Source organism: Leptinotarsa decemlineata, unplaced genomic scaffold, assembly GCF_025532065.1.
Source record: "Leptinotarsa decemlineata unplaced genomic scaffold, Ldec_3_MD MMD2_tig00000199_RagTag_RagTag, whole genome shotgun sequence".
Taxonomy (NCBI): domain Eukaryota; kingdom Metazoa; phylum Arthropoda; class Insecta; order Coleoptera; family Chrysomelidae; genus Leptinotarsa; species Leptinotarsa decemlineata.
In genome coordinates, this window is record NW_027412544.1 from 5854255 (window position 1) to 5981615 (window position 127361).

Genomic DNA, 127361 nt, shown 5'->3' on the forward strand with positions numbered 1-127361 from the left:
AGACAAGTTTTTTCAAATAGTCCGGCCCTGATATTGAGTACTTCAGTACGTGCCTTTATCAGTCTGCCAGAAAATAGCTAATTAACTGTTTTTGAGTTCATCAAATTGTGCGACACCATTATTAAAACATCACCTAACCAGCACCAAAAGTGTAAGTCTATTTGAGTTAGATATTTTACATTGATTAGTAAAATCGGTATCGAAATACTTCATCCGAAGGCTGACCGACAGCGCCTTATCAGCGCTCCGAGGTCACATATGGTACTGTCAAACAGGACCGTATTCAAAAATCTAATCGAACCTACCCATTGTAAACATGGACTCAAACCTTCAACAGGGAAACTCTGACTACAGGGTTTCTCAAAATGAACAAACCTACAAACGACAACAACCCACCAAAACATATTCATCAGTACTCAACCAGACAACATCAATTTTTCCTTCCAAGAAACAAGCAATTATTTTCACCGCACTAGAAAATGTTAAACTGGAAGATTATCTTGTGGCACTCGGCGCAGTCGTACAACCAAATAACATCATTTTCTCATCCAGAATATCTAACAACAGAATTTGTATATATCTAGCGAGCGAACAAATTCTAGAAAACTTCATGAACATCAACCATGGAACGATTAAAATAGACCATCAGATTATCCAGACTCGAAGACTGATTACTCCAAACGAGAGACTGATTTTATCAAACGTGAGTCCTTCCATCCCTCACGATATCTTAGAAACAGAACTCAAGAATTTGGGAATTAAACTAGTGTCACCAATTACTTTCCTACGAATCGGTACTACCAATCCTGACTTTAAGCACATCCTCAGTTTCCGCAGACAAACATACATTTCCCCCCCAGACCAAGCAAGAGTCCCAGAATCCATCCTAGTCACTCATGAGTTAACTTCCTATCGTATTTTCTTATCGTTGGATCAACAGACATGTTTCACATGCAAACAGATAGGACACCAAGCACAAAATTGTCCGACGAACCAAAATCCAAATGAGAATGCAGAAAATCACATTAACGAAACTCCCCAAACAACCATCCATGAAAATTTTTTTGGGAGACACGATTGAAGACATATATATTCCATCAATCCAACCGAACGAAATCTTTACCAAGTCAACAATTGTTTCACCAATAGTCACTCTTTCAATTGAGACACCCCCAACTAGCAGTCAACTTGAAACATCTATATCCATGACATTAACTACACCAACACCGACACCTTCAAAACGCACTTTATCAGAAATCTCCACTCCATCACCACAACCAATTTTCAATAAACCCAATTTCGAACAGAAGAAACAGAAAAAAGTCAAAACAAATCCACCCATTGCACAATCCCCTACAATAGAAGAACTCATGAAACCCACCAAAGCAGTATTTGAAGATAAAGCGTCAAATTTTTCTCTTAACTATCAGGAAGTCAGCCATTTTCTAGAGAATGTTTATGGTTCTTCAGATCCCCTGAGTGTAGCAAAGACATACACATCCAACGTTAGCGAACTCTTAGATATACTGACAAAAATTTATCCCTTCTTCACTGATAGAAAGATCAAAGCCAGATGTTCCAAAATTCAGAACAGAATAAAAAAACAGCTTCTTCTAGAAACCCTTTCAGATACCGACGCATCTCAAGAAACCGACGCATCCCAAGTAACCTACTAGACCACCATTATTTTCGGATCGATTATGCAGTGGAATCTGAATGGGTATTACACCCATTTGGAAATGCTGAAATTACTCATATCAGAACACTCTCCCTCCATAATCTGCCTCCAGGAAACTCATTTCCGAGACCATAGAGTACATCAACTTCCCAAATACACTAGTTTTTTTAAAAACCGAATAAATCAACAACGCGCAAGTGGAGGAGTCGCTCTTTATATCTCTGATAAACTTGATGCACAACCTTTATCATTAAGAACGGATCTGGAGGCAGTAGCAGTAAGTATCCACGGACCCCAAAAAATTCATATATGCAACATATATATACCACCAGATCAACAGCCTAGTAGTGATGATTTGAATGATCTAATCAACCAAATACCAACACCGAGGATTATAGTAGGAGATTTGAATGCCCATAACCCTATCTGGGGTTCAAATAAACTCACACCGATGGGTCAAAAAATAGAAAAAATACTCAATGACTCGAACCTCAATCTACTGAATGACGGACAGAACACACGTTTCAACGCACATAATGGAGAATCTTCAGCTATTGACTTATCTTTATGTGACCCTACCTTATCATTATCTCTCAGCTGGGAAGTGCTCCCATACCCTTTTGGTAGTGATCATTTACCCATAATCATAAAAGATGGCACCTCATCTCCGGATAGTAACCCTACTGCCAAGTGGCAATTAGAAAACGCCGACTGGACTGCTTTTACATCTTTTATTGAATCAAAGACTACAGAACTAGACCCATTCATTCTCCAAAGCCTGTCCATCGATGCCTTGGTGGATGAGTTCACAGATCTAATAACACAATCCGCTGAGTTATTCATAAGGAAATCAGAACATATACGGAAGCATAAACCTGTACCTTGGTGGTCCCAGGATTGCGAGAAAGCTCTCAAAGAGTCAAAGCGAGCATTCAATAAGCTTAAACGAGATAAAAATAACGAAAACCTGATTGAATATAAAAGGCTGAGAGCAAGAACACGATACATTATTAAAAAAAGCAAACGGGAATCTTGGATGAAATACGTATCAAGCATCAACACATCGACACCAGTTAGCGTTATTTGGAATAAAGTAAAGAGAATATCAGGAAAGTATTGCTACAACACAATAAACAACTTGGTGTATAACAATAAATCCATGATATCTTCTGCAGACATAGTTGAAACATTAGCAATATCTTACCAACATCATTCCCAGAACAGTAACTATGCACCAGAATTCATACGAAGAAAACTCACTTGTGAAGCGGAACCCATTCCACTTGACGAGGACCAAGATACCCCATTAAATGCTCCAATATCCATGCATGAACTAGACGAGTCCCTCAACAACACCAAAAATTCCTCACCAGGCCCTGATAACATCCCAATAATGTTCGTGAAAAATCTCCCAAACAACGCCAAAGAGCTCCTATTGAATATCTATAATATAATATGGACCACCAAGGTTTTTCCATCAAAATGGCGTAAGTGTATAGTTATCCCTATTCATAAAGGTGGCAATCCAAAAAATCTGCCAGACTCCTACCGACCTATTGCACTCACATGTGCTATGTGTAAGTTTCTGGAAAAAATAGTGAATACGAGATTAATGTGGACCTTAGAACAGAAACAACTAATCAAACCAGAACAGAGCGGTTTCAGAAAAAAAAGATCTACTGTAGACAACCTTGTGGACTTGGAATCCTACATTCATGAAGCTTTCGCCAATAAACAGATGTGCATCGCAATATTCTTCGATATAACCAAGGCTTACGATACTGTTTGGCGATATTATATCATTAAAACCCTGTGGAGCTGGTCCATAAGAGGAAATATCTTGAGTTTCGTATCCAACTTTCTTCACGAACGGAGCTTTCAGGTGAGAGCCAATGGACACCTATCGAGCTCAAAAATCCAGGAAAACGGTATACCACAAGGGTCCCCATTGAGCGTCACTTTATTTTTGGTGGCAATCAACAACATACTAGTAGTTGTTTACAGCTGATTCTCGGCCTCCCCCCACCACTATGACGTATTAATTGCTTTTTTTATTGGTTGTTGTTTGGTGAAGTTTTTTTGTTGTGCAGTGAAGTCAAGGCGTTGTGACCTTGAAGTGTTCTGGTGCATGGATCGTTCAGATTTTTTTTTCATATGAGATTTTGTGTGTTTATGTGTGTGTGTGTGTGTGTGTGTGTAGGAGAATGCACGGTACAGGGTTTCATCATGTGCTTGTTTGTCTATGTACAAACATACGTCTGCATACTTCGAAGATCCTCCAAGTAATAAATGCTCCATCGGTGTTAGGGCACCAAGTTAGTAGTGGAGTGACGTCACAGCAATAACCGTTCAACGGCTAGAGAGCGACATGTTCACTCCACGACGTGTGGCAGAGTAATGCGTATTCATCGGTCTGCCCTCACCTCTCCCGAAGCGATGAAGGTTCGCTCTAGCCCCGCTATCGATGGTGACACAACGGCAGCCGAGGACCGTTTGCCTAGCGTCTACCCTCTCCGAGACCGCAACGACCACTGCTTGCTCGTATATCGACATCTGTTATCGCATTCAGTTGGGAGGTAATCTTGGCGCATGTAGTTGAGAAGTGGGGTTGGCTATGACGTCTTGACGGGTCCTATCAGAGTGTATTTAAGAAGCGTACGAGTGTTGGCTATGTCAGTTTACATCAAGTGAGTTAGTGAGAACTATTATATAAAATGTATTCCTGTGACTGTGGTAAATCTTTCACTCGTAGTGATAATCTTCGTCGGCATCAGCTCCAGAGTTGCCAAGGAGGGCCTGCAGTGAAACGGGTGAGAGTGGATAATGCAACACCTATGTATACGTGCAATTGTTGTGATGTGACAATTCCTATGACCCAAGTGAATTCTCACCGAAGAACCATGAGTCATAAAAATAATGCATGTGTTCAATTGTCTGACGGTGTTCAAATTATAACGAATGCATTCAATTGCCGCATTGCTACATACAGGGTGGAGAGTTCGATTGTAACCAGTGACTACATGTCATTTTTCAATGAGATTAGGCAGAAGGTCATTGAATTACTGGAATCAGCCATCAGGATCCATAAAAGCATCAAGGTGAATATGGAAGTTTTTGGGAATTATATTCTTCAGACTGATGATTCGAGGGACACGAAGTCATTTAATTCCCAAAATAAAATAGTGGACCAATCTTCAGATTTGAATGCTGTTTTTGATGGATTCCGTGATGTAATTGTGGCTCAAACGACTGAGTTCCAGGATCGTGACTCAGGTATTTATTTTTTAAAAATTTCAATAAGATTGAATAGTAATTTTTTTTTAATAATTCAGGTTGGACTTGTGAAAAAATATTGTTTCTCGAGGTCAACATTAATAAATACAGTCCACTGGAAGGACGTTCATATGTGAAGCTGCCTCAATGTATTCAATGGAAGAAAGCTGTTGTGAATGTTCGTAATGAAGATCAATATTGTTTTGCTTGGGCTATAACATCAGCATTATATCCTGCAGATAGTCGAGTGTCCGAACTTACGTCATATCCACATTTTTCCACTGTTTTAGATGTCACAGGTATGGATTTTCCGGTTAAAGTTAATAATAAGAGTATCGAAATATTCGAAGATAGGAATGATATTTCAATTAATGTTTACGGTTTAGAGAGTACATTTGAGAAGGGTAAAATGAAGTATGAAGTGATTGGTCCATTGCGATACTCACAGAGAAGACTCCGGAGACATGTCAATTTGTTGTTTATAACTGATGACTCCGGTAATGGTCACTATTGTTGGATCAAAGATCTTTCAAGATTAGTTTCTAATCAACTATCAGCTCATAGACAGAAAAAATATTTTTGTGACGGATGTTTGATATATTTTTCTGATGAGAGATTGCTTTTACGTCATAATATGTATGATTGTAATCACATTAGTACCACAACACCAACTACTAATTTAAAGATCAATAAATATGGTAGAATGGTTGCGGAAAATAAACTAATGTTTGAAAACTTTGAGAGGCAAATGAGGGTGCCATTTGTAGTGTATGCTGATTTTGAATCAGTGCTTAAACCGATTCATGTGAATGAGCCAAATCCTGAAAGTTCATACACGATTAAAACATTCAAACATGCCCCATATTCATTTGCTTATTTGATAAAGTGTTCATATAATGATGATTTGTCAAAATTTGTTACATATAGGGGTGTAGATGCAGCTCAGAAATTTGTGAGTAGCATTGAAGATGATTTGAAAGAGATACATGAAAATCATCTCAGAAACCCTAAACCGATGGATACACAAACTGACGAAGAAGAAGAACAGTTTGCTGCAGCCAGAACTTGTGGTATATGTAATAAAGCATTTACTGATGGTGAAGTCAAAGTAAGAGATCATTGTCATGTCACAGGAAAGAAAAGATCACATGCCGCTCACTCGAAATGTAATTTAAATTTCAAAATACCAAACTTCATACCTATCATTTTTCATAATTTAAGTGGTTATGATTGTCATTTATTCATAAAAGAATTGTATAGGAATAAAGAGAAAGTTGATGTTATCCCGCAAACTAAAGAGAAATATATATCTTTCACGAAGCATCTCTTCACACACAGCTATACCGATAAAGATGGTGTGGTTAGGAAGAATTATCTCAAAATGAGATTTATCGATAGTTATAAATTTATGACTAATTCGTTGGAGAAGTTGGGTGCAAACTTGACCTCCGATCAATGTTTGGAGATGCACAAACATTTCCCACAAATTGAGAAATTCAATTTGATGAGACAGAAAGGTGTATTTCCATATAGTTTTGTTGATGACATTGACAAATTGAATTATCCATTACTTCCGACAAAAAATCAGTTTTATGACACACTCAATTGTGAACATATATCGGAAACTGATTATGATAGGGCTAGAAATGTTTGGAATTTATTCGAGTGTCAGAATTTGGGGGAATACTCTGATTTGTATTTGAAGTCGGATGTATTGCTACTATGTGATATTTTTGAAAACTTCCGCACCACAAGTTTAGAGATATATAACTTAGATCCGGCACAATATTATACTGCACCTGGATTATCATGGGATGCCATGTTGAAGTTCACTAATGTTGAATTGGAATTACTAACTGACATTGATATGATTCACTTTTTTCAAAAAGGTATACGAGGTGGAATTAGTCAATGTAGCGAGAGGAAACATATAGCAAATAATAGATTTTTACCCAATTATAATCCCAATGAACCTTCCACATTCATTACATATTTAGATGCAACAAATCTATACGGTCACAGTATGTCACAACCTCTACCAACAAGTGAATTTACATGGTTGACACCAAATGAAATTCTTAATCTCGATGTGATGGATGTGAGTACTGATAGTCCGTATGGGTATGTATTTGAAGTGGACATTCATTATCCACAAGAGTTGCATGATAAACATTCTGACCTTCCATTTTTAGTCGAAAAAATAATACCACCTCGTACACAATCGAAAATTCCCAAATTAATTCCAAATTTGAATGATAAAAGAAAATATATTGTTCATTATAGGAATCTACAGCAAGCTGTCAAAAATGGATTGATTGTAATGAATACACATAGAGTATTGAAATTCAAACAATCATGCTGGATGAAACCCTATATAGATCTTAATACTGAAATGCGTAATAGGTCTAACAACAAATCTGTTAAAGATTTCTATAAACTAATGAATAATGCGGTGTATGGAAAGACAATGGAGAATGTAGATAATCGAATTGATGTTAGACTCGTTACACATTGGGAAAATATAAAGAAAAATATAGGTGCCAGCACTCTCATAGCCAAACCAAATTTCAAAAATTGTTCAATTTTCACTGATAATTTCGTTGCCATTCAATTGGGTAGAGTGAAGGTTCATTACGATAAACCATTATATTTGGGATTTTCCATATTAGAATTATCTAAAACAGTCATGTATGACTTTTTCTATGGATGCATCAAACAACACTTTGATGAAAATGTCTCTTTACTTTACACAGATACCGACTCGCTCATTCTTAAAGTAAACACAGAAAATTTTTATGAATTCATAAAAACTAACATAAGTAGATTTGATACATCCAATTACAGTATAGTTAACCAATTCAATATTCCAGTAACAAGTTCAGTCTTGGGTAACTTCAAAGATGAATTTCCAAATGATCCAATCATGAGTTTTTATGGTACAGGTGCTAAAGCATATTATGTGAAATCTGTTGATGGTGAATTTAAGAAAGCCAAAGGGGTTAAACGATCGGTAATAAAGAATGAATTGACATGCGAAGATTATCAAAAAATCGTCGAACAAGGTGGTATGATATTCAGAAAGATGAATTCATTTAGAAGCGTGTTGCATGATATGTATACTGAATTGAAAAATAAAGTTGCATTATCATACCACGACGATAAACGATTTATCATTCCGAATACTACCCACACTCTTCCTTGGGGTCATAATGATATTGAATTTTATGAAAACGATCCAAATGAGAACATTCGTTGGATAAGTAATATTATTCAACAATCACAATCTCAGGAGACTCCATTGGATCAATTGATTAATTTATTATCTGCCGAGATCAATGATTGAAGTATCATTCAATATCTTCAAAACCGGAAAATTCAATATGACAGAAGTATTGTGATATTAATGTATTATGTATGTAAGTATATGTATTACTGTAATGAATATAAAATGATTGAAATTTTATTTGTATTATTTCTATTTCCCTAATCGATTACTGCAATATATAGTATAATGTAAAAGAAAGGAATATCAGTTTGAAAAGAATCATCGTGGGTGCACAATGTCTAAAACAATCGATAAATTTGGCAGAAAAAAAAAATGGGGTGGTAATGTCATCCGAGGTCCACCCGGCAATGGATTTAAATTAACAAAAGATGGTCATTATGACATGCAAAGAAAAATATTGAAAAATACAAGCGAACCAATTGACAAGAGTGATTGTGTAACTGTATCATACCTTGAGGGGGAAATTAACGGAACAAAGGAGGTTATACTTCTAGCCCTACAAGCTGCAATACAATCCACAATAGGCAATATTGCTCGCGATGCCCGTCAAGCATTTGACGATAAAATTGCAGAGGCTCGGATAACTTTCACTCGTAAATTTGACAAACTTACAAATGATGTAGACATAAAAATGTCTGACATAACAGCGTCTACAAATAAAAAATTTGATGCTATGTCAAACATAACAGCGACTACAATGAAAAAGTATGATGTACTGGAAGAGAGAGTTGAAGTTTTGGAGAAAAGCCATAAAGTCAGGCCATCAGGTGGAGTGGGATATCCAGGACTGAACATTGATCCAAATATTAGAATAATAGAACCAAAACCAAAAGCAACAGATGACGTATTAATTGAACCAACATGGTGAATAGTGAAGTGGAATAGCCTGCCTGGGCAGGGCCTGATTAAGTTAGGTTAGGAAAAAAAATGTGTATTTGAAAAATTAATAATGAAAGTTATCAACAAGTATTATTATATATATTTCAATGTCCCTGAAGTGGCATTAGTGATGTACTCGAATTCTTTCTGACTTGACATGTTCCCAACTGTTAAAATTTGAAAAAAAAAATTTAATTTGAAAAAAAAAAAGCAAATTTGAAAAAAATTTTTTGAAATTTGAAAATAAATTTTAAAAATATTTTTTCACACACCTATACCCTCTTGCCCCCCCCCCCCCCCCCCCCCCCGCCTCCTTCTTATTAATTTTTCTAGTTTTTTTCTAGTTTTGTCATTGCCAAGTTTCGAACTTGGATAGTCTGTGCGGTAGGATGATACCTTAACATCTACGCTGCCACAGGCCCACTTATACTAACAGTTTCAATTCTATTTAAATCACAAGGAATAATGGTGAGAAATAAAGAAAAAAATTTTTGGTCACACGGGGATTTGAACTCATGTCATACGTCTGCATAGGCTAGGGTCTTAACCATTACGCCACAGGCTTACATATTGGTGTTAATAACATTTATTATTCTATATAAGATATGAAAGCTTCATTTATATAAAAATTATTGATTTTTTTTTATGGGTAATCCGGGATTTGAACCACTAATATCAATATTTTACTTTTTTATGAATTAATAAAGGTTAAAAAAAAAAAAATTGATCGTCGAGATTCGGAATCTTTCTCAAGATTACAACCCGTTCTTTTCTCGAAAAATATCGATCCTGCGAAAAAACCGGGATTTGAACCACTAATATCAATATTTTACTTTTTTTATGAATTATTAAAGGTTTATAATTAAAAAAAAAATTTTGATCGTCAAGATTCGGAATCTTTCTCAAGATTACAACCCGTTCTTTTCTCGAAAAATATCGATCCTGCGAAAAAACCGGGATTTGAACCACTAATATCAATATTTTACTTTTTCTATGAATTATTAAAGGTTTATAATTAAAAAAAAATTTTGATCGTCAAGATTCGGAATTTTTCTCAAGATTACAACCCATTCTTTTCTCGAAAAATATCGATCCTGCGAAAAAATTAATGGAGACCAAATTTGTTGGAAATTGAATTCTCTACAACTTTTGTCATTACTATTTTTCGTGTAAAATTGAAAATAAGTGTAATAAATTCAATATTACATAATGAGATTACAACCCGTTCTTTTCTTGAAAAATATCAATCCTGCGAAAAAATTAATAAAGACCAAATTTGTTGGAAATTGAATTCTCTACAACTTTTGTCATTACCATTTTTCGTGTAAAATTGAAAATAAGTGTAATAAATTTAATATTACATAATGAGATTACAACCCGTTCTTTTCTCGAAAAATATCAATCCTGCGAAAAAATTAATAGAGACCAAATTTGTTGGAAATTAAATTCTCTACAACTTTTGTCATTACTATTTTTGTGTTAAATTGAAAATAAGTGTAATAAATTCAATATTACATAATGAGATTACAACCCGTTCTTTTCTTGAAAAATATCAATCCTGCGAAAAAATTAATGAAGACCAAATTTGTTGGAAATTGAATTCTCTACAACTTTTGTCATTACTATTTTTCGTGTTAAATTGAAAATAAGTGTAATAAATTCAATATTACATAATGAGATTACAACCCGTTCTTTTCTTGAAAAATATCAATCCTGCGAAAAAATTAATGAAGACCAAATTTGTTGGAAATTGAATTCTCTACAACTTTTGTCATTACCATTTTTCGTGTAAAACTGAAAATAAGTGTAATAAATTTAATATTACATAATGAGATTACAACCCGTTCTTTTCTCGAAAAATATCAATCCTGCGAAAAAATTGATAGAGACCAAATTAGTTGGAAATTAAATTCTCTACAACTTTTGTCATTACTATTTTTCGTGTTAAATTGAAAATAAGTGTAATAAATTCAATATTACATAATGAGATTACAACCCGTTCTTTTCTCGAAAAATATCAATCCTGCGAAAAAAATAATAGAGACCAAATTTGTTGGAAATTAAATTCTCTACAACTTTTGTCATTACTATTTTTCGTGTAAAATTGAAAATAAGTGTAATAAATTCAATATTATAATAATGAGATTCCACCACTCATTTCTCAAAAAATATCGATTCTACATACACACTGAACATTAAATACCCCCATTATTGATTTTAATAATATAGATTTACAAAAAATAAAGATTTTTTTCTCCAGTCACAATTCAAGTAGATGATCAATGCCGGTTCTATGACTGAGGATGACCAATGCCGGTTCTATGACTAAAAATTTTTAATTTTATGTTTCATTAAAAAAAAAATTTAACAACACACTGTAGTCCCCGCCCACTCTCCTCCACTTTTAGCCCCGCCCCCTTCCCACCATTGCTCGCCTCACCCCACAATTGCGCATGCGCGCCCCCACCTCACTCCCACTTCTGCCTACACCCTGAGGAGCACACTTCTCGGCATTCAGTACGACAAGTCTTCTCATCGAGTGCAGTCCAGCTACAGCAATCTACTACAACACCAGTCTAATACAGCAGTCTTCTACAGTCTACAACAAGCGAATTTTGAGTAAGTTATCAATGTTACTTTTTCATAACAACTAACTTTGTATTACATTTTCAGAATGGAAAACTACACGCAGGAAATCGACAACGCTGTGGCATCGATCATACCTGTGGATGTTGAGGTGGAGCGACCAGGCAGCCCTGACATGTTCGAGGGAGACGAGGTGGCGATGGTCCAAGAGGTGAAGGCTTCAACTTCGGGTGGTGTGCAGCGGCCACGCAGCCCTGTCTCATTTCAGGAAGACAGGGTTGTTAACAAAGCCAAGCGGCAATCTGCAGCTAAGGTTGGTCCTATTCAAAGGTATAGGAGTAAATGCAATAGGACTAACCCTTATGCAGGTAGTTGGTCGACCGCCAAAAGGAATCCTCCGAGACGTCCCACACCGCTCGCATTGACAGTGGAAAGACGGAGGGCATATAAGCCGGTGCCGAGGGTGCCATCTCCAGGTGAAATCCTCACCCAATTTGCATTATCAGCGATGTTGACACCCATGGAACTCACACCGGTGCCTGATCCTGCCATGGAGGTCGTGCCACCAGTGTCGAAGCCTGCCGGGGAGATCGCGCCACAAGTGCCACCAGTGCCGGAGCCTTTCGGAGAGGTTAACCCCCAGGAGATGGAAACTTTCCTACAGAGGTGTAGGGATGTTGCACTTGCTTCACGAAATAGTGAGGCCGCGTTGGCTAGCATTTCCCGGGAGGAGAATGAAATTGCTAGCCAACGGCGCGAGTTGTTAATGAGGATGGCCGAGCTAGATCGAAGGACTGCAGCTCTGAAGGAAAGGCGGAAGGCAGAGACCTCTTCGATAGAGCTCAATAATGAACTAAAAATATTTATAAAGAAATTTTTGAATAAAGGGAAATAGTTTTTAGGTCAACTAGGATAGTTTTAGGATAATTAGGTAGCATGGTAGTTTTAGGTTTGTAATTATAATTTTAGGAATAAAAAACAAAAAAAAAAAAAATGAAAAAAAAAGTGAAATAAAGGGTGTACATTGTTTTGGTTTGGTACACATTGAACAATGCGATGGTTGGAGCATTTTTCTTCACTTCGTCTTTTCATTATTTTTCTTTTTTTCCATTTTCAATTCCAAGTTCTTTCATCCCCACTCCTCCCCACTCCCTTTCAAAAGTATAAAAGTAGGAATTATCTGTTGGAATATTCAGTTGATCAGCCACCTTCAACATGGAACCTGATTCAACTACTGAGCCGTACAGTGACCCAGCGCATCAACATCCTTACTGGGCTTCTATCCATGAAGGATTCGTGGACTCCACAACGGCACCTCATGACATTCCCTTCGAATTCATGAATAATGACTACAGGGTGCAGGTTCAGCATGTCACTGGGAGTGATGAAGCTGACTTATCGGACGGGGATTATCCGGATCCCTACCAATGGGATGACGAATGGGGTGACCCACCGCCTGTAGACATCACAGATGAGGATGACGACGACGACGACGATGACGCTGGCGACATCAGACTTCCACCATCCCCAATCCTTATCGAGGACAGTCCTCCGCCATCTCCTATCCTAATTGATGACGATGATGTCCTAAATTCCGACGACGATATGTAATCGTTTCCCTGTTTCTCCCACCCTTTCCTTTCCTTTCCTTTCCTTTCCTTTCCTTTCCTTTCACGGAGTACACACTTTTTTGGTTGGTGTACACGAGGCACTGCGAGGCTGGGGCAGTGTCTTCCTCCCTCTCTCTTATTAGTTTTTCATAATAATCACTTAGAATTTCTCATAATAATCGCTCAGAGTTTCATGAAGATCGTCATTTTTAATGTTTTCGAATCTCAAACACTGTTCTACATTTACACTTCACCCCCTCCGTTTTATTTCTTCCAATATAAATATAGTATCAATCCCAGTTCTACATCATTCTTCCACAATGTCGATTGCTGATTCCACCACCGAACCGATGAGTGTACCAGAGTCTTCTATGATGAGTACAGGACCCATCCAGGTACATGAAATAGATTCTACGTTTGATCATTTCAGTACAACCTTCGCAGAAATGCTGCAACGCATCTACGATCTTCCTGATGATTTCCCGGAACGTATGCAAGAGGAAGTAGATGAGTTAGACGATCTACAGGATAACGAGCTAGATGATCATGCGGACGACATAATTAGTATATCATCTGATTCAGATGAATCTGATGAATATGAGGACGACATCATCAGTATATCATCAGATACAGATGATTCAGATGATGACACCATCATGATTGTTTCTGATGATGAAGAGCGTTAGTCCATACCATTGTATGGATTAATAGGAAAAACAGCCCTTTTAAGGGCTACAATTAAAGACAATAAACAACTATTTTCAGAGCTATCATTATACTTTCAATCAGAAATAGGTTAACACTATAGTCAAAACTTATGTGAAAGTATCATCATCCAACTCTGTAGTACTCATCATTATATTCAATGATTGAGAAAATATCAACTTCGACTTTTCAGTCAAAGTAGTACTCATCATATACACAGATATTCGATGATAAACCAAATCCTAACTTCGACTTTTTAGTCAAAGTAGTCATTTATCACATAATCTGTGAATTCTACTACTACCGTTTGTGTGAATAATGTAGCCCTGAAAAGGGCTGTTGTTTTTTTTTTTGACCAGTAGGTCCACGGTTATTGTGCCACAGGTTGGACATTATTACATATAATACATGTAGATACTCGGGTGAAGTTTGTTAGTGGCCTCTCGCAAGCTTCACACCAATTTTGTCCCATTTCCATAATTGAGACAGTGTTGTGGGTGTTGACATGGGCATACCACCCTCCATTATTGTTTCTATGCGAATAAAACCGAAAGCAGCACCAGCATAGTTTTTTGTTCTCTCCATCTATTGTGCTGATCAATACGTATGCATCCATTGCACAATACAAATCCAAGGGATCTTCCAATGTCTCACTGACATTGAGCGTTCGCATACCGATCCTCAAAGCACCATCGCCTTCAGTTGTGTCAGCTTCTATCCCTTCATCATCTCCTTCTTCATCCATGACCCTCTCAAACTCCATCACGTCATCATCTTCGTCGCTTTGGTTGGCCTCGTTTTCAACTTCGTCTATCTCATCTTCATCGACTCCAACATCTTCTGCTTCAACTATCACTTCCTCTAGCGGAACATTGACATCATCATCATCTGATTCGTCTATCCAATTGTTTTCATCAACAGCAGATATTCTATTTAATGCAGCATTTATTTTTGCAGAATTCATCTTGTTGTTGTTTGCTCACAGTTGTAGAGAGTGAATGAATGAACTTCAGGATCGCAAGTCGACTTATACGATTGAATAGGAAACGGAAGTGGTACGACTCCCACCTATCACTTGACTCGTTTTAAGTGGGAGAGAAGGATATGGCATCTCTAGTCGATGAAAGAGTGGGCTAGTTGACGAAAGAGCGCATGCGCTAGTTTATTTTCTTCTATAAAAGGTGAAGTATCAGTAACATCATCACCTTTCCTATCCACATTCTATTGCTATCACATATCATTCCTCCAAACCTAAATAATCATTATCATGAGCTCCATGCCACTATTGATTGCTGAAGATGGTTCACCACTTGTTGATATCGATCACACTAATTTTGAAAATATTCCAGTATTACATTTACAGTCTCAAGACTCGATAAGTGATTTTGATATTAGCGACTTCGTTAACTTCGCAGATGTGCCGGAACCAATTCAACAAATTATCGTTGAAACTCCAATCATTTCACAATCATCATCATCCAAACACCCTTCATCTACCCCCCCTCTTGGTGTTGATAAAAAATCCAGAACTATCAAAAGGAAGGTTAATAATGCATCTTCATCGATTGTCACTGAGTTGAAAGAAAAAAAACAATCGAAAAGTGGTTTGCAGGAGAAAAAGCCCACAACGAAAAGTGACAGATCGAAGAGGAAGACAAAATGTGAACCCAAAGAAATGAAGGGTGATTTGATGACTGAATCGCTATCTTCTTTCACTCCATTACTTCGGTTTGGAGATATGAAAAAGAAAGCGAAATGCCGTCTTGTAAAGGCGCAAAAGGCTATTGCTGAACATGAAAAGAGTGAGCAAGCTATTAGTGTCAATAAGGACACTCTTCAAGCATTAGATGCTAAGATTGCATTAGCGAAAATTGAATTGGCTAACATGAGCAAAGAAGCAGATGAACTACGTTCAAAAATCATGAAAGATGACAAATTCAATCAACGTTCGAGAATGCAAGCACAGGCAGAGCTTGAGGAGTCGACTCGACTTTATGAGACGGCATTATCAGTGAGAGATAATTGGCGAAAAGAGTTGGAGAAAGCATTTCAAAGTGACAGCGATTAGTTTTGGGAATGGTATTGTGTTCTCAATATTGTGAGTTGAAAAAAATTTTAAGCGGGAATGGAGTATACAATTAATTTGGTTTGGTATACACAGAACATTGCGAATGGTTGGGGCAATGTTTACCGCTGCAATATTTTTTCAATTCACTTACATATAATTGAAATGAAAACAATAATGAACTTTAACATTACTTTATTCATAAATACATTATTAGATACATTTAAAGCATATTTGATTCATCAATCCAAGAATTCTGTTCACTAGGAAGTCCTAACCACTTTACATATACTTTATTTTTCCTTTTCTTCAGCACTTTCTCGATCAGATATACATCAGGATTTTCGGTTCGCAATAACTCTTCTTCGTAAAAACATCCTCTAATAGGTTGTTCATTCATATCTTCAAGATTATAGGTTGTGGGAAAAGTTTTATTGATTTTAACAATCTTGAAGAGTTCCGTGGTAAAGTTCGCAGTGTAAGACTTTTCAAAAATATTTTTGTATTTGCTTATTCGTACAATATCATTCAATCGGAATTTGGGTTTACTTTGTTTTTTTCCAACTCCATTGATACCTTTGAATATCAATCTTGTTGATGGATCAACATTAATGGGTGCCATACCTATTGTACGATGAACTTTATTGTTATATCTACTAGTTATAGTTGGAAGAATATCAAGCCATTTGTGGTGACCTCTCATCGAAAATTCCTTATAGAGCCACCCCTTTATTGTACGAATCACTCTTTCTGCTATAGCTGCCTTCTTTGTGCTAAATGTTGAATAATGATTGATATTATATTCTCGCATGAGAGATGAGAAGCTTTTATTGAAAAATTCTTTCCCTTGATCGCTTTGTATGTGTTTGGGGGAGTATTTGGCTTCTTTCAGTACATGTTTCATTGCATTAGTTACTGTACTACCTGTTTTATCTTTAACTGCTACAGTCCACAGATATTTGGAGTAACAATCTATCACTACAAGTATATATCGGTATCCTTCATTACTTTTTGCATAAGGTTGCAGTTCAGCTAAATCTATTTGCCATAGATCTGCAAAACCTTTGATGGTGGTTATTCTTCTACGAAAATTACGTCTTGCAGGTTTATGTAATTCATTAACAACTTGTCGTTTGACATCACTTATTTCATTAGTCATTCTATTTCAATATGATTAAAGAGAAAATGTGATAATGTTACTGCATTGAATGATGATGTGACAGTGATCATTACATGTGAATATGTTAATATATTATACCTTCTTCACGTAATTCTTCAATTATTGAAATTATTTCATTGTCATGTCCTGTATGACCAGCTGACTTTGAAGCTACCAATAATCGTAGGCGAGCAACTAACTCTTTCGGTGAATTCCAGTACACATAATTCACAGGTTTAGAATTATATATTTTCTCCATTTTCACTCGTTTGAGTGCTCCACCAATTTTACTTCTACTTCTTATTGGATATTGTCGTGAGTCTAATAGAGGTTTGATAACTTCACGAAATTTTTTAGAATTTGTATTTTTAAAACCATTCTTCTGATGATATTGTTTATATGGAGCATTCGTTATTTTCAATATTTTGGAATATACTTGACGAGTTTCTTTATTATCAACATCTCGTGGATTCTTCAAAAAGATCATATCATACAATTCTGGACTACCTGCGCATTCATATTTTTTCACTTTATTAGCATCCCAAAATGAAATGTTTCCATCTTTGAAATACACCACTAGACTTCCCATTTTCAGCTTTTGTGTAATAGGATCCATACGTACGCCAAATGTTCCATCATATGCTGGATTTCTAGATTTTACATTATTCAAATGTTTCATCAAAACATCTTCACCACTTTCATTCATATCAGGTGAGGTGTCAGGATCCGAGGAATCGATGTGGGACGATGATGGTGTTTCGAATAGAGTTGTTCTCATATCGTCTTGAAGTGTGCTCGTGTCACTATTCACAGATGATACACTAGCAAAAGATTGTTTTCTTCCTATTGGAGTACTCATGGGATAATTTGAAGTAGATTGAACAGTTCCATGATTTGGTGATAACACTGGTGATTTAGAAGTAGCGTTTGATGATAAAACATTCAATGGTTTCATTATGGGCTCATACAATCTTTCAAGTGTCGTACGATTTTCAATATTATCATTCTTGATAGAGTTGAATTTCTGCCTGACAGCTTCTGTTGTCTCTACTAGTTGACGTTTCAAATTCATTTCATTGTTTTTATTTTCAGAATCTTTTTTTGTATTCATAATGCCCTTTTTTAAATTATAGCCTAATTCGCTGATGAAGTGACCTCTACAATATTCAGTGATCGAATAAGTGTAAAAAACAAGATCATGGGTATATAAAACTATCGAATCCTTTGCGATATCTACCTTCATCTATTTTTCTATCCTTATCAATGACTAGAAATCCATATTGGTCCTCCCAGCATTTAACACACATCAATTGGAATTGTTTGAATGTTACATCGGGTGAAACATGATCTGAATAAATGTGATGTAAATTCGTCTCATCTTGTTTGAACATTAAAATGAAATTGGTATTGTCACGCACTAACTGTTTGGGTACCCGTGAATATGTCTGTGCTAGATAAAAACAATCAACATCCTTATGACGTCCCATACAGAAATATGATCTAATAATATCTTGCTTTTCACATATCACATCATCGAAAATGAAAACAGAATTAGGCTTAGCGTCGGAGGGTTCCACTATTTCTGCATTATTGCTGAATGTATAAAAACCTAATCCTTTTATAGGTTCCAAAACACTTCGCAAGTACTGATATTTAGGTTGATTGAGTGATTTCGAATAGAGATACACATTTCTAAATCTCAGTCCTTGTGGATGTGTTAATAGTGATATCATTGCATTCGTCTTTCCACAATTTGAAGGTCCTATAATGAGTCCTCGAACTGATGATGGAAGTAGTGGACCATGTCTGAATACCCTTTGTCCATTCAATCCACAACCAAATTTCTCATCTAGATTATCTACAGCAAACTTTTCTTTCTGTTTTACAATGCGCATCGTGCCGTGGTTGGAGACTATATAAATGTTATTAGCTTATTCATTTCAATGTGTACCATCAAACGATACGGACGTATTGAAAGTGATCGTAAAATTAAAAGAGGTTGTGGTTTTGTTAATGATTTAATAAACAAACTTCCTTTCGAATTACATCTACCCGGAGGTTATCAATACTGTGGACCGGGTACAAAATTGAAACAACGTTTAGCTCGTAACGACCCTGGAATCAATAAATTAGATATTGAATGCAAAAAACACGATATTCAATATTCTAAGCATCCATCCGATCTTGCAGCAAGACATTTAGCCGACAAAGAACTTGAATACAGCGCTTGGGATAGGGTTAAATCGAAGGACGCGAGTATTGGGGAAAGAGCAGCTGCATTACTTGTCACCAACATTATGAAAGCGAAAAGACATATGGGCATGGGTTGTAGTACCAATAAGAAAAAATGTAAGAGGAAACAAACGAAGAAAAATAAAATTAAAAAAGTTGCATTTGGTGCTGGGATAGTCCATAAAGTGCGAAATGTATTGAAGAAAGCTGGTGGGAATCAATTTGTGACGAATAATAGCAAAAAAGCTATTACTGTGGCATTGCAGGCGGCACGTAAATACCTTAAAGCTGCCGGTGGAAAGAAGAAAATCCGCACACCACGCATAATTCCTGTTCCCAAGATCGGTGGACTTTTACCATTGATACCAATTTTTGCTGGACTATCCGCACTAGGAAGTTTGGCGGGAGCCGCTGCTGGTATTACCAAGGCCGTGAATTCGGCAAAAGCCAGCAGAGCGGCTTTAATGGAAGCCAATCGTCACAATAAAACCATGGAGGCTGTAGCATTAGGCAAACGCGGAAGTGGAATATATCTCAAACCATACCGTAAAGGTTTAGGACTATATTTAAAACCATACAAAGCCACAAACAAAACAAAAAACTAATTGAACCCCTACCTCAGAGGCCTCTTACTGATCACGATCTCAGTTATTATGCACAAAAAATGAAAATTCCACATTTTCGTGGTGTTTTTATGCGTGATAGATTACCATCTTCAGGTCCAAAACAAAACGAGACAGCTATTGTTAATTTAGATGGAATAAGTGGACCAGGAACACATTGGGTGGCATATAAAAAATGTGGGAAAGAAGTCACATATTTCGATAGTTTTGGAGATCTACCCCCACCATTGGAATTGACTCGATTCTTTCGAAAATGTTCGAATGTAAAAATCAAATATAACTATGATCGACAACAGAAATTTAATACAGTTCTCTGTGGTCACTTGTGCTTGCAGTTTCTCTCTAAATAATTTTCCAAATAAAAATGGATTCAACACCAAAACTGGATCGGGAGGCTATCAAGGGAATGGGGTTTTCACTTAGAATGTTTTCAAAATATGGTACCTTGAAAAAAATGGATAAAGTGATGCTTGCAAATATGCCTAAGGAAGTGATACTTGCATGTGTTGCACATGAGATTGCATATGTTTGGGAAAAGTTGCCTAAGCATCTGCAAGATGACATCGATATAATGAAACATAGATATTGTTATGAGCACCACCACCACGATCAAAATTCAGAATCGGATGTTAATGACGGTCCTATACCTCGGAAATCTATGTGTTGTATTTGTAATATAGAGGATGTGAATATTGGTATCAATAAAAATGATACTTATTACAATACAACACCTTCCAAAAAGTGTAAATTGTCTCAAATGTGCTGTTGCTGTGTACAATAATAAATTGAAATGTGTTTCAAAATATTCATCAGTCATGTCACGAAAGTTCGAGCTACAAGCTGTCGGGACAAGTGTCTTGAGTGCGGATTTTTTTCCACCAATTGAATTGGATAGGAACAGTCGTTATGGATTAGGACTTTTGGGATTCTATGGATGCAATACAATCAATAATATAACTGAAGCTAATAACTTAGTTAGTTTTAGAATCAGTAATGACAACTCATCGATACCCCAAAAGTTGACAATTGAAATTCCATGTGGTGCTTATGAAATAGAAGAGATCAATGCCGTCATACAGAAACATATCATGTTCAGATTGTTTCATGATAAAAAACCAAATGATGTCGTTGCAGATGATATTTTCTATCTACACGCCAATAATAATACATTCAAATGTGAAATGCGATCCAAATATGAAATTGATCTGACACATCCAAATTCAATAGCAGAAATGATGGGGTTCGCTCATGAAATATTTCCACCAAATCAGATACATGAATCATCATTACCAATAAACATTACAACTGTGAGACTTATCCGCTTAGATTGCAATATAATATCTGGTTCATATATAAATGGTGAAGAATCCCACATTCTTTTCTCATTCGATATTGATGTTGAACCTGGCTACAATCTCACTAAAGAACCACACAGTATTATATATATGCCTGTCAGTCCAGAAGGTCGTCAATTGATTCACAACATTACAGTGCGTATTTTGGATGAAAAAAATAACCTTATCGATTTTGGAAGTGAAGAAGAGATTTTCATTATTTTGGAATTGAAGAAAATCGAATAACTGTTGTTATGGGTTTCATTTATAATAGACAAAATCGCATTGAACAATCCCAAACGAGTTGCACTATCAAAAAGAAAGGTGTGCATAAAAAGAAGCTCATTCCACAAGTGTATGCTAAACAGTTAGCACATAACGCTCTGTCTGTGAGTGATCTTAAATTTTTGAAATCGATTGGATTGAAAGTGAGAAAATAACAATGGTGCTCGAAACAAACAATGAAAAGTTGAATATATTCAATGAACCAGTGCTCGATCATTCTCTCATAAGTTTACATGAGCACACATATAAGCCCTATGGATCACCGCTATTCAGGAATTCGGATGAAATCAGAATTGCAATCAATAATCAAGATGTTATACTAGATATTGCCGAGAGCTTCATTTACATAGAAGGTAAATTCACCCCCAAAGATGTAGCGAAAACATGCTATCTCTCGAATAATGCAATTGCATTTCTCTTTGACGAAATTCGTTATGAAATGGGTGGTGAACAAGTGGCTGTTGTTAGAAAACCTGGGATAACATCTACAATGAAAACCATGATATCATTTGGACAATCTCATGCTAACACATTATTGACATCTGGTTGGGGACTTTCACAATTGAAGCAAGATATCTTGGATACAAACAGTCATGTTTTTAGTGGAAAACTACCACTGAAATATTTGATGGGTTTTGCTGAAGATTACAACAAAAGTATCTTGAATGCCAAACAGGAATTGATTTTGATTATCGCTCGATCATTCAAAAACTCATATATAGGTGAGGTTGATGCTGATTTGGAAATAAATAAAATCGAATGGAAAATAAGACATATTGTACCAGATGATAAACACAAGCTCAAACTTTTGAGTAGAATAAACAAAAGCGGTCTGAATGCCAAAATCAAGTTGGCGTATCGTATGTGGGACCTCTATGAACTACCATCATTACGTGGGACTTCTTCAGACATATGGGCCATCAAAACAACTAACGCATTGGAAACTCCTCGTTTTGTCATCATCGCATTCCAAAGTACTACCACATCTGAAGATAGAACACAGGATATTACAAAATTCACAACTGCTGATATCAATAGTATTCGAGTATACTTGAATTCTGAAGTTTATCCATATGAGCGTTGGAATTTGAATTTCGATAAAAAACTTGATGCTCCTGCTTATTATGCTTTTGAGAGTTTCCAGCGAAGTTATTATGATAAAGATATGAGTGAACCTCTGATGGACATTGGACAATTTAGAGAGAATCCACTATTCGTCATCGATTGTTCTCATCAACCGAATGCAACAAAATCATCAACTATTGATATAAAGATTGAGTTTGAGACGAGGAAGACCAAGTTTCCAGACAACACTAAAGTATATGCATTAATTTTGCATGATACAGTTTTAACATACAATGCATTGGATGGTTCAGTTCATAGCAGATATTGACACTTTTTTTTTCACTCTATCATGTACTGTTTCATGATCTTTTTTTTTTATTTGTAACTGACTTATATCATGTATTGTATTTTATATCATATTCATTGTTTTGTAATCATTTTCTATTGTATTTCATGAGATTTAAATAAATAAAACATGAAAATAATACAAAGTTTTTTATTTGACATTATTTATGATTTACAGGAACATACAGACTATCTAAAATAACTTCTTCCTCATAATCATCATTTTCGCGACCATCTTCAATTTCCTCTCGATTTTCATCATTCAATTCAAAGTGATGAATAATCCATTCTGGCAAGTATGGTTGGAGGCTATACAGGAATCTTCTTAGGTTCAGTTCAATCATAACATCACAAAGTTGCCACAATTCCAATTCATTATCCAAAAATTTGTTACAAACTTCTGCACCACTCCAATAGTTCTCAGCATCACGAAGGCATAATTCGATTTGTTTTTCATCATAGCATACACTCATATCATAATTGCTTGCATGTTCGGCTCCATCACCCAACACCTTCAATTTAGACGACAAATGTTGAACCGATGATTTGAGATCTACAACATCGACCCAATCTTGACTTGCGTACTGCATCCACATCTTTAAATGGTGGAACTGAAATTGAATAAAAAAAAACAATAAGCAACCTCCAATTTTTCAGTGATATAATACTCACATTCCCATTTTACTTGTAGTTACAAAGTGAGTGTATTCAACTAAGTTAGTAATGTTTATATTTCCATATAATTATTATCATCTAATATATGAATATTATAAAACAATAAGAAATTCATTATAATTACTATTATTATTCAATCATATTGAATTTGACTAGAGTTAGCGTTTTCACACCAAAAAAACTTCGTAAGCTATGACCTAAAGAAATTCACTACAAATTATTACTATTATTATTCAATTATATTGAATTTGACTAGAGATCGCGTTTTCATGCCAGCAAAACTTTGTTGGCTCTGTCCTAAATACATCATCGTATATTTACCACCTGATGAGTTGATACAAGATATATCGTCATCACTGAATTGCAACGAAATACGTTTTGGTAGCCATGTTTTAAATAATTTATCATTGCTCACATCTTGCAAAGTTAATAAAATTGATTTACCAAATCGTGTAGAATAAGTTGACATATTTTTAATTATGTACACTTCATCAATTGGCAATGATGATAAGGCCTTTTGCTCTAGTATTTCAACCTCCTGTACAATCAAATTATTAATTTTATTCAAGTCTACTTTTGAAACGGACATGATGAAAATATATATGAAAATATAAACAATTTCCAACAGACAAATACACTCACCGTCTTCCTTCTATTACGAACTGAATAACACTCTACCAATTGCTAACTGCTGCAGATATATTCGTCTACTGATTTCATAGTGTGCCAGGCATTTCTTTTATATTAAACAGTGTGAGTCACCCCCACCATGAAACCGTGAAAGATTCACATTGCTAGTTGCTATCCACTAGAGATGCCTGACGTCACAGCCAAGCCCATCTCCCAACTTGATGCGATAACAGTTGCCGGTACGAGCAAGCAGTGGTCGTTGCGGTCTCGGAGAGGGTAGACGCTAGGCAAACGGTCCTCGGCTGCCGTTGTGTCACCATCGATAGCGGGGCTAGAGCGAACCTTCATCGCTTCGGGAGAGGTGAGGGCAGACCGATGAATACGCATTACTCTGCCACACGTCGTGGAGTGAACATGTCGCTCTCTAGCCGTTGAACGGTTATTGCTGTGACGTCACTCCACTACTAACTTGGTGCCCTAACACCGATGGAGCATTTATTACTTGGAGGATCTTCGAAGTATGCAGACGTATGTTTGTACATAGACAAACAAGCACATGATGAAACCCTGTACCGTGCATTCTCCTACACACACACACACACACACACATAAACACACAAAATCTCATATGAAAAAAAAATCTGAACGATCCATGCACCAGACACTTCAAGGTCACAACGCCTTGACTTCACTGCACAACAAAAAAACTTCACCAAACAACAACCAATAAAAAAAGCAATTAATACGTCATAGTGGTGGGGGGAGGCCGAGAATCAGCTGTAAACAACTACTCATACTCGATAGATGCAAATCCCCAATCAAGGCAAGACTATACGCAGATGACCTAGTCATATATACGAAAGGCCGAATCCAAACAACCATGCACACAGGTCTTCAGACAGCTTTGAGGAATTTGGAGCAATGGTCACTCGAAACCGGTCTACAACTCTCTCACAGCAAAACTAAATGCATGATTTTCTCAAAAACAAAACAGGACAATCCAAAAGATTTTATTCTCCACAACAGCCCTATCGAATATGTTGACAACATGAAGTTTTTAGGCATGATATTCGACAATAAACTCAACTGGAAATCTCACATCATGTACCTGAAGAAATCCTGTCAGAGAAGCCTCGACCTCATGAAGACAATTGCATCCAAAGATTGGGGAGCGGACACCACAATATTACTTAATATTTACAAAACCCTCATTCGGTCCAGGTTGGATTACGGTGCCATCGTTTATAACTCAGCTAAAAATACAGTGCTCAGAAATCTAGACGTGATACAGAACAATGCACTAAGGATAGCTTTGGGAGCTTTTTGTACCAGCCCGATAACCAGTCTACAGTGCTTAGCTGGAGAACCATCTTTAACTTCCAGAAGACAGTACCTTACACTTCAATATGCCTTCTCAGTAGCCTCGAATCCAACAAATCCTGTTCACTTCAACACTATAGCCAACCGTTTCAAAAACACTTTCCAGAGAAACCCCAGAACAGATTTACCCCTCTACGAAAGAGTGAACAGATATCTATCCGATAGTGGTATATCTATTCCAGCGAATATGAACCTAATAAACCCCCCTTCTCCTCCCTGGCTCATTTCTCCTCCAGAGTGTGACACTAGCTTAACTTTCCTGAAAAAATCTGAAACAAACACTCAAACAATATCGAAAACTTTTCATCACCATCTCTTGACATATGCTGGATACACCTGCATTTATACAGATGCTTCGAAAACAGAAGAAGGGACAGGAGCTGTTTTTACCACAGACAACCATCAAGTTATATTCAAACTTCCAGAAACAGCCACAGTCTTTACGGGAGAACTCTATGCGGTATGGAGAGCCATGCAGTTTGCAAATGAAGAAAATATTGAACGATGTCTTATTATCACGGATTCCCTCAGCTCTTTATCCGCTCTTTCTGAACTCTATCCCAGCCATCCGATCCTCATATCGATAAAACATGAACTCCGAAGAATCTCTAATAACGGAATCAACTTGAGACTTTTATGGGTCCCTTCACATTGTGGAATTATAGGTAATGAGAGAGCTGATTTGTTAGCTAAGAGAGCGATTACTGAAGGCGAAATCACAGCTCTTCCAGCTATAATACCGTCAGACATGAAGGTCTTCTTAAAACACCTTCAAAACAAATCAAGGCAATTTGAATGAGACACCTCCAACTCCAAACTACATGAAGTGAAGAAGAGTATTTGCCCTTACAAATCCATCCCGAACAACAGAAAACATCAAGTTGTGCTTACACGGCTGAGATTAGGCCATACTAGAATCACTCACGACTATCTCATCACTCGCTCCACCGAACCTGTGTGCTATCTATGTGATACGACTATAACCGTGAAACACATATTGTGTGAGTGCCCACTGTACCATCAAGAAAGGGTGAATCATCAGTTTTCAGAGACAATAGAAGATATTTTGGGTGAAAATTGCAACTTTAGGAAACTGTTTTCATTTATGAACAATATTAATCTATTGCAACGTATTTAAAACAATATTTTTTATACCAAACATTACCAACATTTTTCAATATGTACTGATCCGTCGCTAATAACCCTAGCGGTTGATGCGAATTGATGAATTAAAAAAAAAAAAATTATCCTCGTCACACGTACGTAATTCATTTAACTACATTCATCCTCAGAAACCTCAATATGCAACAGACTATGAAAATGCTACGTTTCTACGTAGCGTTTTCATTTACAAATATCCTCGTATTGAACATTCTCGAAACAAAACACCATCTGATACTTTCTGTTCCAAGGTACCTTTTACACACAAGTAAAGGGATCCTCCATGGGTTCTACTCCTCCACCAGTCCTTGCAAACTTTTTCATGTTAGTCTTCGGAACCAAGCCCATTGACAAGTTCCACTACAAACCATCTTGCTGGTTCAGAAACGTAGATGAAGTTTTTTTTGTCATATGACTCCATGGCTCCAAAACTCATAGTTTCATTGATCACCTTAACGGCCCCAAACATAAAGTTCACAATAACTATTGAAACCAATAACTCCCTTCTATTCCTATATATCCCCATCACAAAATCCAATAACTCCTTCTATAGGAAACCAACACACACAAACAGATACCTCAACGCAAACTCCCACCATTATCCATCACAAACCAACCCTGTTGGAATCTGTCATCCATACATCTAACATCCTCACAGACCTCCACAATAAATTACAAGAGCTGGCTTCAACTCGAATTAACCCCCTTCTTCAAAATGGTTTCACAGACCATCAAATTGACAGATCCGTCCGTCGTCAACAAACTTCTCTAGTCACTCCCAGAAATCCAAAAGACAACAACGTTCCCCACAAAGCTTTCCTTTCCTACATCAAAGGTGTTATTGACAAAATTGGCCGAATTCTCAAAAAACAGGACATACAACGTTATTGACCGCCAACAATCAAATTTCCACATTCCTTCATTCCCAAGGACAAAATTTTTAATCCCAGGGTATATATGAAATTTCATGTTCCGATCGTCATAGAACATATTCAGGTCACACCAACAGACGTGTGAGAAGTAGAGTATACGAACATCAACTCGTTGTCCTAAAGACAGACCCATTCTCAGCCCTATCATCAAAAGACAAGGCACAATATAGACTTTGCGAACACTAAAAACATCGCCACAGCGAAAATACTACAAGCTCCGATAATTCGCGAGGTCATCGAAATCGAGAAGCGACCTTCCTGCCTGGACAAGCGTGACGACGGTCAGAGACTTCCAACTACCTGGACACCCCTAATTTTCCGATGTCCAGCCTCCACGAACACGTCTGGTGATGGAAATCACCCGAACCCCTTCCCTCACATTTCCACTTCAGTAGTTCCCGACGATACTAGCGAACACCTTTCGATACCTCAGTTCAATCTGAGGAGTAGGCAGTAGGAGAACTCGTGACGAGACCTGGGGAGTAGGCAGATTGAGACCCCGGCGTCAAGTCACGTCATTTTTTTGAAAATGACTCCAACATCGGAGCCGAAACGTCAAACACAAATTTCCAGACGCTGTCAGCAATTTGATGTACTGTCGTCCGGGTTGAACCGCGTCTATAATTTTCATTTGTTCGACGTTTTGGCTCCAAATGGCTCCATAGCAGAAGCTTTAGAGCCAAAGCACACGCTTTGGAGCCATTTTCGAAAACCAATTAAAACTGAAATTACATGACTCAACGACGGGGTCGTAATCTTCCTGATCTCAAGTCAGTTCTAGTTCCAGTGTTCACTTCGAGCTTCCTATATTATAATTTATATAATTTATAACTGAGAAGAATTACCCTGTATGTACTCGATGAAGAAACACAAGTTTCCTCATTATAGTTACCCAATCTTGCTCATTAATTTATCGTTTGATCTCTAAACGTGCAATGGTTGAATTATTTCAGGTGAAGTATTCCCTTCGCTAACATTTGAACAGATAACTATAATAACCACCGGTATTAATAATGAGTCAACAAGACTTCTTTTATCCGTAATTGTATAATAATAACTTCTCAAGGTGAAAACGTCTCTAGCTATACTTTTGAACACTCTCGATTTATAGATTGGTTGTTGAGAACTATAAGTGTTATTTGTTCTGGTTCGTAAATAACTATTTATCGTATTGCCATTTAATTCGTCCAAGATAACTAATTCATTGTTTGTAGAATCCACAGAAGCAATTCATTCTTAATAAATATTTTCATATACTTCGATGATTTCATATTTGTTGAGTTGTTCTTATTTGAAACATATTTTCAAAAATTTGGAATGAAAATTTCTTACCGCAATTCAGACTATATATGAATACACATCATCATAAGTAATATGTTTGGTGATCATCATGAAAAATGAGAAATAAAACTTCCTAGGTTTTTCACCACTTGTATTTGTAACTAACGTTATTGCGGTTTTGTTCTTGAAGGACATACAGGCTGATTTACGGTGGATGGCACATTAGACGTTTCTGGTGAACCAGACAACGGATCACTTTGAAAATTTAATGGAGGGCATATTCGGACATTCTCTAGCCAACTAAAATATTTTCGGCAATGCGGTGTTGCCGCTTCTATTAGAAAGCAGTAGCAACTTTGATTTTTCAAATGGAACACTCTGTATATATTATTTTTGGAATCTCCAACAATTGCCCGACAACTTTTCTTGATATTTTCCTATACCTATCTGTTACCGTTTTCGAAATAAAAATTAATTTCAATTTTTTTCTTCGAAAATCATGACTTCTAAAAATGCCAATATCTTTTAGTTAAGAAGTACTATGTTATCGAAATTTGGTTTGGAGTTAGGTGATACTTGGACACTTCCCACACGTCAGCCTAATCTCCGTTACTTCAATACAGGGTGGTAAAAAAATATAGTTTTTTCGTTTGCTTGAAAAAGTTGCTGAAATTTGATTATTTTAAATGGAACACCCTGTATATTATTGAAAATTCGGAAAGCTGCTGAAATTTGCTTTCTTTCTATGTATATCATACCTATACCTAACTAGTCAAGTTTCGGACTTATGAACATTTATTTGTGAAAATGTCCCTTCAGAATGGTATTTCCATTCGGTATTTGGTAAGCAGGCCATGATTACTATTTGACAGTAGCGTTGTGACATTCTCCTAATAATATCGACATTTTCGTCACTTCAGGAGTTGCAAATACCTTCAAAACGATGGAACAAAACTATTCAAACAAAGTTCTTATGAATTTATTTATTATTTTTGGACAGTGTGACAAAATTATTAGCAGAACATGTAGAAAGTTCAATGAAATGTATCCGAATCTACCGCCAATGAACCTCAAGAAATTTACACGAATTCAGAACAATTTCAATATGTTTGGATAAACTTTGGATGCTTTTACATCTGATTGATTTCTGCATCATTAATTTCTCCTTCAATAATTTATATTTCAATTCGCTCTCAAGATATTGTTCATCGGCTTTTCAATTTTTCGTTAGAAATCCACACTCGCTAGACATACCTAACCAAGCAAATCCAAGCCGGCATGTTTGACTTTTTTGTAATCCATTTCATCACGCATTCATTAATAATTTTTTATTGATTGATTTGTTAATCTTCACCAAAATATTCACAAGATCTTGAGAAAGTAACTTATAAAACCGTAGTTGTCCGAATTGAGATTATTCTTTTTGAATTCGTCAAAAGAATTTGTTTAAAAACCTGTAACGAGTAATATTTTTACCATTTTCACATCTTTTCCGTTTTTTCTTCAGATTCTTAAGCCAATTTACCTTGTTATTGAATTGTGAAAATTTAACTTGTTGATTTCATAAACTGCACCTTAAGATTTGATTTCCATAAACTCCATTTGAAAAATATATCACGACATGTTTTGCTAACACAGTAGCTTTTTCAAAAGTGATTTGATTACTACAAATTGCTTCTCACGGGAATATTTATATACCACAGGTAACAGAAATCGGTATTACCTCCATCAAATTACCTAAACCTCTACAGCTATTATATACCTGAGGTATCTCTTCAATTATGATTACCTGAATCATATTTCCTCACTTCTACATCAATAATACTACTTTCTCGGTTTTTTTTTAATAAGAAAACAAGTTCAATAATGGTGATTTATTCAAATTCAGTTGGTCATTCATTAGACTGTTTGAATTTTTAAGTTTATTAATTTTCATTGCTTCCAAATGATTCAGTTTCAAACATTTATTTTTTATGTGTAAAATTTCGAACTTTTCGATAAAGATATGATTTTTTTCTTAAAGATGATTTGGATATGTTGAACTTGTTTTCTTATGATGTTCTTGGATTCAATTTCTAAATGTTCTGCCAGTTTGACCATTGACCAATATATACCTAAGGACACTTTCCACACTTTGATTTATATACTCGTGATTTCTCGAATTTGGATGTTGTGTCTTTATTATTTTCAACTAACTTTCCCAACGTATTACTTGTTCTATATTCGATTTTAATATCTTGTTTCTTCAGAAATGAAGCCACCTTTTCTATTATTTGTTCGTTAGACAAACAACAGAATATTCAAATTGCATGGTGGCACCGACCCATAATCTACACCAAACAGTGACTTTTTCGGGATGCATCAGTAGCTCTTGCAATGCTTGAGGCTGGTCTTCATTCCAGATACGGCAATTTTGCTTGTTAACGTATCCATTCAACCAGAAATGAGCCTCGTCGCTGAACACAATTTTTCGACAAAAATGTGGATCTTCCTCCAACTTTGCCAGCGCCCATTCACCAAATGTTAGACGTTGTGGGAGGTCGTGTGGCTTCAATTCTTGCACCAGCTGTATCTTATAAGGTTTTACACTCAAATCCTTTCGCAAAATTTTCCACGTAGTGAAGTAACAGAGGCCCAATTGCTGCGAACGGCGGCGAATTGACATTTCACGGTCATCACAAACACTGGCGGATACAGCCGCAATATATTCTTCGGTCCTCACTCTACGTATGCGTGTTGGTGGTTTAATGTCCAATAATGTACACTGAGTTCGAAATTTAGTCACAAGCTTCCAAATAGCTCCCGACGAAACAGCCCATAAATTGAAAGAAGTGCACGATGCACTTTCTTCACTGAGCATGAATTTTGATAATAAAATTCAATAATTTGCAAGCGTTGTTCATTCGTAAGTCGATTCATGGTTAAATTATAGACCAAACTAAAAAAGTTTGACAATGACACAAGACACGATTCACGCGTGCTCTGTCAAAAACAGTGTTGCCAAAAAAAATACCAGCAAAAAAATCACTCATTTTAACAAGTAATATGTTGGGAAAGTTAGTTGAAAATAATAAAGACAAAACATCCAAATTCGAGAAATCAGGAGTATATAAATCAAATTAGGAATCGAATCCAAGAACATCATATGAGTTATGTGAATAAGAAAACAGGTTCAACATATTCAAATCATCTTTTAGAAGAAAATCGTATCCTCAACGAAGAGTTCGCAATTTTACACATAGAAAATAAAGGTTTGAAACTGAATCATTTGGAAGCGATGGAAATTAATAAACTTAAAATTTCAAACAGTCTAATGAATGACCAACTGGATTTGAATAGATCACTAGATATTATTGAACTTGTTTTCTTATAAAAAAAACCGAGGAAGTATTATTATTGATGTAGAAGTGATGTAATATGCTTCAGATAATCATAATTGAAGAGGTACCTCAGGTATATGAAATTTATACAAGTTTAGATAATTTGATGGAGGTAGTCTAATGGAGGGGCCATTGCTTTTCAACTTATTTGTCAATGACTTGAAAGATGTTATTCTTTATAGTGAATTTCATTTGTTTGCTGATGACCTGAAGATGTTTAAAGTTATTCATGACTCAACTGATACAAAATTATTACATTTTTCAATATTAAATTCTACAAAAAGGATTTGAAGCTTTATATCTTCTATTATCTGCGAGCGCTTTCGACAGTTGGTAGTACTGTCATCTTCTGGCACTCCTCAAACAGTTTGAGGAGTGCCAGAAGATGACAGTACTACCAACTGTCGAAAGCGCTCGCAGGTAATTGATAGAAGATATAAAGCTTCAAATCCTTTTTGTAGAATTTAATATTGAAATACTCAAAATAAAGGAAAATTAGTTGCATCAATCAAAAAAAAATTATCACAGTACGATTTATCTGACTTTGTTCGCTGGTGTGATATAAATCTACTGCAATTAAATATAGACAAATGTCAAAAATTTATTTTTTTCCGAAACAAAAATCTCATTAACTGGCCATACAAAATCAATCAATCAGAACTGAAAACAACAAACACAATCAGAGATTTAGGAATAACTCTCGACCCAAAAATGTCATTTAAACCCCATGTTGCAAATATTACTTCTAAAGCGTTAAAAATGTTAGGTTTCATTCTTAGATCTGCAAATAAATTATCTCTCACTTCAATAAAAATCATATATTGTTCAATTGTTATATCAATAATCGAATACAATTCTACAATTTGGTGCCCTTCATATCATATGTGTTCAAAATAAGTTTTTAAGGTACTCTGAATATAAACTGGGATATCATATTGGTGAATATGACTATAAAATTATATTGGACATTCCTAACATGAATACTCTGGCTCATAGAAGATTAGAAGCAGACCTCACACTAATTCATAAAATAATCAATGGTAGCATCAATTCCCCGGAACTTGTCGAACTTATAACTTTAAATGTGAATCCAAGGAGAACAAGAAATTCGGATATCTTCAAAATACCCTTTTGTCGCACCAACTATGGCTGGGACGAATCTGTAGGTAGAATTTTGAGAATTGCAAATGCATACAATGTAGATTTGGAATTTTTTAATGATTCTTTGGAAACATTTAAAAAGACTGTGAAAAGATTGTAATTCATTATTTTTACGATTTTTTTATTTTATTTTATATAGTTTTTCCTGAAACCTAGCTTATATTACTGTTGAATACATAAGTGTGAACTCGTTAATTATCTTGTAAAAATAGGCATTGCCGTAAATAAACAAATAAATAAATGGATATTAGCGTAAGAAACAACTTGAAGTACCTAAATCACTTTTGAAAAAGCTACTGTGTTAGCGAAACATGTGATATATTTCTCAAATAAAGTTTGTGGAGATCGAATCGTAAGATGTAGTTTAGTCCACACTGTTTCAGAAATATCCTACTGATAAAACTTATTAAAAACTGAGTTTCATTGAAAATATCTTGGAAGCAAAAACAGTTATTACAAGTTAATCAATAACAAAACTACGGGTAGTCATAAAATTATTCATTTCGAATTGTTTTCTAATATTTTTTTCCTAGAACATGTATATGGATTTTGAGATTTCACTCTATGAATAATCTGCTCATTTATATTCGAATCCAAGCGATTGTGAATATATCAGTATATTGGGGAGAAAATATTGACTGATAACGATTCAATATCCTTTTTATGAATCATTACAATATATTTCAGACTCAATAATCATGAAACGATGATCTCAAGACTTGTTTTTAATAACTCCGCACGCTCTTAAAAGCCACTTCTTGCTCTCGAATGAATTCCATCATTCTATACTTTGGATTCCCCTGTCCACGCAAAAACTCGAATGGTAAATCCTGATGATACCAGGTAATACCTCTCGGTGTAAGATTTCCCCCACTTCTATTGTTTATTATATATTATATTTGAAGGTTTATCTACACATTTTTGGTTTTAAATGCGGTGTTAACTTGCAGGTGATTGTGAAATTTAGTTAATAAGTTTATCGTGACTTTCGCAGTTCAGCAAATTGGAATTAGTTTGAATATTTGTCGGTGAGTAAAAGAAATTGTTGTTATGTAGAAACTGTTCAAATCATGGATAATTTGAGATGCAATGATTTGAACTTATAATAAATGTTGGAATTTTAGGAGCGATGTCATTGAACTCTTCATTATCTATGAGTGGAAAGTATTTTTTTGGTGATGGATTTTTGAAAATGTCTTTTGATTTCATGCTTCTTCATTGATGAAATACTTATGTATCTTCATGTTATTATAATTTTCAAAGACCAGTTCCGCTACTTGCATCATATTTGTTTATTTTTGCATATACTTCTCATTAGCGAAACTTTTTTCATGACTCAATGAAGTCGTTTGTCACAAACGTTAACAATCAGAATTAGCATCCCAACAACTCCTTTACATTGAATGATTTGTTAAATTCATGAAGAGTGTTTAATAAAGATTTATTTGAAAATTGTGCTTTTTAAATCGAACGAATAAACCGCATACCCTTTTGAAAAAACTCACTTTCAGTAGTGAAATTTTTTATCAACTGAATTCTTATACTTTGTTTCCTCATAGTAAAGAATAAGAAATGCTCATTATAAATGCAAAACGCTAACAAAGTGCTCAAACAAAATTTTATGATTCCGTTATGATTTTCCGCAGCTGATAAAGGCCGGTTTATGATACTTCTCCAGATCCACAAGCAGAAGTGTCACAAAGAAAATAATTTATAAGCTTTTGAGTCGTTCCATTACCTGCAGTGGCGTGCACTTGGGTATTTAAACAAAATATATGTTGAAAGTAATAATGATGTTTCTTTATAATTCTTGTGTTATCATCAGATTAATTTTCTCAAGTGAATAATTTAATTTTCCCATGTTGTCTTTTTCTTTTGTAACATGTTCGATAAGGACTCCTTAAAGACCAGTCTGACATCTTTTATTTCAAATTTCGTGTTTCTTCTTGCAACTCAGTTTTTTATTTGAGCCTCAATGATATACGCTTTTCTCCATGCATTATAGTTGGTATTCATTCAACTTTCCTTGAATGATAATTTGGATTATCCATCACAATCACAGGTCTAACATTCGCTGAAAATATTCTCCAAACACAACGCCGTGCATATCCTCATGATAATCGCCAAAATGATTCGACTCAAACACCAATGAACCGATCTCAAAAAAAACATCTTCACTGCTGGAATTTAATTACTTTGAAGTTCTCCTCAATTTCTTTCCGCCTATCAATGGAAACATACGTTGATCTTTTTTTGAAGCTCCCATTATTTTGTCGAGGGTCGGCATTTCTTTCTTATAATAGAATGAACACAATGTGTAGTTTTCATCGCCACGCACGGATGATTTTGGTGATTCCACAGCTTAATTTTTTCTCTCATTTACATATCAATGATTTTGAAATTCTACATTTTTTACTTTTAAACCGACTCAATTATGTACATATATAATTGAATTGGCCGATACTTGATGAAAATCCATAACTAACGTATTCAAAAAAACTTCAATACAAGATTTTCACTAGACAGTTTTACAAAAATGCAACACGTGTTTCGCCATACAATGGCTTCTTCGGGTCCGAATTATGTACGCCTATATGGAACAGGAAATAGACAATAAATATCCAAAAATGTTTCAATTGATCAATTCATTTTCAGTAGATACTTGTCGTCGATACATTTTCTTCGAGGAACTGACTCTGTTCGTGTGTCGATTCTTCGAATAATTAATTTTTCAAAAAAAACTAGATATCCATTTTCCAATTCTCCTTCGATATTGATCAACCTATTGTAGGCCCTTCATTCAGTATCTAAACAGTTTGAATAATGCATTTTGAAAAATTGTGAGGTTTCCAATATCGATATTTTTGTTTTTATCGTTAATTTATTCGTTTTCCTATGCTTCCGCGATATAATTGAAATTTTTGAAGTGATGTCTATTCATGAAAAAGGCAGCAAAAGTCAGTCGAAAAACTCAAATGTGGGGTTCCACGGAGTCCGGTCTTTTGTGGATGATCTAACATATATCAATCGATCAGGAGGGTTGCTATTATTTGCTGATTACACAACTATCACCTGGAATAGTCCCAGTCTGTATCTGTAGAGTAGGGAGGGTAAGTGTATGCCCACAGCACTAAGACCACATGTGACCCACTGTACATCCTCCCGAGGAGTTGTCCTCCTAGCTCATCGTCCATCCTGTCCTTTCCAGGAAGGTGGACAGGTCTCTGGCAGACATCAGGTGTAGGCCAAGACTCGCCGAATACACACTCTCTTTTTGACGATAACTCCGGACACTCGCATATGACAGTTTCATCTTCCTGTTGACACATCCTGCATAGAGGTGTGTCCACTAGCCTTATATTGTGGATGAGTTTCCTTAGTTGACAGTGGCCAGTCAGAAGTTCAATTGTTAAGCGTAGATTTTTTCTGGTCATCGCCAGATATTTCTTCGGCGCCAGCTTCCCAGGGTCGTTCAGGGTGATCCTGGCAAATTGCATTATTTGATGTCATCCCATCTCTTTAGGAATTGAGCATGGGTGTGACGTTTGGCTAGTTCCGCAATTGTCGAAGTCATCAGGTTGGGTCCTCAAATTCTTAGTCCAGCCGCTTGTCGGCAATGCGGTTACCTTTACTTCTGTCGTGCCCTTTAATCCACCTGAATAGTCCCAATATTCAAGACTTACTCAGAAAAGTATGTTAAGGAAATTATGAAACAAGTATTCGACTGATATGTATCGAATCGCCACCTCTTCAATACTTTTATTGACACTCAAGTGTTCTTTACATAATTTTATGATAATCCGTTGATTAGACGGACTGATAAGCAGAACTTGTGCAAAATCACTAGCATGTCACATTGACAAAACGCTAAAATTCAATGAACATTCAACAAAACTGATTAGTTGTCAACCTGTTGCTATGCAAAATAATTAGGATTTTCTACATTTTGCTAGTTATCATAATGGGATTAAATGAGTTTCCTTGAATATTCTCAGATCCTATCTGAGTAACCCTCAGCAAATGGAATCAGTCAGAAAGTCTACCTCTACAGTGCAGAATTAAGTATGCACCATCAGATAATTTGTTATTATTGTAGATACAAAATCGTTTGAAAGGGCAAACTAAAAATACTTTCACACTCATTAGAAAAGAAAAAAGGAACCTAAAATGAATAAAGAAAAACCTCATACAATGCTTTTTTCTACCAATGAGGATATCGCAGGTAGTACTACTGATAAACTTCACAAAACAACAGAACAGAACAAAACAACAGAACAACAGAATAATCATATTCGATGGAACACGAAATACCCTTTAATCCATCTGTAAACTATTTTTTTCATAAAAGCTAATATATTTTCTGTTGCATGTATCTCTCAAGTCTACAGAAATTATTTTCATATTTCTTTCTATCTCTATATGTATACGTGAAATAAATTACGACTTTTACATCTATCCTACTCAAGCAGTTCAATACCTGTTCTATAAAAATCATTATATATTTGAATATAGAAAACTTATTAGATAATATATAGGTCATATATGTGTGATAATGTATGCTGATGCTAGATTCATTATGACCTTGGAAGGACAACACGATGAGTTATGTCATGTTAACACCAACAAAATAACAAATAGTTTTTCATTCAGTGGCTGATATATTATACTTTTGAATGATTTTAGACGAATCACTGAATAATAAATTAACCTTCAATATTATTTGCAATGATTAGTAATACATTTGAAGAAAGAGTTCATTTAACTACTCAGGTAGATCCCAATATATGATCCAAAGGATCTATTTGAGAGTGAATAGTACAATTACATTTTGTTGATATCGGAATATCGAAAAATTTTCAGCTGCTTATTTATCCAAATGATAGTGATGACTTCATATTTCTTTTGGAAATATCGATGTCGTAAAATAAATTCGATGTTCACTTCTTGTTCTATCAACGATTACAATGAAACCCTGGTGATGCCAGCTTGGTTATCAGAAGTTGCTCTGTTTATTTTGTAAGTTTTTCGGCTGAAATCAGAAACCCTCAAGCCAAGTGACTATAAAATATCTTTTTATTTTCATATACGAGGTCTGTTCAAAAAATAAAGTGAATTTTCATTTTCCCCAGAAATATTTATTTATTCATCAATTTCTATTTTCTTCCCTTCAAATAAGTCCTTCTCAGATATATTACACTTGAACCAGCAATTTTCCAATCATCGAAGCAGGCTGATAAGCACTTCTTAGAAGTCCTTGAGCTCCCTCAGAGATTCGGTTTTTATCTCTTCAATTGTCGCAAAACCAGGTCTTTTCATGGGTATCTTCGATTTTGGGAACACAAAAAAGTCACAGGGAGCCAAATTGGAGAATACGGTGGCTGAGGCATGATAAGTGTTGTTTTTGTCCAAAAAATTACAAATAAGTAATGACGAGAGAGCAGGTGTATTATCGTGATGAAAAATTCATTTTATTGTTTCTCCACACTACTGTACGTTGTGTTCGTATTGTTTCTCACAAACGGCGCATAACTTCAAAATAATAGTCCTTATTGACCGTACGACCACGCCACGGTAATCGAAGAAAATAGTAAGTAAAATATTGTCATCTGATCGAACTTGTCATGAATTTTCGGTCTTGGCTCTCTTGGGCTCTCCGTTTGGAACGATTGGACTCTGATTTCGATGTCATAATCTTTTAAGCAAGTCTTGATCGCAAAATCCAGCAATTTTGGAACGAACTTCCCTGCCACACGCTTCATGCCCATGATTTCCAAAAATTTGCATGGCATGAGCGAACCGATATGCCAACATCCTTAGCAACTTGTCTAATAATGATTCAGCGATTCTACATAACAATTTTTTTTACTATCTCAACATTTTCTGTGGTTGTTGATGTGCTGGAGCGTCGTCATTCACATCTCCTCGACTTTCTGTGAAAAGCTTGTACAACTTGTAAACATTTTTACAACTCAGAGTACAATCGCCGTATGCCACTGTCAACATTCCAAGTATTTTTGTGTACTTAATTCTATTTTTCAATACAATATTGATGCAAATTTTTGAATCAATTATTTTAGGTAGCAGAAAATCGCCGAACACACAAAACATTTTTAACTTTTATCCCTCTCACCAACAAACTCGACATGCTGAACAGGGGAAACTGTGAACATATGTACGAGACGAGTGCACCAACATAAAAATATTGCTTTTCGAATGTACGTTGCCCGTTAAATTTGAACATTCACTTTATTTTTTGATCAACCCTCGTATTGTATATTATTGTTATTACTGCATACTTTCTCGGCAGCTCCTGGGCAATTCATATGCCATATTGAGCACTTTTAATTCTGAATTTTATGAATAAAGTATCCTTTATTGAGAAACTAAAAACCCAATTAAAATTAAGAAGTATTATCAAAATCTAAATAACAGTCATATGTTAGAGATATTCACGGTCAATAACCATTGTATCGGTGTCCTTACCATGGTCAACTCTTTCAATTATAACTCATCTTAAAACTTTAATGAATACCTAACAATTGAAGTCACGTTCTGAAAATGTCTGCATCCTTTGCAGGACAATTTGTTCTGTCCTTTAATAAATACAAGGTTTTGTCTTTTCAATTATATGCATTAACTTGTAATCAATGATTTTTAAATCAAGAATTTTTTATTGTGTAGAAGGAGGGCACTTGATAAAAAAAATGGATGGGGGTGAGGCCATAAAAAAATAAAAACGACAGTTCAAGTTGAGTTGAATTGATTTGTCAATATAATCCATAATAGTTTTGGCACAACAGACGGCATGTGATTTCTTCATCAGTTTACAGATATTAGCAATTAGTTATCAAAATTGCTTCACGCGGGTAAGTTTCATGTGGGTGATTTATGAGCATTATTATCTGTTATCATATTATTCCTTCATCTGCACATATTCAGTTGAAGGTCATTATGAATAATCCATGGTTGCAAGAAACTGCAAAGATTTTGAAATTTTTGAATATATAATTTCAAGAAAGGAACTCACTCTATTTTTCTTGGTGTAAACGATACTCGTGTACTAAGTATACTATGTTAATAACTTCCTGAGCCACCGTCACCTAGAAAAATTCTCGCAAAAAACTATTAATACAATTCGTCGAACTTTCGTGTTTTGAATTAGGATTTTCTCAGAACGCCTAAATAACAATACACTAGATAGAGTTTGGGAAATGGAAAAAATCTATATTTAAACTGAGTTACATTGAAATCAATGATTAAATGAAATATTTTTGAAGCAAAATTACGTTGTCAATGGTATCAAACTTTCAACACATTCGACAGTAAAGATATTTGGGGATCAAACGGTAAAACAAAGGGAATATTATAAAGTAGTGAAAAAAAGACTTCAAGAAATTATTGAAACAGGAGACAACTCGAAAACTATTAAGTACATTAACTCTATCCCTACAATAGTAGAACGACACAATGAAAGTGATAAAAAAAACCTGTGAATCCTAATGTACAATTCAACCAGGATATTGTCTATGTAAATGTGGAAAGTTTAGTAGCTCATAAGACTGATATTATTCTAAATATTGTAAGTTATAATCCAGTACTGATAGTTTAAAGTGAAGCGAGAACAACTTCAGATGTTAGCAATGCTGAAATATATATAGATAATTATAATGTAATTCGATGTGATAGTAGCAGCAGGCATACTGGAGGGGTTGTTATATATATAAGGGATAACATAGAATACAAGGTAAAAAAATCTTTGGTCAGTGAACCCAACTACTGGATTCAGTTTGTTGAAATTAAAATCAATAGAAAGAAATGGTTGATAGGAGGTATTTATCATTCGCCTACTGAAAGCCATTCTGGTTCTGGACAGTCTGGAAAATATTCTTGAAAATTATTTCTATAATAAGTGTACTCTGATTGGAGATTTCAATATTGATTTCAAAATAGACAGTTTTTATATTAAAAAAGTCATAAATATATTCAACTCATTTGGAATTGATCAACTTGTTACTGATTACACGCGAGTGACAAATAACAGCAAAACTCTTATTGATTATGTGAATTCTAATGAATCAAATATACGAACTGCTGTTCATGATATACCAAAAATTTCATTCTATAATATCAGTTAACATTTTTGACTGTGGAAAAGAAATTTCAAACAAATTAATTCGTGTAAGAAATATAAATGAAAGTATATATAAAGAAATCAATTTAGAACTTCTCTCTGTTAATTGGAACTTGAATACAACCAATGTGAATGAAATATTGGATGAAATAGAAACAAAAGTTACTGTAATTGTGAACAAAATAACACCTGAAAAGCAAATACAAATTAAGTCAAATCAATTACCATTGACAGTGAACTGAAAACATTATCAAGAGAAAAAGGTATAGCTTATAAAAATTTCAAAAAATGTGTAACCGCTGAAAGAGAACAAAAATGGCAACAATATAAATACTTACAAAACACCTATGTTAATACTCTAAAAGAATAAGAAAAAATATATTTTGAAAATAAAATTGATGAAAATAAAAAAGATCCAAAAATTATGTGGAAATGTCTAAAACAACTAGTCAAACCAGTAGAATCACATAATATAAAGAGAATTATGTTTGAAAATAGTAATGGTAAAAAAATATGTGATAATCCAATAGAGATTGCCCATAATTCCAATGAATATTTTGTAAACAGTGTAATTGAGATAGAAAATAGTATATATTGTGATGAGATATGGACACCGAATAACTATGAATCGATAAACAGTAGGTTGAGCCAATTCAAAAAAATAAACATGATAACTTTACGTGAGATGATTTTTTCTCTTGATAAAGTAAATAAAAGCGAAATTATATATATATATATATATATATATATATATATATATATATATATATATATATATATATATATATATATATATATATATATATATATATATATATATATATATATATATATATATATATATATATATATATATGAGTAACAATTGAGTAACAAACCTGGAAACAGACAATTAGAAAATAAAATAAGTAAAGAAAAATTATGTAAAACGGTTTTATTGAAAAAAAGAAAGATGCTCAATACTGTAGATTGTCGAGGAGAGTGGTGTGATGACTACTACCTAGTATATATATATATATATATGTATATATATATATATATATATATATATATATATATATATATATATATATATAGTGAATTCTTAAAAGAAACTTTCGATGTGTCTGGACATATAATATTGAACTTTATAAATACTTTCTTGTACACGGGACTGTTTCCAAACCAGTACAAAGTTAGTACAGTGACTCCAATTCCGAAAATAAATAATACAAGTGATGCAAGTAATTTTCGTCCAATAAACAGTCTTCCAACGCTTGAAAAAGTACTGGAACTGGCAGTATATGAACAACTAGTTACATACTTTAATGAAAATAATTTATTCATCGAAAATCAGTCTGGTTTTCGTAAGAATGACTCATGCGAAACTGCATCACAACTAACAGTCACAGAGTGGAAAAAAAGTATTGATAAGAAAGAATATATTGTTGCTATATTTCTAGATTTCAAGCGTGCCTTTGAAACAATTAATAGGAAAACTTTAATCAATAAACTGAAGTATCATGGTGTAACTGGAAAAGCTTTAAACTGGTTAGATAGTTATCTTGAGCAAAGAAGTCAAAGTACTAAAATATGTGATGTAATGTCAGATCAAATTATTAATGACATAGGTGTACCACAAGGTAGTGTTTTGGGACCACTGCTATTCATTATTTGTATAAATGATATCAACTATGTACCTGGTTCACACCATATAAATTTATTTGCTGATGATACCCTTGTATATACGGAAAACTGTGATTTAAAAGAAGCTGTATAAAATGTCAATATATCTTTAAAGAACATTGAATTATATCTACAAGTGAATAAACTCAAATTGAATATCAATAAATCTAAGGCAATGATTGTTACAACAAATTCGAATTAAAGAAAGATTGATACTAACGACGTTAATATCAGCATATTCAATAATCAACTCACAATTGTAAATGAAATTAAGCACCTAGGATTCATTATAGACCATCAATTAAATTTGAATAAGCATGCCGAATATACCATTAGAAAGATATGTAAGGAAATGTATTTTTTCTGTAGAATTTCAAAATCTTTATCAACCTTTGCTAGACTAACATGTTACAACTGCATAATAAGGCCACACTTTGACTACTGTGCCACACTGATGTATCTATTCAACCAAAATCAAATGGGGCAGTTGCAGAAACTACAAAATCGAGATATGAGAATCATTTTGAGATACAACCAGTATACCGCTATTGAATCTATGTGGGATACAACCAGCCTATCTTAGCAGATATTTAGTTCGAAATAGTGACATTCATTCATATAACACAAGCACATGTGATATATTTTATAGATCCGGAACAAACTATAAGAGTGTTGTTCTTCGAAGGTCTAGATAGTTTCAATAAGTTACCTGATGAAATGAAACATTTAAATTCCTTAAAAGTATTCAAAAAAATATTATTAGAATATATCAAATTGTAATTATATATGTATATAAATTATTCATATATGCATAAATATATATTGTATATTAGGATTCCTAAAATAAAGTCTACTACTACATTAGTTGAAATGTCATCAAATGATTCATTTATTCTGCTATAACTTACTTCCGATACAATATCTACTTACATGTCAACAAAATTTATAAAACATTACCTATATTTTCAATATCTGTTTGATTCTTCGTGCCATTTGGATTTTTGTTGATTTGAAACATTTCAAGAAAAAATTCTATGGACAAGTTTCTTTCAGAATGTAGAAAATTTCCTTCAATGGATTTGAATATCCTGTTTCGAGATGATGTTGCGTTGTATTCTAATCGCTTCTGTGAGAAGAATTATAGTTAACATTTAGTTTGAGGTGTAGACTCTTTCATTTCTCTCTTGAGATTTTGAATGAATTTGATATTTTTCTTTAGATTTTCATATTGTTATCATTGTTAAAAACGTTAATTATATTATTTTCAGTATTGGGAAATATATAATATTGAATGCATGCTTTCGTCTATCTGACTACTGACAATATTATTTGTATTTCCCGTATGTACTAATTGTGGTAAAAATAGTTTTGTTGAGAAATGTTTATGGAAAATACCCATATGATAAAAATTTAAGATATGTATAGATCCAACAATTCACATTGGCAGATAATGAAATATAATCATACTTCACATTATATACGATTAGAGTTATCAAAGATAATAGGTTTTATGAATTTGATTTGTTTTGCCAACATTATCAACACTTTCAGCAATTACCTGAAATGTCATTCGATGAACTTGCCATTCAAGTACCCAGATCCATTCAGAACTACAAATATTCACATAAACAAGCTTTTATTAATGCAAAACATTAAATAATAATGAATGAAGTTTCAACAAAAAACAGTAATTATACACCCACGAGAATAATGAATTTTTTCAGACGAAATTCTTTAAACAGATGTTTGTAGTTAGAAAAAGCAGTATATGTTTGCTTTAAAAAAAACAGTTAATTTCGATAATAAAATTCATCCCGCGGATAAAACGATTAACTCAACCTTGAATTCGTTCACGATCCTTTCGATTGTTATTATCGGATGTTTTCCTACATTTGCTTTGATGATATTTTGAAATCCACTGTTTCAAAAACAAGAATCCACTCAGTAACTCGATTTGAAAATGGTTTTTGTCAGGCATTGTTGTTTTATTGTCAAAACTATCACACATGATTTTGTTTGGCTAAGTTCACGTCTAGAATGACGAACCACAATTAAAATAAAGCTGTCTAAAATACTGAATTAGAACTATTAATGGTCGATTTCTCTATTTTGCCTATAATGACGATGGTTTCAAAGTTTTTGCTAAATCTTCGAAATGAACGGGAAGAACGTTTTCGGAAAACGAAGTAATCTATTTCTTCTCTCTCCCACTCATGAAATTTTCGTAATAATTTTCATATTTTTCTCTTGGTTTTGCTGGCAGCAAATTATTCATCATAATATTTGCTTGCTCGGTAATATCTCGTGGGGTAGCATACATTTCTGGATCGTTATCACCTATTTTGAACGTATACGAGATACTGAATGACAGCTTAATAATTAAACCAAGTGGTTGTTGATTCACGGATATAACTACATTCATTACCAACCCACAAACTGTTGAGCAATAAATTTACTGAAAATTTGATTATCATTTCGATTTTACAGATAATTTAAAAAAAAATCACTGATTCTGGCATTTAGAGAATTGAATGTATTCATGGGATCATAGCCATTACCTACCTGCTCTCAAACACATAATGTGTTTGATATCTTGTTAATACAATTTTTATCATAAACCGCATCAGCCAAAAAAGTTAGAACAGGTTTATACATGGCACAACCAAAATTTTTCTATATTTTGGAACATCGTAACTTTCGAGGTGAGTCTGAAAGCTTTTTTTAATCGATACAATAATTATTTGTCATTATTTATTTGTCAAAGCAATGGCAATTTACATGTGCATGAAATTCGTTGTTAAAAAGATCTGCATACACGTATTTCTAAAATTGAACACCCATTGCGAAAAATGAAACATGAAAAGTAACTGGTTTGAAAATGTTTGTATTCTTCAGATGAATAATTTTAATATGTATTTGTGCACTGTTTATGTTCATATCCGTGTATATATGTATGCATAAAACTTTGAAATAATCTATTCTCACTCTAAATGAGCTTTACAAATATATTTAATACTATAATATATATTTAATACTATATTTTAAATAGCAGATATTCTTTCACATATGTACCAAAAGTTATTTTGTTTATCGAAAGTGAGGCAGATTTTTGTCTCCGAGAAGTTAGATTAAGTATGTGTACAATTTCCTAGCCTTTTATTGATAGGCAAAAATTTTCAATATGATGATTTACTGATAAAAGTAAATTTTCTTTACGAAAAATATTTTGAACTTATGCAATTACTCATCGGTGAACTGAAAATTTTGCTATTTTCACAAGTGTATGAAAGTTCTGCATTATGATTTTGATTTCATTTTTTTTTAGATAAGAGAAAGTGAATGAATATCCTCAGTAAAGTCGAGATTATGAGGTCCTAAGGAATCGATAGATGAAACAAATGAGGAAAAAGTACTTTCACGATTGTTATAATTTCATAGCAAAGAATGTTATAGAAAAAACTCAATACCATAACTGAAAAAAATGCTTCTTTAGAATCACAAAAAATAAACAGTGTAGGGAATGAAAAAAAAAAAAAAAAAAAGAAAGAAAAAAGAGAACCTCCTGATTTGTCAAAAAAATGTTTAAGATACTAACCAGAATACACGTTCAATGTGGGAATATGGGATTACCTGATTATAAAAATAAAAATAAATAAAAATAAAAAGAGAACCTCCTGATTTGTCAAAAAAATGTTTGAGATACTAACCAGAATACACGTTCAATGTGGGAATATGGGATTACCTGATTATAAAAATAAAATAAACCAGATATACCAAATAATTATGTTATATGTATGTAGGTGTGTATATGAATGTGTATATGTGTATATATGTATATATTTTTTGTTTTTTTTATGTGGAGTTATAGTATATTTAGCACGCTAAGTAAACTCACGTACAAGAGGTGAATAATGTAAGTTATTCACCACTTCAGTGAGATCTATCATGTTTATTTGTATTTTGTGAATTTGATTCATTTCTAAAACTTGTCGAAATAAACATTATTATTATTATTATTAATATATTTTGTCTTCGGGGAAAACAACAGCGGGGAAGCCCGTTTTGAAAATAGTTCATATAAATGAATAAATCATTGGTATTTCAACTCTCTTGCTTTTGCTTCTTTTGCATTCTTCTTTATACGAGTATACATAACAGCGGTAGATCCGGTTTTCAAAATAATTCATATAAACGGTACTTCAATTATCTTGTTTATGGTTCTTTTGCATCCTTTTATATAGCTGGCGCAAAGTGGTATAATCTCATCGTTCGTTTTTTTTGAATAAAATTCCCATTTCATTCACCATGATTCTATAAAACATCCGCATTGACATATGTAGACTAGAGGACACGCATATGTAACTATGTATCGAAAGTAATATTAAAACATCATTGGAATAATTCATAGTCGATACACAATAAAATTTTAATCTTTTGGATTTCCCCGAGAGGATACATAATTCATAGTGATGAATATGAAATGACAGACAATTATAAACATGTTGCGGAACTTATTGAGTTTCTAGATCTAGAAAGTAACCTCAAAAAGTACTCATGATAATTCAGAATCAAAAATCAAAGTAAATCAATTATCTTGAATATTGAACATGTTTCTCCAATAATTTTCTTTGATGTGGTTACACTAAAACAATTATTTTATTATATTGAGCACATTGAAAAAATCTAGGCGTTAAAACAAATAACAGATCACTAATTTGGATTGATAGAAAAAACATAAGTTTAAGAAGTGGTGCAACATAAATAAAGGAAATTTTTTGATACCATTTCACTAAGAGATGTCTATAGCAGACGTATTTGCTTCCAAATCAGTATTTGCAATTTTAAATGTAACTAAATATAGAGCACCGCAAGAAACAATACTTGGTCCTATGTAATTCACTAAAATTCAACAGTGGTACTCTTGTTCCATCGCAAAATATCATATTTACTAAAATTATTTTTTTATGCAAATATAAACAAGAAGTAATTTTATAAATTAGGTGTTTCTGACTCCGGTTAGTTTTGGTTTCGAAATTGCCTTTGGTTTTGATAGTTTTTTGAATAAAAATACTTTGAATGACAAGACGTGACTTTTTTGTTTCACAAGTATTCAAATTTCTGTTTATTTTTGCCAAGTATTCAAAAAACCTCTAATAAATAATTAGTACATGAGCAAAATGAATAAAACAAACATTTCAGATAAATAATCCGTAGGAACACTCCCTTCTGGTGAGGAGCTCCTGTTCTTCAACTAATATATAATAATTCGTAATAACACTTCTTCCTGGTAAAGAACTCATGTTCTTCAACTATGTGGTTCGTCAACGTCGAGAATGCACAACTTAGTCAAAGGTCTTCTAAATGTGCCCATGGACGTTTTAACATCTACCACTCGAATGTGACTATCTTCTCCTTGATGAACCTCAGAGACGATACCTTTTGGCCATGTGTTTCTCGAAAACTGGTTGTCAACTATGATAACCACATCACCAACCTTGAATTCTCTTTGAAACGAAGAAAACCACTTAGTTCTCTTGGTTAAAACAGGTAGATATTCCTTTATCCATCGTCTCCAAAAATGATCCGAGAGAAGTTGAAATATTCGCCACTGTTTTCTACTAAATAAATCAGTTTCTTCGAAATCACCTGAGATCTGAGTTACACTTGATGTTCCCATGAAAAAGTGATTTGGTGTCAGGGCTTCACTGTCTGCTTGGTCAAGTGACACGTGAGCCAGTGAACGGCTGTTGACAATGGATTCGGCTTCTATTAATAAAGTCTGCAGAACTTCGTCTCGTGGAAATCTTTCTTCGAGAATAACATTCAAAGTAGTTTTGATGGATCTAATGAGTCTCTCCCAACTTCCTCCCATATGTGGAGCGGAAGGGGGTATGGAATTGAATTCAATGTTGTCAGTGGTTGAGTTAGAAATTAACTCATTCTGGTCTAAATCTTTTAAGGCTCTCTTAAGTTCATTTGCTGCTCCCCTCAGGTTCGTGCCATTATCAGAAAATACCTTTTTGGGACACCCTCTACGACCAATTAGTCTTCTGATTGCCATTATTGCCGAATCTGTGCTCAAAGAGTATGCCATTTCAAGATGAACTGTACGGGTGCCCATGCATGTGAACAGTACTCCGTATCTTTTTTCATGTCTTCGGCCAACAGAAACATTCATAGGCCCAAAATAGTCCATTCCGACTATGGTGAAAGGTCGAACAAATGAGGTTAGACGAGAATTCGATAACGGTGCCATCTCTGGTAGTTCTGGTTTTGCCTTTTTATTTTTGCAAAATTGGCATCTGTTCCAACAACTTTCCACTGCTGATCTTATGTTCAAAATCCAGTAACGTTGTCTCAGTTCATTTACGACATACTCTTGACCGTTATGCGCTGCTTTTAAGTGATCAGCAATTTCGTGAAGTAATTTGTTGGTTCGAGAATTATTGGAAATTTTGTGTGATCAGGTAAATCATTTGAATACAAAACTCTACTTCTGAATCGTATTATTCCTTCATCATCTAGAAAAGGTGATAATTTGAAGAGCTTGCTAGAGGATTCAATTTTTCTATCATCTTGCAAGTACTCAATTTCGTCTTGAAAATGTTCCTTCTGAACATATTTTATCAATAAATTTTCGGCGATTTTAATTTCTTTAGGCATGAGTTCTTTGTTGAATGGCAATTTTTTTCTTATATTACTGATAAATCTCAGCATTCAAGACGTTGCACGTAATACTTTCAACCAAGCTGAAAATCTTGTTATATGCCGTCAATACTCCCTTTTAATTTTCTTGGTTTCGGGAAGTAACACCAACAAACTTTCTCTTCACCTCAGAATTGTCGATCTCGTCATTACGGGTTCGGGGCCATTCCTCGCTTGGGCCCTTCAGGAAGTTGGGACCGTTTAACCATCTTCTAGATTCTCAATAATGAAGATTATTTTCTATTGTGGCTTCATCGGCAACATTTACTTTCGTTGGTACCCAATTCCAACTCCTTACATCAGTGGTTTCTATAATTTCAGACACCCTGTGTGCCACAAAAGGTTTGAAAATTTTGTTGATTGTGATACTGTGGTATTCTTTAATAGTCACTGAGAGTCTGCTCCCTAAAACTGCAGCTTGAAGTTCTAGCCTAGGGATGGATATCTGTTGTTTTATTGGTGTAACTCTGGACTTACCATCACGAAACATGTTTCAAAAGATTCTTTTTTGGCGATACGGAAATAAGCAACAGAAGCGTAAGCCTGAGCACTAGCATCATAGAAGACATGTAGTTGTATTTCTTGAGCATCGAATACATTCGAAACGTAACACCTGGAAATGGTTAAATTAGTCAATTTTTCAATTATCTCAATCCACTTTTTCCTTTTGACCATCATATCTTCAGTAGGTTCATCATCCCAGCCTATTTTTGTTCACCAAATATCCTGGAGCAGAATTCTTGCCATGATTGTAAATGTGCACAAGAACCAAAATGGATCAAAGATAGTCATTACTGTTCTTAAAACATCCGTTTTTGTAACAGGTGTTTTGGTCAAGTTCTGAAGATCATTTTCATTTCATTTTATTGAAAAACCAAACTTGTCTTTATCAGGATTCCAAATTGAACCTAGAATCCTTTGAATGGGTTATGGTAATTCTTTTTCTAAATCCATGTCTTTTTGATTTATAGCACGATATTCATCTGGAATGGTTTTCAAGAGTTCCCTTGAGTTACTCGACCAATTTCGTATGATAAAACCTCCTCTTCCATGTACTTTAATTATACCAGATGTGATTGTCTCAGCCTCTTCTAGAGTATCGAAACTGTCTAAATAATCGTCAACATAATGGCAATCTGTAATAGCTCTTACAGCTTCTGGAAATTCTTCTCTAAATTCTAGTGCGTTTCTTCTCATCACGAATTGGGCAGAAGTTGGAGACGAAACTGCTCCAAATATCATGGAAACCATCTCATACTCTTCAGGATTTTCTTTATCTCTTCTTCTTCCCCTTCACAAAAAACGCTGTGCGTTCCTATCTTTCTGTATAATTTGGACTCTATGAAACATTTCCTGTATATCTGCTGTTACTGCTATATTTCTTTGCCTGAATTTAAAAATGACTCCAACTAGAGAGTTTAGCAAGTCTGGGCCTCTCAAAAGAAAGTCGTTGAGGCTGGTACCATTGGATTTTGCTGCTGCGTCAAATACAAAACGGATTTTGTCAGGCTTATTTGGATTCGTAACAGCAAAATGAGGCAAGTACCATATATTTTGGGATGTATTGTGAATATCCTCATTGGTTAATTTCCTGGCATACCCTTTTTCCAAATATTCTAAAATCTTCATTTCATATTGAACAGCTAAGTTTTTGTCTTTGTCCATTTTTTTCTCTATAGCTTTCAGCCGGTTTAGCACAGTAAGTTCCCTATTTTGTAGTTTGAACTGGTCACTCTTCCACAATAGTCCAGTTTCCCACTTGTTTAAATCAATCTCTCTAGTAGTTTCTTCCAAGATTGTTGTGGCTCGAATATCATCTAGATTTTGTGATTTCTTGTAATATTTCACTTCCAAACTGTCAATTTTGAAAGAACTCTCAACAAGATCCTCTAAATCTTGCAAATTTTCACGCTGGTGGGTGACAAAAAGAGAATATTCTTTATCTACCCTGCCAAAATGACTTTTGTTGAAGTTGCCATGTATAACCCATCCTAATTTGGATCTAGACAATATGGGATCATTTTTTCCTCCTTCATGGACTTCTCTGGCTATTATTAAACTGATATTGTCCTACCCAATGAGTATTTTTGGCTTTGCATTATGAAAAGATGATAGTTTTACTTCTCTTATATAATCCAATTTTTTTGATAGATTTTTCACATCCACAGACTGCACAGAAAGAGACAAATTGTCAACGGTACGGACATTGCTCAAGTTGTATGTAATCTCTCACTTAGACCAGGTATTTTCAATGCTTCGTCAAAGAGGGCAAATGTATTAAATTTACCTCTAAGACCGATTAATTCAACAGGGGCAATCCTTAACAGTATTTCAGTCTTCTGGTAATGGTTGACATGATGATTAACTTGCTCTTCCACCTCAACTGAATCATCTTTCACTACTTTATGCGAAATTGGGTTATATTTGAAAGCACAACCATCGATTCCACATTTTTTCTTACTTCGGCAAAATTTTGTGAGATGTGACGATCCAAGACAAGTAAAACACACTTTATTTTCTCTTGCCCACTCCCAACGTTTTTCAATTTCAAGTTTCTTGAAAAATTTGCATGTTACAACTTTATGTCCATCTTTTTTGCAATATTTACATTTATAAACTATTTTTTCTTGTTGACTGGTCGTAAAAACGTACTTCTTCTTTCTGTCCTGTTCCTGTTCTGGACAACGTTACATACATGCTTCACTAGTTTCACTCAGCCATATGAAAAATTATGTGATGGTAACTGAATTTTTACATTTTTTCAATTTTAAAACTTTTCTACCCCTTTCCATACGCAAATTGAGGCTGAGTTTTTTAATAATGTCCCTTAAAAGTTGTGGATTAGACAAGTAATCGTAGCAGTCCTTGATAGTAACAGCCAAATTTTGTATTTTATTTGAGAAGTCCAAAATGGTGTAAAGCTTGTCCTCCTTTGTCAGGAATTTTTTTTACAGAACAAATCAAATTTTGAATGATGATGTCGGGTCTGCTGTATCTTCTCTCAAGGGTATCGATAATTTTGTCTACTTCTTGAGTGAAAATCAGTAACGCATTCTTTTGCTTTGCCTTTTATGCACTCTTTTGTAAACGCACAATGTGTTCAGCGTCGGAAAATCCGCATAGTTTTGTGGTTTCTCGGAATTGATGATTAAAATTCATCCATTTTCCGGGCTCACCGGAAAATACTGGAACTTCTTTACTGAATGATTGTCTAGCCATAAATTGATACATTTTATATTCCTCCGTCATATTTTCCTGAATATTTGCCTTAGTGCATTCTTGTTCCTGTTTATTATTTACATTTTGTGAAATATCTTCATTTTCGTATAGAGTATTCACCCAGTTTTGAATAAAGGATGATTTATGCGTCGCCGTTTTTTCTTCTTGAAATGAAAACTCGTTTGAATTCAGACCATACAATTCTGCTTTTTTCATGTCTGCCAATCTTTTTTCCTTCTCATATTCGATTTCCAACTGCATTCTTTTCCTGGATTGACTACTCGAAACTTTGGTGGTTTTATGCGTTTTTGATGAACTTTGGTGAAGGCTTTTTCGAGAAACTTCATCTTCAGTCATCGCTGCCTGTTTGCATTTTCCCAAGTCTTGAGTGACGTCGACATATCTTGCAGGTGGCATACCTTTCGTTTTTCTTTCACTTTTTCTCAGGGGTAAGGATTTACTTTCCGCCATCTTCCACAGGAAGATTCTTTGATGGATCGAAGGACGACTTCTGTTTCTGACTCCGGTTAGTTTTGGTTTCGAAATTACCTTTGGTTTTAATAGTTTTTTGAATTAAAATACTTTGAATGACAAGACGTGATTTTTATGTTTGACAAGTATTCAAATTCTGTTTATTTTTGCCAACTATTCAAAAAATCTCTAATAAATAATTAGTACATGAGCAAAATGAATAAAACAAACATTTCAGATGAATAATCCGTAGGAACATTAGGCATGTCAGAGGAGCTGAGAGTCCCTCTCAGCTGGCAGAAGAGCACAAGCACAAGCCAGAAAAAGCACAAAAATATGTGATCTGCTACCAAGGTCTGAGTTTTCTTGTGAAGAATATTCCACTTGAAAGTTGACAGACCATATAGGTCTCCTGCCATGCATTTGAAAAAGGTGCTGGGAGAGGTTCTCCTGATCATCTCAGTTAATCTGTAGCCATTCAGATCGGAATGTGCCACTCCAGAATAGTACCTGTTGATCATTTTCTGGAATGTCATAGACGGCAGCCAAAGGGGCATATTGAAGAGATTCCGCTTGATTGGTAGATATTGAGGTAATCGGATAGTCAATTTCATTGAGCAGCAAGTTGTGTTTCATAGACGTACATAACTGAATCGGTTAAAAAGTGAAAAATGTATTTATTTCAAATATTCAATGTTGTATGATTTGATGTAACGATTCTCAACAGACTTTCTATAGTTGTATGTATATGCTGAGTAACAAAACTGTGGAACACTCCCATTATTCATTATTAGTTTTGTAATGTATCACATACCTACACAGCTTACCTAATTGAGTCAGGCATACCTGATATATTTTCAATTTTCGTCGAGGAAGAGGATGACGTCATGATTGAATTCGATCCCATGGGACTCCAATTAGGTACTTTATCAACTGAAGAATATGAATTGATGGCGTCATGATTAAATTCGATCCCATAGGGATTCAATTAGGTACTTTATCAACTGAAGAATATGAATTGATAGTGTCATGATTCAATCCGCCTTCATAGGGCTTCAATTAGGTACTTTTTCAGCTGAAAAATATTAATTATTGGCGTCATTGTGATGCACTGTTTGGAACCTTTGGTGTAGTAATGAATATTACTGGAGTTTTTTCCCAACACCAAACCGTTATTTCAACAACTCGACACGTGTTTCGATCACTAACTGATCATCTTCAAGAGGAAGTTCAAACTAATCAAAGTTATCCTTATTTATACCATAGATACCTGATCTAGGTATCTGCGTTTAAAGTGTCTTAATTTATTTTACAATGTGTCCTTATGTAATGGTCAGATAAATCTAATGATTGAGATATTATTTCAACAAGCTATATAGCATACTATTAGGTATTGGTTCACCATCGTTATTCATAATATTATCATGTTTACTTATTTCTACACTCTCATAGGCATCTAGAAGCCTGTTGTTGTTAACTTGTTTAACTAATATTAATGAACTGAAGTCTATGAAATAGTTTTGTTGCAAAATATGATGGGCGACTGCTGATTTTGCAGGTTTTCCATATTTTAAGTGTGCTAAGTGTTCCTTATATCCGACTTTAATAGATCTTTTTGTTTGTCCATAATATTTTGCATCACAGTCCTTACATTTAATTTCATGAATTCCAGACTTTTCCGGATTCTCGACTTTGTCTTTTGGACTTCCTAAAAGGTTCTGTAGTGTATAACTTGTTTTAAAAACCACCTTCATATCAAGTTCCTTGGAAATTGAAAATAAGGTTTCAATTAGGTACTTTATCAGTTGAAGAAAATCAATATGAAAAATATGGATGGTGACATGATTAAATTCGATTCCATGGGGCTTCAATATAGGTACTTTATCAACTGAAGAATATGAATTAATAGCGTTATGATCAAATCCAATCTCATAAACCTTCAATTAGGTACTTTATCAGCTGAATAATAAGAATTGATGACATCATGATTGAATTCGATCTCATAGGGCTTCAATTATGAAGAATATGAATTAATGATAAAACCCATGCATCGTAATCAGTGTTGTTATTAATGAATTATATGTAGTGTGTGAATCAAAATGGCCAGTTCAATTTTCTCTCCAGTGAATCGAATGAGCAAATGTGTTTTTTCTAATGGAGCTATGAAATCACCAAAACTATCTTTGGAACGAAAACTTTGAAAGAATTGAATTTCAACTGAACGAAACAAAACAGAAAATCGTTCTCAATCGCCAAGATGAGAATGTTTGCTGTAGGAAAGAGACATTATCTAGGGAAGATATGAGAGAATGGAAAGATTTATCATCTGAACAAAACTTGGCTTAACGAAGGATATACCGATGGAAAGATATGGCATGACAAAACTATCAATAGTTCACGTCAAGCATTTTTAGAAGGCTGGTCTACCGGATTAAAGTTGCTTTAAGAAAGAGGAAAACGACCCACATTGAAAGTTTTTGAATTCCTCTGGGATATTGTTGGATATTTTGAGGCCAAAATGATCAGGAGCACATGAATTTATTTTTCTTTTTGCTAAGTTTACATGAAAATGTTCTTTTTTTTTTGTTACATAACCATGAATATCCGAATTGCGAATAAAAGTCACGATACATCTCAAAATTCTTTTTTGTGCAATGAAAATATCTTTCGCATCTGGTGTATTGCCCCATAGGTAAATGCCATATCTGAGTCTCGATTCGACTTGGGCATAATAAACATTCACCGTCTGTTTCACTTCTAGAAGAGATCAAAAATTGATAAAGAGCTATTTAAAAAAAATCAGTTTGGAAGATAATTGTTGCCAATGGAATTTCCAAGAGCGTTGTTCATCTAGAGATTCTCCCAAAAACGGAACCTCTGCATGTGTACTCTGCATAGTAATTGCACCAATTTTGGTGCAATTACTATTTCTTTGGCGTCAGTGAAAGCCTAACATCTGAGTTTTTTGAATATTGAAAAATAGGTTCCTACTATTGAAAAAAGATAAAACTGCATGAATTGTTCCAATACATTTCGTTCGTAGGTATTCACTATCCGTAGAGGACAGAAACAATGAAAATTTGTCTGCATACGCAGTATAATCAGCAGTACCAATCATCACATCAAAATGATTCACAAACAAAATGTTCAGAATTAGACCCAAGATCGATCCCTGTGGAACGCCCATTTCGATTTTCTACTATCCGATGGTATGGTTTTAATTTGGCTATTATGTTGAAACTGAAGCGTTAATATTTGTTTTCTCTTTGTTGAAAAGGATTAAATCCAGTTTACCGGTATACCCTCTTATGCTTCTGAAATGAGCATACATATTTATTATTATGTACATAGTTTGGAATGAAATGTGATAACAATATTGATGTAAGTGAATGAACATGTATATCAGTTTTTACAACTATTTCGATTATATACTCAAACGCACGCCACTGCAGGTCAAAATATATAAATAATATATATTATATATATCCCAAGAATGAAATTTTTGAATTTGAGCTCATTTTTTGTCCATTGTGACACAAAATCCGTTCACTTCTTGAATGAAAAACGCTATAAAATTCACACCGTTTTCCACCTTCGATCTTTCCCTGAGAATTACTCGCAGAATTCAGTCATTCTTTCCATTGAGTATTTTTGATTTCGTTTTAAAATCTTAAAACTATTGAAGTTACATTTATTACCTCATTTTTAAAATTTCCTAGAATGAAACAAGTCATTAATTTTCAGACCGAGAAAGACAAACAGTATTACCAATGTATGAAGGCTATTTTCCGGGTTTTCTGGCCGTGGTCTGCAGGTTTTTATGATTGGCGTTTTGTCTACTGCTACGGTAGACATTTTCAAAGGCGATGTCTTCCGTAGCAGTAGACAAAATGCCAGGCATAAACACCAGCAGACCATGGCCAGAAAAACCGGAAAATAGCCTTCAGTTATTTCCGGCAGTGAAAGTTTACATTCTTAGTGTCACCAATGTTAAGTCAATGTTACGATCCGCCATATAGATCTCATCAGTGGTTGAATCACAAATTACATTGTTGGATTCAACTATCCTATTTTTCAAAATTTGATTAATATTACTGGAGTTCTATCCCAATACCAAGCCGTTATTTTTAACACCTCGACACGTGTTTCAATCAACAAGTGAGTATTTTCAAGAGTGAGATTGAACTGAATCTTCCAGTTTGGTGTTGGGATAAAACTCCAAGTAATATTCATTACTACACCAAAGGTGCCAAATAGTGCATCACAAATTTGATTACTTTATTCAATGTTTCAAAGTCACAACAGAATACTGTACTTCAACTACACGTTATAATTATCGCACTCTTTTCGCTTGTTCATTGTCACATTTCTTGCTTTCGAACTATTCCACGATCTGAACTATTCTACGAACTAATCTTATCTACCTCTGCAAATCGACTTCCTCTTTGTACAATGTCGAAACAGCATTATATCAGTTTTGAATGAGATGGTTGGAATTGAGGTGTGAGGGTTGAATTTTAGGAAGTCCTTTTAATGCCTTGTGAGATAACGACAAAATCTTGGAGACCTTTAACAGAAGAGTACTTGGAAAAATCACCTCGATTATTCTAGTTGCCGTGAAAACTTACAGTGTATCATTTACTCTATTTCACGTTGTACTGAAAATTTCATAAGACATGACTGAGCTGTGAGGCGAACATGATTTTATCTTTTGGTGTGAATTTTCTACAAGATCCAATTAATAAACGTTATGGTGCAAAATTCCTAACTTGATACGAAACTTAAGTATTTCCTCATTTCATCAGATATTTCATAGCATATTTCTCAACCGAAAACAAGAATGTCATTAATTATATCGTTCTTAAACATTTTAACTACAAACGGATACTGCAATATCCTTTGCTTGTCACCTAGTAAGATTCTCGTAAGCACCAACATTCAAAGAATCAAAAGGAATTTCAATGGAATAACAAAGTTGTTGCATAATATCTTTTGAATTCCAGTGAATACTAGTAACATTGACACACTAAATTCTGCTCGTTGCCACCGAATGGCTAACTGATTATTCAAATGAACGTACAGGGGTCGTCAGAAATAATTACTTCCCTAGTTTTTTTTTCAATAAACCGTATCAACCCTTTGGGTCATTAGCGGAGGAGTTGATAAATAACATTTATAACTTCCTAATTAAATCTAAAGTGTTATCGGAGATCTTTAGGTAAATAATAATCTTATAGCAAGAGTCCGTCGATTCACTTCTTTAGGAACTTTTGAACTCAATTGTCAACTCCAACCCTGATCTTCATTCACATCTGAAAGAATAAACTTCGCGGGAAATTCTCACGTGAAAGTTCTTACTAATGATACCAATCTCTCCAATGAATTTAAGTGAATTCACATGCACTCAAAGAAGAATAGAAAATATCAAGTTGCGAGATGGAGAGATTTTAGTATGGTTGAATGTATCCTCGTTATTTCCAAGTGTTCCTATACAAAAGACTATCGAATATTTGAAGGTGCTTCTGAGAATCAGTGGAGAAGTAATCGAAGACAACATATAACTAACCAAAAACATCTGTTTGTACAGAGAGCCCGAACAACAGTGTGAATCCGACTGACCTCGTTTATAGCTATTCTGTTCGTGAATTGATTCAAATTGAAACCAAAAGAGCCTTGGATCCGACATGTTGATGATGAATTTACAATTTTTAACACAGAGAAATGTAATGTAGAGAACACTCTTTGGAGTCTCAAGAACAGATCCATGAATATTGAGTTTACATAAGAAACTGTAAACAAGGAGAAGTTACCGTTCTCAGATGTTAGTGATTAGAAGTAACCAGGGTTCAGAATCTGATGACCATTAATATAATACCAGTACTTTTGGATATAAGATTAACAAAAAACATTTTTCTAATTTCTACTAAGTTGTTGAAATGTTACCCTGTATTATCAGTTAAAATCTGTTTTTTCGTTAACCAACTGTCGCTCCCGTACGACAACTCTCAGGAGTCGTAACTTGTGCAAGCTAAGCACTAACAAGGTTTTACCTTTTAACGTGTGATTCCTAACAAGGGTTGGACGATATGAAGTGAAAATCGATTGTCCGGCCTTGTGGTTCAAATCACCGGTTCACATAGCGGTCCATTGAGTGAATGAAACAACTCACCCACGTCAACCCACCAGGCTACCGTCCTCCACCAATACCAATACTACAACAATAATTATCCTCTATGATATATCACGATTACCCCTATGATATATCACTATTGGTCCCCAAGAACCTACTTGTGGATGTTTTCCAGCTACCAATAAATCCTTGAACCATATGTCAAAATTCACAAATTCAAAAGAAGATCACCCACTATTGATCCCCAAGAACCTATCTTTGGATTTTTTTCAGCAACCAATGGATACTAAACTAGTAGTCATAATTCACGAATTCAAAAGAAGAGAGCTGCATAGTTCTAGTTTATCATTGCGCGTTTTGGAATTGAGGTTTTTATACAATTCAATCATTTCCAATGCTTCCAACAAATTTATCTTCCGTTTTTTATTGTACGAATAAAGAATATTCATGTTTTCTCTATTTATTGTGTGGTTTGTTTTTTGTAGATTTCATTATATAGCTGATTTTTCATCTTCTAATACATGTTCCCGGTATCTTATGTTGGAATTTCTGCATGTTTGGCCTGTATAAGTTGCTGAACAGTCACCACATTCTCCATACGTAGACTTCAAGCGGACCATGGTATTGGACCCTTATTTCCAATTCATTTATCATTAAAAGTGTCATTTAAATATTAGGTAACTATTTTATTATTATGCCACCTTCTCATTTTGTTGAAATCACATATTCAGTCGAGTTTGTATTGGTAACTTCTCCAAGAGATTTGGCAACACATGTTGGATGAACACTAAGTATCTCTCGCCATTGAGAATTCCTTCGAAATATGAGCCTATCAACTAACCATCGATGATTCCGTACCAAATATCAACCCTTCATACAGACTGAAATCTTGTGTCTTGCATCCAATGAGGGTTCATGTAGACCAATAGTGACAATTATGTTTGTTCATTATACCATTATTATGGAAAAGGTTTTCATCATCACATCACATAATATATTTTGTTTAGAATCTGATCATCATCATGAATAAGGGTAGACAATCATGCAATGGAGTCCAATCTTCTGTGGAAATATGGGAATAGATTATAGTTTAATAATTCTAAAATACAAATCATGAAATTATAAAACAACAACAAAAACTAATTGGCGCTCCGGGGCGACTTCATTGATTCCAGTGGCGCATTTGCTTTTTCAGCTGCAGGAAAACCTGGAAAAACCTGCAGCATCCCATCATCTGAAGATCTTGATCTGCCAATATCCTCTCTCTCATAAAACAAAATGTAGGGTGTCTCCGGAGGCTCCAATAAATTCAATGCATCGTCAGAACACTCAGTGACACGACTATCATCAAACTTAAACTAGTCCGTTTCGTATTTGACCAAAGCGTAATAATTACCAGATTCAACGCCAGAATCACAGTGAACAATGACTGCATGAAGGTTATAATAGTGGTCTGCTAGATTGAAGTGTTCATTTATTTCGAAGCTTCGTAAGAGTTTGGAGCTTCCGTCAGAGGTTGAGTCATGTTTGAAGATCATCAGTGTTATTATTAGATTGACTGGTGCCTCAGATATACTTGTTTTCTTATAATAGGCAGTTAGTTTGGCTCTTGTTTGGCAATACAATCGATCATCGCTTGTTGAAATTTCCATTTTCAGATGATTTAACAATAAGGTTCGTAACACAAAACTGAATACACTTTTTCACAATTTGATGCAGAATCCAAAAACAAATAGAAAAAGCTGGGTTACCATTTGGAAAAATTGGCGTCGGTATCGCGACTCCCTAATGGATGAAATAAAAGAGGGTGCTGCAAGCAGCTTTATAGCAGCAGAACCTGTCATTGGCATCGCTCTAGGCTTTGCCAAACAAAGATTGAACACCTGGACTTCATGGCGATTATTCACCCTTCGAAGCTTGATACCTAACAGTTGTTGGACCACAGTAGGGATGAACTACGATGTCTAACAGGCCTTCTCACAGGTCACTGTCATTTGAATCATCATATACAGAGAATCGGACTGTCGGAAGACGGTGTGTGTCGCCTCTGTTTGGAAAATGATGAAACCGCAGAGCACATACTTTGTGCCTGCCCCGCTGAGGACCGAATCAGGTTTTAAAAGTTCATCAGAGTCGTACTCTTACCATCTGACCTGAAAGACCACTCACCATACCAACTAATCGGCTTCGTTAAGGAGCTGGGTTTATTTGGTCGAGTGTGAATAGGTGTGAGCCACAATGAACCCTTGAGGGTTACGGTGGAGGGCCGAATAGACCCACTTACTTTGGACCTAACCTAACCTAAGGGATGAGGCCTAGTGCTGGATCTCTACGTGAATGAGAGAACCCTTTTACATCAAAATCATTTGCTTTCATGAACAATGGATATCATTTTTCATTTTCTAGATATTTGCCCGCGAAATTTTATATGGGACACTCTGTATACAAAATCTCAAAATATAAGCCAATTTAAAAAGTATGTTTTGATTTCAGTATAACCAAAGAATTTTACTGAATACAAATTCATAAGTACAAAAAAGCAATTTACGAAAACGGATTTATTTGAGAAATACATTATTATTCAATCGACAACGTAAGTACAAATCTGTCATTTTATTGAAATAATCGAATTTAGGGAGGGAATGAATAAACGAAACAACTTCCTTTGATGACTTTTTCTATCGTCTCCTAGATAGCGTGACTAATAATCTTTCGATGAATAATACCTGATATTTATTAGTCACAATTTTGAGAAGGTGGACGTTATCAAATATATTCAATTTCCCACATTATCTCACTATATGTTTATTTTAGTTCTAACTCATTTCATTTGTAGGTATCATGGCTGATTTATTTTTTGATTGTGGGTTATATTGTTGTTCAATTTGACTCCTTGTAGTTTCATGTGATTTTTTCTTTATACTTAATATGAGTAATATTTTTATTTCCGATTGAAAATTAGTCAGGATATTTCAAATCGTGAACGAAAATCTTGCAGAGAAAATTACAGTTTTATTATAAAGCTTTTTGGGTTTTTTCACCTCTCACAATCTGAGAAATATAATAAATGATAATGGAGAACTTAATACCTACTTCCCGATAATTCACTACGTGAAATCAAACTATTTATCGCGAAGAAAAATGATCCACTTTTTAATTATTTGTTGTTATTGATAATTTTGTCTATCTATTGTCTATCTGCTGCAGTAGTAGACGAAACGGTTGATACTTTAGGTTACATTAGACCACGGCTCAGCAGTCTGGTTTTTGTTCTCTTTAATCGTGACACCGGGCAGGAAAGCTAATGTCCTTATAGCATCCAAATTATTATGACTTTTATTCTGAATAGCAAAGTCATTGTCAATATAACTCCAACAAATTTTCGGACTGTCCTAGGTAGATGGGAGATGGGTAACAGGGAGATGGGATGGGAGATGGATAATAAGGGAAAACTCATATCCATGCCAAATTTTTATTAATAAAAGTCATTTCCAAATTGAAAATAAGTGTTGTCTATACATCAACTCTAATATAGAGCCAACAATTCATTCGATATTATTTTAAAGTTGAGTCAAATTTTAACCTGGATCTTGAAATTTTAAGAGTTTTATCAACATATACATATACGTCCATGAAAAAATTTCAACGTCAAAGTTCACCAGAACAGCACCAACTCTTAGTGTTCACTTTTCAAGTTTACTTATAAAATGTATGGTATTTTGCAGAAAACTGTTAATGTTATTTCGGTTTCAAAATTTTTGAACGGTATCTTGCTGATTTTCGAAAGGACATCTAATTGACACGATAATGTCTTGAAGAATCATCGGGTTCCTGTTTTAGTTAATAAACCATACAAATGAGGAGATGAAAAAGACAAAAAAATTCGGTAAAAAATTCAAATCGTATATTTGAGGTTTAAACAAATCTCATTTCTACATTATTTTTCAATTTCTGGTTTTCCAATAGTTCCTGTTTCAAGCATTACCATGGATGAGTTATTTTCAATGTCTACTCGGTTTGAGAAATGGTGTTGGGTTCATTTTCATTTCTGTGAATGATATTTCGAATAGACATGGTACTATAAAAAAAAAATATATGTTTAAAATATGTTTTTCCGTTAACCAGCTGTCGCACCCCTACGAACGACAACCCTCAGAAGTCGAAACTTATGCTCAATATGTAGCTGTTTATAATAACTACACATATTCATTTCTTACATCCCTTCTGTTTTGTAATGTGTCGTTTTGATAAATCATATACAATCATACTAGAACATAATTCAAAAATATTTACCTAATGTTCAGCAGAACATGTGCTGTAAATTTATTACTTTATGAAGATATAAATATAGATTATTATAAAACAAATAATCGTAGTACAAATAAATAATTATCGTTGTGGAGTGATAGAGAAAAGCATTTCAAATTACTGTCTTTTCTAGAGATGATATAATAATTAATTTCATATCGATGGATGACAAAAAAAAATTGATATCACCACATTATATGGTAGAATTTATCTTTCAGATATATATATCTGAAAAACTTTCGAATCCAGCTTTTTTGATAGTGAACAACAAAATTTCGCTTCAATAAGAACGATACTTAACGAATTGAGCAAGCTCCGATTGTAAACTTATATTTTTTGCAAAGAATATTCAGTGTACTCTATGGTTTTCATCCTTATTATCATTTTGAAACGAAAAAAAAGTTAAATACTGATCAGTTCATTCACCTAGACATTAGTAGGGTCAATGATCCACTGATGCAAATTCATATTATATTTTGATCTGAAAAGTTTGATTTTGCATTAACTATATCATTTTTCTGAAATCCGTAAACTCATTCTCGTGATGTAACTGATAACTCGAAATAATATATTTCATCAGGTTGCATGAAAATATTATTCATTGCATGAAATATATAATAGATAGGCGCAGTCGGTAGGATAATAATAATAAGTTTATAATAAGTTTAATAATAATAATAACTATTCTCAGTACAAGACATATTAACCTATCCTAACAAATGGCAGAATTCAACATCTATACACACACAAAGCATTTGTTTATAACAATTTTTCGAAGAATATCAAATAAAAATTTCAAAAAATCATTTTCATGTAGCTTCTAGCCATAAAAAACCGATCTCAAGTTTTTCATTGAATTCTCAAGTTTACTAACATAGGTCAGTTCAATATTTTTTTTTTAATGACTCACTGAATTAGACTCACGCTAGGCTATTATAGCCTGTTTTGTGATGTCTAAATCAGAATGTCATTCGTACAATTGTATGTCTTATGTAATTGTATTCAGATGGCATATGCAGTTCACTTACATTATTTATGATTATACATAAATATACATATCATTTTAAAATTCCAAAATTAACATTCGAAAGAGACTGGACAATTTGAACATTTCGATTGGGGTATAACCTAACCTCAAACTTGGTGTGGTATTATTGTAAGTTTCCGGTAGTGTATGTGAAATCATTGATTTCGAATAATGAATACATTTTTGGGAAACAATTTATTTTCTGAAAGATGACTTTTATAATGAGTATATGCATTTCTTCGAAATGTCATGATAAATTCAAAAGGTAGTTCTTTTTATCCCCACCGCTAGATGGGCGAAATGCTAAAGTGAACACAAAACACAAAAATGCACTATTATACTCAGAAAATAATTTTGAAACAATATATTCTAAAAATTAGCTTCAACATTTTGAAGTATTTTTTTTTTGGTTTCTGTCCAAGTCATCTTGAAGACGTGTTTAATATTTCACTCTGTGGAAAATTCACTCTATTCACTTCACTTCCTAATGGATGGAAATAAAAAATATATTCTGATTTCACAATAAATAGCGAAGAGCCATTAATGAATCAATTCAGAACGATGAACTAGCATGATTTTTTTCAACCTGACCATGAATTAAATAACTAATCAGTTACGACTATGCTTCTGCTAAGCAAACAGCACTTTCACAAATCGATGATTATCCTTGTTGAATGGTAAATATTGAACTATGTAAATTAAGCGTGTCTGAAAAAGTAATTAGTTCAATTTCTTCATTATTTCAATTGAGACTAATCGTGAAGGTATTTTGTTATATTTGGATGGTATACCGTTTTTGTGTTGATTCATAATATAAAAGAGAAATAATAGGTAGCTATTATTTTGAAATATTTTGTACAATAGTTTTCAAAATTGAAAATTCACTTTCATGAAATATCCTGCGTAATCATTGAAAGACACACAGTATTCTGAGTTTCACAATTACAGTAAATCAGATATGTTCAGCAGATATGTAGCAACAAATCGAAGTTCTTGAACAATATTGGTATTCAATAATATTTGATGAATGGTCAATGATTTTCTAAACTTCAAATATAATAAATACTAACTAAATATTAGTTGAGACTATTTCAGTCAACGAGTTGACTCCAAAACTTAACCTTTCAATATAAAATACAAGGTTTATGAAATACTGCAAGTTGTGGAATCGTAGGAAAATGCAAAGCACAACAGTTGACTACATTTTCTGATATCAAGAAGTAGTTTTGAAGTCTCGAGTGGATTTTTTCTGAACGTTCTCTTTACTGAGATCGTCTGTGAAGTGATATTGAATTCCATAGAGAGAAAAATCAATATTATTTAATCGTCATTTCGCAACATTTGTGAACTTCTCTGCATTGTCATTTTCCTCATCGTCACTACTTTCAGTAGTCGTAAAACTTTTATTGGTGACTTTGAGGACCAATCATTATTGTGATTATTGATTTTTCAAACGTAGAAAATATCTGTTGGGATATTGACACACATTTAACAAACATAAAATAGAGTAAACATTTCAATTCTAATTCAATAAAAAATGTTTTTCGGGAGATATTAGTTTTTGGCTTAAAGGTTTCGACTTTCTATTCCTCCATTATTATACAATAAATGTCAGACACTCCTAGAAAAAGGAGGAAAGTGAATAACTTTCTATTCTGAATAGTATTATAAATAGTAATAACATTTATTGATTGGTAATTGATTAACCTATTGATACTCTTTCAGATGGAGTCTTTTACCAGTTTGTATCTGGAAAAAATTTGTATGCATGATTTACACATTTTTGAGTTTGTTAATGGATTCAAGCACTTTCACATTATCACTATGATTTTCATATTCTGATTTTCTAGGTCGATTTTTTATTTCAATAATAACGCATCTCTTGTGATATGTGATGAAATTGAACTATTTTTAATAAAAATACACAACGTATTCAAGCAACATTTCATTGCGAACTTTTCACTGAACAGTTTACAAAACCACAACAAAATCCGTTTCACTATATAAAAGCTTATTCCTCAGGAAGAATGAACACGTTTCAGATAGCTATTGTAAAGTGAACCACGTTTTGCGGTTTTGAAAACTATTCAGTGGAAATTTCACAATAAGTTTCCAATTGAATGTCTCTAGTGATTTTATAAAAAAAATTGAATGGGAGAAAATTGCGTTAAGAACTCTACTATTATAATATTCCCTTTTCAATTAAGATATATTTTCATGTGGTACTATATAATTTCTGGAGAACTATTGTGAAAGGTAGATATAAGTATAATTGAAAACACAGGTAACCTTTTAATATAAAATATCCTTTATAAAACATAGAATTTTTTCTTAAAGTTTATATTTTCTTTAAAAGTGCTTGATTTTTGAGCAAGAAAGTTTTTGACTTTCTACTACTCCATCTTGATACAAAAGAATGTGGGAATCTTCCAAAGAAAGGAAGGAAGCAATCAATTTCAAAAGAAGTAACTCTATACATTAGAATAGAATAGAATAGGATAGGATAGGATAGGATGGGAGGGGATGGGATGGGATGGGATGGGATGGGATGGGATGGGATGGGATGGGATGGGATGGGATGGGATGGGATGGGATGGGATGGGATGGGATGGGATGGGATGGGATGGGATGGGATGGGATGGGATGGGATGGGATGGGATGGGATGGGATGGGATGGGATGGGATGGGATGGGATGGGATGGGATGGGATGGGATGGGATGGGATGGGATGGGATGGGATGGGATGGGATGGGATGGGATGGGATGGGATGGGATGGGATGGGATGGGATGGGATGGGATGGGATGGGATGGGATGGGATGGGATGGGATGGGATGGGATGGGATGGGATGGGATGGGAATGGGATGGGATGGGATGGGATGGGATGGGATGGGATGGGATGGGATGGGATGGGATGGGATGGGATGGGATGGGATGGGATGGGATGGGATGGGATGGGATGGGATGGGATGGGATGGGATGGGATGGGATGGGATGGGATGGGATGGGATGGGATGGGATGGGATGGGATGGGATGGGATGGGATGGGATGGGATGGGATGGGATGGGATGGGATGGGATAGGATAGGATAGGATAGGACAGAATAGAATAGAATAGAATAGAATAGAATAGAGTACAATAGAATTTATTCGTGCAATGCATATATTAATAGTGTTCGCATACGTCAAATGGGATACATTGTAGTATAAATTAAAAACAATGTAATACAGTACAGTTTGGTATCTCGAAAAAGGAAGACCTACGTGGAATACATAAATATTGTTATACAAGAGTATATCTATTATTAAACATGCAACAAATTAGTTGATGAGTCGGAATAATTAAAATATTCTTCTGATGTGTAAAGGGCATTTTGTAAAAAAATATTCTTAATTATCACTTTGAAATTGTTTATACTCATGTCCAAAGTCTGAAACTCATAAGGTAACACTTATATTTGTTTTGGCCTGGTATCATGGTAGTGTATGTCCTCCTTCTTAGTCACTTTATTTTCACCTACTGAATTCCTGACATAACACATTTATATATGAAGCAAGATCGCAGATTTAATATACGAAGATTTTAGAAAAGAGGTTTACAATGATCGTCATGTTCAGCCTGTGCCATAATTCTGACGACTTTTTTTGTAATTTAAATATTATATCTAGATGACATGATGAACTCCCTACTATCAGTCCATATGTCATTATTCTGTGAAAAATGGCAAAATAAGCTACTCCTAAGCAATCCGTTGTTATTATGTTGCTGAGTTGTCTTATCATGTATATAAACACGTGGATAAGCGCTTTGATAATTTGTGAATATGTGGAAAGCAATTCAAAGATGAGTCGAAATACACTCCGAGAAACTTGATTGGTTCATTATTTCAGGTATTTGTCCTCTCCAGTGATCCGGATGTCTCTTTAAATTTGCCTGTATTTGGGTTACATCAGGTGATATCCTTCGTGTTGAAGTTTCTCTAGCTTGTATTGTGTAGTATATTGAAAGTTAGGTCTTGTTATGTTGTGTTTTAACCTAACATTCAATATAATACACAATACAATACACTTTCAACACAAAAAACTATTATTTCAAAAATAAATAGTCTTTACATGTTATTTACATACATATTATTGAATATTTAACAGATTCTGTTTGTATTTTGTTCATTGCGTTGGTCTATTGAATAACTAAGGAATATCTTTCTACATACGTTCCACCAGTTAAGTTGCTATCATCAGGAGATGGTCTGAACTAATCATTTGCAATTAACTCACATCTGAGAAAGTGAATTTTCACTTTCACTTATTATAATAGTTCATCACTCATTATTTCGTTATAAAATATCCCAATAGGAAGACAAGAAGCTTTTTTTTACAAAACTAATCTTTCTTCAAATGAGTAATGTTGTTTCCACATTTCCCTTGCTACACTTTTCTTTTTTCAGATTTTTCAGAGTGACTTTCCAGAGCCTTTCTCCAAAAAATTCTAGATAAATTCTAGACGACTTTAGACATTTCTGATCTACCTTAGACTTCTCTGCTCTCTTCATATTTCAACAGAAATATGAATCGTTTGCTATTTGATACGAGATTGAATATATAGGAATATAGGAATTTTCGAAAAGGGAGGGTATATATAAAAAAAGAGTAGGATAGAGGATAGAGGATTTTTTCAATTTCTAACAGATCTTTGAATTACGTATGATAAACAAAGAAACATTACCATTCCTGAATGCGTTAGTTATAAGAAGTATAAAATAATACCAGTACTTGCGAACAGAATGCCTTCATTGCTACTACTTGTAAGCCTCCGAAAAACTTCCCAACGAATGTTAACTCCTGATTTTTTTTGAACGACGGTTTTGAAATCCTCTGTTATAATATATACCTCACATCGTAACAAGCAGTAATGTTCAGCTGTAAGGAATATCCTAGCAGCATTTCTGAATTTTCGCCTGACTACAGCTCAAGTGTCCTTGGAAAATCATTGTTTCATATTAGCAATAATCATCCAACAATAGGCATTATAAAAATTATGTGATATATTCGTTTATCAAATTTCTAATGATGTTCATTCAATGAATGTGAAAACAATGAACATGAAAACAAATCGATGTCATGATTTATTTTTCCTTTTTCACAAAAAGCACTTATTTTGTGAATAAGAGATGTTTTTGCATGCGAATGAAACCAATGAGAAAACAATTGCGAAAAGTAGTCGACTGAATTCTGTGCATGTTAATTACAGTTTTATCGAAAAAAATCCTTGTAAGACGAGTTTCTACCTTCATTTAGACGTTTTATTGTCCAAAACTACAACATAACATACGAGTATAACATGAAGATTTCTTAACCCAATGACTCAATATTACATAATCCAGGTGATTATGTGCCTAGCAAGGCAAATAGAGTAATTTATTCAGACTTTTACTAGCTATTCTCATTCAGAAGATGTCTAGAGATAAATTGCACAGTTGTTGTTAGTTTCGTGGATGGTCCAAAGTATGATATGTGCAATGTGATAAGTGAGTGAAATATTTGGAACTGGTTGAAGTTCACGACGCAAAATCATTTTTTCGGTTCCAAACTGATCGTATGTACTTGAAGTAACAGGTATGAAAAAAATGAAGAAATATTTTTTCAATGTATTATTGTCATGTTTGTTTTTCTGTCGACCATCTGTCGTCCGTTTACGACAACCCTCGAAATCAAAACAGGTGCGAGCTAAAGAATAACGAGGTCTTGCATTTTGATGTATGACTTCAAGCATACGTTGGAGACTACGTACTGAACGTATTGAGACTTGGACTCGAAACAACGTCCACATAGTGGTTATTTGATTGAGTAAATGAATCACCAATTCTAACCAACGTCTGACCTGTACTGTTATTTTCCAGAGTTTAAATATACGTTTGTTATGTCTAATCCTCTGGATTTTACATAAATAAGATGAATGAACAACTACAAATTTTAATGAAGTTTTACCTCAATGGATTGTTTCCTCAAATTAGTTCCAGATTCTTCTAGTCTAACACCTGATTTTTATTGCGATCACATTTTGCAGATCTATATCAGTTCGAAATAAAAACTTTGCGACTTTACACTCAGTCTTTCCTTAAAAAAAGTTGAGTTGGTTGAGGTTACCTACTTATGATTACAAGTACCCAGCTAGTTGAATGTCTACCAATAATATTTAAAATTTCTGTGTTCAAAAGGACTACTTGGTGTGATGGTTTATATCCATTGAATTATGTCTAAAAGCGAAAAATTTAATGTCATTTCTTTAAAATGGATTTTCATTGGGACTCAAAGGATATTTGCTACATAACCCCTTTCTATGACCTAGGACTCTTATGATGTTAAAGCATACTATTACCCATGATTTTAACGAAGTTAGAGTCATACCCGTGAATTTAACGAAGTTAGAGTCATGGGTTATAGATAAGAAAGAGGTTGTTGATGTGATAAAGTGGGAACAGTGGCCTTCCGACGAATTAATTTCAGCCTTTATCTATCGACATAACGTGCACCCTGGAAAGTACTTTTCGTAGCTCGTTGTTTCTAGTCATGGCATTCGAGTTTATGGACCAAATACCACTCACCATAGGGGTGTGAGAAGGTCTTCGAGTAATGATATCAGCATGGTTACGATTCACGAGTGACTATGGGAGTAATCGCGAAAAAGCCCGTCTGGTACACTTTTTTGCTTCCATAATATCAATAATATTTCTCCATTATTTTCTTGACGATGCACCCCTAGGAAAATCATACTTATTCTGATGTATAAAATTAGTCCAATCTAAAAGGTTACCACCAAAAATTGTAACCCAATCTGCCATCCAAATAACAAAATAAGTATATTGATAGCAGGATTCAAGTAATGTTTGGTCACCTCTGTAGGTAGCCTTACCAAAAGGTGGGGCTTTGAAACTGAATCCAACCAAAACTTGACCAGATATAAGCAACTGGAAATTCAGAATGACGAAAATTTCAACTATATTTCATTTCTCCAAAATTGCACCTAATAGGCTGAAATTTGGCATGAATATGTCATAAGCTTCATAACATAAATTGCAGGGATTTTTTTCATTAAGACAGAACTTTACGATCCTCAAAAAAAACATCGATGTTTAAAATTTTTCACTCTCAAAATGTCACTCAGAAGAGTATGTTATTTTTAAATAGTGTTTTTCGTAAATAATTTTGCAAATTTGCAATATAGTGGTTACACATGTTTTTGTAGCTGGAAAAACACACATTGAAAAAACATTATTCTAGCTTAATCTTGCCACTTGTTCATGAACATAACGCAAGTTATTTGCAAAAACTTCTCCCGGAATTATAGTGGTGCAAAAATAAAAAAATAGATGTTTGTGAAATTGAGATTTCGAAAAAGAAACTTCACGGATATAAAACCCCATTGGGACGTTTTCCAGGACGTCAATTTTAACGATACATTTTGCTCATTATTTGGGAAAATTTGCAATGTCTCGCAGATAATTGATTTTTTAAAACAATGTTTTCCAGTGGAGGACACGAAAAGATATTCGTTCTAAATTTGAGCCAAATAGTTGCGATTTTGGCGAAATGAATAATATTTGAAATTTCCGCCATTTCGAGTTTCAGCATGCTCATAGTTGGCCAAATGTCAGTCAGAATGGCGAAAATCCTATATCGGTTAAACTAAGAAGCCGTTGAAAGTCAGCATTGCCAAGCTAAAGAAACACACAGAACGAGGACGCTCAGGAGGAAATTCGAAGAAGACGCATGTTGTCCAACAACGCATTCAGCTTGTATTTTATTTTATTGTCGTTTTCATTTCAGGGTTTTTCCACCTAATATAATTATTATTTTCAGCTATTCATTTTAATTTTATTCTTTTAGAGATTTCAAATCATATCAGTATTATATTGGATACTGAAAGTCCGAAATAATGAAATTCATCTTTTTCTTTTTGGAAGAGCAACATTTTTGGGAAAGAAAGTTTTTGGCTTTCTACTACTCCATCTTGATACAAAAAAGAAGGATGAGCGAATCTTAAAAAGAAAGGAAGGAAGTAACTCTATACATTTTGTTTGAATTGTATCGTTAATAAACGAATTTCCGCTACTTGGCGGTTCAAAATCGCCATAGGCATATTGTGGGCTGAAAAGTGACTTCTCGAATTATCGATAGTTTAACGGCAGAACGCTAGATGATGGATAGAATAAGATTTTTCCTTCATGAATTTTTTCCTTATTCAGCGGTATTGTTTGTTCTACAGTTTTGGTTTTTTATATGTGTAAATTCATTTTAATTGAATTGATAGGGTGAAAACAATACTTCTCAATTCACCCAACACTAGCATTCAATGCTAACAGCTGTTTCGACACACTGTATTACCTTCTAACCTAGGTATATGATGTCATCTCCTTAAGTACTAAAAGTTGCGTCGGTGTTATTTTCTACTGTATCAGACAAAACATGTATTCTCATTTCGGGAATACCTCAATCAAAAATGTTTTATTCAGTAGATTGACAGACGAGGCCTTATTGATTGGCTAGCAAGATCACTACGTTCAACCCCATTGGACAATTTTCTCTAGGGTTGTCTAAGAAGTGAAGTTCATTTCAATGAACTCAAAAATACCGTAAGGTTAAAGAAAACAATTTACCAAGTAATTCGCCAAATCTCCTCAAGCCCTGATCCATTTTTTCTTCGGATTATGGCATGTTTTGGTCTTTGAAGGACAGCATTTTGTGAATTTATTTTGATTTGCTGAATTATCGTGATGTTGTTTTTAATTTGCATGAATTTTGGATTTTTCTCAATTTCTCATTCAATACCTTTTTGTCAGTGTCTTCATTATTTACCAAAATAATTATGTCCTTTTTTGTTGTGTTCAGTGCAACAAATCTATCAGTCGAGATATTTTCCAAGTTGGGGTGTTACCCTTTGATAATTATGGTTGAAGGGGATCAAAAATTATTTGACATAATGATTTTGAAATGAAAATCGACGCGCACAACTTTTTTTTTATTTACGTCAACGATTTGGTAGATTCCATCCCTTACTTCTATAAGAGATGGAGTCTCTGTATGATTTAAGTTGAAAAAATTAGCTCCAGCTTCATTCTAAATACATTTATTATCAATATTCAACGAAAGTCATTTTTTGTGGAGGAAAAATCAGTTTTTTATCGACCTTTTTTTTTGGGTATTTGCTACCTTCCACAATCTGAAAAATATAAAAATTATAATGGAGAACTTTATACAAGGGTAGCAGGGCAAACTTTTTAGTTTACCCCGATAAGTTACTGCGTAAAAATCAAAGTATTTTTCACAAAGAAATTTCTTCTATTTATCAGTAACTTGTCGTATTTAACAATTTTGCCTAACAAAAAAAAATTATTAAGAAATAATACTTATCTTTTACGTTTCGGAGGCCAAAATCTGCCTCCGTCTTCAGAAATTGATAAAAAATTCGAATATATTCGCAGTTATCCCTTTCTTGATAGCTTATTCTTTTACTTCTTTGACAGATGTCAAAGAAGTTTTGAAATATGAAATTATGTCAAAGTTGTTGATTGACAACTGAAACATTCGATGTAATACAAGGTACCCTCCGATATCAGTTTGTTGCCATTTCGCCACTATCCAAAGTTTTCTTCAAGATGGGTAGCCAAGTACGGTCTATTTCTAAGGAGCTATTCAATATACAATTCTCTCCAGGCATGATAATATACGCTGATTCTTTTAGCTTACGTCTCTTAGAATGAGGCTCATTGGTAATCATTCTTGTCCTATTCCATTCCACCCTAATATTTTTCAGATTGTGGAAGGTAACAAATATCCAAAAAAAAGGTCGATAAAAAAAAATTTATTATCAATTCCGTAACGAATTACTTTTCAAGGTACATAATGATACTGATGATGCAAATATCATGTTGGAAATGTCCTGTCCTAACAAAATATATACAATGAAAAAATAAAAAGAAAATCTATTCGATGAACATCAATCTGCTCAATTTTAAAAAACATTTTGATAAACTGTAAATAATGTGAAAGGCAGTATATAACCATATCTAAACCAGAATGATGAGGATTTTTAAAGAGTAAATCACTCGATTTTCATTTCACTGTCTCGTTATATTTTTGTAAAATTTCCATTTTTTATCCTCCTAGAATTTTTTCAACTCAAAGTTTTTTTATTAGATTTATTTATTTCACTTTCATTGTTTCCATTACAATATGAATAATTTATTTTGTAAAAAAAAATAATTTTTATAATGTGAACTTCACGAAAAATTTTTTAGAAGACTTTTCAGAAATAGCAAAAAAATTCGAATGAAAAAACTCCACAAATTATCACTTTTCCATTTATTTTCAGATATGTTTGTAGCTATAGTGATAGTCCTGCTACGGTGCATCATCACAACACGAGGAAATGTCATTTATAGCCATGAAACAAGTGGTAAGTCCAACGACAACAAGCCAATTAGTATCTTACTCAACTTCTTAATTAACAATTTCAATGAGTCCCATTGTTTTCAGAGAGATATTTGAATAGTCAATACAAATAATGATCGCGTAACCTCAGACATTCTCTTCTTTGATTTTTCCTTGAAAATTAATATTTACTAATGCAATATGGACCAAAACTGTTCCTTCAACCAAATTGAAGAAAATGGAAAACTACTTGTCCTAAAAAGATTAGAAAAATTCTCTGAAAGAAATGCAGAACGCAGTCCTGCTCTTTACGTGTTTGGAATTCGTTTTTCAGACAAGGTATTTGAAATACTTTCTTTCAATCTATATCATATTTACGAAAAATTTCACATTATTTTTCAATATCGAATTAGAAGTTGAAAACTGTCGTGGAAGAATGATTTGTTGAATTTCCATGACTACATGTTACGTATCAAATATGAAATGCGAACGGTAGCTAAATTTGAAATACGAATTTCAGCCCTAATGTCAATAGGTTTGTAACAACAAGCATGACAATAAATTTTTAATGAAATATGCGGTCACGAGGGTACTTGGAAATTGTCAACAACATTCTGGTATTCGACGAAATTGGATTGTTTGATTTTGACGAGCTATCATAACTGATATTTCTAGAATTCGTAACAATTCCAAATAGTGAAGGGTGGAAAAAGGTTCAGACTGAAACTGAAAGCAATGGATTGCTTATTATTCGAATAGTTTTTATTCTTATCGTCTTTTGAACGTTTCAAAATTATGAAGGTATAAACCAGAATGGTTTGAGAACTCGCTCTCAAACCATTCTTTGGCATGCAACCACAAGTTCCCGAATCTAAATGACACGGATATTTTGCACTATGCAAGGAAAGGTTGGAAACTCAATTATTCGGAATCCTTGGAACTTCACAAGCATAAACATTGCGGGTGCAACCTGTTAAATGATCAAATCGATTTAGTTTACTCACCGGTTTTCAAATTAGCATATCCACATTGTCACTAGTTAACAAAATTCAGATACTCAATCAAGCTAAGTACCTCTATTATCACCTACAGTGGTGTTATATCAGAGCTAATGTAATCAATCATTTTTAGTTTAATGTGTAACTTTGGAAATTTTCTTATAGGACCAAACTGCAGTAACGTTAGTTACAAATAAAAGTGGTAAGAAACATATGAAGTTTCAATTCTATTTTCTTCATTATGATTTCCTACCGCACGAAGTAACGGCTATATCCATCAATTTCCTGGTTTTTTACTATTTCATCATCATACAGAAAATGTTGATAACTTCCGGAAAAAGAAAGAAAGCAATTAAGTTCGAAATAAACTCTTTGAAAGATGTGTAGATCATGCATAGAGGTTACTTCTAAATACGAACTGAAAGAAAAAGCTATCCCGAAATAATTACCATCACATGAATTACACTAACATTTTCGAAACAACTTTGAAACAATATTGAATTATACGAAAGTCACTTTTTCCCATTCAGTTTGTATTCCAAACATTCGTTATGGAATTGAATCAGATATCATTCATAGAAATGTTACCCAGTATAGTATACGAAAGAGTTATGATATGAAATTTCACTCACATTGAAAAGGAGGGCTTTTTTCCAGTTTGTATCTGAAAGTAACTTCCATGCACGATTCACACATCTTTGTGAATAGTTTTTCGAACTTAATTGCTTTCTTCCTTCCTTCGGAAGTTTGATACATTTTTCTATTCAGGTGGAAATCTAGTAATGGCTACAATTAGTGATTTTTTTATTTTTTCAACTTGGTACACTCGTCACGAAAATCTGTTAACAATTTCATCTATTTAGCATGTTCAGTTTGTTGTTGAGAAGCAAAAAAATAAGAAGTGTTTTGCGTGTTTGGCGATTTTCTGCTACCAAAAAAATGGATTGAATAATTTGCTTCGAATTTTGTGTGAAAAATGGAATTTAGTCAAAGGCGATGCTGCGACGAAAGGGCACCCTGTATCTCGAAGGTTCCGTAGAGACAGCTGATAGGCTCAGTATCATTCATCCTCTCGGCACGGATACACACACCTTAGGATTAGGCCATCGTTGGAATGTCATTGGGGAATAACAGAATCACAAGTGATTCTGTCATTCTCGTATCCAGCGGGGCTACGTGAAAGTAGGCATCCGATGGCCGATTTGCTCAACCCCCACATCCCAAGCCAATGCACTCGCCAAAAACAGCATGCACAGTGTGGTTCAGGCAGTGAAAGATGAACAATGACAGCCAACCCGCCCAGTCAATAAGGAATATTAAGTGCCGCTTGCGAGAAGTAATACCGGTATTGTGGACAAACAATTCATGGCTTCTGTACCACGATAATGCACCTGCTCATTAGTCTTTGCTCGTTCGTAGTTTTTGACCAAAAATACCACTATAATCATATCTCAGACACCAGCGACTTTTTTATTTCTCAAGATTAAAGAGATCCAAGAAATGGCGTCGTTTTGCGACGATTCTGGAGATGAAAATCGAATCGCTGAGAGAGCTCAATGACATACCAAAAAGAGCGTATAGGAACTGCTTTGTATACCCCCTCTCAATTCAAACAGTATTTTCAAAAGTTTCGAATGATAACAACACCAGGCTTTCAAAAAAACAATTGGTATACGATGATTTTCACTATAAATATTAACGATATAACCCTTTGTGTCAGCACCGATATTATTTGTATAAATGTTATTATATCCAAAGAAGCCATTATAAATTACAATCCAACATAATTCTTCATAATTGAAAGTAACATACTTGAGTAATTGAATTACCGATTTTTTAATAAAACTCTCACACTCTCATTCTTGATAAACTAGCTTAAGTTTTCTCAAATATGACAATGAATCAATCCTTGAAATCAGTGTTATCACTACATAAATTATTATTAGTTACGTATTACTAACGTGGAGATATAGTTGACAAATTTGTTCGACAAAATGGAATTCCGAATATACCTACCATTTTTCTGTTTCTTCTGTCATTAACAGATAGAACATTCAGTTCAATAATTTCAGAGGAAGCAATTCACAAATTGAAAAAAAATGGCTCATCCACTTGCAGTCTTTTTTGAGCTAAAGTATTCATTTCCAAAATATTCAGAATTTCCAAATATTTTTAATACCCTCTGAATTATTAAAAGCCTAGAATTTAATGGAATCCTAGTGGAATCCCGGTCGAAAATTCTAGATCTTACTAGAGCATAGTATATGATCTTTACACGAAGTCTTCAGCTGCCTAACATTTCAGAAGCTTCCTATAAAGTTTTTGTAATGTGATAATTATTGAAGGCAACTTGTTGTCAATTACAATTGAAGACCAAAGTGGATAAAGGTGTTTTGTGACATTTTTGGAAAAATTGATTTTATTTATTTTTTGAGCCCCCAGGTTCTAATCTAACTTTTTATAAGGTAATACATAAATAAAACTACATATTTAAAAAAACTGCCAGTTGATAAAAGTGGTATGTCGCATAGCATACTCACCGTTTAGTGTATAAAAGTGTCATGTCACAAATCTAGGACATAACACCTTTTTTTCGTAAAAAACGTACACGGTTGTTTGGTAAGCACGAGTTGTGTTGCAGTGACATGTCAATTTTGAGGGTATGTTTCATGAATTGCGTGCATCGTATCTCCACATGATTTTGAAGAATTAGTGAGTTGATTTGTGTTTTATATTTTGAGTATAATGGAGAGTAGAGGAAAACATTCTTAGAATATTGTGTGAAAATCAAAAGTTGAATTCTGTGAAGAAAGGTAAGATTTTGAATACCTAGTTTTTCAAGTGTTATAATTTGAAATAATACAATATTGTTTGTATACGTACAATGCAGTTCGAATACTATAAACATTCAACAAAAATGTACAAAAAGTGAGCATAGTGAGCAGCTTTTTCAAGGGAGTACACAAAAGCCATCCACTTCAAAAGGCTTGATATACTATTTCATTCCAGATAGTACTAAAAAAAACCTTTAATTTTAAATATAGCATAAAGCGACGAGCAGGAATGCGTATCATTTAGTGACGAATTTTTTACTTCAGATAATTCGAATTATTCTAGTAAAGATTCAGATTTTGATGATGATTATAAAAAAGGTAATGACAATATTTTTTGACAAAAAACTAATAATAAAAGTACTCCAGATAATGTAGACGTATAAAATGAATTGAACGAAGTTCATGTATCTGAAATTGAAAATGAGATCAACACTTGTGAAAATGAAAATATTGCCCACCAACAGTTGTATCTATGTTACTGGCGAAGGAGAAATGACGTACAGTGTTAAATCACAGAAACACTATTCATGCAGTTTTTATCCCCATTACTTGAAGTAACGCAGATACACCATATGTACATAAACGAGTGTAAAAAACTTGAAGACATGTATTTGGTCAAATTGTATCGTCATATATTTAAAACAAGATTTAACTTTTAATTTGGTCACCCCAAGAGCGATGCGTGTAGCGTATGCGATGCCGATACTGCTGATCACCTACACCTTTGCTTTCGAATCTCGAAAAATTGAAAGGCAAAACCCACTTTCCAACAAAAACATAGTCTACATCACTATGGATTCGCAACAAATTATGCCTGTGTCCAAGCTATCAACCTCAAAAGCATTTTATTTAAGTCAAATGTGGCTATACAATTTTGGGATACACTGTATTACCTATTTGGGACAGAAATCATACTTCTTCACGTGGATTGAGGATGTAGCCAATAGAGCCAATAAAGCAATAAAATTGCAAGTTGTCTTTTTCGGTTTTGTAAAATGCTCAAGAAAAATTATCCAGAAACAAATCATTTGATTGTATGGTCTGATTCGTGTTCCGGACAGAATAATAATATATGAATATTAAATTTTAAATTGCTTTTTTAAATAATTGATCACAACTTCCCGAAAGTAGATCATGATTCTGATAGGGAATTTGGCCGTATCGAGAAAGTTATTAGGAAATATCAAAGCATTTTTATACCTAACCATTATCGTGACATTATGAAATCATCAAGTACAAAAATTAGTATTTGTGTAAACATGGAAAACTTTTTCTATAATTTCGAAGAGATCCCAGAAAAACTATATTTATTTAGAAAGCGAAAGAATAGTCTAAATGACAAAACTAACCTTTGGGATGATGTAAAATGGATTAAAGTGAACGAATTTGGCTACTATTATTATATAACATGTTTTCTTGATTATACACCATTTCGTCCAGTTGATTTAAATAAAAAAGGTACTTCACAGAAGTGAAGTAAAACCAACTAGATCCACACAGAAAACAGGCGGTTTAACTTGAGGAGGAATACAGGTGGATTTACGAGGACATTTTGAAAAACAACCCATTTAATAAAAACCGCAAGCTAAAAGCAAAAATGAAACAAAAAAGTTCAAATTCAAGATAGTTTATTACTATTTACTCAAAACGTCAGTTTTATGACATAACACCTTTATCCACTTAGGTCTTCAATTCCTAAATCATTGATGAAGGAGTTCTATTGATTCTATGAGTGGAATCAATGTTATAACCTTAACGACGATATATCTTTTGAAGCTAGGTCCAAGGGAAGTGGTAATCAAAGAAAAACATTCAGCTCATACAAATAGAAATTGTTTGTTTTTAATTGAACAATAGCTCGAGGACACGGCAATTGAAAATGCATTTTACTTCCTTTCTTGATGTATTGGAGTGTTTCTCCTATTAGAACAAAAATAGCCATTTTATAATTTCATGCTCATTTTTTCGAACACACATAGGATATTGAGAAATTGTTACCATATATACAGATGAAAATATTGAGAAATTGAGAAACGTAGGTGAGTTGAGTCTCATCGTAAACGACGAGCCAGAGAATATTATTATATCATACAAAACAAAACTGAATGGTTTGACCAAACGTTTTTTTAAAAAAGTGTTTTCTCAGTTTTGGTGTAAGGGAACAAACAGTATTTTCGCAGAACTCACTCCATCTATAGATACCGAATATAACTTGTTCGATTGATAAAATTACGTACGTTTATATTGAAAAGATCTTGAATATGAATATAGGGAAATATTTCAATCCGAGAAATGCCCCATTTTTCAATTGTTAGTTTTGATTCCAAAATTGGTCAACTTCTCCAGACAATTTTTTTGGTGTTTTTGTGCAGAACAGATTAGTTTTGACGATATTATTGAACGTGAATTGCATTTATTTTTATACATTCCAGAAACCGACAGAAACCTCACAGAATTCCATGTGGAATATGTTCTATTGGACAATACTCAAGTATGTAAAAGATCATGTGTTAAAGGTGCTTCTCCAATGATATGCAGGTATCATTTCGAAGTGGAGTGGTATCATTCTCTTAGTAAAGCATGTTACAACTGCCCTTTCAACATAACTGACTGCTTTCGACCCCATTGTATACCTGGTGACGGAACACGAAGAGGGGTGGTGACCGTCAATAGAAAACTGCCAGGACCTGCTATTGAGGTGAGAATATTTTCACATTTTTTAGACTCTTGCCAAAACAGATCTCGGAGAACGAAGTCAAATAAATCTCAAATAAACTACCTCCTTTTTGAGAACAGTGTTCTACACTCTTCTTTCAGCAAGATCACCTGTGTCTTCATTATGGTGTTTTCTGCTGCTTGTGTTTTTGTCCTGATTCTGATGATGATGTATTTCGGGGTAATTTTTCTTCTCAGGCACTTCATTTTCAGTTTAAAGTAGTATGTGGCTTGTCTAGCTGTAGGCACTTGCTTTTATCAATGAATTGATGGATGTAGCCGTTACTACTGGGTAGAAGATCATCATGAAAATTAAGAAATAAAACTTCCTCTGTTTTTATACCACAATATATTACAATAAAGAAGTTTGCGAGTGTCCTTATAGGACGAAACTGCAGTAACGTTAGTTTCAAATACGAGTGGTATAAAAGCATAGAAAGTTTCATTTCACAATTTTCATGATGATCTTCCACCACATAGTAACGGCTACATTCAACAATTTATTGAAAAAAGCAAGTACAGTTCAGATTTTCTATTTTTTCAAGCAACTAGTTTTGACGAAATGACTTATGAGCATCGCAGTTAGTATTGACTGATATATCAGGTCAAAAATCCAATCGAAAGTTTATTGAATTGAATCAGTTCGAAAAGAGCAGTAGATTGACTAATTATTTTTTATACATCTCAGTAATCTATATCACAGTTCTCGAAAACCATCATATCTTTTTGAAAAACTTTCAATCTGAGCTCTATGGCAGAACACCATCTCCATTCTCCTGCATAGTACCACACTCCTCCTCAGTCAAAATCATCTTCCCCATAAAACAATATGTAACAAGATTGCTGACAACTTGAAAACGCAAAGTGATATGGGTTTCAAAATGAAAATGAAAACCCGTACTCACTGAAACCTTTCAAACTCAAATTTCAATCTTATCTCTCATATCTAAAGTTTTCTTTCATCAGTCAACTCTGTACAACTTTGTTTTTATTCTCGTTATACTCTCTCGTTATATAGATCTTGATCATTCCTCTCAGACAAATCGACTCGATATACTGTGAATTACTATCAATTATTTTCTTAATATCTGGTAGTTTTAAAATTTTTGCATGTGTATTTTCCTTCTCTGGGTTGAATAACTACCACTCAACCTAGAGATAAAAACAACGTTCTACTGTCTAATGCTAGATGATTGTTTGATAAAATAAATAATAATTATTATTTTTTACGGGTTGACAAAGAATGTAAAAATATTACCCAATTGTTTTTTCCTGGTCGATTTGTCAATAAACTCTTTGTCTGTTCAAAAAATAAGGTGAATTTTCATGTTTGTCAAAAAGTACTCATTTATTCATCAATTATTTCTCCCAGCGATTCGGTTTTTATCTCAATCGTCGCAAATCGCCTTCCGTTCATGGGCCCCTTCAATCTTGAGAACTAGAAAAAGTCGCAAGGTAGCCAAATCTGGTGAATACGGTGGCTCAGACATGATTACGGTATTGTTTTTGGAAAAAGCAATGACCAGTGAGCAGGTGCTTTATCCTGATGCAAAATCCATGAATTGTGTTTCCACAATATCGGACTTTTTCTTTGCATTGCTTCTCGCAAGCGCCGCATAACTTTGACACTCAATCGAAATTAACCGAAATTATCCGAAAATAACAATTTTATCAAACAAAAAACTGGAATTACAAAGAAATAACATACAAGCAACAACTAAACAAATAGAAATTGGAATATTAATAAAAGCTGAAAAATTAAAAATATTATTAACAGAAAATTAAAAATTGAAATTGAAAGATTTCAAACCAAGTTATGTCACGACGTTTCGATTGTTAGTATCCACAATCGTCTTAGGGTGATAACTGGACTTATTCCTCCGAAATCTGACTATTTATAGGTCATTCGAGTGCTTTCACCTATCCCCTCTTCACCCTTTCCGCTTCATTTGTTTTGGCGGGAGATGACCATTTGGCGGGAGTTGGTCGTTTTTCGCTAGATTAGAGGTTTCCATATGTTACGTATCTCTTCGCTAGCTTGACTGAATGCATTGTTGGACAACATATACGCGGCTTCTTTGAATTTTCTCCTAAACCAGTTTTCCTCTTTGTGGATGATTTCAGCTTGAGCCCACTTGATGTTATGTTGATGAGTCCAAACATGCTCTACTATCCCGAATTTGCTGGTTTCTCCTCGCTCTGTGTGTTTCTTGTGCTCAGAAATGTGAACTTTCATTGACCTCTTACTTTCACCGATGTATGATTCTCCACACTCACAGGGTATCCGGTAAATGCAATTATGGAATCGCAGTCCGCGTTTAGTGGCCTGGTGTTCGTGAGGCTGCTACGGATTGTGTTCCCAGATCTGAAGTAGGTCCTGATGTTATACTTCGACCCAATCCGTCTTATCCTTTCCGATAATCCTCTGATGTAGGGAAGTATAAGTACTGGTTGTGGCGGCTTCTCTTACTTGTGGAGTTCTTGCTGTCTTCTAGCTAAAGCCTGTTCTACCATCACTCTGGAGTATTCATTCCGTTGGAGGTCATTTTTGATGATGCCTAGTTTTTTTAATTCAAAGAAGCCGCGTATATGTTGTCCAACAACACATTTAGTCAAGTTGACGTAGAGATACGTAACATATGGAAACTTCTAATCAAGCGAAAAACGACCAATTCCCGATAAACTGTCAGCTCCTGCTGAAACCAATGAAGCGGAGAGAGGGAAGAGGGGATAGGTGAAAGCACTCGAATGACTTATAAATAGTCAGATCTCGGAGGAATAAGTCCAGTTTTCACCCGAAGATGATTGTGGATACTAACAATCGAAACGCCGTGACATAACTTGGTTTGAAATCTTTTAATTTTTATTTTCCATTTTCTGTTAATATTATTTTTTATTTTTTTATTTTTCAGCTTTTATCAATATTTCAATTTCCATTTGTTTGGTTGTTGCTTTGTTATTTCTTTGTGATTTCAGTTTTTGTTTTTTGTTCAATAAAATTGTTATTTTCGGTTAATCTTTTCAATTTTTTTGATTTCTTTTTAGTTTCTAAAAAACTGCATGGCATGAGCCAACCGATATGCGTACATCCTCAAGAACTTCTCTAATAGTGGTTCGACGATTCTTCATAACAATTTTCTTCACTTTCCCAACATTTTAATCGATTGTTAATGTGCTAATGTTCTTCTTCCTTTTGAGTATTATATTCTTAAGAACTTGTTCTGTATTGTCCATAAAATACGAACGGTATCTGCAGCTAAGGACTTCGTTATACAGCCCTATTTTGTTCAAGTGTCTTGCGAAAGGTCAATGTCTAGTTTAAAATATAAATAAATAATTTGTTTGGATTTCGATGGGAATAAGAATGAAATGGCAATTTCTGTGTGTCTAAATGGAGAAAATCCTAAAAAAGCTCCTCACTGAATACCTGACCTGATTCAATTTGCCATCATTCTTGGAATCGATATACTGAAGGATTATCAATATAATCACCATTCATTTCGAAACGAAGAAAATAAACGGCAATTCCATACGTTGTATACTTAGTACAGTTTGATATTCGTTTATTGGATGTAAAGCTATGGTAACTGCGAGAATCTAAATACTAGCGTTAATTTCATCATTACAAACCTCAGATCACTCAGAAGACATTTAGTGAACACGATGTTAGGTTTTGAGAAAAAGTACTTCATTACTTTCCTTTCAAAAATGTACAATACAGTGTGCGAAACCGAAAATGAAGCAGATCGAATATTTCCAAAACAAATTTGTTGAGAAAACAAAAATAAGTCGATCTTCAATTCAAGGAGGACATCGTAACCTCGACTACCATATCTCCTCTCCAGCTCCCTTGGTGACCAAATTCTTTGAATTTAAACAGGGATAATACTGAATGTAATACATCATTGAGAAGAATAACTGCATAATGATCATTTTCCAACTTTTCATTTTGGCGCCCCTTTGCAAGGAAATTAGTGTGATCAAGTTAGCCGCAGAATTTCTTCAAAATGTCAGAAAACGTTTCGTACACATGCATGACAGTTCGTGCATCTACTATGAATTAATGTAGTTTGGAAATATAGAAATTATGCACCCATTTTTTTTTTCATGTAATTTGAGTTCAATTTTTCAATTATTATTCATCTTTTTATGACTTGTTCACATTATCTTCCAAACGATGTATCATAATTTGAAATATGGATGATTTATCATACTTCATTCAAATTATAAGTGTGATTGTCACCAAGAATCGAGGAAAAAGTTATAACAGTTGAAGTTATGAGAGGAAGATGTTTCCCTTTAATCAAAAATCGATATGTGTTTGCACTTCTCTCTCAACAAATGTGAATTGAAGATATTTGATATGTTTCGTTTCTGGTACGGCACACTCTGTATATCATCCGGTCGATTGACTATAGTATTTGACGATAAGAAATATTTTCAAGGTTTGTCAACATGATATTGTAGTAGTTGATGTCCAGAACAAAATGGGAAGCGAAGCGACAACCATGCACTGGCATGGACAACACCAAAGAGAAACACCCTACATGGATGGAGTCCCATACGTAACGCAATGTCCTATTCTACCTCATAATACATTCAGGTACACCTTCAAGGCTGAACAAGCTGGAACACACTTTTGGCACTCGCATATAGGTAAGTAACGTGTTTTCTGACGTTAAATCAACATTTATTATCAGATGATGAACTAACCTTATATATAAGACGGAAGGCAAGACACTCAATAACCTTCATATTTGTATTATTTCTTGGACCAGGATGGACCCTGGCGAATAGAAATGATGTAATCAATGATTTAAATTATAATAATAGAATAGAATATTAAGTCAAAGATATAGATACAAAATATGAATGGAACTTTGTCATCACCTTTTATGTTTGTAATCCGTTTAAACAACAACAAGGCCAACAAGGGGATAGGTGAAAGCACTCGAATGACCTATAAATAGTCAGATTTCGGAGGAATAAGTCCAGTTATCACCCGAAGATGATTGTGGATACTAACAATCAAAACGTCGTGACTTTACTTGGTTTGAAATCTTTCAATTTTTATTTTTCTGTTAATAATATTTTTAATTTTTCAGCTTTTATTAATATTTCAATTTCTATTTGTTTGGTTGTTGCTTGTATGTTATTTCTTTGTAACAAGGCCAATATTTGGCCCCTGTTGTGTACCTTATATTGTAAAAAGTGTCACTTCAATAGCTGAGTCAGTTTAAACAAGACCTTCTGGAGTAGTTATGTATACATTATTGTCAAATTGCATTACCTCTTCTTCGTTTTGTCTTAAGATGCATCCCATGGTGATGATTAAGTTTGTATGAGTTAACAATTCACATAATCTCTGAGTTGGATATTCAAGAGAGTGATTTCATTAAGGATGTATGAACTAAGTATTATCGGGGTATAAGGGTAACGTCAGTAATTTATCTCAAAATTTCAATAAATATATTAGTAAAGCCTTCAAATTGAAGTGAAACTGAAAATAATGGATTTTGTTTAGCATATTATAAAGTCGTACATAAAAACAGAAGATGCGAATGAAGTTTCAAATATTGGTTTTTAAGTCTTCAAAGCTTGATCATGAAATACATAGTAATACTAAGTCAAAGGGCATCGTAATATGGCGTCGTACAAAGTATAAATAAAAACAAAAAGAATTGAAACAATTGGAAAAACATACAATGCGATGAAAGGAACAAAAAGGCTGAGTCAAAATATGAGTATTCAAAAATGAGAAAAATATTTAGTCTTCATTTTGAAGACTTCTGAAAGCAGATTTTACTGAAATTACTATTGCATTGGTGATAATGATAAGTTATTTCAGGAATGCAGCGAGCAGATGGTGTTTACGGACCTCTGATAGTTCATATTCCCGAAGAAGAAGATCCACATTCTCAGTTTTATGATTATGACTTATCTGAACATACCATGACAATAATAGATTGGGATAAACAAATTGGTATCGAAACATTCCTATCGCATCATCACAATATTGGCGATAACAAACCACCCACATTACTCATAAATGGATACGGTAGATTTAGGCAATTCACTGCAGAAAATAGAACAATTTATACGCCAACTGCCAGGTTTTCTGTAGAACAGGTGAGTTTAGTTCATTTATATTATGATTTACAAAAACAACGGGGGTTTTGTCAGTTCGTAAATCAATGGAGACAAAAGCTTCTTCAACCTTATGAATCAACTAGTGAATAACCATTCTGACTCAGTTGTACCTTCCAATGACGTTTTTGTCGAATTGAGGAAGAGAGTATTTGACTTTTATGATGAACTTGTACACATCCAATTACTGAAAATGATTCTGTTGCACCTTTCAATTATCTTGTTATCGAATTAAGGAAAAGAGAAGTTGACTTTTATGATGAACTTGAACACATCCAATGATGATGAAAAGATCTCAAATTTTGTGATTCTTTAAGTTTCATCATTATAGATAGCAATATAGATGAATTGAAGATTTTGGATTATTCTTCTTAAATATGTCATGTCATAAGTCAGTGAGAAATATACAGAAAAAATATTGAGGAAAATTAACAGTTCGGAGATGAAAAAACATTTTTAAAAACATGTTTTCTTCCAATTGATCTTGCGAATAAAATGTATTTTTGATAAGATATCCTCTTAGGGAGGATTTGAACTCATTCAAGTCTTTCAGTTATATCATTCATGTAGACAACAAATAACAATTAGGGCTGACTATTAATTGTTTAGAATATTATTACAACTTCTACTCGGATAAACTACAAACTACCTTTTTCCACTTAAAGGAAATTAATAAAATCACTTTTGTCTAATTACTACTACTTAATTTTATTTATATGACCGGTTTCTGGTTCAACCCCATTATCAAGTATAGTTTTATACTTGATATAAAACTATACTTGATAATGGGGTTGAACCCGAAACCGGTCATATAATTGAAATTAACTAGTGGTAATAAGATGAAATTGTTTTATTCATTTCATTAAAGTGATCATGAATTATCACAAAATAAACAAGTCATCAATCACACATATAAGACATTTTTTCTCTGCTTTCAAAGCCTCGTCCATATCGCCGAGTTTATTTCGTTGAATATTATTATAATTGTTCTCAAGATTGACATGAATAATGCATGAAACATATTATAAAACATTTTTCATCATCGTTTCAACTTTCCCTAGTATTACACGAAAAAGACAATGCTGGGTATTCGAATGGTAAGTTAAAACATGTTACTGCATTCGCTATATTTCCACCACAGACTCATTCATTAATAACAATAATATGGACTATGTCTACCTAAATGTTTTAATCCGCACCTAGTCTACTTTGGAATTTCTGTGGAACTTGCAATCCACAAAGCCAACATATAAGAGACATATTTCTATTCCACTTGAGTTTGAAAGTATTATAAAAAATGAAACGAAAGGTGTCAGATACTTTTTGAATGAATTCTCCAATTTGATTGACTTGTTTTTAGGGCTACCGATACCGATTCAGAGTGATAAATGCTGGATTCTTGAATTGTCCTATTGAAATGTCTTTTGACAATCACACCATCAAAGTTATCAGTACAGACGGATCCGATGTAGTTCCAGTGGAAGGTAAGACACGTACATAAACATAATCACTACAAATATTCATTAGTCACTTAGAGTCATTTTATTCAACAATGAGCAATGTATTTATATTTCTGAGTGTAGTGGAAAATTAGTGGAATTATTCCAAAACCAAGCCTTTTATTGAAGTTAATTCCTTCTATTTGAAGCAATAAAAATTTATTACCTTCATTTCCACGGCAATAAAATAATCTTAGAAAGTACATATTTCATGTAAATTATGAAGAAAATAACAATATTATCCGTGAAAGCTCTGCCATGTCAAATATTATAAAAATCTCAAGTAATAAAATATAATTGAAGTATTATTTTCACTGAATCCAATTTCTATTTCACCAGGGTGTTTTTTGATATATTTTCCTCAACGTTGTTACATTTCTGAATCCATTTTTCAGGAATGTCAGTCTGTACCTGTCGTTTTACAATGAGTATGAAACGAAATATTCAAACGAAATTTACTGCAAAATATGTTTATGAATGACAATTTTGAAATACTTGTTTATTCGGAATCCTTCAAATCATGAGAGGGCTGGAAACACTTGTTTTGTGAAATATCTACAAAAATATGCCATAATGATTGGATCACTCAAATAATTTATATCTAAAAACATTACCAGATGAAGCAAAATTGGTTGTGGCCTTTCACTTAGTGTATCATTTTTGTTGGTTGTAAGTGTGTGAGTCGAGTAGTATCTTAACTTGGTTAACAGGAATGAAAGGATAACTGACATAAGAAATACTACTCAAGTAAAACAATAAATATCATCAATTCTTCAAATAAATTAATGAATAAATAGGAAAATGTTTTAAAGAGTCACCGAAGTATCATTTCACTATCAGGTTCATCTTATTTTCAAAACCATAATAAAGCAATAAATAAAATATCAACATTTTTGAAGAATTTAGGCATTTGAAAATGCCATGCTCGAATGTGTTTTCTATTTAATGTCATATTTGAAAATTACATTGATATACAGGGTGTCCCTGGACTTCCTTTTTTCCTCTCGGGAATGTATAGATGGGGTCAAAATATCGCCAGTACTTCATATAACTTTTTTTCCTAAAAGTCTTCATAACCAAGTTACGGGCCCTCGAAGTTACAAAATGAAAAATGTTTTTCTTTGATAACTTTTCAAGTGAATATTCAAAATCATCCAAATTTTGGTAATTGACTAAACAAATGAATTCCGTCGATGAGCTTTCATGCAGGAGTCAGTTGTTTTGCTACAAAGTCAGGAACGGACTACCCCCGATGGTCCACACCCCAAAACTTTGAAATGACAGATATTTTTCAATATTTTTCAACAAAATAAGGTTACTTGGACAATTTTATGAATAAAAGTACTCGTGTGGAAAGTCGATCGGAGCAACGAGTCTTGATAAAAATGTAGTTCTACTCGACGACATCAAACCCGCTCGTCCACCATTATTTGAAATGAATAATTATCAAAGCAGAAATAATAATGATAACGTTAATTCAACAACATTTATAACAGGAATAATACAAAGTATGCTAAAATGAAGTCGTAAACAAAAAGTACAATACCTATATGGAAGTTTAAGTCACAATTGTGATAGCAGATATTTTTTCAAAAGAAATATCAAGTTCTGTAGATTCGTGGTGTTTTTAAACTAACAAGCTACTCTACTATGAAATATCGAATTCATTCCATATTTTGTATGTACATAATACGTGTGGAATAATCACGTTTCGTGTTGATCAGTTATCTGAATCTCATGAAACTCAACATTCGAATGTTTCAAATTCTTCTTCATAGCTAAACTGTTGAGGAGTTTCACTGATAATTATAATTTTATGGGAGAAATACTTTAACACGAATCTAAATTTAGCTGAAAAAACGCACATCGGAAAAAATATTTACAATACTAATAAAAAGCAAACGAATGAACTACAAAAACGGCTGCACATGATCAGGTGAAAAATATCCAGGGAATAATTATGTTCCATTTCTTTCACAGATGTTGACAAAAAAACCTTTTAGAAAGTTTTGATAAAAAATGAGAAACTGGAATGCGATTTTGTTTTGTTGAGTGGTGCGTTGTCATATGACTATCATTGTATTGTCAATATTCTATAGGATATTTTGAATTTTTTTAATATGGACGAACAGTTTACATTCAATGAATATGTAGATATGCATGTATTTTATGGACGAGCATTTTGGAATGCTGCAGAAGCTCGTCGTCTGTATTCCGAGCATTTTCCCAATCGAACGGTACCGTCAAGAGAAACATTCGAGCGTGTCGATCGCAGCTTGAGGGAGACAGGCATGTAATAATTGATAATTAATTTGAGCACGTTGTTTTATTTCGATATTATTGTAGGTACAGTTTTGCCAAAACGAGGACTGTACGTACCGTTGTATTTGAATAAAATTTTTTGGAAGCCTTCGCTAATGATCCTTCAATGAGCATCAGAAATCTATCAGAACAGTTCCATACATCCAAGTCCACTATTCATAGAATAATTAGGGAACAACTGCTCCACCCATTTCACATCCAGAAGGTACATGCCATGACACCTCAAGATTTTCCAGCACGACTGGAATATGCCAATTGGTTCATGGATAGGCAAAGAGAGGATATGACTTTTATTAATCGAGTTTTATTCACTGATGAAGCAGGTTTCAGTAGAGATGGAGTTATCAACTCTCATAATCTCCATATATGGGCCGAAGAAAATCCCCATGGGATATTGCAAACCAAACACCAACGGAAATTCAACGTGAATGTTTGGGCTGGTATCATAGGAAACCATCTTATAGGACCATTCGTTCTACAGGACCGATTGAATGGAGAACGTTATTTGGAGTTCATTCAGAACGATTTGAATGGACTTTTGGAACATGTTCCATTGCAAACCCGAAGAGATATGTGGTTTATGCATGATGGCGCTCCTCCTCATTTTAGTTTGATTGTGCGTGACCATCTGAACCATATTTTCCACAATAGATGGATTGGTAGAGGTGGGCCATATTCATGGCCATCGCGGTCTCCGGATTTAAATCCATTGGATTTCTTTCTGTGGGGGCATCTAAAAAGCCTTGTTTACGCTACACCTATTCACACAAGAGATGCATTGTTGAATAGAATAACATTACATTGTGAAGCCATACGAAACGACCCTGGAATGCTATTTCAAGTACAGAGAGGGTGTCTTCGCAGACTAAGAAAATGTATAGAGAGAGGAGGTGGTCATATCGAGCAGTTTCTGTAGCGGATTTTTCATTTCTGTTTGCTCTTGAGGCTCTTGAGTTTCGTTAGTTAAACGTGTTTGCATTATAAAAATTCGTTATGAACATTTTACCTATCATTTCCATTTTCCTTAAAAACTAATATTTTCGAATAATGGTAGACATCTCAGGATAAATGTTGTTGAATTAACGTTATCATTATTATTTCTGCTTTGACAATTATTCATTTCAAATAATGGTGGACGAGCGGGTTTGATGTCGTCGAGTGAAACTACATTTTTATCAAGACTCGTTGCTCCGATCGACTTTCCACACGAGTACTTTTATTCATAAAATTGTCCAAGTAACCTTAATTTGTTGAAAAATATTGAAAAATATCTGTCATTTCAAAGTTTCGGGGTGTGGACCATCGGGGGTAGTCCGTTCCTGACTTTGTAGCAAAACAACTGACTCCTGCATGAAAGCTCATCGAAGGAATTCATTTGTTTAGTCAATTACCAGAATTTGGATGATTTTGAATATTCACTTGAAAAGTTATCAAAGAAAAACATTTTTCATTTTGTAACTTCGAGGGCCCGTTACTTGGTAACGAAGGATTTTAGGAAAAAAAATTATATGAAGTACTGGTGATATTTTGACCCCATCTATACATTCCCGAGGAGAAAAGAGGAAGTCCAGGGACACCCTGTATAATGGGAGCTGAATATTTGAGGTAAAACAATTCATGAGGTTTATGTTGTAGATATATTGCCAAGGCTTCATCAAGCTGCAAATCGTTTGATATTTGCAGAAACAAATATTTCAGAATAAACTTTTTTCAAAGTTGTGAATATCATGCAGAAAAGTAGCTCTCAGATACAAACTGGAATAAAAAGCAGTTTCGAAATAACTACTTTCATATAAACAGTGGATTTTACGAAAGAATCCATACTTCCACAACAACTACTTCTATATGAACATTGAATTATGCAAAAACACTTTTACCTATTCTATTTGTACTTTCTCGTATCAGAAGTTACATCAAAAACCAAATAAAATTACCTTATCATAACTACTAACATTCTGTTGAATCAAACGTCCACAATGACCTAAAAGCTTCTGGAATTTTCTTCAACGCAAAAAAAGATCTTCCAGAATACCCAATAGATTATTTATGGAAGACACCATCCTAGATGCCCCTCAAGACACAGTTAACGGGTTTGCTGTTTAACAGAGTTTTCTCCCACCATACAAATCTTGAGTCCAACTCTGATAGTGTGACTGGAGAAAATATTTTCATAACACCTTTCACAGAGGAACAAGTAATACTTTCGCTTAGGAAATTACCCAATAAAATGGCTTCTGGATATGTTCCTATTCCCAGCTTCCTTGTGAGGGATTCTATTCAGGATTTTGCTTATTCATTGTCAAAAATATTCTGTTTAAAGAAATCTGATTAAAATATTTTTTTCCGTTAATCAGCTGTCGCCCCCATACGAACGACAACTCTCAGAAGTTGAGAAACTTGAGCGAGCTAAGGACTAACGAGGTTTCATTTTTTAACGTGTGATTCCTAACACTATTCTAAGCAAATTTCATTTTCCTGAACGATGGAAACAATAAAAAATCTGCCCAATTCTTTAAATCTGGAAACCCAGAGAATATTGAGAACTACAGACCAATATCTATTATGTATAACTTCGCGAAAGCCTTTGAGATATCTGTGTATGACCAGCGAATGCCACAAGTGAAACCCCTGATCTCTGCAAATCAGCATGGCTTTTTAGCGAAAAAATCCACTGTATCGAATATCTGCAGTATCAATCGGTTTTTGATAGAACTAATGGTCAGTAAAGGACAAGTTGACGCGTTATATACAGAGATTTTGCAAATGTCTTCGACAGAATTAGTCACTCCATCTTACTAGAGAAAATAGCTCAAAAGCCCCTGCTTTTTCTCATCTACATAAGTGATCTCACCTCCGAGCTTTCGTGTGACAACTTACTTTTGCAGACGATTTGAAGATCTTTCCATCTATCACAAGTTCAAAGTGCTAATTTCACCTTCAGTCTCAATTAGACCTGATAGATAAATGGTGTCAAATCAATAAATTGGCAATGAATATTAAATTTAAAAGTGTATTAAAATGCATTAAAAAGAATATTAGGTTTTTTGTCACACCCAGACATATTTTCAAACGTTGACAAAACATTTAAAGTAATAGCCACCTTCCGTATTGGTACTTGATTATAACTGTTCGACATTCGCATTATTGATTTTTTCTCAGTTATCACGATTTTTTCAAAATGAATTCAGTGTGTGGAATAAAGCCATCCATCACAGAATATATTTTGTAGGATTACGTTGATGACGCCTGCAACAATTCAAGGTCATGGAAGTAACTTTGAATAGCTCACAGATTTTGACATATATGAATTGGAAAAAATCTAACCCTTCTTTCACCAATTATCACCACTGTTTGTATTTTTCTCATCATCATGTATAATTTCAATTGAAAGAGAATACACATTTGCCTTAGTACTTAGTACTTAGATATTTCATAACTAGGTCGACTCTCTTCTTGTTTCATAAAATCACAATTAACCATAACTGAGAAATAAACGAAACAGTAAAACCATGGAAATTAAAATTTATCTTGATCGTACAGTTACTGAACACTAACATTTCCTGATAAGCTGCAACGGTATACAAGTTCATGCCCCTGTTATTCAAACTTGTGATTATCAAGCTAAGGGGTGGTGGTTGAAAACTTGATCAAGATATGAAAATATATACGTACGAGAAAATAAATATTTCGAAATAAAATCTCTCACCTACCGACACCATAGGTTCCTCAAATGCCCGGCTCATGAGAGGTAACACCTCGAAACCAAATCCAAATCCAGAAATTCTTTATTGAAAAATTAAAATATCACATCTACATTTTATTGTTCATCACCTGAAGGGTGAATGAAGCCTTGAAGGTAGGCTAAGATGACAGACATATGCGGGTAAGTTGAAGTATGATAGCATAAGTCGCATATAAATGCTTATACACCGGAATAATTTAATTTTTTTTTTTGGTTTTTCACTCGTCTTGCATCTTCCTTCTGCCTTTCTCTTCTTCTCCTCTCTTCTCCTCCAACTGTCTTTTCATAGGCGTGATAGTGATAATATTGGCAGTCATTTTTCTACCACATCTCCAACCACTGCAGCCTTTAGATATGACTTCTACAAATATTTTTATCAGTGATTGTTCGACCAACAAATGAATCGCAATCTCGAGAAAAATATGTTTTTAAGGGCCCCAAAAAGTCACATCTACAGGCTGTAATCGGTGTGTAGTGTGTGGCGGAAATCCTATCATTACTATTCCGTATTCTCGACAATAGTTGATATCTTGCAAGGAAATGTGGAAAGAATGATTGTCAATCAATAGAAGCACTGGATTTTCAGGTGTGGGGTGTGTATGAGTCATGAAGTGTTTGAGATATTTCAAAAAATCTCCGTACACCTCCAACCGCTATTGTGGGCACTTCCTCTGGACCCTGGTGGTGTCTCAAACAGCAACTCGTCTTTCATTCGTATTTTCCCGAAAATAAAAAAGGAGGGACATAATGTCCAAGTGCGTTTGCGGCGCATCCTACAGTTGTATTCTTCCCACGCTCTGCAGTCACTATTCTTGCAACACGTCGAGCCCCGGTAGGACTTGAAATCTTCGAAAGTTTGGTAGGCACAGAAGATAACCCACTGTCGTCTGCGTTATAGATACGACTCGCCTCAAAATTGTATTTATCTCGAACTTCTCGAAAGATGTAAAAAAAAATCCCAACAGCAATTTTGTTAAAACCCATGAGACGTCCTATCGACGAAGGCTCGGTAGTTCTGAGACTTATATTGAATTTAATCTGAAAAGACTTTATCCAGTCTTTGCCTGCCATTCTTGATAATGTATTAAACTGATGTGGGATGTTGTTCTACTCTGCAAAGTCAAATGCTACTCTTCCGAGCTGAACTTTTGTAAGCCCGAATGCCCTCTGTCGATATCTGTTATTTAAGGTTCGTTCTGGTTCTACGAAATTCAGGTTCTAGGACGTCAGGATCATGCGCAGGTGATATACAGCGTTCTGGTTTATTGAGGATAAGTTAGGATTAATGAATCCTCTGTTCTAGTTTCGACTGCGAAATGTGCCTGAACTGTCTTGAACCGTCCCGAATCGTTCTTGCTTTCGGGGCTGAACTTTTGAGAACTGTTCCCGCTGCTCATGCGCATTCATGTGGAAATTTATTTGGGCTATTTTCTAGAATGTTTTTTATTTATTTCATTTGAATAATTGATGATTGAGGTTAGATAACGTTTGAACTGAATACAAGGGTACGCTACATAACAGAATTGATATGATCAAAGGTATATTCTCATCTTCATCTTTTCATATATACGATAGTTGGCACAATGGTCTCCTCAAAATGCGTTCTGGTTTAACCAAGTGTCCGAGACTATTTCGAACTGTTTGAGATTTTTTGTTTGTACGCATGTCTTGCGCAGTTTCCAAACAGTTTCGGTTGTTAAAACCAGACCAAACATTGGTAAGAGGTTGACTTTGATCTAAACTGAAAGTATTGCAGTAGATTCCACCATGTTCTGGAAGTGCTGCTCCTTCTCGATGTTTTTTATATAGCATCTTAAAGTTGCCTCAGGGATATCGTAGCGTGACGTAGCACTATTGCAAGATTCACCACCTTCTACTGCCTCCAACGCTGCAATCAAACTCACTTCGCTCCAGGACCGCCTTTCGGACCTCCTTGTATATTTTTTTGACATTCTTTAAAATTAAATGAATTTACTGTGCGAAACTTTGTGCATGGGTAAGATGACGATCCTGTGGGTAGGTGCGAATAAGATGATGAACTTCGTCATCTTAACCGCACCATCTTACCCGTTGAGGTTATGTTTGAAGCCGGAGAGTATATTTCCACGACAAACATGATATAGATGATAATTGTAGTAAAATACATTCATTACTAGTAATTGAGCACAAATGTCAACATACCTTTAACAATTGGTTAGGAAGCTTATTCAACACAATGGTTATGTTAGAGCAGATATGGGAGGTACATCATTTGCACAGTATCCGTAAACTGTTCCTCAGCGTTGCAGGGTTGCATTCCTAACTCCCCTACTGTTGGGGAGATGGCAGCACCATGCAGAAAACCTACATCGTTAGGTTTGAAGAAATTACTTCGTCAATTTACCCGACTTTCCTCTACAAAATTTCAGCCTCTGAAAATATAGCGGTACGGAGAAACAGTGATGAAAAGGTAATTTTCATATGTAAATGCGCCGCTTTTTCCCCTACGGGGGGCTCCTCACTTGAAATATTTGAAAATCCTCTTTCATTGCGAGTTAGTCCTTGCAAGACCTAAGAAGTACCTATATACCAAGTTTTAGTTTCCTAGGACTTACCAGTATTTGAGTGACTTTCGCATTTATGAGTATATACATTAGCGACCCTACTGGTTTCATACCAGTTTGCAGAAAATCATGATGATATGTAATTTGCTATCCTTCAATATCACTAAAACAAACAAACATTTTATCATTTAGATGTGCTCTTGATGATCTGTCACTTAGTGATAACTTAGTGCTCAAGAACGAGACTCAATCTAAATTTCTAGGTATTCACATTGACAACAAGTTCAAATTTATTGAGCATATTAAACAATTCGAAAGTAAAATTTGTTCTGGAAGTTATGTAGTGAGAGTAACTTCAATAAATTTGGGAATCAAAACTGCCAGAACGGTGTATTACGCCCTTGTTGAATCCCACCTACGTTATGGAACACCGTTTTGAGGAGTATGCAATTCATCAGCACTTCTATCTGTCTGTATTAGTACTGCAGAAACGGGCTATGAAGTATATGTGTAAGATTCAGCGGCGGCTCGTCAGAAGAGGCAAGGGAGGCTTAGCCTCCCCATAAAATTTGAGGCTATTCATCGCAATAAATTAAAAGATATTGACTAATAATTATGATTATTTTTTTCTAAAAATGCTTGGGTATCATTACTTTACCATTAATTTTTAATATAAATACATAATATGCTCGAAAAAACATTTTTACTCAGTACGTAGTACGTACCACACTGTATCCTGCATCAATAAAACTCAAACGCACGGCCCATGAACGAATAACGAATAAAGTATCAACTCGAAATAATAAATGCCATACTGGGAGCCAAGCCTCCGACCGCTTTAAAAAACATAGGCTACAAAAGACCGATCCAACCAGCGACATACGTCCAAATTTGTAATTTCAGTTGCAGAAATTATAGCGTCAGAGGAGGCTAGCTTTTAGTTGGTCTTCATTAATGTACGACTGTTTGTTTTTTATTTAATTATTCGGACGGGATACCGTGACGGGCCGGGACTAAAAAATATTCCGGTAAATCGTTTAAGTGTTTCTTGATAATATTCGTTATTTGTGTATAAAACAGGCAGTATTATATTACAGCAGTGCTTTTTGGTAATATTTCTAATGTGTTTTTAAAGTGTTTTCTTTCAATTTCAAGGTGTTTCCAGGCTTCCACTTTTCGGTAATTTTTTTTTCTTCCTTTATTATGGATACGTTGGACGAAATTAAAAAATCTGACGATATAGTCGATTGGTTGCTGACAAATAATTTTAAGTCTTCATCTTAGGATAATAAATTTCACATTATTGAAACTCTGGGAAAGCCTCAACCAAATTTGATTTAAATTAAATCGTCACATAATCGACAAAATCGAGGATTTAATATTAGTTGGTACGATAAATGCGATTGGTTAACCGGCTCCATACTTTTTTGTTGGCCCTGTGTTTTACCGAATACCAAACGTGGTCTAAAATAGGATACTCCGATTTGAAAAACTCACCTCTTGTTATGGGGCAAATATGATTCACAATTTGGCACTTTTTTAAACGGTAGCGTTTTTTCGGGCACCTCAAAAACTATACAAAATGAGCTTATGGCATATATTATTAAGGAAAATATAAGCAAGGAGATTGAAAGTGTTTCTATTTTGCATGGGAAATTGATGAAACTACCTATATTACCTGTACATCACAACTTTCAATCGTTTTCAGATATGTCAAAGATGATAATGTGGTACAACGTTTTATGGGTTTTAATGATGTTTCATCTGGGCGCACAGCTGACGATTTGTTTAATTTTTTTATTCGTACGTGTGACACCTATAATTATAGGAAAAGTTAATTGCACAAACCTATGATGGGGCTGCGGTCATGGCCGGCCATTTAAATGGTTTACAAACTAAAGCCTCCCCTGTTCTCCAATGCACGAGCCGTCACTGGTAAGATTGAACCTTGTGGATCATGCAGACACAAATTCGCTGAGCAAAATATTTTTAACAGTGATACCTTTGTTCATTTTGGAAACGGTTTGCCTTACTTACAAAAATATGTCCCTATTTGAGGCTTCACGCCATTCTTATAGCACCTATTGAAATTGTTAATTCCTTTAACAAATTTGGTCAGGAATTTTATTTATTACAATGGGGTCAAAATGTTTAATCACTTGCCCTCAGATATAAGACGGGCAAATTTGACCAACAAAATGTTTAGAATAAGAGTAAAAACATTTTTGACTGATATACCCTATTAGAATTTGCAAGAGTTCTATAATGATAAATTTACGTGATAAAATGTACATATTTGATTTGAGGTTATATAAGATTTTTGTTTATATTATTGTTTGGATATAAATGTTTGTTGTATGTATTTTTCAAAAGCTTTGTCCACAAGATTTATTCTTAATGACAATAAAGTATATTATTATTATTATTATATGAATTATTCACATAAACCTTCCTCTGGAATCAATGGTAAAAGCCGCCTGAAAATCCTTTTTTGTCTTTCTGAAAAAACTAAAATTAGTTTTGATACTTTAGAACGTACCAAAATGAATAATATGCTCGTTCCCAGTATTTGAGTTACCGTTTAGATTGTTCTATTTCTCACACTGCTGGTGAGCCATCATCGACATCATTCATTCTATACCCTATAGCTATAGAGTTTTGACATGTGTACGAGTAATCCCTTATTTGAAATTTTTCCTATTCGATTTCAGCCACATCACTCGTCACTTACGCCGGAGAAAGATTCGATTTTATCCTTGATGCAGATCAAGAGAAGGGTCTCTATTGGATTCGATTCAAAGGATTAATGGACTGCGACGAAAGATTCACTAAAGCATTTCAGGTGGCTGTATTACAGTATGACGGATTAAACGCAACTATAGAAGACTACCCGGAAGATATCGTCACCTATGAAAATGCTCACAGGAATGGAATCGTAAGTTTGTACATAATTATTAATAATAACTAGATCACAACTAGATATTAATGCTTCGTGAATTATTAAGTACAAAATATCAAGTTAGAGCAGTTAAATAAATTAGTATTGTGCAGTGTTAACCTAGCATTATATTGAAATTACAGCAATGAAAATGGTGCCTAGATTCAAAACATCTTGCTTTCAAAAAATGAGAGTATTCAGATAAAAGTTGCTGAAAGATACCAAAATATTGGTGTTTTCAAAATTGAAATATGTTTACCAGTTTCACTTATAACACGTATTGAGTTGAATGGCGAAAAAAATTTATTTCTTCAGATCGAAAATTACTACCGTCAGGGGATACGCGGTAAACATTTATTTTACGGTATACATTGAACAAAATTCTGATCTACAACATCATAATGCCATTTCCATAACACGTTTTATCTATGGTTGTAAATCCCAATTTCCGGCGTTTTATAAATGTCAAATAACCTGAATCACATCTACGCTCACAAAGTAGTTACATCCCTGTGCCTCACTGCCATATTATGTTAACGGAATATTCAAATAGTTGAAGGAAAATGTCTTTCAGTACTTGCAAAAGACGTTGACGCTTCTGTATTTGCCGCTAGAGTCATTTCCAACATTTTCTTTTCTCTTGAAAGCATTTTAGATTGAAATACACCACATTAACCACTTAATGTAAGGAAACAATTAGTGAGGTTATGACTGCTTACTGTCACTAAATAAGGAACACAAATGTTGTAAGTGATCACCTAGCACAAGTGCGTATCTAACCACATCCTAACTTAAAATACCACAGGTGTCAAGTGCACTTACCACGATTGTGAGTCTATTTAACGGTACTTAACGCATTAAATCAACTCGACTACGATGATTTTGATTTTGTAAACAATTACCACATTTGGACACAACAAAGATACTTACACTTAATCAAATACCTCACAGGCCTTTATAATATATAATATACAATATTTCATTAGGTGAGTTGCTATTATTTTTAATTTTATCAGATTCTTCGAATGTTGGTTCTTATTATGGACTTTAATGATAGTAATATTTATAATCACATAACTCTTATCATCAAATTCAATTTCTATAATCATTATAGAAGAAATATTTTCTAAATGTAAAAATAAGTTTTTTATACACTCTCATCAGATGGTCTCATATGAGACAGTTCGTGATGCAATATGTATTACTGAATTTTTGAAGCATTGAAATAATGTACAATTAACATCCCAAAAATGAACATATTCCAGATGGTGATCATGAACACGTAATATTATAAGATGTTTCATAAGAAATCGGAGTAATTGGTCGTTTCGCTTTTTTTTTAATATCGTGTTTCCACAAATCCTTGAAATAACGTTAAGTTGGATTATTAATAACTTTTATCTACAAAGATTTACTCATTAAATGTTTGTTATGAAATGGAAATAGTATATTCTGTTTAAATTGAAAGAGGTATATTTTTAGGAGGTGTTAATTTTTTGGGGGAAGAAGGCTATTACCAAAAAGTGACTGTATTTGTAGTCTTTATATTTTCTTTACATATTCTTCGAATTTGTCATGAGAATGCATGTTCGTTTCTCTCACCAGTAAAAATTTTGTGTAGATTATTCGAGTTGAAGCTAATCTCGGATTTTTGCATATTTCGTAACTCCATTGGTGTTTGCTTATTAACTCTTGGTTTTTGAGTTTATAGATTGAGTTTTAGTTGAGAAACTGAAAATTATCAACCATTAATTTATTTAGTTTGTTAAAATAACATTTCCGTGTTAGGAGAAACACATTAAAAGGTAAGACCTCATTAGTCCTTAGCTCGCAAAACTTACGACTTCTGAGGATTGTCGTGCGACACCTGGTTAACGGGGAAACATTTTTTGAACATATATTTTTTTCAACAACATTAATAAATTATCGGGGTCCGAGATACAGAAAAATAAATTTGATGAATCACTTGAATGATTGTCGTGCACTAACAGATCTCAACAGGAACACTTCAATATATGTATGAACCAGTTGTTGCCCGCGGCTTCGCCCGCATATAATTTGGTTTGTCACATTAAGTTTCGTGACAGATCATTTCAAACAAATAGTTACAATATTTTTGCATCAACCAAAACTACAGGTTTCCAATTTCAAAACTGACAAAATTCAATAAAATCTCTGAACCACTATTTTACCCTCTTGGCGATGGAAATTCCTGAATCCCTTTCTTGATGCTTATTTACGCTTTGCAAGGAACCTACCTACATCTTTCAAGATTCTAGGTTCAGTAGCTTCGGCAGTGCGTTAATATATTTATATTTGTATTTTAAAAATACAGTAACTAAAAAAGTACGCCAACTGCACTAAGTAATGAATAGCTTCGAGAATTAAATTATGTTACCTATGAAGAATTTCGCAAAACTGACACAACCGTCAACGTCGTCTGCCCTCACGTGTCTACCCGCTTCGAGTCGCGTTCTCGGCGATGACGCTTCATTGCTGAGACCGCCCCTCTACCCCCGCACATTGTCTACCGTCGTCTTATAGTAGACGCGACGCGTAATGGCTTACCGCTTTGCGTCAAGTTAATATTATCGTGATAACTTTTAAACGATTCGTCCAAATCACTTAGTGTGAAAGACAAAATGTATCTATATCTATACTCAAAACGACTATTGTATCAATTTTCATGAGTATTTGACAGATATTCTAAAAAGTGCATTGTAAAAAAGTATCCAATTCATATGTATTCATGGCTCAGTATTATGCATATAGTGGCTACCATATATGAGATTGATATATGCTTTCGCGGAATTTTTTTGGAACTATTTAAGATAAACAATATGACAGTACTTTATCTTCATGTAACTTCAACGGTATGGGCAGCGCACGCCAAGATAGCTCTCAGGGAGCAAACATTTTTCCGACTTACTTAATACTTATCGTTATATCATGACCAAAATTACCCAAAACCTTCATAAATTGTGCCTTAGCAGTTATTCTGATGTATAAGCTGGATTTATGTAAAGTTTCATCTGAATCCGTTCAGTCGTTTAGGCGTGAAAGAGCCACGACCATACATACATTCATACATCCATCCTCACATATTTTCACATTTATATTAGTATAGATGGATTTATATTGGTATATTATTCAATTCCAAAGTTTTACGAATAAACTTGTCTGCTTCAGCAAATCAATTCTCTGAATAGAGGAGTGGAAAGCAACAATTCCTTCGTCAGCATGCCGCAACTGGAATCTTTACTGAAATGGGACGATACACTGAAAGAAAAACCAGATTTTCAATACTATATTGCCTACGATTTCTACAAGATTGATAACCACGAGTTTCATAGGGCTCCACATTATGGATTTTACAACTGTGAGTAAATTTCAATCCAATTAGCCTAAAAGCATTCACCTATTAGATTTATTTGTACGCCATGAGAATCGACTCGAATTTGTTACTGTGCTAATATTGTGGAACTAGTATGTGGATTTTACGAAAAAGTAGTAATAACCGCAATTTTCATATAATATGATTTGGAGAAATTGAGGTCAATATTGTTTCTCAGGCTTGCGTATTGTTTTTGAAAAAGTTTTGATTATATTTACACGTATTTTTGTCCGTTGATCCCGAATCTAGAGTCGCTGTACTTTCGGAAATATGAACACTCAAAAATTGAAAAATCGGGTTTTTATCGACCTTCTTTGGGTATTTCTCACCTTCCACGGTAAAATAATGTGATGGAAAACTTTATACATGTGCAGAAGGACAAATTTTTTAGGTGTAAGATTTTCTCCACAAAAAACACTTTCGTTCAATATTCGACAAATCGAATACTTCAGAAACACACTTCCTTTAATGAAAACGTGAAATGATTGGCATGCTAACTGGGTGAATTTTCAAAAGTAGACTGGTCGCTAAGTCTTGAAATTCTTGAAAATACGTAAGTCTGCTACAATTTTTTTTTCAAATCTAATAACGATTATTACCAGCTTCGTTGATTTCATTGAATCCATACTACATATATTTTGAGAGTCGCTTGCGTAATTGAAGTTGAATATAAAGAAAAATATCAAATGTGAAATCTCATGTAACTAGACATATGTCTCGAATAGTATTCTACGTGACTTGCTTCTACGGAAACCTGAAAAAGGTTCAGGTGAAAACACCTCACCCTCGCCTCGTTGGAGCGACAACCAATAGACCGGTTTGGAGTACTAGCTCCTCGTCAGTACCGGAGGGTTATTTCAGACGGAGGGAACCCTCTGAGTAGCCAGAACAAACACGTCGTCGGGAGCCTGGCTCCCTTACCCTTTTGACTGATAGCCAGAACAAACAAAATTAAATTCAACTACTCATAAGATCTATCTGCAGTTGACTCAGTAGCTGTATCACTGCGCCACCTGCCGGCAGAAGTCCGGAAACAACTCCACAAATACATACTCCAGGGTAGGAGTCAGGATAATGAATGAGTAGGTTGAAGTAGGTTCACATGAGAAGCAAGGGTGAGGTGTTTCCACCTTAATATGTACATTTTCTTTCTCCTTTATTTTCTGTATCTATTTTCTGGATTGTAAGGTTCAATATTGAATTTTTCTGCTACTGGATGTACACCTATTGAAAATATATGTATTATCATTATCATAATTGAATTTTTCAGTCACTGATAGCACCGTTCAGCTACTCACACCGCAATTCAACCATATTAGTATGGAAATGCCACCATTTCCTCTGTTGTCTCAAAGAGATCAATTAGTTGACGGAGCATTCTGCAACCAAGAAACGATGATGGATAAAAACTGCGAAGTAGAACATTGTCAATGCCATCATGGAGTAAAAGTAAGTTGGTGAGAGATATGGAAGATATAGAGATGATATTTCTCCTATTGACGATATGTTATTTTTTAAGTTAGGACTAGGTTGTGGCCTTGACCACGTCACAGTTGGTCCATGGCTAACAGTGGCGGCCGGCGTTATTTTCTTTAGGGCATGTTTCACAACATTACCCCCTGTCCTGAGGATGTTCTATCCGAACAACATTCCAAGAGAGAACATCTCGACCTATGTAAGGTCTGTCTCTCTATGTGTAGACAACTATAGACTTGCTTTTGGGTGACAATTGGATTCATTATTCATTTCGTTACCAAGTAGGGTCCTTGCCATGGTCTCTGCAATTTGGGATACGAGAGGTAGGGGAGATTATCTTCTTAACAGAGCTGTCCATAAAGTAGTCTACTCTACTACTTTGTTACGTCTGGTGGAAAGTTCTTCTTCTTGTAATGTGATATCCTTGTTCTCCTGGAGTTGACAAAATTTGCATCCGGATGTCAGGCTTGGTCTTCTCAAGAAGCTATCTGCGTTTCCGTGACTGCATCCTTTCCAATACATCCGAAACACCTTTTTAAATTCATTTTTGACTCCTTTGCTACCTGAAATACTTCATCAAATTCTTCCTGAATCAATTTCTGTATCTTCCCTCTACTCACTTTGGAAGATTTCAAATCTTCGAATAAATAAAGGTACAACTTATTGCATCTTGTTTCTCCTTAATATTTACAAATAATTTACGATATTTCTCTCAGTTCCAGTAATAATTCACGGTCTTTGTTTCGGCTTAATCATTCTTTCTCTCTCCTTCGTTCATTTTCTTCATTTCGTCGTAATCGTTCTTTCTCTCTCCTGCGTTCATCTTTTCCTCTTCTGCGATTTTCATTCTCCGCCAGGCTCGCTTGCAAATCCAGAAAACTGAAATCTTGCCCATCCAAGAAAAACAACGGGCGGTCTCGGAAATGTGGCAAAGCCAAGCTGTGACATCAACCGGTCGAATGGAAAAAGTTAAACATTTTTCATCTTGGACAAACAAGGTTTGTGTAAACCTCCCTACAACTGAGAGGTTCATAGTCCATTTAACCAATTCGGTTTTCAATCCTAAAATTCTTCCTCGCGGTAACCTATATTGTTTGACAACTCGTTTTGTAACAGATGATTTCTGGTGTCTTTTGGTTGTTCTTTCAAAACACATTATCCATTCACTTACTGAACTATAAGTAAGTGCTTCTGTAATCTAATTCAATACCCTTGTGATGGTGAATCTATTCCTTCAGAATATCATCGAGAGTTTCAGTAGAAACACAATTTCATGTTTCTGAATCAGTAATGTTCTTCAGTTACGGTACGAGAAATTTCAAAGCGAATGAGATTCGAGATCGAAGCGAGAGAGATTTGAAACGTGCGACCTGCTGTAATAGTAGTCAGTACAATTGCACCCGTATCTATGTCTCAAAAAATGAGGTTTCATTATTATGAGTTCAATGTGAAATATCTAAAAGGAGTCGAAAAACAATCTTCATTGTATGATAACATGTTTCTGTCTGAATGAACTATTAGTATAATTTCCCGCCAACTGATTCATTCATTTCAAAACAATTCAAACAATAAATCGTAGCACCTGTGAGTGATAAAAACTGTCCTATGAGTGGTCGAAAATTTTACATGGAGCATGGCTCTACATCAACAATAGGGTTTGAATACCTTGATTTTCATACCTACACTTCCAGCTATCTGGGATCCATCAGTATAATATACCAATAAGGTTCCATCTAGGGCTAGTATGGTATGTTTGTTCTCTAACTATTTATAATTACTTGAAATTTCACCTCTCTGTTAGCCAAGGCGAATCAAAAATTTGTTAAAGACCTGTCGAGAGTCTAATGACATCTAGAATATCTTGTTCCAAATCCCTCGTCTGGCAATAACACATTTTGTTGAGATTATTCTTCTTCAATAACGACAATATTCATTCTGAATAATAAAACCTAATGATGGATCGTGTATTATAGGTACCTTTGAATGCAGTTGTCGAGCTGATTTTCATAGACGAAGGTTTTGCTTACGATGCCAATCATCCTCTACATCTTCACGGTTATGCATTTCGGGTCGTCGCTATGGAGAGAATGGGAGCCAATGTTACAGTGGAAGAAGTGAAAAAGAGAGATGAAATGGGTCTCATCAAACGGAATTTATTGGATGCTCCTGTCAAAGATACTGTTACTGTACCTGATGGAGGATATACCATTGTTAGATTCCGTGCAAGTAATCCAGGTAATAATCAATAATGATAATGCTAAATAAGTATTTTTGTAGTCTCTAAGTTGTCAGTGAAATGTAGTGAAAGGAATAGCTGGTTTTGATGAAAGATCCATCTGAAACATCAGAAAACTCAAAGTGTCTTTTACTAATTCACTTTGGCACTTGTTTTTGCCCCTCATTACCTTTGATCTGGAAGAACTCCCATCTTATTTATACTATTGCAAAGATCTTTGCATTTTTCATTATTTAAATAATTTCTGCTGAACCGACAGAGTTATGTAACACCTCTTCCTATGACAGTCTGTAGATACTAGCCTCTTCTTCACTAATCTCCACAAAATTTAGTTTTCACGCAATATAAAATGACGAACATCAACTATTTCATAACGAAAAACTCCTGGTGATTTCAGAACCGACGAGCATAAAATCATGTCAGAGCTTGAAAAACGACAGTTCCTTCATTAGTGATGGAAACTCATAGGCTGATGACAATGCTCTGTCTTGACTGAACTATTGAGGAGTTACACATAGCATAACCCAGGCATCAGTTCATTTGTCACAGATATTCGCGATATTCTACTTTGTAGGAAGTTTCGGGGAGGGAAGAAACTGAATTTTCTCATAATCATGTTCTCCAATCATGTTCTACAATCCACCGTCTCGTTTATTTCAAGAGTTTTCTTCTGTTTTCTGAACCCACTATGCCCTCAATGTCCACTGTTGAAATATGTGTCTGTTAGTTATTACCTCACATATATGAAACCACCAAAGTGTGTTCAGCGTCGATGGCGCTGTACATTATCAACCATGTGTTGGACATTTTTAATTTTTTCAAAATTCAGGATGAATTGAACTGACATCCAAAAATGAGACCAATGATCAAATGATAAGGTGTCTATATTTTCATGTTAGTACCTGAGTTCATTGAATTCTACAGAGTAATCAAACGAAAATGAAACAAAGACGGTATCAGGAACTTCACCAACCATATTAGAACATGGAAACCCGTCGATTTCTTATTGAAAGATGACATTTTTTTTTTAGATAGCATGATCATCGCATAAGTAAAGGAGTAAAAAGTACTGGAAGCGATTGCCCCTTTCAAATTAAAAATCGACGAATCGGCGTTTTCATAAAATGGTGGTTGCTGGTTAATAGCTCCATTCAATTTTTGTTTGGCCAAATCATACATGAAAAAATCATTAATGCGAATTCGTTTTTCCAGGTTATTGGATTCTCCATTGTCATTTGGAATTCCATGCAGAAATTGGTATGGCGATGATATTACAAGTTGGAGAAAATGATGACATGGTAGCAGTTCCTCAAAATTTTCCCAAATGTGGAAATTACTTGCCAGATCCACTAATTGATGAATCTAAGAAAGACAGAAAGAGTAGTAGTTCTATAGTTGGATTGAGTAATATCCTGGAAGTTCTAGCTCTGCTCATGATACTTAACAATTTTTTCATCATTTAATTTGATCATTATTAAGTATAGGCAAACAAATTCAAAGTACTTAAAAAACCCAAGACTGATTTTCATCTTGTTAAATATCAGGGATTTAGTAATACTTATTTGAAGACGTTTTATAATTTGCTATTTCGAATACTATATATATAGGTATGTAGTAGATTCGCCATATACTCGACTATAACTTGATTATGGACTGCCAAAACTGTGTTTCACAGGGATTTGTTTCTGAATTTTTTTCAATGTGCTGACCAGTATTCACGATATCATACAGTATTTGTGTGACCTCGTGATCTAACACCGACAGCGTTATTTCGACCCGCCGAGGTCTCATCAGTGGTACTAGACTGAACCATTCAACTGCCTTAAAGGTTTTCCATGGCAGTTCGTTTAAAAGCCAGCCTTCGACATCGACCGACGAAGTAGATTCGTCCTCTGTCTTCCACTGCAGCTCTCACTACAATGCAACTTCATGCTTTCGTGATCCAATACCTGACAGCGCTGTTTCGACCCGGCAAGGTCTCATCAGTGGTGCTTGGCTGAACCACTCAACTGTCTTTAAAGAACTAGCCTGAAAGTAAGAGCAATGACATCTCCCCTTTGGATCAGTCGCCCTAGAGTGAAAGCTGCAGTAAGTGGCCGATATCGAAGCTTGCTACTAACCGCCTTGGTGAGCCTTGTTTATCCTTGATATTTTAAGATTGAGGCTTTTGTCAGTCCCATAGAGGGCGTCTATGTAACGAACGATGTCAACGTCTTCACTAATACGGTGTTCCCTATATAAGGTTTGAAAAGTTTTCCTACATGAGAGGTATTTTATTTTCTTCTTTCTACATGTTTTGAGTACGATGATATTCAGCAATTCATTAAAGAGTCTGTGATTATGGAAAATAGGTTACGTAAACCTTGTTTTCAGAAGAATTGTATCAGCTACGTCTCATAATTTTTACAGATATTAACGATTGAAATTACTAGTCCTGGACAAGATATTTTATAGTGTATGTTAGTTTTCAAATGCCCGATTCACAAAAGAACCTTCAGTAGAACTCAATGTAATATAAATCAATTCAATCAGTTGTTCTCATCTAGGATGTAGTCTATTTTTATTTAACATGAATAAGATATAATTTATTGAATCGAGCTAGTGATGTAACATGTGATAACTGAAAGAAATAAATAACTGATTTAACGAATGAATAGTTTTGTTACTGAATAAAAATTACACCAAAGCTCCTTCTTATACCATATCAACCCATGTATTTATAAGATGTAGGTCTGAACAGCAGAACAGAAGATGTTACGTCTACATGTGGATTCACCAATAACTATCATTACACTCATTTCACTGGTTTCTGTTGTCCGATTTCCGAGCTCATTTTCGAACTAATTGATATTCCACTTGATGCGCTTATATTTATAATCCGGATGAACGAACATACCAATACCAATCTTCAGAGCCTTCTACGGGGCCCCTGCCAGTTTCTGAATCAATGACATGTCTTCATTATAGATTGTCATGGTGACGATGTGATTTCATGATACATTGTCGGATGATCAGTGGTTCGGTCCATGGAGTTTTCTGGCTGCCATGGATCAAGTTGTTTATCTGGCCGATCTGAAATCAAGAGCATTTTCATCTCCTCTGTTATTCGGGACAGATCCATCTGACTATGGTTGAAGTAGAGTTGTGTTGTTTTACTTCTAACTCCTTTGTAATAATCCTGATCAAAAATGTCCCTGATTGGAATATTTCAGCTAACGTACCAGATCTTTGAATCAAAATGAGCTTAATCTCAGACTGCTGTTGCTAAAAGGTCCAAGTATGTCTTCTGCAACTTTCTCAAAATAGGATCCAGACAGACATTCTGCCATTTTTGCCAGATCCCTTATTGGAGTATTTTTTTGATACTCAACGTCTCAGTTTTCTGACGAACTCATAGATGGGTTCAAAAGTATCTATTTGCCCATCCAGTACCAATGACAGGTCAAAATAGCACTGTCCGGTATTGAATCATGGATGGGATTATTCCAGCACATTTCTGATTTATGGTCTCATCTGGTACAATGATCTCATATGGCAATATTCTCAAAGACTTCGTTGGTGACCTAGGTTTGAACTAACTTCAAACATTTTTTCTCCTAACTTTTTTCCTCTTATCTGTCATCCATAGATATACCTTTTCCAAAATACGAATCGTACAATAAAAGGTGAGGCCTCGTTAATCTTCAGCTCGCACAATTTTATCGTCCGTAAGGAGATGACAGCTAGTTGATGAAAAAACACAGTTCAAATATTTTAAGTACACACAAAGACACACATACATTGTTTCATTTGAGGATCCCCTAGCTACTAGGTTAACACCACTTCAAATATCCAAAACCCAACATGTGGCAAGGGTCAGAAATCTACCTACATACATAAGGGTGTTCGATTACGATAACGCCTACAAATACAAGACAGTAAATGTTGCCAGATCTACACAAAATATAAAAAGTTATGATATTCTGACCAAATGGCACCCCCAGAAAATTTCCACATCGAGTCTATGTCACTATAAATACTATCATATATTATTTCTCATACAGGGTCTCCCAGAACTCAGTCAACATGCCACATTTTTATATAGGAAGGGTTGCAGAACTGAAGCAAAGTTAGCTTGTAGAGACGTTGGTTTGCCCTCCTGAGAATATCGTCGACATCATGCTAACCACTGACTTCAAAAAAGTATTCACTGATGTAGTTTCTCGAAAAGGCATTCTGAAACAAATTATACTCCAATTGAATCTCCATGTCACTGTTCCAATTATGTCAGTACTATTTGTCATGTTTGTGAGCCATCGTATTATGAAATTTCTTCCTGACGTTTCGTTAGTATGCATGACTAGCTCCTTCAGAGGTGCTTCCATTGGAAAGAACTCTTTTCTAGTATCGTCCTAGTAAAAAACAAAAAGACACTTGCAAGAAACTTGCAAAACGCCCTGCGGGATTTGCGAATCAGAATTCCTGAATGAAGAACAGTCACCTCATTCGAATGAAGATATGATATAGATAAGGCCTTGAGATCAAGGGCATCCTTGCGCCAGAACTCGGAAGAACAAACAACGATTGCCATAGCCTACCAATCATTCGTCTCGAGGAAATATTCTGGGTGAATACAATAAGGAAGATAAAGAATCAGACTGCGATCAAAGATTATAGGAACCCTCTCTCAGATGCGAGTGGACAGAATGGACAGAATGGGACAAACAGAGAAGTCAGTAGTAGTGGAAAATGCGCTAAGCGAGGTGTATCGTCAAATATTTTTTGGAGAAGTCAAACAAGAGATATCATAATCGGTCAAATCGGTTAGTATGGGGGAAGAATTGAGTCCACTGACGGTTGAATGGAAATGAAAAGATGAAACACTGAAACTCAACCGAATATGAACTCTATTCTCGTCAGAACGAAGATAGCCCTCGATCAGATCCCACTATCACATCCTACTGCTTCATCACCTCGACAAGACCCCAACATTCGAAACATTAGAGATGGAAGCACTTCTGAAAAAGCTAGCCACGCATGCATGTGATGAAAACAGTGACAAGGCGAATCAAATAGCATACCTATACATTTTTTGGGGGTGTAATTTCCAAAACAGAAGTAGAAAATATTATTTTAATCTGGTTAGCATTTCTGTAACTCTTCTTATGACGGAACTATCACGAGTTTACCAAATTCGGTGACACTCTGCATGAAAACTGTGGCAGTACTTACAATATAAGAAGCTGCAAGTACAAAATGCATAAATAATTTCGAAATTCATTATTTTGGCGTAGGTAGTCTAAAACTGGATATTCTAAAAGAATATCCACATGAGCTTTCTGATTCCATGTTACCCTATGGAAAGTTGGTATTTTCTCAGGCAAGTACTCAGACGCCAGAAGAGAACTTTCAGGCGATAGCACTGAACAGCAGTCAATCTATAGCAGAAAATAATTCCTATAGTAAATTTGTTAGAGGCAGTCGAAGGCTCGGGTGAATATTCATAGAAATATATGGTGGCTCCTCTGATGAATTGGCTTTTCATGCTTGATTCGTTGACTGGAGCTAGTATCACATCACAAACTCAAATCTGAAACTGACAGCTCTCCTAATAAGCCATTTTGGGTTCCACTCTTTCCGAGAACCGTTCTGTCTTGTGATGACATACTTGATATCATGACTGTACAGCAAGTTCGCAGTTTGTTACATTAATATCTTGTAACATCATATACAGGCCGTTTCTTTTATCATGTGGTAACATTGCTACATTCTGAACCGTAACAAATACGAAAACGATTAAATGGGAAAAAAGGTAACTGTCATCGGGAACAATACAATGGTCGAAGAAAATTTACGGGGACACTCGTTCTTTTCGAATTATACGAAGTCTACTATGATGATGTAATGCTAAATATTCGATAATACATTTCATGTCAATATGGCCATCATCAATATTTTTTAAATACGGACCTCTCTTTTGCTTCTTTTATAAATTGTTTCGATTTCTTCAAAATATAATCCAGACAAACTAATAAATTCGATAGGTAGGTACCCTACCACAATGAAAATTCGTACTTTTTCGTTTTGGAAATTTTTGTATTGCCGTACTCCTCCTTTCAAGTCATTTCTCCCTAATCAATTATAATTCATAATATTTTTATAATTCTTAATCCTGGAAGTAACGAAAATATCAGTTTTTGGCCAAAATTCTATTGTTGTATAATTTGGTATGATCAAAGAGCATCTCAATTTATTTACCAGCTTAAACGCGTAGGCTTTGCTTGGTTTGTATGGCAGGAAAAATGAATGCGTTGTTGATATCTGTTGAGAACTGTCAGACGTTCATGAACATATCAAAGATGTATTCAAATGATGAAAAGACTGATATGATATTTAGTTATGCAGAATCAAATGGAAATACTTTTTTGGCCAGGGATATGTATGTTGAGTTATAATCGAATCGTCGTACTCCGAACATCCAAATGTTTAGACGATTAGAAAGAAATTTGAGGGACTATGGTGCATTCGACAGAAAGAAAAAAAGGAAATCTGTGGTTACTGGAAGTGTGAGGAATCAAATTAACGGTATGGGTAAGTAAATTAAACCACATAAAAATGTACACAGTGAAAAAATCTTTTTTTTTAATTTAGAATCGGCCAGTTACAAAAAGTATGCTAATCAATATTGTTCTTTACGAGAAATATCTCATGAAATGGGGATTTCTCTAAAATCCACCAGAACTATTTTGAAAAAGAACAAATATAAATGCTACTGGATACGCAAAGTTCATCACCTCAATGAGAGGGATTACGAAAGGAGAGTACGATTCGTGAAGTGGTTAAGACGTAGAAATATGGAAGTTGGAAATATTTTGTAAAAAAATAATATAGACGGACGAATCAAAATTCACCAACAATGGTTAGTTTAATAGAAATATCTATTATAGGTGGAATAATACCAATGAACATTTACTTAGGGAAACCAATTTCCGAGAAAGGTTCGGAATAAATGTTTGGTTGGGAATTGTGGGAATAAACATCCTTGGCCCTTTCTTTTACGATGATCATTTGAATAGTGAAATGTATCTTCATTTTCTATTCAATGAATTCGATGGCTACTTAGATATATTGCCACTGAATATCCGACTTCAAATACAATATTTTCAACAGAACGGCGCTCTTCCCCATAATGCATCAATAGTAAGGGAACATTTAGATGCAATATTCCAAAGAAAATGAATTAGATACAACGGACCAATTAACTGGTCAGCTCGATCCCCAGATCTTACTCCTTTAAAGTTTTTCGTGTAGGGATACATAAAGGATAAAGCTTTTTTCAACACCAAGTAAAGATATCGACCATCTCAAACAAAAAATTAGAGATGTATGTATTACTATTACACCGACTATGCTAGAAAATTGCCACACAAATTGTCTGGACCGATAACTTATGTTCATTCAACAAAGAGGTCGTCAATGCGAGCATTTGATGTAGATTTCCATATAGTTTTGATTTTACGTATTGGTTCCATTTTTCTCAAAAGTTCAAGACAAAATAAATTGTTTTTCTGTTTGATTGTTGTCACCGATGATGGTGGTTATTTCAAATGAAACGCTAAAAAAATATCAAATGTGATATACCCTTGGATTGTGAATTTATCGCTTCATCAATATCTGTAATAAAAAAGACAGGTCCGTATTTTAAAAAAAAATTAATGGTATTGTATTGTTCCAGATGACAGTTACCTTTTTTCCCATTTAATCGTCATCGTATCTGTTACGGTTTAGAATTTCAGCTATAGAAAAAAGGAATGCTGAACAAAAAAATTTTCAATATTCAACTTCTTCAATACGGCTGACGTTTTAGAAAAATGTCATTTCCGTTTTCAAAACTTGCGAAAAAACTTTGTGTATATTTCTATTGACAAATATCAAAGGAATTGAATACGAACATGTCATAGTCGATATTCTACACACACATACAGTATGTTTGCCGAGTTATCGACCAGAAGCGTTTCATTTCAACAGATTTAGCTGAAATGCAATTGTTACCTGCCAATAGTATATAGTCCGATTCATTCAGTTTTTTCCTGAGATTCTTTGGTGATTATTTTTGTTTAATTCCATTTTATTGTAGGACAATGAGTTCAACATAAACTCCTCCACGAAGAATAATAATTGGGTTGTTTTTTCAAAGCAAAAGATACTAGTTGTTTTCATCTGCTTTTCGTTTTTATTCATCAAGAAAAAAGTTTAATTTTTAGATGTTTCCACGAAGAAAAGTCACAAAAACGTCACCAGAATTGTATAAAGGATAATAACAATATTACCACCATTGTTTCCAAAATACACGGTGTTAAAAGGATTTTTGGTCATTACAAAAGGATTTTTGGTTACTACCAAAAATCTTTTCAACACCCTGTATTTTGAAAACAACGAATTTTCGGTTTGAATTTTATTTTTCATTAAATCAGCTCCGGAATACACCCTTACATCTTTTTACCGCAATGAGAAAACACCACTCTACCCAGTTCACAATCAACACTGTTACCGATTACTTTTAAAGGTCTAATTTTTTTGTCGTAGGTAGTACACGCCTGAAGCAGCTATTGTATTGATAGTTTCACTCAATAGGTATACTTCTTTAAAATTTCTGTGAAACACTTCATCATTTCTTCATTTCACTCTTTTCATACTTCCTTATGTTTATTCGTGAATGAAACATTCGATTTTCCATCTACGTGGGGAAAGATTTCAATTGAAACATTCTTCTCATTTTATCATTTTTTTCACTTACAATCGGCGATTGTATCATTATGATTGGCAGCAGGAATATATAACAAACAATCTAAAGTGCATTTCCACCTCGTAACCTGTCCAATAAAATTTCCTCGTAGCGATATGAAGTGTGTATGTAAACAAATATTTAGTTTCGGAAGTTTGGGAAGTCTTCTGAATTGTTGTTTCGAAGTAAAGCCATTGACAAGTTGTTTTCAGGATATAAATGGAACTGAAAGATAATTCTGGTATATGGATAATGGTTTACAATTTCAGTTCGAAGTACTTACGAGAATAGTTCAGAAGAATGGTTTAGAAAACGACTCGCTTCAATAAGTTTCCATCTGTTACAAATCTAGTTTCATTTTGAGTTGAAAAATACTTCACTAACTTGGATAGATTCTTGCATTTTCATTTGATTTATGATATATACGATATTACTGCAATTATCACAGGATGTTTACTAGGAAATCATATCATATCGAAATATCAAATTTCACTCTCATTTTCATTATAAAATTTTTTTATTGAAATCACGGAATCATATGAAAATTTTGGAATGGAACAGATAATGGAGTAATTATGAGAGTTACGTATTAAAAGATGAAATGTCCAGAAATACTGCAGCCTTATGTGTTCAGTTTTATCTTCCACCTTTTCATGATTCCAATAATAAAAATGTTGTTCTCTGTACTACTTCGTACAGCTTCTTTGCTGAATATTTACCATATTATTCTCGAATTAGGGTTACCTAAGAATAGTTTACTTCCTGTAATCCAGAGACTCATTTTCGCATTAAACATGTGTTCTCTGAATGATTAACTATCCAGTGAGGGATAAGGTCTGTTTCATATAGCTTAATTTTGTTTAGGTATCCTCTGAATGATTATTAACAGTTTTTTCTTGCCGATCCCTTCATACAAGTTTTTTCATGTATATTTCCAGGTGTGTTTTTTCAGTACTCTTTATGTTTTGTGTTGACTCAGGTTACTCAGGTTACTATAGTAAACTCCGACCTGATTAAAAAACATATTAATTTTTGGTACAGATATGTAGACGATATTCTTGCCTGTTTCAGAGGTACTACACGACAGCTGAACCAATTTATGACATTCATGAACAATCTCAATAGCAACATTCAGTTTACACTCGAAACAGAGATAGAGAAACAGATAAATTTCATAGACCTAGCCATTACACACAATCAGAATAAATTCGAGTCCAATGTTTTCAGAAAACCTAGCTATACAGACATCACCATCCCAAGCGATTCTTTCCATCCAGACAGTCATAAATTAGCAGCCTACAATTCAATGTTGCCTTTGTCTGCAGACAATCTAGCTGGGAAAATTGATACAATTACACATATAGGTCATAATAATGGTTTCAACGCAGATACTATCCAGAAGTTAGTCAGGAAACAAAGCCGCAAATTCACTTACAGATTAATATATCCTCAGGTCAAACAACCAGAAATCAAGAAATGGGTAACGCTAACATAGTTTGGAAAAAGAACAGAAATAATCGCAGGTTTCTTCAGAAAAAACAATGTGGAAGTAGCATTCAGACCACATGCCAGGTTATCTCATTTCCTTTTCAATGCCAAAGATAAGGTCGACAAGTTGGAAAAATCTGGAGTTTATAAGCTTAAGTGTCCGGAGTTTAATAGTGTTTATCTGGGACAATGCGGACGAAATTTCCAAAAACGGTATGCTGAACATGAAAGGTCCTTCAGACTGGGAAAAAATGATTCGACGTTTTCAAACCATTCCTTGGCATGCAACCACAAGTTTCGGAATCCAAACGATACGGAAATTCTGCACTCTGAAAGGAAGGGTCGTATTTAAAATCCTTGGAAATTCACAAGCATGAACATTGCGGGTGCAACCTGTTAAATGACCAAATCGATTTAATTTACTCTCCGGTTTTTAAATTGGCACATCCGCATTTTGAACTGTAAATTCAGGTACTCAATCAAGTACCTGAATTGTATATATTGGCGAATGTAATGAATCATTATTAGTTTATTCTATAAGTTTGAGAATGTCCATATAGGACGAAACTGCAGTAACATTAGTTACAAATAAAAGGGGTAAAAAACATAGAAATTTTCATTTCTCTTTTCATTTTTTTTTTACCCTAAATTGACATAAATTTTGCAGGAAGATTCAGGTGAAAATCATACTGACTTTTCATTTAGGACATGCACAAATAAAACGATTTGATCTGACTGCGTTGACATTTATGTTAACTGTAACATTTATTGTAACTGATACATCCTACTATCTGATCAGGGAGTTTCATTTTTCGTATAATTTCATGAAAAGAATAAAAATAATGTTTGACATGGCAGTATTTTGAATTTTTTTTAAAATTGTTGATAAAAACCATGAAATTCCAATGAGTTATGACTCTTTGACCTCTTTCAAATTCCACAATCATGAGCAATAGCAAAATGAAAGATGGGTTCAAAAGTTGCGTTTTTCTGTGAACCAGCTATTATACGAAGCCCGAGATTGTACGAACTGAGAAACAGCGAGATCTTGTATCTCAAAGGGCAATTCCTAGCATGCGGATAGAGAAGTAGCTTATTATTTCTCTCATTTGATGCAAAATGGACAGAGTGGTAGATAATTCACCCTTCAATTGATCGATGTGATAAAGAAGGCTACTGTAGAAAGAACAGAACTGGTAAAATATCCATCCAAAACAATTACTTTTGGTGAACAACTTTTTGGTTTTCTACTTTTCCATCATAATACAAAAAAATATGGAAAACTTTCGATGAAAGAGAGAAATAAATTAATTTTAATAAAAACCCTTTCCAAAATTATGTAGATCATAGACAGAAGTTTCTTTCAGATACAACCGGAAGAGAAAGTCCTTCCAAAGCATCCACTTTCAAGGAAGTAGTACTAATGATAATATATATTTATTTATACATTTATATTAAACGAAATCATATAGCATTTGAAAACTAATTCATAAAACAAATTTGTTACCAAATATAAAAAAACCAGAATCCATTAGAACCATTAGTCCTGCATGGATAACCATTGCATCATTATATGTAATAATGTTAAGGACCTTGAGAGAGATGAAGAAAGAAATGGAGAAAGAAAAACAGGACAAATACAAAGTGAATATATAGTAACAAAAATTTTGATTTTTCATTGAAAATATCAACTAACTATTCGCAATATAAGTAGACTACATCACTTTCTGAAATACAAAAATATATAAATTAGTTTTATCATCAAATATTTCATATTATCGGTTTCATTAACGTTCGATATTTTTCTATAATACTAATCTTGATAGTTGTGATACTTATACCCTGATTATTCTATAACAAGTACTAAATGGTTCGTGTTTTTCAAATATATTTTATGTATTGCAGATAAACTATTGAATATTCTTATAAATGAATGTTACTGATAATTTTGACTTATTGATTTGATGACGGGGGGTATTTAGAAACTTGTATTTTTTTCATTTCGAGTTGAATAATTATAGTCAGCTTTTGTCAAAGTGGCTCCATTTTTATTGAGAAAAATTATTGAACTGTACATATATATTTGTAACATATACATAATCCATCATCTTCATTGCACAGAAGTTTTTTCAGATCAGCTGAATTTCGTTTAATCCCCTATTCATATCTTATCTGCAATGATGGAGAAGTAGAAAGCCGAAAAGCTTTTTTTTAAACTTATTTATCCTGAAATATATTCCCATTTCAATTTCAATCACTTTCGATTATCCACACTGAATTACACAGAAATCACTTCATCTCATTCAGTTAGTCCACGAACATTCATTGTGATTCAATTTAATCGAAAGTAGTTGTTCCGGATAGATTTTTTCCTGTCCTTCTATGCATGACTCACACATCTTCGCGAACAGTTTTATACTTTGCAATTAATTTTTTCTTTCTTCCTTTAAAAGTGTCCAACTCGTCATATATTGATGGAGAATTTCAAAACTTTTATTCATTCATTCATTGATTTATTCATTCATTATTCATTATTCCTTGTTATATTGATGAATAATTAGGAAGTCAAAATGATTTTTTCAATTATTTCTAATAGTTTACAGTTAATATTACTGGAGTTTTTTCCCAACACCAAATCATTATTTTTACACCTCGACACGTGTTTCGATCACCAAGTGATCATCTTCAAGAGGAAAATAAAACTGGAAACTACTCAAAACTAAAGCTACTCATGCTATTCAGGTACATCATACAGGTAGATAATCAGTAATACCACCCGTACAAGTGTACCACCCAAAATTAATTTTACAATTGGCCTTTCTTTTATTTCACAATATGTCCTTATGTATGGTTGAATGTTACAGCTATTTATAGAACAATTTTCAGCTACTTAAAATTAGTTTCACAATATTGCCTATCTAAATATATTTACAATGTGTCTTTTTGTAGTAATCAGTGAACCCAACAATATTATTTCAACAAGCTATATAGTATGCTATTTGGTATTTGGTATTTGGTCCGTTATCGTTATTCATAATATTATTATGTTTACTTATTTCTACACTCTCATAGGGATCTAGTTGCCTGTTGTTGTTAACTTGTCTAACTAATCTTAAAGAACTGAAGTCTATGGAATGGTTTTGTTGCAAAATATGATGGGCGACTGCTGATTTTTCTGGTCTTCCATACTTTAAATGTGCTATGTGTTCCTTATATCTCACTGTGTCCATAATATTTTGCATCGCAGTCCTTACATTCAATTTCGTAAATTCCAGACTTTTCCGAATTCTCGACTTTGTCTTTTGGACTTCCCAAAAGGCTCTGCAGTGTATGACTTGTTTTAAAAACCACCTTCATACCTAGTTCCTTGAAAATCTTTCCAAAGTTCTTCGTATATTGGTGGTATGGAACTGAGATGTATTTATCTTGGTTTTTGTCCTTTCTGAAAGTCGAGATTTCGTTCATTCTTAACCTAAACTTCTTTTTCCTAATTATGTCATCTACAATACCCCTCGGGAAACCGTTAGTGGCTGCTATTTCCTGTATTGTACGTTTTTCTTTTGTGAACCTATTATGTGTTAGAGGGAAAGTCAAAAGACGATGCACCAAAAAATTCAATCCAGCACGTTTGTGCTGTCCACAGTGATGTGAACAGTCAGGAATATACCTGTACGTGCTTGTTTCTTTTTTAAATATATCGTATTCTAACCCTCCATCTTTGCTCCTCATTACCAAAACGTCAAGAAATGGTAGTTGTCCCTTATTTTCTAATTCATAAGTGAATTTTATTGATGGACATCTATTATTTAAAAAGGAAACAAAGTCCTCGATATTCGATTTTTTGGTATCGAATACCGCGAAAATATCATCCACATACCTTAGCCAAATCCTAGGAAAATACTTTGACTTTTCTTTAGTTTCCATTTTGAATCTGCTCATGAACAGGTCTGCCAGGTAGGGGGACACGGGATTTCCCATGGCCGTTCCTTCCTGTTGTACCTGGAAACGATTTTGTTTCATACACAAATTGGTGATCGAAACACGTGTCGAGGTGTAAAAATAACGATTTGGTGTTGGGAAAAAACTCCAGTAATATTCATTACTACACCAAAGGTTCCTAACAGTACATCATAAGTTTACAGTTACATAAATAAAAATGAGCATTAAGTCCCAAAGTGTGTAGTTTGTGACTGAGCAATAAAACACAATAACGAACTAGTATGACGTGAAAAATGTAAAAAAATGAAGGAAAATTTCAACAGTGGCGCTTTTCATTTTTCTCTCAATTGGCACCCTTCTACAACTCAATAATCAAAATTCGATAATACTACTAATACACGTATATACTAAACAAACTCATTGATATGCTGACGATATTCGTATCGTATATCATTATTTGCCTATTCGAGTGGATAATTACGAATAGATTTCAATGTGTAAACTGAAAAGCATCCGGCTAGTTAATTAATGTCATTGAGAATATTTATAGCACATCATTCACGAATACATGCTCTGAAAGGCTCAAGAGACAAAATGTAAAACTTTTTAATTCTGAATAAATTCAAAGTTATAATTACTACTCGATTCTTGCATCCAATTACTATTTGGACGATGGCTGATGCTACCTACAAATCAAAACAACACATCTGTGTGGAGAGTTACAATGAGAACAAACGTCCATTGAATTTTCGCATTTTGACCTACAGCATGAACGAAAGAAAATGAAACGGTCAGTATTAGGAAGTATTTTCACATTTCAGAAAAAACGTCCGAATCGATGTAACGACTTTAGACGACCCCTCCCGATATAGAAGGCCCCGACACTCTGTCGCATGAGGCCCCTATGTCCTCCGTTAATGGATGAATAATATCTTCATCCATCTCACCCCAGCCAGGTAGGGGTATACAGCGAAGTGCGGTATGGATGTCTCAGGACTTTCATGCCACCAATTAATACCAGTCATAACCCGTTTGTCTTTCTGACAAACACCAGTTGAAAGGGGAAGGGAGCCAGGCTTCAACCTGTAGGAACTCAAGATGGATTACGTCGATGTAACGGATGGTTCAATTGCAACAACAGCTATAGAAAAAGCAAATATTCTAGCTGAACAATTTGCGTCCCACTTCACAGTCGATTTTCTTGGAAAGGCGCCACCCAGTATTCCCACACTAGAATCCCACACAATGCCGGAAATTACTTTTCGACAACGTCTAGTCAGGCGAATTTTGAAACAACTCAATAGCAACAAATCATCTGGTCCTGATAAAGTGCCCATCATCGTACTTAAAAACTGTTTTGCAGACTTTTCAACCTGTCTTACAAGAAAAGGGTTCTTTCTTCTTGTTGAAAGTTTGCTCGCGTTCAGCCTATTCCCAGAAAGGGCAAGAAAAATATTCCAAACAACCATAGACCAGTCGCTTTGCTATCAAATCATGAAATCATGGAGAAAGCCGTAAACTACTATATCCTTGAATGTTTGGAAGGCTTCAACATCTTGAGCGATCATCAATATAGCTTTCGAAAACAAAGGTCAACCGGTGACATACTATCTTATGTCACCCATATTTGGAATATGGGAATATTTGCGCTTGATATTTCTAGGGCCTTTGACCGTGTGTGACATGAGGGTTTGCTGATCAAAGTTCGATGACAACTGGCAAAACGAGAATCGTATGAAAGTTTTTTGGCATGTTCTCCAAATATCAGTACAGATACTTGGAGGATCATCAATTATGAAGGTAATAGGAGACTTTCAAGGAAGGTTGATACACCGCATTCGGAGAACGACTTCAATAATTATTTTGTTAACATTGTAGATTATCTCATTTCATCTCTTCCTGAAGTAAATTATGAAGCGACAGATTTCTTGAAAAATCTTAAAACACCAGTTAACTCCTTCGTATTGTTCCCCACGACTCCGAGGGAAGTAATGGAAAGTATCCAGTCTCTCAAGAACTCCAATTGTTTGGACTATTTTGAGCTTAATAGTAGAATCATCAAAAGTATTGCCAATATGATTGCGTACCCATTATCCCTATTAATAAATGAGTGTTTTTCTCATGGGGTTTCTCCTGCAATATTAAAAAAATCTGTAGTCCTACCTCTTTTCAAAAAAGGAGACCCTCATTTTATTGACAACTTTCGACCTATTTCAATAATACCTATACTTGGAAAAGTTATCGAGGTAATTGTCAAAAGCAGATTAATAGCATACTTAGGAGCTAATTCTCTTTTCTGCCCTGGACAATTTGCGTATAGAAAGGATAAGTCCACAATCGATGCTCTTTTGAATATCATATCCAGTATAGTGATAGGTTTTGAGGAGGGTTTATATTGCAAAAAAGAGTTATACGTCTAATATCTAATGCCAACTTCAAAGATCATTGTCGCCCACTTTTTTTCATCTCAAAATAATGCTGCTTCCTACAGCTTTTGTATATGAAACATTGATTGAAATTCATAAAAATAAATCAAAATACATTTTACAATCGCAACAACATGAATATCCTACAAGATCAGGAAATCTGATAAGAACTGAGAGATTCAGACTGAGCACCTCACAAAATAACTCATTGAATTTGAAATTCTATAAGTTACCATGTCACATAAAACAACTCAGTTTCTACTGTTTCGAGCAAAAACTGAAATCATTTTTTTTTGAATCACTGTTTTTATTCTACAGAGGAATACATGTTATACAACATAGATAATTCATGTGACTTTGAGTGAGTAACAATTGTTCTCATTTTTAACATTAGTTGATTGATTGTTCTCATTATTATGTACACTGTTCTGTTATACAAGCATTGTGATGGTTTTATTTGTATATATGACGTCATATTCATAAATTTTTGTGTTTTGACTTGCTAGAAATATTTGTTCAAATGTATCACGTAGCCAATAAACTATTTTATTCTATTCTATTCATATTGGAGTGAAAGTATCCAAGGGCAATTCAATGTCACGAAAACCCAGGCATCGGTTTTCTCCAGAAAGATAAATGTCTCCGAACCGAATATAATAATGTTAGGAATGACAATTTTGCTTTCTGCTTGTCGCTGGATTGCCAAGGCTGCTTCCCAAAAGCTTAGAACATTGTTCCGAACCGGAAAAGTGTTCACACCTCAGTAACTTTTGATACTTTATAAAGCCCAGATCAGAACTCATTTGGAGTATTTTTTTAAATGTATGGAGCTCCGCCCCTAAGCATACCCTGAAGCTGCTGGATTCCATCCAGAAAATATTCATCCGCCTGATTGGAGACCCGAACATCATTTGCAACCTTGATAGTCTGGAACATCGAAGAAAGTTTGGGAGTTTGTCTCTATTCTACAGATACTTTCACAGGAAGTGTTCAAGTGACTTGGTACATCTAATTTCACCAAGAGTGGTACATATGAGAAATACGTGACGGACTGTGGCTGCTCATCGTTGTGAGGTTCAACTCAGTACACCTAGAACTTCACTGAAGAACATTTTCATTTGAAGAACACCGTTTATGTAGAATAAACTTCCTGAGAATGTTTATCCAAATGAATGCAATCTCCAGCGATTCAAATCCAACGTGAATTGCTACTTTCGCACAGACACCGCTTTTAGAGCGCCTCAAGGTTTTCCGTAGTGTTTGTATTCTGCCCATGAAAAAAATTGAATGGAGTGCAACCTTTTTTGCCAAGCATGTTCTTGTGATAATATCATCATATTTGATAATAGTTTCTCCATATATTTAAAAAATTTAATATTGCAAAATCCTTGCGACATCTTTGGCCACTAAAACAATGGAGCATGAGTTATCATGATTTCAACTACCATTGTCTCCATGCCCCCCTTGGATGCTACCATCCCATATTTTTATTATGTTCAGTATCACTCCCTGATATTCAAACTCTCCTGGCAATTGCATCTCTTCTCTTTGGAGTTATAAAGGTCCTAGTTCGTCTATATCGATCTTCTTGATAAATGCTATTATGGTAGAATTGAATGCGCGTATGTTGTGCAATTTTTCTTGGTTCATCTTGTTGTAAAATACAGAACTTACTGCATGCAACCCCTGACTATATTTTTTCTGTAGTCTAGGATAACCCAGTACTTTATACCTATTTTGCTTCAGAAGACGTAGTATCATAACCGTGGAGAAAAAAAACCCCTGAGGACAACTTCCTTCCTACTGTTTCCCCCACAATGGTTGTGTACCCCAATCTTCATTGAAGCATGAAATCTATCGACTTGCAGCCTATATTGTTGATCCCTTTTTTCCTTGATGCCTTAGTCAGCAGCTAAAAGAACTTCCTCGTCAATCCAACTGATGGAGCTACTGTGTACCACAACGCATTTCAAATAAAAAATTTTGTAAAGATTATATAATTATTGACATAAATAGTGTAAATCATTTTCATTCTGTAACGTGTCAGTGTATTTATACTTCTTTGTTCTTGTTAGGGATCATAGGAGA

At 34.4% G+C, this 127361-nt stretch overlaps 3 protein-coding genes across 5 annotated transcripts; all 3 read left to right on the forward strand.

The window, feature by feature from the left end:
* The first annotated feature begins 11492 nt into the window (after positions 1–11492).
* On the forward strand, positions 11493–12732 carry LOC141481394 (uncharacterized). The gene is made up of 2 exons (XM_074172830.1): positions 11493–11735; positions 11790–12732. The coding sequence occupies exon 2, from the start codon at positions 11791–11793 to the stop codon at positions 12595–12597; it is 807 nt and encodes a 268-aa protein (XP_074028931.1). The 5' UTR covers positions 11493–11735; position 11790; the 3' UTR covers positions 12598–12732.
* Positions 12733–25310: 12578 nt separating this feature from the next.
* Positions 25311–26609, forward strand: LOC141481523 (uncharacterized). Its single transcript, XM_074173146.1, has one exon. It carries the CDS (start codon positions 25311–25313, stop codon positions 26607–26609), a length of 1299 nt encoding a protein of 432 aa, XP_074029247.1.
* Positions 26610–34609: 8000 nt separating this feature from the next.
* On the forward strand, positions 34610–111306 carry Lac1 (laccase 1). Of its 3 annotated transcripts, none has more exons than XM_074172832.1 (11): positions 34610–34753; positions 75754–75837; positions 82077–82342; positions 86805–87015; positions 88208–88488; positions 89867–89990; positions 101324–101547; positions 104740–104929; positions 106215–106393; positions 108394–108655; positions 109869–111306. In XM_074172832.1, exons 2-11 carry the CDS (start codon positions 75756–75758, stop codon positions 110117–110119), a joined length of 2070 nt encoding a protein of 689 aa, XP_074028933.1. In that variant the 5' UTR covers positions 34610–34753; positions 75754–75755; the 3' UTR covers positions 110120–111306. The 3 variants fall into 3 exon arrangements, with proteins under 3 accessions (XP_074028933.1, XP_023019016.2, XP_074028932.1); XM_023163248.2 differs by lacking the exon at positions 34610–34753 and adding an exon at positions 46160–46223; XM_074172831.1 differs by lacking the exon at positions 34610–34753 and adding an exon at positions 70830–70997.
* The last annotated feature ends 16055 nt before the right edge of the window (positions 111307–127361 follow it).

Bases quoted from the DNA above. Each gene is read 5' to 3' on its own strand.
- LOC141481523 (XM_074173146.1), top strand. From the start codon at position 25,311: ATGCACACAGGTCTTCAGACAGCTTTGAGGAATTTGGAGCAATGGTCA.
- Lac1 (XM_023163248.2), top strand. From the start codon at position 46,175: ATGGCACAACCAAAATTTTTCTATATTTTGGAACATCGTAACTTTCGA. The intron at 87,016-88,207 runs GTAAGTAACGTG...AAGTTATTTCAG, and splicing joins CTTTTGGCACTCGCATATAG to GAATGCAGCGAGCAGATGGT. The intron at 88,489-89,866 runs GTGAGTTTAGTT...ACTTGTTTTTAG, and splicing joins CCAGGTTTTCTGTAGAACAG to GGCTACCGATACCGATTCAG.
- LOC141481394 (XM_074172830.1), top strand. From the start codon at position 11,791: ATGGAAAACTACACGCAGGAAATCGACAACGCTGTGGCATCGATCATA.